The 139,325-nt window shown below is 48.3% G+C and overlaps 7 protein-coding genes and 3 long non-coding RNA genes across 31 annotated transcripts in view; 8 read left to right on the top strand and 2 right to left on the bottom strand.

Moving 5' to 3' along the window:
* Nucleotides 1–19,517: 19,517 nt before the first annotated feature.
* Atp6v0e2 (ATPase H+ transporting V0 subunit e2) lies at nucleotides 19,518–23,159 on the top strand. The gene is made up of 4 exons (XM_038318079.1): nucleotides 19,518–19,621; nucleotides 21,033–21,080; nucleotides 22,388–22,514; nucleotides 22,950–23,159. Exons 1-3 carry the CDS (start codon nucleotides 19,518–19,520, stop codon nucleotides 22,479–22,481), a joined length of 246 nt encoding a protein of 81 aa, XP_038174007.1. The 3' UTR covers nucleotides 22,482–22,514; nucleotides 22,950–23,159.
* Nucleotides 23,160–41,134: 17,975 nt separating this feature from the next.
* Nucleotides 41,135–48,725, top strand: Lrrc61 (leucine rich repeat containing 61). Its single transcript, XM_038318076.1, has 2 exons — nucleotides 41,135–41,273; nucleotides 47,476–48,725. Exon 2 carries the CDS (start codon nucleotides 47,583–47,585, stop codon nucleotides 48,360–48,362), a length of 780 nt encoding a protein of 259 aa, XP_038174004.1. The 5' UTR covers nucleotides 41,135–41,273; nucleotides 47,476–47,582; the 3' UTR covers nucleotides 48,363–48,725.
* A 175-nt stretch (nucleotides 48,726–48,900) lies between these two features.
* On the bottom strand, nucleotides 48,901–52,019 carry Rarres2 (retinoic acid receptor responder 2). 2 transcript variants are annotated; one of them, XM_038318078.1, is made up of 6 exons: nucleotides 51,893–52,019; nucleotides 51,265–51,465; nucleotides 50,967–51,071; nucleotides 49,424–49,519; nucleotides 49,128–49,249; nucleotides 48,901–49,005 (listed from the first exon to the last, which is right to left on the bottom strand). In XM_038318078.1, exons 2-5 carry the CDS (start codon nucleotides 51,442–51,444, stop codon nucleotides 49,139–49,141), a joined length of 492 nt encoding a protein of 163 aa, XP_038174006.1. In that variant the 5' UTR covers nucleotides 51,445–51,465; nucleotides 51,893–52,019; the 3' UTR covers nucleotides 48,901–49,005; nucleotides 49,128–49,138. The 2 variants fall into 2 exon arrangements, with proteins under 2 accessions (XP_038174006.1, XP_038174005.1); XM_038318077.1 differs by lacking the exon at nucleotides 51,893–52,019 and adding an exon at nucleotides 51,747–51,886.
* Nucleotides 52,020–53,222: 1,203 nt separating this feature from the next.
* On the bottom strand, nucleotides 53,223–71,513 carry LOC119806375. Its single transcript, XR_005284202.1, has 3 exons — nucleotides 70,731–71,513; nucleotides 69,908–70,062; nucleotides 53,223–54,645 (listed from the first exon to the last, which is right to left on the bottom strand). It is a non-coding gene; the product is annotated as an uncharacterized LOC119806375 (long non-coding RNA).
* LOC119806377 lies at nucleotides 55,799–71,443 on the top strand. The gene is made up of 4 exons (XR_005284204.1): nucleotides 55,799–56,591; nucleotides 58,105–58,201; nucleotides 68,798–68,850; nucleotides 69,250–71,443. It is a non-coding gene; the product is annotated as an uncharacterized LOC119806377 (long non-coding RNA).
* A 13,490-nt stretch (nucleotides 71,514–85,003) lies between the features above and the next one.
* Nucleotides 85,004–109,751, top strand: Znf775 (zinc finger protein 775). 14 transcript variants are annotated; one of them, XM_038318063.1, is made up of 5 exons: nucleotides 93,221–93,593; nucleotides 96,312–96,434; nucleotides 97,669–101,244; nucleotides 101,754–101,835; nucleotides 107,429–109,751. In XM_038318063.1, exons 4-5 carry the CDS (start codon nucleotides 101,805–101,807, stop codon nucleotides 109,021–109,023), a joined length of 1,626 nt encoding a protein of 541 aa, XP_038173991.1. In that variant the 5' UTR covers nucleotides 93,221–93,593; nucleotides 96,312–96,434; nucleotides 97,669–101,244; nucleotides 101,754–101,804; the 3' UTR covers nucleotides 109,024–109,751. The 14 variants fall into 14 exon arrangements, with proteins under 14 accessions (XP_038173998.1, XP_038174000.1, XP_038173990.1 ...); XM_038318065.1 differs by lacking the exons at nucleotides 93,221–93,593; nucleotides 96,312–96,434 and adding an exon at nucleotides 93,117–93,170; XM_038318071.1 differs by lacking the exon at nucleotides 96,312–96,434 and having other exon boundaries at nucleotides 97,669–97,703.
* On the top strand, nucleotides 85,018–90,065 carry Repin1 (replication initiator 1). 4 transcript variants are annotated; one of them, XM_038318050.1, is made up of 3 exons: nucleotides 85,018–85,128; nucleotides 85,841–86,035; nucleotides 87,263–90,065. In XM_038318050.1, exons 2-3 carry the CDS (start codon nucleotides 85,882–85,884, stop codon nucleotides 88,918–88,920), a joined length of 1,812 nt encoding a protein of 603 aa, XP_038173978.1. In that variant the 5' UTR covers nucleotides 85,018–85,128; nucleotides 85,841–85,881; the 3' UTR covers nucleotides 88,921–90,065. The 4 variants fall into 4 exon arrangements, with proteins under 4 accessions (XP_038173978.1, XP_038173982.1, XP_038173981.1 ...); XM_038318054.1 differs by having other exon boundaries at nucleotides 85,075–85,163; nucleotides 85,941–86,035; nucleotides 87,266–90,065; XM_038318053.1 differs by having other exon boundaries at nucleotides 85,075–85,163; nucleotides 85,941–86,035.
* An 8,926-nt stretch (nucleotides 109,752–118,677) lies between the features above and the next one.
* LOC121676931 (zinc finger and SCAN domain-containing protein 2-like) lies at nucleotides 118,678–119,289 on the top strand. The gene has a single exon (XM_042054565.1). The coding sequence runs from the start codon at nucleotides 118,678–118,680 to the stop codon at nucleotides 119,287–119,289; it is 612 nt and encodes a 203-aa protein (XP_041910499.1).
* Nucleotides 119,290–120,493: 1,204 nt separating this feature from the next.
* LOC119806590 lies at nucleotides 120,494–129,201 on the top strand. 5 transcript variants are annotated; one of them, XR_005284235.1, is made up of 6 exons: nucleotides 120,668–120,902; nucleotides 121,049–123,162; nucleotides 123,898–124,112; nucleotides 125,301–125,525; nucleotides 126,064–126,343; nucleotides 128,870–129,201. It is a non-coding gene; the product is annotated as an uncharacterized LOC119806590 (long non-coding RNA). The 5 variants fall into 5 exon arrangements; XR_005284236.1 differs by lacking the exon at nucleotides 120,668–120,902 and adding an exon at nucleotides 120,494–120,634 and having other exon boundaries at nucleotides 121,049–124,112; XR_005284234.1 differs by having other exon boundaries at nucleotides 120,660–120,902; nucleotides 121,049–124,112.
* Nucleotides 129,202–139,211: 10,010 nt separating this feature from the next.
* The window catches only part of Gimap8 (GTPase, IMAP family member 8), a 16,210-nt gene continuing 16,096 nt past the window's right edge, over nucleotides 139,212–139,325 (top strand). The window contains 1 exon segment of the mRNA XM_042054564.1: nucleotides 139,212–139,325. This exon segment is cut by the window's right edge and continues 165 nt beyond it. The gene's annotated coding sequence lies outside the window, so the exon portion shown is untranslated.

The raw sequence follows: 139,325 nt of genomic DNA, 5'->3' as shown, positions 1-139,325 counted from the left end.
GTGCCTCATTTTTAAAAAATTAGTTATTTGATAATTTTGTACAATATGTTTTTATTGTGTTCACCCCTGTCCAACTCCTCCCAGATCCACACCCTCTTCCTTACCCACCCAACTTTGTGTCATTTAAAAAAACAACTCACTGAGTCCAATCTGTGCTCTTGGATGTATGGTCTTTCATTTGAGCATGGTCAGCCTACCAGGGACTACACCCTTGAGCTGACTCCCCCTCTCCCAGCAGCCACCAATTGCCAAAGGGGTGGAATTCTGTGCCCACCTCCCCGCCCACTGCTTGGAGCTTGCAAAGGCCTTGTGCATGATGTCTCAACTACTCTTGGCTCATAGATGCAGCTGCCCTGCTGTGTCCAGAAAACGCTGGCTATTACGTTCTTTCGGCTCCCTCTTCTGCAAAGATCCCTGAACCTTGGAAGGGGGTGGATAATACAAATGTCCCATTTAGGGCTGAGCAATCCACAGTCTCTTACTCTCTGCACCTTCACAGTTCTGGGTCTCTGTTAATTGCCGTCTGCTGAAGAAGCTTCCCTGATGAGGGTTGAGAGGTGCTCTAATCTAAGGGTGTTATCATAAGTCATTAGCAGTTCCTTAAATACTACGTCCTCTTAGAATGATAGTAGGTTCCCCCAGGACCTATGACCTGTCTGGCCACAGGTTCTTGGCCTCAGTAATGATGTCAGGTATAGCTTCTATCTTATGGAACTAGCGTTAAATCTAGTCAGAAAGTGGTTGGTTACTCCCATGACATTGGTTCTGCGGTTGCACAAGTGCGCATGTCTTGCCAGGCCAGGCGTTATTGCAGCTTGCAGAGTTGACAAGTGGATAAGACTTGTGATTCGGCAGCAGCATGCATAGCACCGTACAGCACTATGAGCGCTAACCAATAGGGATGAAGCCTCTAGGTCAGTACCAGCTTGATTTCTCCATGTTCTAGGGCTCATTTCAAGTAGTGTATTCAGCCGTAGGATCTCACCGTCAAGTTCTTGAAGGTAGCCATTATCGTTGACAATGGCCTATAATGTTTGGGGGGATCTATGGCACCTCACTAGCCAACTCCAGAAGAACTAACCCATTTCTAGCCCTGGGTTTTTTTTATTAGCCTGTGGTATCTAGTCAGGGCCTTGTTACCCCATTATAGACGGCAAAACTCCATTTAAACTCTTTTAGAATTATATTTATTTATTGTATATGTGTGCATGTATGTGGGTGTGTGCTTGTCAGTCAGAGGACAGCTTGTGGGAGTTTGGGTCTCCCATTCCACTATAGGTCCCAGGAAGCCAGGTTGTCATGCCTGGTGGCAAATACTCACACCTGCTGAGCCATCTTCCTGGCCCTGGTGCCTCATATTTGATGCCTTCAGCCCAAATAGGCAGACAACATCATACTTAGACACTTTGTTGCATGTGTTCACTGCTCTTCCTGGTTTAATTTTAGACGTTACCTACTGATTCCTACTGTGGAGGATGAAGACATGGCCTCTTACGCCATGCAGGTTCACTTCTCTCCTCCATCCTCACAGAACAGGTATAGATGCTTTTGTGGTCACATCAGTGTAAGTTACTTGCCTAATTGTGCTTGTGTGTTATTTACTGCTCAGTGCTATACTCTACTGTGTCCTTCACTGTAGAATTTTTTCACCCTGGAAGAGGGATTTTTTCATATTTTTATTTGGTTAATTTTTTTTTTGTACTCCCTCTGATTCTTTCCAAACTCTTCTGTGGAGTTAAGAAACACATGTGGGGTGGTGGTGGCGCATGCCTTTAATCCCAGCACTGGGGAGGCAGAGGCAGGCGGATCTCTGAGTTCGAGGCCAGCCTGGTCTACAAGATCTAGCTCCAGGACAGGCTCCAAAGCTACAGAGAAACCCTGTCTCGAAAAATAAAAATAAAAAGAAACACATGTGATGTTTTCCCTGTGGTCACACATCTTGAGATCTATTGACTTTTTCATTCTTTTACTGGGCACTCTTGACCTTCCTCTCTCCTGCTCCATCTAGACCTGACCAGTTACTAGGCCTGCCGCACAGCTGTGGCTCAGGGCTTCCTTTGTCGCTTTCCTACCTCCTGGATCTTTCTGTTTCGTGGGTGTTTTAGCAGATGCATCTTCTGGCAGCTTCCTAACAAATGGTTGATGCAAAGGCTTCTTTTTAAGACCCTGCATGTGCCTTCCTGGCGCCCACACTGTTGAGTGGTGACTTGATGGGTGCAGGAGTCCAGATGGGAACCGTTTCCTTAGCGCGGTTTGAAAGCATCAGCGTTCTGTTGAGTGTTTACCACTGCTGCTGGGAAATCGAATACTCTGCTTATTCCTAAATCTTCGAGCACAGCATAGTATTTCTCCTCTGAGAGATTTAAAATCTATCCCAGTGGGGTGCTGGAAGGACAGCTCAGCAGCTACCATGAACTGCTCTTGCAGAGAACTCTTACTTAGTTGTAGAAGGGAACGGCGGGGCTGCGTCCCGCCACCCGGCTAGCTTTACCCGAAATAATTACACGGAAACTGTATTCATTTAAACACTGCCTGGCCCCTGGCCCGTTATCTGTAGCTTCTTATTGGTGGATTCTCATATCTTGCTTTAACCCATATTTAGTAATTTATATAGCACTACAAGGGGTGGCTTACCAGGAGAGGTCTTAACCTGCGTCCATCTCAGAGAGGAGAAGCATGGCGACTGCATATGGCAACTGCCTGAAGTGTCTCCCCACTCCTGCTACCCAGCATTCTGTTCTGTCTACTCCGCCTACCTAATTTTCTGTTTTCTTAAAGGGCCAAGGCAGTTTTTTTATTAATAAAAGTAACACATAGACACTCCTCCATCACTTAGTTCTCAGCACCCACATCTGGCAGCTCACAACTGCCTGTAACTCCAGCCTGGGGTACCTGACACCTCTGGGGTACCTGACACTCATGTGCATATACCTACACACAGACATGTGCATAATTAAATGCAATAATTACCCTTTGACAATCTATTGTAGTGTTCCAATGTATTTTACCATATGCTCCAGGGGGTGTTACTGTTTGCTCTGTGGCTCTCCACCCCAAATTTGTAGCTGGGGAAAATGGCCTCCTGTGGTTTCCTCAGCCTTTTTCCTTTTCCTTTTTCTTTTATTCCCCTCAAAACTCTTCTGTTAGCAGATATTCCCTAGACTCAGACTCTGTTTTGTTTCTTTCTCTATTTTCTGCCTTTTATTTTTTACAACTTTCAGATAGATGTCTTTATTTTACTTCCTAACAATTCAGGTTTTTGGGGGTGAATTTTCTGTTTTTGCTATTGTTTCTGAACTCTCTTTCTTCTTTCCTGCAGTACCATCATAGCTTTTCTTACTGTCAATATTAATTATTTTTCTTAAAGTCCTTTATTTTTTAAAAAAATAATTTTGGGGCTGAAGAGAGGGCTCAGGGTTAAGTACATGGCTGCTCTTCCAGAGGACCTGAGTTTGATTCCCAGCAACCACATGGTGGCTCACACTTCTGTGACTTCAGTCCTAAGGGCTCTGAGGGCAGGTGCACACATGGTGCACAGACATATGTGCAGACAGAACAACCATACATATCAGTGAATAAAAACTTTTTAAAAGATTGTTTTTATTTATGTGTATGTTTATGCATGTCTGCCGTGTGTCTGTGGTGCCCATGGAGATCAGAAGAAAGTCACATCTCCCAGAGCTGGACAAGGGCAGTTGTGAATCACTAGTGTGGGTGTGGGGACCTGAACTTGGTCCCCCTACTCCAGCCCCTCAGTATTAATTATTAGTTCCTATTTTAAAGTTCCATGTTGCTCCCTACAGTATCTCTAGATCTAGTACTTTTCCCTGCTTGTTTTAGTCTTTCGTTTTCACATAGGAGACTTTTCTTAAACTATTGTTTTCTAAGTTCATTCCTATTTAAAAACAGAACCTTGCAGGACATGGTAGCATATGCCTTTAATCTAAGCCCCTGAGAGGCGGAGGCAGATAGGTGTCTGTGAGTCTGAGGCCAGCCTAGTCTACATAGTGGATTCCAGTACAGCTAGGGCTACATGAAGAGACCCTGTCTCAGAAAACCAAATAATAATTAATAATAATAATAGTAATAGTAGTAGTAATAATGATGGTTGTTAATAATAATAATAAATAAAATTTTAAAAATTATGTAAAAACCTTAAATGCTACCAGAAAGCTCTGTACAATCATTAGGGTAGGCAACGCTGTAAGGACCAGCTGTAATTTGAATGTGTCGTAGAAGATACTACAAAACTCAGGATATGCTGGTGTGTGAAGGGAAAGGGAGGACAGTTCCAATTCACAAATATATATACCTATGCGCGCGCGCACACACACACACCCACACACACACCCTGTCTGTCACTGCTGCAGAGGGTACAAGCCCCAGCCAGGGTGCTTGGTGTGCGGCTGTGTACCGCCGAGCCTACAAACGAAAGCCAGTTTGTTGTAAACACCGCTCCCCTTCACTCTTCCGTGTCCTGGGGGCTGCTCTTGGAATGTTTTCCAGTGTGCTCATCCTGTCCTCCTTCCCCTGCTGTGGTGCTGTTTCCCTGGTTCCTTGAAGAGCTGAGGGCTTCTTGGATCTCTGAGCAGGCACTCGTCCTGGCAGCTGTCTGTTCCTTTCCCACTGATGACACCCCAGTCCCGCCCACCACAGCCCATGTTTCTGAGTTGGTCTGAGGTTCTGTGCTGCAGACCGCCAGCTTCCCCTGTGATGCCTAGCTCCAGGTGTGCCTAATGCAGTGTTTCCCTGGGCTTGTGCTTCTGGTTATTCTTTATCTTCTAAAGCCGTTTCGAGAAGGACAGCTGTTCTTCAATCTGCCACGCTGTAATCATTTACCTACTGTGTGTTTATTAAGAGTAGACATGTGATACACACAGATATCCATGTCCTGCATGTAAATATTCAAGTGCTCCAAAGGATAAACCGTCCTTTAGTTTCTCCCGGAATCATCTAAAACTACTGGTTACTTCTGTGTGTTTTAAACATTGTGTGTGTGTGGGGGGGGAGGCATATGTATGCCATGGCATATATGTACAAGTCAGAGAACAGCTTGTGGGAGTAATTTCTCTCCTATCACTGTGTGGTTCCTGGGGAATTGAACTCAGGTCATCAGACTTAGTGGCAAGCACCTTTACACTGAGCCACCTTGCCGACGCATTCCGGCACACTTTCACAGACATACAGAAGCATGGAATGGAAGGGGATAGTAATGGACTTGACATTAAACAATGTAACAGTTTTCCAAATGCCCTGAGCTAAGTAAAGAGTAGTGTGCAACTCTCCTGACCCTCTTTCAGGGTCCACTGAAGATGGCAGGTGTCTTCAAAGGTTCTTCATTCAGATATACGCAGCTAGCTAGCTACCTGCATAAAAGCCAGCTGCGGTTCTGTGGAGGCGGGGCTCAAGTACAGCCAGTTGATGGCAACTTCAGCCTCTTGTAAAGGGCTTCACACTACATCCCTGCATCTTTCTCCTCTTTTATTCTTTGTTTCTTTTCACCACTTCCCTTCTGGAAGTATCTCCCTGGCTCTTGGTTCCCATAGCTGGCCATAGAAGTAGTCCATCCTGGCTAAGAATTGCGATCTTCCCTGGCCTCTATTTTGGCATTCAGATGAGTATGCTCTAAGTCTGTCCCATTAACTGGCCTTTACAATGTAGTGAGGTGCTGCGGGCAGGCCTGTTTCTCATCCCACCCGGCTCCGGCAGGGCTAGCTTTGCACCCGAAATAACAACACACAAATTGTATTCTTTTAAATACTGCCTGGCCCATTATTTTCTGACTCTTACTCATATCTTGATTAACCCATATCTAATAATCTGTGTAGCACCACAAAGTGGTGCCTTACCGGGAAGTTTCTAGCGTACATCCATCTTGGGCTGGAGCTTCATTGCATCTGGCATCTCTCTCAGGAGAGGCACGGTGGTCTGTCTCATTTAGGAGAGGTGTGGCATCTGACTGACCCTTCTACCTCACTTCCTCTTCCTGTTCTGTCTACTCCACCCACCTAAGGGGCGGTCTATCAAATGGGCCAGGCAGTTTCTTTATTAGCCAATGAAATCAACTCAAACAGAAGACTCTCCCACATCATTTCCCCTTTTTTCTGTTTAAACAATAAAAGAAAGGCTTTAACTTTAACATAGTAAAATTACATATAACAAAATAGTTATCAAGTAAGAATTAGTTACAATACTTATATCCATTTTATCTTTATCATAACAAAGGAAAACTTTAACTATCTATCCATTCTTCAACTCCATCAAAGACTCCAGAAGGATATAATATTACCTAAGTAAATAAGAAGTAAGCAACTTACAAAACTCTAGAAATGACAGAGACATCTCGCTGCCTGGACAGTCACCCAAAGTTCCTCTGTACCGTTGGGGCATCCATCTTCGGCCTTCAGGCCCATAGTTTCCAGCAGACATTTCCATAAAGCAAGAAATTTCAAAGACAGTTCAGTCACTTTCTGCTGTGTCCTGCAGAATGTCTTGCAGACTCTTTCATGAATCAGGAATCCCGAAAGATCATCTCACTTTTAGGCAAGTTCAGCAGTCCTCTCTCTGAGGGTTCTCTATGTCCAGTTTATGCAATAGTCCAGGCAAGAGCAGTTTCTTGCCCAAATGGCTATCAAACTCAATAAGGATCCTCGTCGATGCCCATCATCTTCTTGAAGTAGATTGGTGCTGCCAGGAGCAGACATGTCTCATTGTCATGAACAGTCCTAAGTTATTAAAACATCTAAAATGCAATATTCTGTAGTCTTTGAAAGATATGAAGAATGCCTATGTAACTTAAAATATATCTCTATATATCTAGAAAATCTAACTAACATGACTACAAGCTTTACTATTATTGATGACTATCCATTAACAACCTATATACATTACATTTTTAAAATGAACTACACAATCACAATACCTTAATATTATTAGAAATACATATACATATAAAAAATTGACCTTAAATTTAAATCACTAAAGCAAAATCCATATCAATGCAAATTATTCATCTCCATATCATATCCCCCTTTAAATGTAAAAGAACATTTATAAACAATATTTGGGAATATGGGCGCAGTTATCTCTCTCCAAACTGCTTCCTGCTGAATGGGGACGCTGTTAATCAGATCTTTCATGGTGTAACCTGTGTTCCAGGTTCATCTCGGTCATCAGTTGGGTGAAGTAATTTTCTGAAAGTGTTCACGGCAACCTTTCAGGAGGTCGTGGTCTATCATACCATATTGGGATAGAAGCAATCCACATGGTCTCATTTTCTGTAAAAATAAAAGAAGAATCTCTTTTCCAAAGTATCATATCCTTAGATCCAAATTCTGAAGTCAAGGTATTTTCAAGATATCTTTCTTGGATTAGTTCAGCAGCATTTATAAACAAATATCTTTTAGCAGCTGTTGCTCCTTCCTCAGCATTCAAACAATTCAAAGAGAGCATAATAGTATATAGTATCAAGATTCTCTGTGTATTTTCCATCTTTGTGCGGCTTTATTTTAACCTCTATTTTGTTTATTTTTTACTTTTACTTTTTGAGACAGGTTCTCTCTATATTTTTGTCCTGGAATAACTCTGTAGACCAGGTTGTCCTTGAACTCTCAGAGATCCGTCTGCCTCTGCCTCCCCAGTGCTGGGATTAAAGGTGTGTGCTGCCACACCTTGAAGTCACAGAGGTCAATCTACCTCTGCCTCCCAAGTGTTGGGATTAAAGGTGTGTACCACCACAACAAACTACTTCCTTTTTTTAAAGAACTTTAACCTTTAGCCTGCATATATTTTTAACACATCATAAACCATTTAGACATTTTCTTCGACTTTGAATCTTTCTTTTACTGTATATCTCTCTTTTTCTGACGACATGAGTCTTTAATTTACCAAACAATATCGGTAGGACTAAAGCCGTGACTTTGCCGGCTAGATCCAGCCCATTCTTTAGCTTTCCAGCCTCATGGCAGAGGTACTGCTGTAGCCATGTTTTTCACCACAACTCTGTGGCGGTTCAAAGTCCCTGCCAGCAAGCAAGCTGCAACAGTGTTAAACAACACTCAAAAGCTCCATAGTCAGGACCGCCTGCTTGAAAGAGTTACAGTTTGCCCTGGCAGGACGGCCCAGAAAGCTGGCATTTTAAAACGACACAGCTTTTTTTCCTGCTACAGCTGAAAACCGAAAAGCATGCGTTCAGCTTTTCATCAACACCGTTTAAGTGTTTTGTGGCAGGACCTCTTAATGAGCTGCAGGGTTTTGCAGCTAAAGCTGAGTCAGGAAGCTTCTCTTAGATGAGAGCACTTGCTAGCCTCTTGCAAGCAGAGCCAGACCCGAGAAATTGCTGCTACCAAGAAGCCATGCTTTACTCTATTTTTTCCCAAGCTTTCTCAAGCTTTCTGTGGATTCAGTTATCCACATTGGGCGCCATTCTGTAGTGGTTAGCTGTGGGCTGGCTTCCCGCTGCCCTATGCCCCAAAATAATTACACGGAAACTGTATTCTTATAAACACTGCCTGACCCATTATTTTCTGCCTCTTACTCATATCTTGATTAACCCATATCTAATAATCTGTGTAGCACCACAAAGTGGTGCCTTACCAGGAAGTTTCTAGCGTACATCCATCTTGGGCTGGAGCTTCATTGCGTCTGGCATCTCTCTCAGGAGAGGCACGGTGGTCTGTCTCATTTAGGAGAGGTGTGGCATCTGACTGACCCTTCTACCTCACTTCCTCTTCCTGTTCTGTCTACTCCACCCACCTAAGGGGCGGTCTATCAAATGGGCCAGGCAGTTTCTTTATTAGCCAATGAAATCAACTCAAACAGAAGACTCTCCCACATCATTACAAAGGACGGAACCTAGTCATCTCTGCATATTGAGGACCAGGTCTAGCCTGTGGCAGACTATATGCCCTGCCAGCCCAGTGACATTATGAATCTTCATTTCCACAGTAGAGCCACCTGATGCCAAGCCAAATTTGATCACAAAACTGAAACGGAGAGCCGCACCCTGGATCAAGGACCCCAATGGGCTACAGTCAGGGAGAAGTCGCTCCCTAGGTGAGTCTCGCCTCATCAAGTTCTAAAATGTACAAGTCTGGACACATGTAGCACAGGAAGCCACACTACATGAGTTCAGCCATGCTTATCCTGGACCGATGGCGTTCTTAGACCACAGGTCGACAAAGATGAATAAGGACCTAGCCCTCTCTGAGACTGTAGAACAGTCTAGCCGCTGGGACAGTACAGAAGAAATAAGGCCCTCTGACAGGCAGAAGTGCTGATAGCTGTGGCTGTGCTGGGGGAGGCAAATGAGAGACACTGGACAGCCGTGGACACTGGACAGACCTGCCTGTCTAAGCGAACCTCTCTTCTCTCCTCCTGGGGAGCAGCGACAGCTCTGTGGCTGGTGAGAACTCCATGTTTTACACATCCTGGTCCCTAGCTCACTGGTCAGTAGCCATTCTGATTGAGTCTTAACCTCCTTTCTGAGACTCATGAGAAGATGAAGATGCTTGGATTTAACCTCACCTGTTGGCAAAGCTTCAGAAGAAGATTGAAGTTGCCTGTTTATCTAATAATGTCCGTGGCCAAGGGTGGCTGATTAAGTTCATCAGCCTTTGGTATCACACAGCCCTGGAGTAGCTAGTGAGTAAGAACAAACAAGGGTATGCTCCTTCTGTTGGGGAGCCAGGTTGGCCTTCACTTGTAGCGCTGGGAAGGGCTCGTAGAGGCTAGATTGATCTCTAGAAGGAGAGACTGTTCGGTTTCTCTGCTTTGGTGTCTTACTCAGCGCAGGTGCCTTTGCTGGTAGACCAGAGTTTGGAACAGCAAAACCAAATTAATTTACTTTTTTTCCAAAGGGAAAAAGAAGACTGTGGCAATGAAAGAAGCCGACATCCAAGCCCAGGCCTCAGCTGCAGAGCCCACCTCACTTCCAGCCTCCGTGGAGCCGCGCCCCTCCCACCGCCCTCCCAGCACGTGCGGAGGGGAAGTCAAGAGGAAGCACAGGCCCCGTTCCATTCAGAGGTCATGGTTTGGGCAGTTCCCCTGGTTAGTACTGGACTCCAAGGAGACCAAGCTGTTCTGCTCTGTTTGCAGAGAGAGACCAACAATCCACGACAAGTCATCCCGCTTGGTCCAAGGTTACACTGGGCCTTTTAAAGTGGAAACTTTGAGATACCATGAGGTCAGTAAGGCACACAAACTGTGTGTCCACACCGTGGAGGTCAGAGGTGACAGCCCTCAGCCTACCCTCGCTCCGGAGATCTCCAGCGACCTCGTGGCCAACATGGAGCACCTCTTCAATGCCGCCTACTCCATCGCCTACCACTCCAGGCCTCTGAATGACTTCGGGAAGGTCTTGCAACTCCTCCACAACACCAGCACCACACTATTGGGCAAGTACCGGAATCGCACTGCCTGCACCCAGTTCATCAAGTATATCTCGGAGACCCTGAAGAAGGAGATCCTCAGAGATATCCGGAGCTCCCCATGTGTGAGCCTGCTGCTGGACAGCTGCTCAGACTCCTCCGACCAGGTCTGCGTGGGGATCTACATGCGCTACTTGAAGCAGGCAGAGGTGAAGGAGTCCTACATCACCCTGGCCCCTCTTCCCAGTGAGACGGTAGACAGGTACTTCGAGACCATCATCATTGCTGCCCTGGATGAGCTGGATCTCCCTTTCCGAAAGCCTAGCTGGGTGGTGGGTCTGGGGACTGATGGGTCTGCCATGCTGAGCCGCAAGGGAGGCCTCGTGGAAAAGCTGCTGCCTGTGCACAGTGTCACCCACCAGCTGCCCGTGGCCGTGCTGGACGCTTGTGGGAGCATCCCTCTGGTGAGGAGGTGTGATCGGCACATCCGGACTGTCTTCAAGTTTTATCAGTCCTCCAGCAAGAGGCTCGGTGAGCTGCGGCGCGGCGCCGGTCCCCTGGAGCAGGAGATCATCCATCTGAAGGACTTGACCACTGTCAGGTGGGTGGCCAGCCAAAGGCACACTCTGGACGTGCTCATCGGGAGCTGGCCCACCCTGGCTAGGCACCTTCAGAGTGTGGCCGAGGCTGGGGGCCAGACTGGCCAGAGAGCCAAGGGCATGCTGAAGCAGATAAAGGGCTTCCATTTCATCAAGTTCTGTCACTTCCCTCTGGATTTCCTGAGCATCTACAGGCCTCTGTCTGAGGTCTGCCGGAAGGAGCTAGCACTGGTCACAGAAGTGAATTCCACCCTGGGGCATGCCTATGTGGCAATGGAGAGTCTTCTTCCTAAAGAAGAAGAGTTCAATGCCAGCTTCCAGGACGGGCAGTTCCGTGGCATCTTCCTGGACAGAGTGGAGATGGCAGAGCTGTGGTTCCAGGCAGACAGGCAGAGAACAATCCTGACTGGGATTGAGTATCTCCAGCAGAGGTTTGATGTAGACCGCCCCGCACAGCTCAAGAACATGGAAGTGTTAGACACCATGGCCTGGCCTCGAGGGGTCGAACTGGCCTGCTTTGGGAATGGTGACATTCTCAGCCTTGCCAGGAGTTTTGAACTCTCCCTCCCTGTGGGGTACAGTGAGGAAGTGCTGCTGGAGGAGTGGCTGGGCATGAAAGCAGCTACACAGAACCTTCCGTTCTCTGTGCTGTGTAAGAACGCCCTGACTCAGCACTGCCGATTCCCTCTCCTGAGCAAGCTCCTGGCTGTGGTGGTCAGCGTGCCCATCTCCACTTCCTGCTGTGAACGAGGATTCAAGGCCATGCACAGGATCAGAACTGAGGAGAAGACCAAGCTCTCCAGTGAGGTGGTCAACACGCTCATGATGACGGCTGTGAATGGTGTGGCAGTGGCCGAGTATGACCCCCAGCCAGCCATCCAGCACTGGTACCTGACCTCGTCAGGACGACGCTTCAGCCACAGCTACGCCTGTGCCCAGGTGCCTACCCGCTCCCATGCCAGTGAGTACACAACGTCACTAGCGTGAGCACCAAAGAAGAACCCCACGTGTTCCCAGTTGCATGCTGAGCCAGGAGCTGAGCTTGTCAGCCCACAGAGGAGGGACCTATGGAGCGCTGCAGGGTGCCCAGCCACCTGCAGGGAGGAGCTGGAGGCAGGACTATCCTGGAGGGGTATGTGACCTAGCTAGAGGGACCGGGCACTCAAGACCATGACAGCAGGAGTGGTGCCATGGACAGTTTGGAGTTACCTGCCCCAGCTGTGGCCTAGCTCCTCTGCAAGCCAGTGTCCTGGTGCTGGCGTGTTTACCCAGGAGTTAGCACACAATGGTCTGGCCAGTAGAGCACATGGCGCTAAGATGAAGCACCCTGCTGGAAATGAAATTCAAAGGCTGGAGTTGTCTGGCAGGGGTGGTTTCGTGTTCTAAGCTGAGTTGGGTTGACTTTGGACCAGGCAGTGGGGTTTCAGGAGAGAAGACGACAGTGAGGGTTGGGGTGGCTGTGAGGGACGTGGTGTGGAGAGGTAGTTCATTTTGGGCTGTGGGAATCCCTGGAGTGGGGAAGCTTGAAAACAGATGGGGGAGCCTCTGTCAGCCACCAGCCAGAGGGTGGGGTTGTATTCTGTCATAGGGCAAAGTACTGACAGCCAAATGGGAAATCCCCTTCCTCCCATCCTGGAGACCAAAGCCTGTGAGGGTTCTCCACGCTGCCTGATATTCAGCAGGAACAGAGAGGACTTGTCTCTCGCCTATCACCTTCCTACTCTTCCCACTGCTTTTTTTTTTTTTTTGCCTCTGAGCCTGTGGTCATTGTTAGTGGATTTGAATATGATGGGAGACAGAGGCTTTGTGGCCAGACTGATGACCCAGCACCCTGTATGGACAGGAACTAGGTGTGTCTCCTTCCGCGTGATAACAAAGAATGACCTCATTGAGTCTGCCCCTGTAGTGAGGTGAGGGAGGAAAAGCTTTCCTCTCTGTGGGATTGGGAAGACTGGTACCCATGAGGAAGCAAATGGGGACACTAGCAGACTGTGTGTAGCTGGCCTTGTGGACATTCAGGCCCGACAACTCCTTGCAGTGGGCACCAATGCACTATGGCCTCTAATCATTATTTTCCCTCTAGAATACCAGTACCAGCAACCCAGTTGTGACAACCAAAAGGATCTCCAGACATTTCCAGGTGTTTACCAAGGATAAAGCCCCAACCCAATCCTTTGCACCGGGGTGGAGGGAGAGGGGGTGACACTGGAGCAGGCAGGCGGGTACTGTGGGTCGCAGTGCTGGCCTTACTTGGTCTGTGCTGAAGGTCACCTTTACCAAACTTAGACATACGGTAGGGAAGACTCTGTCCTCTGCTCAGTGTGCTCATCATTGTTTCCTCCACAGATATGGGGCTCAGGAAGAAGGGGATTCCTCTCTGTAAGGAGGAATCCACGGTCCAGAAGACATCTGTCACATCATATGGGGAACCATGAGGTTCAGAAGGATCACATAGTGAGGGTTTCTGGACCCTATACCATCTCAGAAGCCCTGTGGTTCTGAAGAGTGGCCTAGACAAAGCTTTGGGGAACCCTTGATCACGGAGAGAGACTCTCTGAAGATCCTAGGCTGTCCTGGTTGGGTACTTCGTGGGCCCATAATGTGGGCAATGACAAAGGGTTGAAGGGGACAAGGCCCTCAAGGTGCCACAGTGACTCTCAGTGCAAAAGCATGCCCGAGAGGCACTTACCTCAAGCCTGTTTTCCCCAAGGAATCCTGCTGTGAGAGGGTTTGCCACACATTCTGGTGGCAGGGGACTTTCCTGAAGTGGGAGAGTGGGGCTAACAGGGGAAAGGAACAGCCCAGCTCTCCGCATCCCTGGCATGAATATGAGGTGGCCTCTGAGGAAGGTCACTTTGGTGTGGAAATGACCTTGGCCTGCTGCAGGAGCCCCCAGGATTGGCCATTCTGGACCACTGCGGAGGCTCATGTAGTAGAATCCAGGAGCCCCTACCCCTCAAGGGCTGCCCTTGACACACACCAGCACCTGTCGCCACAGCACAGTGAGACGTGCTCCCTCTGAAGGGAACCTGGTGTCCCCCGGGCCCCAACCTCTCAACCCTTGGCAGTTTCCTGAGGAGTGCACAAGAGGTGGGAGGTGGGAGATGTGGAATCCCAGCCAGCTCTTCTGCAGATAATGTGCCTGTGGTTAACCCCTTCCTCTTTCCTGTGCCTCAGTTCACTCCTCATGTGTCGCCACAGAGAATCCAAGTGCCTGTTGGCTCCCTGTAGCTATAGCAGTAGTCAGCAGGAACCTCAAGGTCCTGGAGAGAAGGGCTTATTTAGAGCACTTAGCTGCCCCTACCTGCTCTTGTCCTTAGTGGAAAAGGTGTCAGCTTTGCCACTGGAGGTGAAAGCGCTGTCCACAGGACAGGTACACCTATCCTTCTGCAGAATGCCCTGCAGACTGCTCGGAAGCACCAGGGCTTGGAAGCACCAGGGCTTGGAAGCACCAGGGCTTGTCAAATGTGCCTCATTCTGGATGAGTAGAACCCTACTCCCCACACCAGTTCAGTAGCTGTGTCTTCCCCAGCACCTTCACGGGTATCCTCTGGTTTTAAGGCCACTTCCCCTCCCGTAGAAGGACCTCCAGTAAAACTCTGGGCCCTCTCACATTTTCCCTTTTATTGTGAATTCCAGGGCAGCCTGACCTTGCAGGCTTAGTGGTTGCCTGTTTGGTTAGGATGATCTGTCTAGGTTCTGCCTTTTAGCTCCAGGTTGGAGACTTGCCTAAATGATGGGCTCCTTGCCTCTGTCTCCTGCTCGTTTTAAAAAGGCAGGAGCCTTGCTTGTTGCTTGTCTTCTGCAGGCCCTGCTCTGTGTCATAGGCACACAGCCTCTGACCATGCCACCGGCCTACTCCTTCCAGCAGGTGCTGAGCCCCCCAGCAGGTGCTGGACCCGGGTGCTGCAGCACTAGCAGACCCCATGGCTCTCAGCCTCAGCACTAAGCCTTGGTGTGCAGTGTTTTCCCCACTCCAGAAACTCCCCCATCCAACCTGGGGGCTTGGGGAAAGGGACAGGCAGGCCTTTGGCTCCAGGTCGAGGAGGTGGCCCAGGCAGTCCTCAGAGTCCAGGGATTTGCCAGGCCAGGGTTGAAGTAGAGGTCTCCATCCACGCGGTTCATTTTTCCCATAGCATCTTTCCTTTGACAACCCCTCAGCGAGACACTGGTCCTGTCAGTGATGGAGGCATACTCTCTGGAGTGAGGTTTTAGGACCTGAGATAGCTACCCTGTCCTCTCCACACCAGCACCCCAAGGTCACCTCCTGATGTTTTCTTCAGATAGAACAGGGGCCTCCTTGGAGCAGGGTGTTTCTAGACTAAGTCTACCCAGAAACATTGGGTGGCCATCATGCAGAGAATAGGCTACTCGCCTAGGTGTTTGCCCTACTCAAGCTTTCTGGCCAGAGAAGGTCCTTCCCAGTGCCCTTTGCCAGCTGAAGACAAATGATATTCTTGTGTAGTCCCTCAAGGTGGACACTAGTGAGCATGCCCACCTTGCAGACTTTGCCCAGGCTGCTCCTGTTTTGCTCTTAGGTATGGCTGCATTTCTCTGGGAACTCCGGATTTTGTCTCGGGGGAAAACAAATCAAGGGATGTTGTGAAGAAGAGGAAGCACTACCCATTTGGTCTCAGCCCTGGCCTTCTTCCTTGCCTTTTCCCACGCTTGACACTCCCACCCCACTCCACCTGTCTGTCTGTCTCTAGGTAAATGAGGCTGGCCTTGAACTCCTAGAGATCCCTGCGCCTCTGCCTCCCAGAGCTGGGATTCAAGGTGTGCACCACCTCCCCTGCCTGTTCTCTTGCCAGCATCTCCTGTCTGCCGCTTATCCCTCCCCTGCCATGATAACTGGTGCTCACTGGGACTGCTGTGCCAAGCAGCCAGCACTGTACTCAGCACTTTGATTTCAGTAACCATAGAGACTCAGGCAGTGAGGAAGCTCAGCCCTGGCCAGCTGAACACAGGAGACTGTAGCCACCTCAGACCTTGTACCACAAAAGGCAAGTCCCTAGGGTGCTAAGTGTGGTCAGGACTGTGGAGGTCACCAGTTCCCCCAGACGGGCATCTGTGTAGCCAGGAACAGGGTGACGGGTCTGGGACGCTCTGGGATCCTGGTTTCAAGGAGGCGCAAATTAGGTTAAAAAACCATGTTCAAGACTTAACTTCTGTTATTTGAATAAAGCAGAATTTGCCTTTTTTGCTGTCTTTGGATGCCCTTCCTCTGAGTCCTGAGTGAGCCAAGAGGTTCTGCCTGACTGTGAGAAGGTGGCGGCGGAGTGAAGCACAGCGTGAGTTGGAATCAAGTGTCCCATGCTCACCATGCTCAGCACATCATGGCTGTCAGAGGGCTTTCATCCAAAGGCCTCGCTTTCGGGGGAAGTCACCCGTTTTCACCAGCAATGCCCAAACTGTGACACTACCCAACAGAATTCCCAAGAAACCGTTTCAGGATGTTTCTGCAGCCCTGTTCAGTGGTCAGGTGGCCTCCTAGCCCTCCTGGCAGGATGGAGCAAGGAGGCACAGGTGCTGAGATACCACCAGATCTCTAGCCAGGAGACTCAGTCATACCATATCTGCATGTGCGGTTTTCAGTGGTACTAGAGAGCCACTGGAACCAACACGCGGGTGACTTTCTGGGCTAGAACTCTGCAGCTACAAGTTAGGAGAAGCAGCCTGCAGACTCCTCCCTCGCCTTCCATGGAGGTGAGAGAGCGTAGCCTAGAAATAGACTGCCATAGGCATCTCCGCTGACATGAGCAGGAAAACCTTCCCTGGGAGCTTCCCTCCCTCCCTCCCTCCCTCCCTCCCTCCCTCCCTCCCTCCCTCCCTCCCTCCCTCCCTCTCTTCTTCCCTCCTTTTCTCTGTCTGATATTTTGTCACATGAGAAAATTAACTAGTCTATAAATGTCCTTGCTTAGGGAGTCTGTTCCTGCTGCACTTTAACACCTCCCCCTCCCTCCGCTGCAGCCACTATTAGACCATAGCTTGGGTACTTGCTACAGAAAATCCACAAAGCATGGTCTGTGAAAAAATGTCATAGAGTCATGGACAGAGTAGCACCAGTGTGTTGGCTCTTGGCTGTCTAGTTCTGTGAACAAGGCTAAACACCTGCCTTGTTTAGCCAGCCTGTCGTGGAATTTTCTTGAAAGGCCTTCTGTGCTATCTTTTCTATCTGGACTTACAGTAAGATAAGCAGAAAGCCAGCAGTGTAGGTTTGCAGGAGATAGGCTGAGTGTTCAGGGGCTTGGCGATGGCTTCCAGAGAAATGGAAGCCCTGGCCCCAGCTGCTGCACACCTGCCTTAAAAATGACTGCTGTGATGATCGGGCTCCCCCTCCGGCTCTCGCCTGGATGGTGAACCTTCAGGAGTGGAGAGAGAGAGAGAGAGAGAGAGAGAGAGAGAGAGAGAGAGAGAGAGAGAGAGAGAGAGTCCTGAGTCTTGCTGTGTTCCATATAGATCATCTGAACTCCACTGTAGACATTGTAGATAGAGGATAGTCTATCAGTGTCCTGATCAGAGGCTGGGCCCCACAGGGTTTAGTGGAGCATTGAGCTCTGCACAGGAGGTGGAGTGGGTGCAAGGTTCACCTCACTGAGGAGAGGCTCCAGCCCAGGCTGAGTCCTCTGCTCGGAGCTTACCTTCTCTATCAAATCTGCAGGCCACCTCTGCTTGGCAGTAGCAGGCACACACCATGGGGGAAACAGCCAAGCTGGTCTTGAACGCACATGTGCACATGGATCTATATCAATCCTGAAGCCTGACTTGTCCCTATTGAAAGGTACAGGGCTTACATCAGTAGGGAAAGTTAAGAGGACTCCAGAGATGACCCAGGCCTTTGCAACAAGGAATGAAGTTTATTTTAGGGCAATATCAGGCATGCCAGAAGCTGAATAAAACAGTGTCACACTTCTCTGCTTCCAGAGACTTCTGCACATTCGGGGTTGGGGTAGGTGTGTGGGAAAGTCTCAGTTGGTGAAAAGTCACCTGCTCTTGTCTAGGACTTTGTTTCCCCACTGGGGAACAAGAAAGAGACCAAGAAAGCAATGGACCACTGCCTTCACCTTCTTCCTCTCAGCCACTAAGTTCCCCAGCTCCTCTGCCTTGGCTGAGCAGCACATGGCCGTATGTTTGAGTATCACAAGATCTTGCTCGAAAAGACAGACTTCCAAGATTGTTGCCCACACCCCACCTACCACCACCTGCATCTACAAAGTATTGTGTGATGGGTCTTATGGTGTGTGGCTCTGAGGCTCGGCTTCCTATTGCTTCCCAGAGAGGATTTGGAAACATTTTTAAAAATCATCATCTTTGTGTGCATGATGTCTGTGTTTGTATGAGGCACACATTCCTCGGTGCATTTGTGGAGGTCAGAGGACAACCCGATGGGAATCTCAGCATGGTACCCAGCATAGCCAATGTCAACCCAAAACCTCCATGGGAGAAGGGAGACAAGACAGTGGATTCACCTTGCTGCAGTTACAGGCATGTGCCATCACCCTGGGCAGGAACAAAGCTTTTAAACAAGTCCAAGCTGTAGTTTTTTAATCACATGACACCTCAGCTAGCTTAGGTGTTTACACCTGAGGTCTTTGAATACTACCCCTCTTCACCTCCGACTTGCAGAAAGTTTGACAAGATGAATAAAATTATCTTAATTAGGGGATGTGGATGTGACCTGTCCCTGCTCTGGATAACTAGGAGCACATCACTGGCAGAAGCAAATACAAGGACAGACACTTCTCGTCTGCATCCAGTGTGTGCGCATATGTGTACGTGTATGTAGGGAAAGGGAGCATTTCCCGTGCCATGCAACCTCTAGCTTCCCGGAATGTATGCAGTCCTGGTCAGCTGCAAGCGGCAGGACCGACTGCAAAGATGTCTCCGGCAGCCACAGTTCTCTATAGAAAGGATCTCTATAGAGGGTCGAGATCAAAAGATCCCATTGCTCTCCACAAAAGAGGGGAGCTATGGAAGATAGGGGACCAAAAAGCCAAGGAGGACCCTTCCAGTTCTGCTGCAGAAACTATTGAGTTTTGAGCGGCTGGATGTTTCCCGCGAACTTGCGACAGAAGGCGATGTGGTATTAGGTGAAAGATGGGAGGCCAAGTCTGTGGACTCTTAGCTACCTGAACTCCCCTAGTAGAAGCCCCTATGGTCCCTGCGCCATCCTCCGATCCGATTCGGTCTCCTCCTACCCAGTCCCCTTGTCCCCAGACACCCGGAGCTGCCAGAGCACAACACGTGACCCACTACATTCTGGTGGGAATAAAAAAGGAAAAATGCAAACCCAAGCTTGGAACCACCTGCGACAGGGCAAATCCTACTCAGCCAATCAAGGGAAGGACTCTTCGGAAGCCCCGCCTTTGGCCCTGAGTGACAGCTGGTGTGCCGGCCCGTTCAGAGATGCGCGAGCGCAGATTCGCTTGGTCCAGGGCCTGAGCCACTGGGATCCCGTTGCGCATGCTCATAGCCCTCTTCCAGGACGTGCACCTGCTAGGAGAGTCCGCCGTTCGACCCAGCATCCCACCTGAGCATCGCGCACCCAGCCATGACAGCACACTCCTTTGCCCTGCCAGTCATCATCTTCACCACGTTCTGGGGCCTCATCGGCATCGCTGGGCCCTGGTTCGTGCCCAAAGGACCCAACCGCGGGTAAGAAAGACTAACAGGCCTCGATTCCCTGCGGACCCTCCCCTGTCCCCTGACTAGGCTCGCCTCTTTACCCAGGGGCTCCCGCTTTCTACCCTGCAGCTCATGACCACACTGGAACACCTGTCCATCACTTCTTCCAGATCTGTACCTGGACCGAGGCAGCCAGGAAACAGGCTGGAGGACCTGGTGAAAGGGTAGATTCAGAAGTCAGGGGACGTTTGAATGTGGTCAAACACACACACATGCACACACCCGTGCAGTAGGTTAAGCCACCTATGGGCACTGATGGGCCATCCTTGCCAGCTGTGTGACGCTGGGCAAATACCAGGTCTCAGTTTCCTCACTGAGGGAGATAGGGATGGTGGCAATACCTGCTTTGTAAGGCTGTTATGAGGGTTGCCCTCTGGGCACATTGTGTATACTGAATGATTTTAGCTCCCTTCATTTTTGGAAGGCTCCTAGCAGTCCCTCCTCAGGTTAGCCTCTTAGTCCACCCTCACATTTTGCCCCCTGGTCCTTTGTCGCAGCACTGAATGCCCAGTGCACAGCCAGGAGTGGTCGGAGCTGTCTCCTGATGCTAAAGGAAGGATCGGGCACTAATCTCTTCAGTACCACCTTGAAGTCCTTGGGCTCTGCCCTGGATTAGGTTTAGCCTAAGCTGGAGGCATAGATGGGCATTGCCTTTATTCCTGCACATTGAAGGCGGCTGGAGAGATGGTTCAGCAGAGACCCTCCTCTTCCAGAGGACCAAAGTTTGGCACCCACATTGGGAGACTCACAACTGTCTTGACTACAGCTCCAGGAGATCTGAGGCCCTCTCTGGCCTTTGGGGCACCAGCACACATGTTCACATAGCCACATACCGATACACACATATGTAAGTAAAAATAAAAATATGTCTTATAAAAGATTTAAACTGGGCTGCACAACTTTACTGTAGGCATACCAGTGTCATCTCTTCCGAAAGCCTTGGTGAACTCTTTCTTGTCCAGCACATCTGTCTCCAGCTGTGTTGGAAGCCTCTGTCTTTGGTCTTCTCTGAGTGGGAACAAAACGCTGTTTTCTTTATAATAGCCTAGCCCAGCCTCCTTGCTGCTCACCCCATCTTCTGATCTGTCCTTTTCTTTGACGTTGCTGGATGAATTCTGAGGCCATTCTATGATGGGTTGCCACAAGTGGAGCTTGAGCAAAGCCTTCTTCAGCATTAAGGTGGAGATGTGTTTGCTGACAGAGAAGAGAGGGGAAGCAAGAGATTTACAACACACCTTGGGTGTGGATGACCTTTGATGGTCTCATGCTTCATCTTGTAATTCTTACTCGGAACGGATCTCAGCCCCAGGAAAGGCTGTCACGGGGAGCTCTTTCTCTGGCCCTGTGTACCAAGGATGCCTTTTCCTGTCTGCTGTTACAGGGTGATCATCACCATGCTGGTAGCCACTGCTGTCTGCTGTTACCTCTTGTGAGTATGCCTTCCCAAAGAGCCGGGGGTTGTGGTGGCCACTAGTGCCGTCTGGCTCCGCCTCCCAGGTGACAGTTGCACGAGCTTTGTGTTGCCCCAGCTGAGCTGTGAGATACATGAATTGGGCCAGCTCAGTAGTGTCTGCTCCTGTCTGGGCATCAGAATCCTCCAGACTGGTTGTTCAAACACAGCTTTTGTGCTCCACTCTAGACTCAGCAAGCAACATAGAAATCAGAATGCCTGGGTGATTGGACTAGAGCCAATGTAGAACCACTAGGGGGCAGCAGAGGTGTGTGTGTGGCAATACTAGGGTGGCTCCCCAAGGCCCTCAAGGAACCCTCACCTTGGGACCAGCTCAGGGACCTTACATACTTACAGAAAATCAAATCATCTCACATTGACACCCACAAATCCTAAGCCCAGTTTCCTGTGCCAGCCAGAACACAGGCCCTGGCACCTGCTGGATTAGCTGCATGCTCTTTGAAAAAGGGAGGAGCCAGTTCTCCCTTGGTATGTGAGACGGGTCCATCTGTGCCCACTCCCTTGGTATGTGAGACGGGTCCATCTGTGCCCACTCCCTTGGTATGTGAGATGATGGGTCCATCTGTGCCCACTCCCTTGGTATGTGAGATGGGTCCATCTGTGCCCACTCCCTTGGTATGTGAGATGATGGGTCCATCTGTGCCCACTCCCTTGGTATGTGAGACGGGTCCATCTGTGCCCACTCCCTTGGTATGTGAGATGGGTCCATCTGTGCCCACTCCCTTGGTATGTGAGATGGGTCATCTGTGCCCACTCCCTTGGTATGTGAGACGGGTCCATCTGTGCCCACTCCCTTGGTATGTGAGATGATGGGTCCATCTGTGCCCACTCCCTTGGTATGTGAGATGATGGGTCCATCTGTGCCCACTCCCTTGGTATGTGAGATGGGTCCATCTGTGCCCACTCCCTTGGTATGTGAGATGATGGGTCCATCTGTGCCCACTCCCTTGGTATGTGAGACGGGTCATCTGTGCCCACTCCCTTGGTATGTGAGACGGGTCCATCTGTGCCCACTCCCTTGGTATGTGAGATGATGGGTCCATCTGTGCCCACTCCCTTGGTATGTGAGATGATGGGTCCATCTGTGCCCACTCCCTTGGTATGTGAGATGATGGGTCCATCTGTGCCCACTCCCTTGGTATGTGAGATGGGTCCATCTGTGCCCACTCCCTTGGTATGTGAGATGATGGGTCCATCTGTGCCCACGCCCTTGGTATGTGAGACGGGTCATCTGTGCCCAGTCCTCACTCTGCTGTCCTCGGCAGCTGGCTCATCGCCATCTTGGCCCAGCTGAACCCCCTGTTTGGACCACAGCTGAAGAATGAGACCATCTGGTATGTGCGTTTCCTGTGGGAGTGACCATGAGAGTGACCAGCTGGCTTCAGGCCCCAGGTACTGAGGGGACTCACTTGAGGGTGAACTGAGGGGCCTGCGTGGGAAGGAAGGGGATCAGGATCATCACAGGGGCTTCCTCTGGACTCGGGAACTAGTTTGTTTAGCAAGGGAAATGAAAGGCTATGGTAGCTGTAAGAGGGATGGAGGCTGGGGTTCCCGGTCCCTGTCCTCAGTAAGCTTCTTCCTGAGGTGCAAACATACAGCCTCAGCTGTGGACTGCCAGACCACAGGTGGGGACAGGGGTGTGGATGAGACCCATCTGTGAGTTGGTCAGGTGAGGCTGGCCATGGGTAATAAGAGACCAGCTTGGACAGAGGGAGGTGAGGGTGAACTGGTCCAGGTAAGGAAAGGAGCTGGCTTGAGGGAGATTTCCAGCTGGAGGGGCAGATGAAGGGATGATGGTGGTGATCCTTAATATGATGTGCTTTCCAGGTGCGCTGCTGTGGATGGCCCAGCCTTGATACCCCTGGAGACCCTGCATTCCCACTGGCCCCGCCCATCAGCCGTCCCTTCTTTGTTCTCCGTGCCAATGCTGTGGGATCCACGCCTCCAGAACCAGCCTGGTTTCAACTTCCCAGCCATTAGGGGGCCTCCATTTGGGGAAGCCTTGGCTCAGTCCGGCCACAGCAGCGGCCAACCTGTGCTTAATTCCCCACACTTGGCAGTTTTCTCTCTCTTCCAAGCAGATCCTGGCTGAGAGAGCAGAAGCCAGGACTCAGCCCAGTCCCCGAAAGGACATACGTCTTTGTGGAGAAGAGACTTGTGGCCCAGGATACTGGAATCTTTCCACCTTGTGAAATGCGGGATCAGCATCACAGGCCTCCTCCAGCTCTGGTGTGGGTTATTCTTTAGGTCTCAAACACTTCTAGGTGTGACAACATGGACGTGTTGGTATCTTAAAGAAACAGTCACACCAAATCCCCGTCCTGCGCTTTGGGTCAAGATAGAAAATTTAGTCTTTTGTAGCAGTGAAGTACTCCACATGGGAGGGAGGTGGTGTCTTTGGAATGTTCTAGTCACTTTCCTCTCCGTCTGTAGATAAGCTCACCCACTCCCCAGAACCGCTCAGTTGGGGTGCAGCCCTTCCAGGAGGCTACACTTCATTGGGTTGTGGTGGAGCAGATCCCAGTGCTGGTCCCAGGAGCATTGGAAAGATCTGGAGTTGGGATGGGGGGCAGACAAGAAGGTAATGTTTATGGGCTTCTATTGGCACTGTGCCTCCCTGGCTTTTGAGACCCTCTGTCCCCAAGCTTATATGCTGTGCCAGGCACAGTGAAAGACATAGAATACAGACCATGGGGGGACACCCCAGGGAACCCCTCCAGCCCATGCCCTCACCCCCCTGAGAGGATGAGTTTGGATTTTACATTCTTGCCTGAGTTCTCAGAGCTAGGACAGAGCCCTGGGCACAGTCCCTGGTTCCCAGCCAGTGGCTGAGTTCCCGGGGGGAAGAAAAAGCAGCCTTGATTATTTATTGACTATTTGGGCTTCCTCCCCTTGTAGGGGTCATTTTGGGAGTGGCAGTAGAATACTCTGTAGCTCGGATTCCTGGGCACTGGGCATGCTGGTTGCAACTTCTCCCTTCCTATGCTAACCCCCCGAAGCCTTCCTGTGGGGTGGGGCCTGGTGAGCATGACATGTGTTGAAAAGCTGACTCCTGCCTAATAAACAGTGGTGATGCAAGACTGTGATTCAGTAGCCAAATTCTGGCCTCTGCTCGCTTCGCCAGCTGCCACGTATTTTATGTTTGTCTCTCTGTCTCCTCTGCTCAGATGTTTTCTGTTTGTATACTGGTGGATCTGGGGACAGGAAAAGGGACAACACTTCTGGGACTTGGATGCAGAGGACCCCCACACTTTCGAGATCTAGAGGAGAGGCTGGTTCTACTGATTATCCTACACTTAGCCCAGTATCTGCCCAGTAGGACAAAGACCAAGGCTTAGTCCAGTGGCACTTCAGCCACTGACTTTTGTCCCCTGAAAACAGAGAGCACCCTGTCTGTGCATAAAGCAGGCTCCGTGGCTGAGGAGAACTTTCCCTTTTCTTGAGTATCTGAGCTTGGGGTCTGTTTGTTGGACTGCCGGCCTGGGGTGAGGAGGGCAGCAGACAGAAGCAGGTACTTCAAGGACAGGGCCTGTAGCTTAGGGGAGGGATAAAGTCTATTCTGTGGAGGTCGGGGGAGGGGGAAGAACTGGGAATACTAAGTCAATACTAACCAGTAAACTCACCTTTAGGATCCTGGAGCCAGCGGAGGGGTTTGGGCTGATTCTTTTTTGTTTGTTTGTTTGAGACAGGTTTCTCTGTGCTCTAGTTGTCCTGGAACTGACTTTGTAAAGCAGGCTAGCCTCAAACTCACTGAGATCTGCCTGCCTCTGCCTCCTGAGTGCTGGGATTAAGGGAGTGTGCCACCATCACCCCCCCTCTGTGTGTGTGTGTGTGTGTGTGTGTGTGTGTGTGTGTGTGTGTGTGTATAGAATAGAGTAAGCTCAGCAGGATTCTCTGGAGAACAGCATCTGTCTGTGTGTGTGTGTGTGTGTGTGTGTGTGTGTGTGTGTGTGTGTGTGTGTAAAAGGGTTTCCTAGACTGCCTTACACAGTGGGCTGGGTAGTCACAAAGGCTGTCCACATGTTGGAGTGACAGAGAGGCCATCGCTGCTCAATCCACAAAGCTGCATGCCTAAGAAGTCCCAACCTAGTGCTGGAGGCCTGGAGAGCCACTGATGTTCAGGCCAAAGAAACAGAGGTCAGATGGCGGCGGCAGCTGTAGACCCACATTCAAGAAGAAGGACGGACAGCCAGGGGACACTGCTTTTACTTGATAGCCAGTTGGAAGCGGCCACCTATTTTGAAGACAGTCTTGCCCTTCAGTTAATTCTAGTTATACATACCTTCACGGACAGGTCTAGGGACACATCTCCTAGGCTAATTTTAAATCTTGTCAAATTGACAATTAAGCAGGCACCACGAGGAATCAGAAAGGATTTAAGAAAGGTCACAAGCATGTGACCCCAACTTGATCTCAAAACTTCTATGTGCAGATTTACGGTGAACAAGAAACTGGGCAATGACCCGGTGGTAGAGACCAGGTGGAAGTGGTGACCATGAGGAAGAACCTCAGGCAAACGCAGCCATCAGGACCCCCAGCCCCGGCAAACCTGTGCTGCACAGGAAAGCAGGGGTGGAGGGGTATGCTAGGACAGCCGCCTGGGACAGTTCAGTGCCAACCGCAGGGCAAGATCAGCTGTGGGAGGGACTTGTCATGCTGGGGTTTTCCTTTGTTTATTGTTGAGCTGGGATAATATTTGGGCTGAAAGGGTGAGGAGAAAGATGTTCCCGAGTGGCCAGGGCTGGGGGTAGTCAGAGTAAGAAATACCCCCCAACAGATCTCCAAGAGCTTAGTGGGTGGGTGAGTGCTTGGAGTGTCCAGAGACAAGAGGAGAACCAACGGACTGGGGTGCCAAAGAATCCAGAGAAAGAGGGCTGAAGGGGAGAGAATGGCTCAGGGTATCACATGCCCCCATTGCCCTCCACGCCAAGAAATCAAAGCCAGCTAGGAGCTTTGCTAGTAGGCAACGTCAGGGGCTGAGAGTGGGTGGGTAGGTGAGATGAGAAACCCAAGAGACAACTGGCAGGGAAGGGCCTGTAGCCTCCTGGGGCTGGGGGTAGAGCAATATTAAGGGGGAGCCACAGAAGGAAAGAACCTCTGGGTAAACACGCCAGGCACTTGTGTGTGAGCCCCGGGTGTAGGGGACCATTCCTTCATCTCCTACTACTGGGACCCAGCCAGGCCCAGCCTGTTGCATTCCTGTTGCCAGGGCTTCAGGTCTGGGTGCCTGAGATCCTCCCCGGCTCCAGGTGGGGACAGGGGAAAGCTCCCCTGCAAATAGCAGCTTCCTCCTCCCAATTGTTGCCTGGACTCTGAGCTTCTTGGTGCTGGTTTATGGCACTCCTTTGGATGCTGCCAGATGTGTCTGTGACTGGAAGTCGCTGAGCTCCCTGGCAGCAGCCTCTGTTCCTGGAGGGTGGAGATGCTCCCTGGGCAACCTTTCGCCTGCTTGGGACTGGCAGCTCCTCGAGCCTGTGGCTTTATCTGTCTAGTTTCCTTTCTTCTGTGCAGCCATTGGTTTCGTTTGGAACTGTGGAGACGGGGAGTGCCCTGCTGTGGGTAGAGGACAGCCATGGAAAAGGATGTTGCCACTATGGGTCCCCACAGCATACAGCACACCCACACCGTGCACACAGAGGTCAGCGAGCTTAATCCCAGATGGAGGTCTGGACCCAGGCGCTTAACACAAGGGTCAGGCACGGGGCAACCTGTTTAAAGCAAGTGGTTATGGAAAGACCTTCTCAAAGCCATTTCCCCAGAGGATGGGTTGTCATGGGATCCCTCTGGCCTCTATCTGTGTGTGAGCTTAGAGAGAGCCACAAGGCTTCAAGCACAGAATTTATCTAAGCTAGATAGCTACACACTAAAGGAAATCCAGGCCCCATATTAGGGCAAGGAGAGCGGAGGACGAAATGTGTCCTCTCCCTCTGGTAAGATTAGGTCTCCCATCCCTTTGCCAGGAGCTATGTTCTAGCAGGGCTCTCCCTCCATGCTCACGGTGGGATATGCAGGGCTAGTGGGTCTTCAGCGAAGCCACACACACCCTGCCCTGTGAGATGGCTTAGTGAGTGATGGCGCTGCTGTCAAGCCTGGCGACCTGAATCCGATCCCCAGAACCTACCCAGTGCAAGGAGGACCAAGTCCTGCGAGTTGTCCTCCGATTCGCACTATGGCGCACACATATAATCTAAAAAGATATACAAAAGTGGACATTAAATCTAGAAAATGTATTTTATTTGACAACTTCCCTAGAGAAGACTCTGAACTCCAATCAGACCTTTGCAGTGGGACAGAACACTTCAGAGAAATAGAATAAGGGAGTCAAGAGGGGTGTGATCAGGGCCTCGAGTTAAATTAGGATAAGGAAAATTCAGGATTATAAGAAGTTGGTTAAGCCAGGTGTGGTCATACATGCAGATAATCCCAGCAATCAGGAGACAGAGTCAGAAGGACAGAGACGGCCAGTCTTGACTACATACTGAGACCCTGTCTCACAGAACAAGGTCTGGGATGCCTTCTGTGGCAGAATGCTTGCCAAGTGTGCACAAACCTGGGTTTTATGCCCAGCTCACGCACACAAATGGTTGGTGTGATGAAATGAGGCTGTGTTGCAGGTGGTCCATGATGAGAGTTGGGAGAGGCCATGTCCTCCCTGATGAGGGCTTTACAGCTGAGTGGTATTCAGGTCCTCGCAAGTGGCCCTCCTGGCTCGCCGGAGAAGCACACGGGGACATCTTGAAAACAGAGGAGGGTTGGGCTGCTGTGAGCTGCTTTTAATAAGTGCTGGGGTGGCTGAGAGTGTCAGAGACACAGAAGCCCAGCATGAGAATAGGATTAGAGCTTTTCACATGGACTTTGACCACATTGCTTCCATCCTACATGAAAAAGTGCATGTCTTCTGGTTTGTGAAGAAAAGCACGCTCCACGTCCAGAATCTAGCCTTCCTCAGAGCTAAATACCTGAGTCTGAGAGCTCCCTATCTGGCACTCTGCCTGAGGGGAGGAAGGAAACAGAGAGAACCAGGTCCTCCCAGGCCTGAGGACAGGACATTCCAAAGGAGTGGTCTTGGGCTTCATGGATGGGGTGGGAGTCTTGCTAGGTTGCTCCTGTTTCTGAGCACAGGTTAGCCATTCTGTGTCAAGGCAACTTTTATAGTTCTTTTCAAACAGAACCCCCACCCTCACCCACAGGGGGAGGTAAACCAGTAGTGGCCAGCACAGAGGCCTACAGAATGTCCTTGAATCAGAGATATTTACAAAGGGGCAGTGGTATGAAGGATACGCTACTCCTGAGTCATGGCGAGGGCCAAAATGGGAAGTCAGAGTGGAGACCATTTCACTCAGGAAATAGCCCACTGAGAACGGTAGAGAAGCACACGGCCTGCAGAGGGCAGAATGGGCAGGCCGCAGTCCAGTTTATGCAATACTCGGTGGGGCTGCTGAAATCACGATCACTGCCTTAGCAATGGCTTTGGGCAGGAGCAAGGATGGTTCTTCAGTCTACACCACACCTGCGTGAAACATCCTTCAAGGATGTTAATAATGATGCTGGTAATGATTCAGTAGCACCTAGGTATTTGTGGGGTGGGCTACTGAGACGTCAATACTTCTAGTTATTAGAGGTATTGAAGATGGATGTTGTGTTGTGTTCCTGTATTTAGTGCCAGCATGTAGGAAGCTGAGGCAGGAGGATAATCAGTTCCAAGCCAGTCTGGGCTACATCTTGGAGTACAAGACATGAATCTTGTCTGCAGCCTTGTCCTGGAACTTGCTCTGTAGACCAGGCTGACCTGGAATCGCCTCCTGAGTGCTGGGATTAAAGATATACACCACCACTGCCCGGCCCTTGTCTGCCACTAAAAAAAAAAAAGTCTAGTCCTGGTGCATGCTTGCAATCATGGTACTCAAGACACAGAGGCAGGAGGATTGCTGCAAGTTGAGGGCCAGCCTAGTTAGTCTATATAGAAAGTTCCAAGAGAGTCAGGGCAATACTTTGAGACTCTGTTTCAAAACACAAAAGGCAAAAAAAAAGTATGATAAATTTATACTTTTCAAGGCTTGATTTTTTGCATATGACAGTCCAAGAACTCAAAACTGTAGTACAATGGAAAAAATAAGAGTTCAGAAAGAGTTCAGAAATAATAGAAACTAGAGAACATGTGAACTAGCAAATAAGTCTACAAGGAAAAGCAGGGTGACACTATCAGCAACATCTGAACCCCAGAGTCAGATCAGTGCCAGCCGATCATGAAATATAAAGATTAAATGAACCTATAGATGTACTAAAAGGAAACAAGAGAATTTTAAAAATATTGTCACGCAGTTTAGAAGTATCTAAGGGAAGGTCAGAGCAGGGAAAATCCAGAAGCTATGGAGATTAAGTTGAATCACTGATTATAATTTATAGGTGTGCTAAGTGTGGAACACCTGAAGTGCAGGCAGTGCAGACACTGAGGGAGAAGACTGCAAGTTTCACGTCAGTCTGGGCAATCTACTGAGAGCGCATCTCAAAAGGAAACATTTTGAATATGCTACAAGGCAAAAAGCTCATAACGATAAATGGGCAAAAGACATAAAAAGGCGATTCACAAAGAAGTATAAAAAAGGTATCTTTTATAATCAAGGGATGTAAGTTAACACCTGACAGCTCCCTGTCACCCGTTCTCTCAGCAAAGGGCAGAATCTAGTACCTGGGCAGAGAGAGTCTGGCGACTCCAATCACCATGCATGTCCTCTGTGATGCTCACCCATAGCTCTTCTTGGCTGCATGCCACTTACACATGCCAGCTCCAGTATTTGTAATAAACCCATAGCACTCTTAAGTCTGCCACATACAGACCTAGTTCGCTAGCGACACACTTTCCTTTTCTAGGCCTCTGATGACACCCACACTGTTTCTAGGTGTTCCTGTTATCACAGAGCAAGCAGAAGTTGCACGGCTGTTTCGCTGCTAATCCTTACTCTGATAATTTAAAGCCACAGCTGTCTCAGGAGGTCTTCTAAATTCAAGAGAGAGGTCTGTGATACAGGTGCTGGCCCAGGACCTCAAGATGCAGAGGTCTTTGGAGAAGAGAAGGCTCTCTGAGAGGACTCTGCTGCTAGGGGGATTCTGCTCATTGTCTCATCGTAACCCCCAAGTGTCCTGAAGAAGCCCTTTGTACCCTGAGCCCCTTCCCCAGCCCTCATAGAGGTTTAAGGAAGAAAGGTCTCCTGTATGTTCCTTAGGGGAGGCCCATGTCCTTCTACTGAGTCCCTGCCCTTGGGCTTTTGGTAATGCTGAGCAGCGTGAACCTTAGGATCCTGTGCCAGGGTTAGCAAAGTCAGCGAGGGGGAAGAGTCCTGACCCTGAGCAGTGCAGGACTGTGGCTTCCACAAGCAGTCACTAAGGAGGAGGGGATTCAGGTGTCTGTGGGCCAAGCTGCTGGCCAGCAAATTAGGACATCCCCACCACTCCCAGAAGATATGCCTGAGGCCTCTTGGCGTCCCTTGCTGTACCATCTGGTGTGAGGGAGCAGTCTCCACCACAGAGACTTGGGCATCTGTCCAGGTTGCTTTGAGGGTTGAACAAAGATTTAGAGCTCCAAACTCCAATGATCTTCACTGGAAGGGGTCTTGTTTCTTGAGTTTGACTTTTTTTGCTTCTTATAACTACTTTGATTTCAGGATGGGTGGCTCAGCATCAATACCAGCTAGCAAGTCTTCTGGGCCATAGAGGAGCTGACTGGACAGATGGTAGCTATGGTTATATAACTAAAAGGGAGTCCACATGCCAGTGCACGTGGCAACCAATGGAGCGTTCTCCTCCACCACATGAAAATAAGGCAGGGATGGTCCTCTCTCTGCAGCTTAATAAAGATACCCAGTTTGGCAAGGAAGCATAGTCTATCAGGACTGTAAGATAACGTCCAGTCAGAGGTCTGAGTGGCCATGACCAGCTGGTAGGATATTAATGGGGTGTTACTCCATCCTCAACTTCTGCTTTGAGAAGCTGGAAGCCTCTACTCTTCCCTATGGAGATGATCCACAGAAAGTGACTGACATTTCTTTTTGCTATTAGCAACTCTTTTTGGGCAGGATATGCAACTCTTTTGAAGTACTCTCTAACTGTAGAGGAAAGAAGGCTGGAGACAGGAAAGACCACTAAGTGGGCACAGAACCTCCATCAGAAAATCCTGCACGGGCTAGTGAGGTGGCTTGGTGGGTAAAGGTGTTTGCTGCCAAGCTGAAGACTTGAGTTCGAACCTGGACTAACGAGCACACATATTCCATTAACAAATAAACAAATAAATATAGTACAAAAAGAAACTCCTGCAGAGTGTAACAACTGGTTAAATAGTGGCATGGCGGTTATGGAGGTAACCAAAGCTGCTTTTTGATTGGATGTGAGGCCTGTTCCTTAGGAGGAAATTCATGCCTAGTCCTGTAAACCTGGCTCAAAGCCCATGCTACCTACGTCATGAACTATAAGGGGAACCCACTCCTGTTGTTTGGCTAAATGGACATTGTCTTAGTCACCGTTCTGTTGCTGTGAAGAGACAGCATGACCAAGGCCACTCATATAAAAGAAAGCATCTAGCTGGGCAGTGGTGGTGCATGCTTTTAATCCCAGCACTCAGGAGGCAGAGGCAGAGATAGGTGGATCTCTGTGAGTTTGAGGCCAGCCTGGTCTACAAGAGCCAGTTCCAGGACAGGCTTCAAAGCTACAGTGAAACCCTGTCTCGAAAAAACAAAAACAAACAGAAGGAGGAGGAGGAGGAGGAGGAGGAGGAGGAGGAGGAGGAGGAGAAGAAGAAGAAGAAGAAGAAGAAGAAGAAGAAGAAGAAGAAGAAGAAGAAGAAGAAGAAGAAGAAGAAGAAAGCATCTAATAAAGGCCTTGCTTACAGTTTCAGAGGGTTAGTCCATTACCATCATGCAGAGAATATGGCATGAGGCAAGTGTGGTCCTAGAGAAGTACCTGAGAGCTATATCCAGAGAGAGAGAGAGAGAGAGAGAGAGAGAGAGAGAGAGAGAGAGAGAGAGAGAGAGAGAGAGAGAGAGAGAGACTGGGCCTAGCATGAGCTTTTGAAACTACAAAGCCCACCCCGGTGACAAACTTCTTCCAACAAGGACATACCTCCCAATCTTTTTAAATAGTGCCACTCCCTGACCACTAAGTACTCAGATATATGAGCATGGGGGGGCATTCTTATTCAAACCACTACAGACATGTCAAACTGCCTTCTAAATGTGGATGCTCATACCCTTAAATGAATGCATCTCTCGGTCTTGTTTGTAGTGATGGTTATACAGACTCACTGCTGGTCAAAGTGCTTGAGAATAAGTGGCTGTTGAGTGCCCATCCATAAATGGGACATCCGTGTTAGCCCTTTAAGGCTTGGGGAAGAACCTGGAAGAGGGGACAGAACGCGTGGAAGTGTTGAGGGACAGGTAGGAACTATGTGAAACACTGATTTCTAAACATGACCTAGCTGATGTATCCATGAAATCAAAGCACCTGTGGTTACCTGCAGAAGACCTGGGCAAGCTCAGTCCCATCAGCACCCCATCATATATGGGGGATGGGCTCATGAAGGCCCACTTTTCCCTAAGAAGCTATGGGCTGTTAATGGTTTCTGGGAGAGAAGTCACTTTCCTTTGGTGATATAACCAGAGATAAGTTGCCCTGCTCTTACAATTCTAATTCAACTCAGATCGTCATAGGTGTGAAAGTAGGGGAACGTAGGGAGAAGAAAAGGTGAATCTTCTTCCCAAAGGTGCGGGAGGAGAAGAGAAAGAGTGGTCTGTTATATATTACACATGTTTGCAGGCATCAAGGGAAATCCTTCAATGGCCCTGATCCTGTGGAGGCAGCTCCACCATTAGAATTTGAATCCAGACAACGACAAGTAGTTGTACAAGCAGTACATCCTATACAAATGTGAAAGCCCCAGAATTTTTAGAAATTATCTGTTCAGTGTGTCAGGACTCCATGACTGTTGATACAGAAACCCTAGAGAATGTGAGACTAGGTAGCATGACTCCTGTAGGGGAAAACATTCCTGATATTGTTAGCAAGGAACAATTCCAGGATTCTACAGGAATGGATGCAAGAGAAACCAGAAAGGAGGGGACAGGCACCCAGTCCCTGAGGCTCCAGTGTGAGGCGAGAAAGACCAAACAGATCTCACAAGCACGAGTAAACCAGTGCTCATTGTAGGAAGGATGGATGCCACTGCCTGAGACCAAGGAAAGGGACTAGGAGGGTGAGGGAAGGAGAGGCGCACAGATAGAGGATGGAACTGGCCTTGTCTGGATGCTGAATGAAGAGCCAAGAACTCCCTTGACCATGTAGTGCCAATTACAATTTTCCCACGGAAGCTCTAGGAAACTGACTGTCAGGATCATACTGTGGCATCCGCTGAGATACAGTGCTAGTTATAGTTAGCCTGTTCTGTTCACAATGCTCACATCAACAAAACCCAACAACAGAACCTTTTTGTTAGGGCAAGGGGGGTGGATTAGTGGTATTTGTTGCTCTTGCAAAGGATCAGGGTTCGATTCCCAGCACCCACTTGCTGGCTCACGATTGTCTGTAACTCTAGCTCCAGGAGGTCTAACACTCTCTTCTGACATTCAAGGTACCAGGATTGCACATAGTGTGCAGACCTATATGCAGGCAAAGCCGTCATACACACAAAATAAATAAAATCAATCTTTTTTTACTTTTCTTTCAGCCTGCGGAGTCGCAACTATGAAACAAATCATCTTGGAGGTGAGGGTGGATCTGGGAGGAGTTGGGGGAGAAGGTTGGATGTGATCAAAGGACACGTAAAATTCTCAAAGAATTAATAAAAATATGACTTTTTAAAAGGAAAATAAAAGCGTCTTCTTGGAATGAGAGAGATGGCGCGGTGCTTCAGAGTGTATATGGCTCTGGAATATGCAAGAACGCAAGTTTTCAACTCTAATACGTAGGTCAGGTGGCTCACAACCGCCCATGACACCATGACTCCAGCTCCAGGGGACCTGATGTCTCTGGCCTCCACAGACACCAGCACCCACACGCATAGACCCACCCACACACATAGACCCACCCACATACACATAACTAAAATTTTAAAAAGTTAATTGAACAAATTTCTTCTCTTTGCCAATGTGGTAAACTTTATTATCAGAACAAGGTTTGTTATACAATCCGACTGCTCAAATACATAACCTCCAAAGGACAGCAGTTTTACTTAACAAATTCAGCAAGATTAAGCCTTGATGTCACAAGGACTGTCCCCTCACCCAGAGGACAGTCCAGGAATCCCCATCCCCACCCCTGAACCATGATGTATAAGAAAGTAAAAGCATTTGGGTGGGTGGGACTCTGGGTCAAGAATTCAATGTTCAGCCTGTGAAAGTCAAATTAAAAGGGAGATTTAGCAAGAAGCCATGAGAATCTGTTAAGGGTTCTCAAGAATGTATTTAGGTATAAAATAGGGGTAAACACTCACTGATACAGAATGGTTTAGACACAGCCGCTGATCCGGCTGCCCTCGTCCAGTTGTTCTGACCAGGAGTAAAGACCTTGCTGCCTGCTCCGCTCTGACCACCCAAGAGGGCATGGGAGCAAGAGAAGGCTAGACCCTCTCCCTAAGCTTATAAACTGTCTTGTTCGCAGACAAGACCATGCCCTAGGGTTCGTAATTGCCAAAAGCCATTGGCTAAAGGGATCGAAATCCTACAACAGGAGATATTATAGGATATGTCCTGATTAGGTTTTTGTCAACTGAATGCAAACTAGAGTTATCTGGGAAGAGGAACCTCAGCTGAGACAATGCCTCCATCAGACTGGCCTGTGTGCACGTCTGTAGAGTTAACTGGGAAACGGAACCTCAGCTGCGACAATGCCTCCATCAGACTGGCCTGTGTACACATCTATGGGGCATTTTCTTGGTTAACAATTGATGTGGGAGGGCCCAGTCTACTGGGGAAAGTGCCATTAATGGGTAGGAGGTCTTGATTGTATAAAAAGGCAAGCTGAGCAAGCTATCCGGAGCAAGCCAATAAGCAGAATTCCTCCACGGCCTCTGTACCAGTTTATGCCTCCAGGTTCCTGCCCTGATTTCCCCTCACAATGGACAATAAGCTGTAAGATGGAATCAACCCTTTCCTCCCAGGATTGCCTTGGTCACAGTGTTTATCACAGCTGTGGAAAGCAAACTGGGACCACAGGGCTGGGGAGATGGCTCCACAGTTAAGAGCGCAGGCTGCACCCAGATGGCAGCCCATTGCCATCTGTGACTCCAGGTCCAGGGTACTGGACACCCTCTTGTGACCTCGGGAGGGTACCAGGCCTGCATACGCTACACATGCACGCTGGCTCACACTCCTACACATAAAATAAAATTTAAAAATGTTTAAGGAGTGAACTATTATTGTATCTCAATCGAAATAGCACTCCCCCACGAAGAAGGCTTCAGGAAGAACTCGGCCAGTGCTGAAGAAACTGCTGGCTTACTCGGCCTGGCTAAGCTTTACCCCAGTTCTGCTCCTTAAGAAACTCATACAAGGGAATATTGGATCTGTTCTGGCATGTTTGGCCTTCTGTGCCAAACTTAGCTGGGTGTCACCAGTTAAGGATATGGTGTTCAGCACTGGTCCTCAAAGGTGCTTCCTTTTTGGAGCCAACTTGAAGACAAGGCTCAAGTGTTATTTGTTTTTGAATGACAAGGTTGAAAGAAATGAGGATGTGGCAGCTCTAGGCACAGTTAAGGAAAAGGTTTTCGTTGCAGATATGAAAGAATATAGCAGAGGCATCTGGAAGGGAGAGAAAACAACAGACTGAACATGGCCAGCAGCTGAACCAGGTCATGAGAGAAGAGGAGGGTGTGAGGGAGCCAAGGGGGCAAAGAGAGACCCAAGAAGGCAAAAATAAAATACAATAAATAAAAAAGTGTATGGCTGGAATGGCAGGTTTTTATAGGAATCAGAAGCTGGGGGAAGGGAATCAAAACCCTTGGACTGGAGAGACTTCTAGGAGGGGTGGGGTGAGCAGCTGGGAGGAGCTGCAGAGACTGACAGAGCCTAGAGCTCAGAGTGCGCTTTGGTATGCCAGTAGACACTGCAATCAGCCATTTGTTCGGAGTTTCTTTGGGACTTGTCAAAGATACCAAAACTCACTTTCCAATACTGCAGGGCTGCATCACCTCAGGGCTTCACAAGTCTCCCCAGAGTTTTTCTTAGGAGTTCAGCCAATGACTTAAGAACCCTTTAATCAGAAGAGGGGCCGCAGTTCACTGAGGATTTTACTCTTAGCAAGTCCTGGAGATGAGAAGTATCTCACATCAGTTTTGAGAGCTAAATCAGATGCTTTTCTGGATACAGTCATGCCACAAAATACAGATTTGCAAGCAGAAAATAAATCACCTTTGGTTTCAATTTAAAAAGAACAAAGAGCTTCCTGGAATAGACAGTTACCAATATGAAAGGTCTTGGAAAGGACGCAGCTGGAGGCAATTCCAACTCTAGGCAGAGTCCTGGAAAGGCAAGATTTAGTTATACTGAACCGCAGAATGTGAGTGGGCATTTGACTGGTTAAATTTAAATTAACACACTGGAGGTGGTTGTACACCCTTTAATCCTAACCCTGGGAAGGCAAAAGCAAGTAGATCTCTGTAAGTTCCAGGCAAGACTGGTGTATAGAGAGAGGCCAGCAAGGGAAATAGTAATTCCTTGTCTCAAAATAAATATAAATAAACAAATACAAAATTAACATTGGCAAATGTGTTGGGGCCACTTAGTTCCTGAAATCCTTTCATATTGTGTCCCCTTGAGAAACAGCATAGGATCCCAGGAAAGACTGGAGGAAGACCCCATACTCCAATAGTATGTAAGAGCAAAGAGCGCTTATTACCAGCATGTGTGGGATCGCTCACATGTATAATACGGCTCCTCCACAAGAGGAGTGTGCAGGCTCCTTTTAAGCACAGCTAAGGGGAATTTCAGGGACAGTGATGTCACCTTATACATAATTGGTTAAGCAATTAGTTACACTAGTTATACTAGTCTACTTTTAATTGGCTGAGGTTTAGTCTTACCATTTTTGAACATGCTTGCACAAGCTTGGGCAAGTCTGGACATGACTCAGAAGGGGCTGCTGGATTTGTTCTCAAGACATTGTGAGGCTGACTTAGGCCCTGTGTTTGTTCTCTCTCTTGTCCCTGAATGCAAGGGTATTGTGCATAAACATCCCTTTGTTGGGAGAGACACCTGTTTTGCCCTTCTCAGAGAACTGAAACCTAAATTCAGTGGTGAGAGTGAAAGAGTTTAGCCCCTTCAACAGGACATAGCTTTGGGGGTTCGCTAAGAGAGTCTCCTCAATGTCTAGCACCCTTCCATTCAGAGCCACTAAGCATTTGGTAAATAGAAGCAGCCTTGGGGCTTTGGTTCCTGACTTGCACTGAGTTAAAAGCTGGTTACACAGAGCAGAATGGGGCAGGAGCCCAAGAGCAGGATATCACCAGTGTGAACGCTGACTCATTGTGGAAACTTAATACCCTGGGACACTTAGATTGCCTGAAGCCTGGGACACTGATTTCAGGGCAACGATGTTCTCAGATGACCCTACTTGAAAGAGGGACATTTGCAAAATGTTGTTCAAATGACTGCACAATGATTCCTGTGTGTGATAAAAATAAACAAAATACAAACCACCCTAGAAAAGAATGCAGTCTCAGAGGATGTGACAGAGGCGACCCTTTGAAGACTGGGAAATAATCCAGGGCATTCAATGCCCTGTTCTAAGCTTCATGAGCACCAGGTAGGAATGTGACACATAGATATACACATAGGAAAAACACTAATACACATAAAAAACCTAAAAATATACCAGGCTGAGCAAAATAAGCCAGGTACACTTTCAAGAACACACCTCTTTTTGTCCATTTTGGTTGCTAGCTTAGTTTGGGTTTTTATTGCTATAATGAAACACTATGACAAAAGGCAAGTTGGGGAGAAAATGGTTCATCTGGCTTACACTTCCACATCCATAGCTCATCAGTGAAGCAAGTCAGGACAGGAACTCAAGCAGGGTGGGAACCTGGAGGCAGGAGCTGATGCAGAGGCCATGGAGGAGTGCTGCCTACTGGCTTGCTCAACAGACTTGCTCAGCCTGCTTTCTTACAGAACCCAAGACCAGCAGCCCAGGGGTGGCACCACCCACAACCGGCTCACATCAATAACCAATTAAGAAAATGCCCTACACCTGGATATTATGGAGGTGTTTCCCTTCCCCGAAGGTCCCTCCTCTCAGGTGACTTTAGCTAGTGTCAAGTTGACATAAAGCCATCCAGCACAGCTGCTTTAAGAAAATACTGTGGGCTGGTAGCTCATAAACAAAAGACGTTACTTTCTCACAGTTCCAGAGTCTAGAAGGTCCAAGAGTTCGCAGATTTGACGTCCAAGGAGGGACCATCTTCTCCTCCACACACAGTGACTTCTAACATACTTTCACATGACCAAGAACAAGCTCTCCAGGTCGTTTCATTAGGGCATTAAACCCATTCAGAGCTCCACTGACAAGACAGTCACCTCCCGAAGGCGTCACCATCTAATGGTAACAATTTCAAAATAAGAATGGGGGTCGCAAGGAAGCATGAGCATCCATACCGTAGCAATACCATATAGTTCCAGCTACATAAGACACTAGAAACTGGGCATAATGCGCACACCTTTAATCTCAGCACTCTGGAGGCAGAGGCAAGTGGAACTCTGTGAGTTCCAGAACAGCCAGGGCTACATAGTGAGACGCTGTCTCAAAAAAGCAAAACGAAACAATGGGGGGGGGCAGGGAGATTAGGAAAATTTAATCTACTACTTAGTAACAAGATCACCAGTTACCTGGGAGGATAAGGTGGGAGTTAGGGTAGGGGCGGTTAGCTGGGAGATGGCATAACTCATATCTTGACTGTAGTGGTTATACAGATAATACATTTGTCTAAAGTTGCTTAAGTGCACACTTCAAAAGTTGAAAAATAATATCAGACCTAGTTTACACTGTAAAAAGAACTAGACAGGTATTTCTGTAGGGACAGACAGCTAGAACAGAACAGAACAGAACAGAACAGAACAGAACAGAACAGAACAGAACGGAACGGAACAGAACGGAACATTACAGAACAGAAGAACAGGACAGAACAGACGGCTGCAAGAACAGACCAGAGAAACTAAGAACACAGAAGAAGAGGCCAGAACAAATCAGCAGGGAAACAGAGACTGGGAAACTGGGCTTCTAAATGGGAAAAAGACAAACCATAAACAAACACAGTTTAAGGGGGCAGGGCTAAAGATTTAATTCTCAAAAGCAAAATGTCAAAATATTTAAAGCACAAAAGAATGGGTTGATGATGCCAGAAAAATAAATGTCTAAATATATTTGAGAGCATATTTTTGCAGTCCAAATCACTCGGTCATTTTCTATGCACACACTCCATTTCTGTTTATGGGCTATAAATCTCCCATCATCCTCACTGTGTTAGGAGTTGAGTGTGCCCTCTCTCCCCAACTACAACACTGACTCTCATGGTGGTGTAAAGATGGAAGCTAGGACCTCACATTAGAAAGTGCTCCACCATGGAAATCTTTATTCCCAGACAGTAGTTCCCTCTTGAATACTTTTCCTTCCTGTCTTAAGAGGGGTTTTTCTTTTGTGTTATTTTGAGGCAGGGTTTCTCTGTGTAATGACCCTGGCTATTCTGGAATTTTCTCTGTAGACCAGGTTGGCCTTGAACTCACAGAGATCTGCCTGTCTCTACCTCTGTGCTGGGATTAAAGGTGTGTGCCACCACTTCCTGGTTTAAGAGGTCTCTTTGGCAATTTTCCCTTAACATTTCTTACTTGAACATGCTGTGTGATGTAGAATGGAGAAATGAACGCTCCCATTTCTGAAGCATGTGTTGATCCTACTGAACAAGAGTAAAGGCCAACAACCCAAATTTTCTGATCGAATTAAGCAAGCTTTATTTTCTGTCAGACAGGGCTATTTCCCTAAAGCAAGGTTTGAGAGAATAACCCCGAACACAAGAAAAATGAGGTTTTTTTTTCTATAGCCCCAAACTGCAAGGCTAGGGGGTTTCCAAGGACTTTGGAACTTGGCAGAACATCTCAAAATTATCGGGCTGAACATCTTAGCTTATCAGGGTATAAAGTGTGGAATATGTTAAATTCCAGAAAATAGGTCAAGACACGGTCAAACTTAAGTTTTACAGAAAACAAGAATGAACTTATTTTGATCTTGTGACAAGATGGCTTCTTAAGATGGAATCAGGCTGATCCAGTACAGAGAGGTTCAAATAACATAAAACTGTAATAGCGTACAAAAAAAAAAATAATGTGAACAAAAATGTGTCTATACTTTGTTCAGGCAAAGAGGGGTGGACTGACCTGAAATGGCTTTGTCTGAGGGCAGGGGAAGCTTTAGGAGAAGGAACATCTTAGCTCCTGAACGAGTTTGCCTTTTAATGTATAAATCTTTTAAGTGGCCTGTGAATCCAAAGTAAGAGAAAGGTATTCTCCCCTGCGTCCAGTTACGGTGACTTCTTGGACAATGTCATTTGCAAAGGTGGCAGTTTGTGCTGGTGACGTCCCTGAGTGCAAGGGGTCCTTCTTGTCACTGTGGCCCTATTTGGTCTGCAGTGCAAAGCGGCGAGCAAGACTGCACGACAACGGGCGGGGTGGGGAGCACGCACCGAGCACCATTTAATTCGTTACAAAATGATTGCAGCCTGGTACAGTGCGTCACCGAACACGGATCCGTTAAGGACCTGACGCCGCACCGCTACATGCACTAGTGACCAAACGAACAGGAGCAAAATCCCCCGGCACCACTGCCCGTGTCTTTCAGCCCAAAGAACCGCGATTATTCCTAGTCGGGTATCTGCGTAAGTGCACACCCAGCCAGACAAACCCACCAGCCTGAACCATCAAGGATCCCCCGCCTCTTCCGGCTATCGCAGCTTCCGGAATGGGCGGGCCTGCGCCGGAAGCGTAGTAGCGCAGCGCTCTTCGCGTGCCCCGGGAGTCCGGATCCTTCCGGAACCGCCAGCTATTAGTGGTCACTCCCTCAACGCCAGGAACTGCTCTGATTAGTTACTGACGGAACCGCCTTAACCGGTAACGGTCCCGTGAGGTGGGTGCAGCCGCGGTCGCCAGGCGCCCTCGCCCACGGTCACAGCAGCTGGGTAAACATAGCGACAAGGGTTCTGCTCGTGTGATAGATTATTTAAAAAGAGCACTAGCCCACGGTCACAGCAGCTGGGTAAACATAGCGACAAGGGTTCTGCTCGTGTGATAGATTATTTAAAAAGAGCAGCTGGGGAGAGAGAGAGAGAGAGAGAGAGAGAGGGAAAGGCGGAAAGAAAGGCTGGGTCTGACGTTTATTCATGGTGAGGGAACGTTTTGTCACCCACCTATGCAGATGGCAAAAATGCCTACGGAGGAAGATGGGGTGCGACCTCTTAGAGGGGCAGAAATGGGTGGAAATGACTTCGGTAGTCTACCAGCAGTGAACTATCCATGGTTGGTTGTTTGTCACTTTTGCCAGGGTGAGCTCAAAAGATGGTTGAGTGTTATTTTAAACACATCTCAGCAAATGGCTAAAACCTCGGGTGGCGAGGGAGACCATAGCATGTCCTTCTTCTGCTGGTGTAGAAAGTCAGAGAGATGAGGCAGGCAAGTTTGTACGCAGTGGAACTAGAATGCCCAGGGTGAGTTGAGCTGAACACGGCTTGTGGAGTGCAACGGGGTAGAATTAGGAGGCAAGGTTCCTTCCGAGCATGCTCCTGGGAATGAGTGGCAAAATAATAAAGATGACGTCATAATCTAATCAGACAGCACATCGTATGCTGAGACATCTCCTAGTCTAGGTTGAACGGGTGCCAGAAGATTCATCTGTAGGATGTAGGTTTCATGATTTTATGGCTTCCCTGGGGCATTGATAGACTCTGGACAATACACTGTTTCAGGTCCCCATCCACCAGCCCTTCATTGATTTGCCTGCCTACAGACCCATTCTGCTTGCTAGTCTGTCAGGAGAAATACGATTCCTTGTGTCTCCATGCACCCCAAACCTTTCTCAAGTGACTCACCTTTGATTTCACCTCTTCCCGGTAGATATTACTTCCTTTTTCATAGGCACCTGTTCTCCAGTGAACTGTTCTCCTCCCTCTGCCTCTCAAGCATTCTGAGTATACTCATCAATCCAGTGGACCTGCCAAAGGTGTTTCATCCATAAGTTCTGTAACCACTGGGATTGAATTTTCAAACCACTGGGATTGAATTTTTCAGAAACAACAAATAACAAACCAGAAACAAGTATTCCAAACATATACAGACTTTTCTCTTGAGTCCCTAAGCAATACAATGTTCTCAACTTCACTGGTGGTACAGAGGTATATAAGTGTGGAGGAGGATGTGTGGGTTCTCCACAGTGGCCTTTGATGTCTGAGAAGGCCCTGGAATGGGTCCCCCTCTAAAACTGGCAGGTGGCTGTACTCACCTCTTCTCACTGCAGTGCTCAGGCTCCGTCCTCAATTACTGAAGCCATCTTTCCAGAAATCCTCTTCCCGTGGTTTCCCTAGAATCGCCTTTTAGACTTTCTGTTTCTCTCTGTGTTTTAGTCCTCGTTGGTGTCTGTTTATCCTTTGTTTCCTCCGTATTGTCAGCCGTATCCCGGTAACCACCCTCCACTCCCGGAGCTTCTCATTTTCTGTAAAAACACGCCTGAAAGGTTGTTCAAAAAGAACTGCAAACTCAGTTAGTCTGGGCAGACCTTTGTGAGTAAATAGGATTATCAGGAAGCCTCTTTGTCCCTCTTCCTCTTCTTCCTCTTCCTCCTCCTCCTTTCTTCTTTCTTTCTCTTCCTCTTCCCAGGGTCTTGTACATGTCAGATGAGAGGTCTGCAGCTAATGTTTCTAAGTTTTCTTTAGCTTGTCAACTAGACAGTTACTCTTGTACTTTTTTTTTGGTTCTGAAAATTGAACCCAGGACATTGCATATACCAGGCAACTGTCTGTCACTGAATTATGTTCCCCTTTCCACTACTTTTTTCTTAAAAATACTTAGATCTTCTCCCTTGCCTCCCAAATGCTCCAGGTACAGGCACGCTGTGATTTCAAGCATGAAAAAGTGAAGTAGCCACTATGAGTCAAGGCGGCTTCCCCGGAGGTGCTTCAAACTAAAGATCTATGGAGTCGCTCACGCGAACAGCTTGGGTTCTGTAAGGAGTTGTCAGCCTTGGAGTATTGTGTCAGGAGCTTTACTCCTTCACAGCTGCAGCTACAGGCGTGTGCTGACATTCCCGCTGCCCATATGTATGTCTTGAGGGCCATAGTGTTTCATGCATTTTTTTAAAATACCTACATAGGACCAGGAATTGGAAACAACAGAATTTGTGCCCCAGTGACTCATAGGTCTATGGGTGGAAGTTTTGTGGTGAACTCTATGCTGCAGCTTTGACAAGCAATTTTTTTTCTTTTCAAGACTCTTGTTGTCCTGTTGCTAGATTTAATGCCTTGTGCTGTCTTCATTGACAGCATCTGGAGGCTTGAACTAGTAATCTGGGTTGCAGGTTCTTCAGTCAAAAAATAAGAGCTGAGGTAAATTTCCTCACTTCTGGCATTCAAGAATAGCTTTGGCTGGGCAGTGGTGGTGCACGCCTTTAAACCCAGCACTTGGGAGGCAGAGGCAGGTGGATCTCTGTGAGTTTAAGGCCAGCCTGGGCTACAGAGTGAGTTTCAGGACAGGCTCCAAAGCTACAGAGAAACCCTGTCTTAGAAAACCAAAATAGATAAATAAATAGATAAATAAATAAATCAAACAAAACAAAAAAGGACAGTTTTGGGCCATGGGTAGTCTTTTGCACTCAGAGTTTTCCCCAGTTCTTCTACAAGTGTCCCCTCTCATGGACCTTCATTCGCTGTGGCAGCTGACTGAGTTTTATGAGACAAGCCCAAAGCCATTGACACGTTTTCCTGGAGAAGCAGGGAGAAGGTACCCTTGTCCCAAGCACCTCCATTGGGAAGGGAAACCATGTTCTTTGGAGAAATCTAGTCTTTGCTGCAGTGCTTTCCAGGTGAAATGCTGGGCCATATGGGAGAGGTAAGCCAGAAGGAGGCTCCAGAGCCTGTGGAGAAAACAAGCCTTTGCTGCTCACTGATGGCCAGACCCCCTCTAACCTAACTGTCCAGCCCTTCCTTCAGCTTTCTCAAGTGACTGGTCCTGACAGGTTAGAGGTAAACCATTTCAGGGAAGATGCAGAGACGGGGCAAACTGACATCCTCATGGCCATGACTTGGTCAGGATTACTATTGCTGAAGAGACACCATGACCATGACAACTCTTATAAAGGAAAACGTAATTGGGGCTGACTTACAGGTTCAGAAGTTCAGTCCCAGTGTCATCACAGCAGGAAGCCTGGTGGCAGGACAGCCGACGAGTGCTGGGAAGGAGCCAAGAGTCCTACATCTGGATCGGCAGGCAGCAGGAAGAGTGGGGGGACACTGGGCCTGGCTTGAGCTTCTCAAACCTCAAAGCGTACCCCCAGTGACATACTTCCCGCAACAAGGCCTATGGGGGCCATTATCATTCAAAGCAACATAGGCCATCTGGCACCCTAAGAAGTATATGAAAAGCTGGGTGCACACCTTTAATCCTAGCACTCAGGAGGCCTGTGAATCTGAGTTCAAGGCCAGCCAGGACTGTTACACAAAGAAACCCTGCTTCAAAAACCAAAAAAAAAGAAAAAATATATATATGACAAAGCTCTTGTGTCCTGGCATGAGGAAGAAGTCAGGGCCTAGACCAAGTCTTTAGGAGCCCCCTGGCTTGAAACGTTTTATCATAAAGAAAGGAACTCAGAGTTTGGATTCTGCCCCACATTCCCCAGACCTGTACAGCACGACCCCAAAGCCCATTTCAAACATCAGAGAAATTTTGTTGGCATTGACTTAATACCAGCTGTATCTCCTGTGTTTGGTGTCAGACTGTAGTCAGACAATGTAAATCTCAGGGGTGATCCTGTATCGTAGGCCTGGCCCATCATTTGGTCAGTAAGCGTGGGCTCAGTGGGAAAGGAGGCCAGCTGTGGGCAGTCCAGGTGAGAGGCTGACAGGGACAGAGTAGCTTGTCTACCAGGTCTTCTCAGCTGGCCCTGCTGTAGCAGGATGCCTAATACCCAGATGTCCCACCCCTGAGGGGACAGGAGACATTGACACAGTTGGTACTGGGTACACCTGGCTTTGACCCTGCCTTCCCCTACAGCAGTCAGGGACAGCCAGGATGGCATATGTAACCCTAGGTAGCTTCATGCACAGTCCTGGGCTTACAGCATCACAGAGCAGCCGTGTAGCCCAGCCTTGCACTCTCTGTCTCCTCTGAGCTCTTCAGGGAGTCCATGGCCCAGTACACTGGAGTGTTCCAGACTAAAGAGTTAACAGAGAAACGGATATCATAAGAACGCCCTCCTCAGATGTAGTCTTGAGAGGACCCATTCCTAACTTCGCCGGCTCATTTGTGAGGGGCTCTTTGAAGAAAGTCACTGCCAGTGAGTAGCAGTCACCGATGTGTGTGTGGGGGGGTGTGCTGAGCCTGCTTTCCTTGGAGGAGGGGATACTAGGTGATACTGATCATGTGAACTTAGTCTTGGGAGTCACCAGCACCTTGCACCTACAGGCTCTGAGCAGCATTGGCATTGGCAGCATCCTAATGTCTTTTGCAGGTGTAGCTACCCTTCTAGCTTAGACTCCTGAGCCTGGGTCCAGCCAAAGTCTGCAATCGGGAAATAGAATTTGGAATGAGGCCTGCTTTTGATTTTCTGTCCAAGTGAACTTTTATCCTTTGTGGGCAGCATCAGCATCAGCATTGTCCCTCCCATGCAGGCCGACTCCTTCTTACATTGACGTCACACGCATGTGCTCACTGTCCCACAGCCACTGATGACACGCTTGTCCTTTTAGGCTATGATGACAACCAGCACACAGTGAGCATTGCCATTGTGCTGACCTGGGAGGTGATGCTGAAGCCAAAGACTGTTGGGGAGCTGGGGGGAGTGGGATAGGGGTGGCCTGGAGTTGGAGCAACAGCGTGAAACCAGCTCACTGTAGCTTCTCTGTTAGCCTTCATCCTGAGTTCAGTTTCTTCTGTACCTATACAAATGCCTTCCTACCTCTCAGGCCTTACAGCTCTAGCTGGAGGTACAAGTTGGTCTACATATTCTGGATACCATCTTAATTTCAGTGATAACATTGGGAAAATGGAAATAGCATTTTTGAGTGAATGGAAGAAGTTATAATGCATTCTCATTGGGTCTACATGTCTGGAAGGTGGTAATTAAAAAATCTAAGCAAGAAGTGGTGGCGTAAATCTGTGATCCTAGTTGTCAGGGGTGGGTGGAATGGAGGAGAGGAAGGGATTAAGAATTCAAAGCCAACTTGGGTTACATGAGGGAGAGCCTGTCTCAAAAAAATCAACAAACCAACTGGTCAATTAAAAAAGTTAACTTTTCAAAAAGGAACCTTTTAGTTTTAATAAAGGAATATATCATAATAGTTACTAGAAAAGTCAAGTACCAGTATTTTTATTTGAAGTCCAGATTAGAGCCAAACTGGCAATCCGGGTCCTAAACTCATGTAGTATGGATGTGATGTGTGGAGTAGGCCAGAGCCACTTCCCTGGGGCTGTGTCCTGCCCTAATGCGTAGATGATTTCAGGCCTTGTCTGACTCTTGACCATTAGCTCCAGGAATCAAGGCCGATGGGTCTGGCGTTGTGGGGACCTCTGCAAACACCATGACCAGAGAGTGTCTATCCATGTGAGGCAAGAAGAAAGTCTGCTTTAACGTGATTCAATAGCTGGTTGTTGGTTCAAACCTCTAAAGTCTGACACCAGGCAGTTTATTTTAGGCATTTTTATGTACAGTACACTTTGGAAAAAAATTCCTGGTGTAACAGTCCCATGTGTACAGTAGCGTTTAGGGCATAATTACATCGAAATACTTCTCAAAGTACATGTCACCTCTTCCATAGAGATGAGTTCCATAGATAGACTACATGCATCATCCTAAGGTCCCAGGGGAGGATCTGGTGTGAGCTCCATCATACAGATAGCACAGAGGTTGCCTAGGCTATTATCCACCTCCACTTCCAGCCCTCTGAGCAGAACAGGTATATGTTTCCTCTCTGTCTCTCTCTGGAAGGGACAAACCTGCGTGTTTAACACTCCTGATTTCTGTGAGTACAAGCACTTCATGCCCTCTGTCTGGCATCCTGCTGTTCCCTGCAGCACAGGGCACAGATGCTCAGGAGAGGCTGACCTGACTGTTTGTCTCTCTTTAGGGCCCAGGCAGAGATGAGGGAGAGCAACCGTCTGATCCCCAGAGATACCACATCCCTGTGACTATTACCAGCACTGCCAGGTTAAGGCCGTCTGAATCATCAGTGTCATGGAGCCTCCTGAAGAGAACCCAGGAGAGGCTGAGGTGCTGAGCATCACACCCCAGCTGCTGAAGTCCCGCTCTGGAGAGTTTGCCCTCGATTCCATCCTGTTGCTAAAACTTCGGGGTTTAGGGCTGGTGGACCTGGGCTGTTTGGGGGAGTGCCTGAGCCTTGAATGGCTTGACCTGTCGGGGAACGCACTTACCCACCTGGGCCCACTAGCGTCTTTGCGCCAGCTGGCTGTGCTCAATGTCTCCAATAATCGGCTGACAGGGCTGGAGCCACTGGCTGCCTGTGAAAACCTGCAGAGCCTCAATGTTGCTGGCAACCTGCTGGCTGCTCCTGGCCAGCTGCAGTGTCTGGCTGGGCTACAGGGCCTAGAGCACCTGAGACTCCGGGACCCTTTGGCCCGGCTCAGCAACCCGCTGTGTGCCAGTCCCTCCTACTGGGCTGTGGTTCGAGAGCTGCTGCCTGGCCTCAGAGTCATAGATGGGGAACGTGTGAGTGGGCAGGGCAGTGAGCTGTACCAGTTATGCCGAGACCTGGACAGCTCCTTGCGCCCCAGCTCCAGCCCAGGCCCCAGAGCCATAGAGGCCCAGCCCTGGGTGGAACCTGGTTACTGGGAATCCTGGCCCATGAGGAGCAGCTCCATTCTGGAAGAGGCCTGCCGGCAGTTTCAGGACACCCTGCAGGAATGCCTTGACCTGGACCGCCAGGCCAGTGACATCTTGGCCCAGGCCCAGCAGGCTCTGAACCCTGCAGAAACCACCTCTTCCTTTGTCTTCTGATTGTGCCTCATAGCCAGGTGTTCTCAGCGTAGTGCTGATGTCTACATCCCTTTCCTGCCCCAAGCCTTTGGCTCTGGTTTTCTCTGGTCACTGACCCTGCAAACTCGTGTATCCTTTTCTTGAGAGCATCCTAACGCCTACCCTTTATCTCCCCGAGGACACTTCCTGCCCTCCTTCCACCCAAGCAGGGGCATGCTTTCTGGGTGACCTCTAGCAGGTATCGGAGATTTCCTCACTATCTGGCAAATATTGCAGCTAGGCCCAGGGCATGCTGAGCATGGCCTCTCGCTAGTGCCAAGCCTGAGGATTTGTGGATAATGTTACTTGCCACCTGCTAACTCTTACTAAACAGTTCTCTTCTCATTTGTGCCATTTCTTGTCTCCTCCTCAGCAAAAATGTGGCCTTCCATACTTCTGCTTTGGTCCTGTAGGAGACTCCTGCAGTCACCCTCCCTGCTCCTTCCTTGTGGAGACATACACTAATCTTTGAGCTTTTCTTGTATGTGCAAGTTGAACTGAGGGAAGAACAAACACACAGTTGGGAAGGAACAGACCAGAAATTTTATTAGCTTGGAGTATGAAATCTTTGGGAGCTAGTGTCCTTCCACTGGGTTTTGCCACGGCATTGCAGGAAGGTGGAGCTCTAGAGAAGGGAAACCAGATGAGTGTGAGGAGGTTGTTTGGGCTTGATACTAGCTTTCTTCACCCAAAACCCAGAGCCCAGTTTTCAAGCCAGGGGCTCTCTCTCCCCTCCCAATAACCTACCTGCCTAGGGCTTATTTGGGTTTCAGGGCCCTGGAGAAGGCAAACTGTCCAGGGAAGAAGTAGTTGCCACTAGGGTCCTCGCCACTCTGCGCTACCTTACTGCACTGGGACTCCTGAGATTCCTGTTAGAACCAGTGTGTGTTGTAGCAGTGCCTGGGAGGAGAGGCATCACCGCAACCCCAGGGGAAGGTCTCAGCCTCCCCCTACCCACTCTCCTTTCCCACATCCGGTACTTATCGCACAGACCCACATGTGGTCTGTCTCCAGCCCTTTCCCTAACCTCCGACCCTTCTTACCTGAGGCCCTTGCCTCAGTATTGGACAGTGGACCATCCGGCCCAGAACTTTACCCTTGGGGTCCAGTTTGATGCAGGCCAGGCATTTCCGCTTTCTCTGGGGAGGAGAGCATGAGAGAAGGAAAAAGGAGTGAGGAGAGCCTGAGTGTCAGGGTGGGGACTGGCCTTCTTGGCATCCCTAGAGTGGATGGATTTGAATACTTGGTCTCCAGTTGGAGGAAGCTTTAGGTTTGACTCTGATGGAGGAAGTATGTCACTGGGACAGGCTCTGAGAGTTTAAAGCCTTATACCACACCCAATTCACTCTTTCTGCTTCCTGCTTGCTTTTGAGAATGTGAGCTCTCAGCTTCTTGCTCTGGCTGCCATGCCTGCTGGTAGCCATGTCTCCCTGCCATGATGGACGTTTATCCCCCTGGAACCAGAAGACAAACCTTTCCTACTATAGTTGGTTTTGGTCATGGTGTTTTATCACAGCAGCGGAGATATAACTGATCCAGGGAGCAGGGGGTATGCAAGCCAGAGAGACATGCAGCTTACCCTGGGATAGGAGAGTCTTACAAGTTCTCGTCTTTGGACACTTGGACACTACTTTAAGAAATAGCCCAGGCTGATCTAGAATTTGTGGTTCACCTGCTTTAATTTCCCCAGTGCTGGAATTTCAAGTATATGCCACCCTGCCTTGCCTGCAGACTGCAATACCCGTGCAGAGATCACTCCTGTGTGAGCATGCGTGAGTGAACTGCTCATATGCAGTACACTGCATGGGTGTATTCACAAGTGCCTGTGTGAGTGTGCAAACATGTATAAAGGCAAGAATCTTCTCCAGATGGTGTCTGTCTCTGTTTCTCTCTGGTGTGTGTGTGTGTGTGTGTGTCTGTGTGATGTCAGACAAGTGTGTTTGGGTGTCCTGCTATATCACTCTGCTTTATTCCCTTGGGACAAAATCTCTCACTGAACCTGGAGAGGCTGGTAGCCAACAAGCCTTGAGTATCCTCGTGTCTCTGCCCACTACTGTGCAGGAGTTACAGGCGTGTGTAGCCATGCCCGACTGTTCTCATATGGGTGCTTTGGATCCAAGCTTAGGTCCTCATGCTTGCCCAGCAAGGGCCTTTACCACCTTGTCCTCATATTTATACTTCCACCTTGAGATCTGATATGAACAAAAGGTCCTGGAATGAAGATCTTGTAAATCACCAGTTTAAGCCAGTCCCTTGCCTTAACTGATGAAGGGAACCAAGACCTTCAGTGACCCCACAAAGCTGTTAGAAAGCAAGAACCGTAACCCAAAGTGCTGCACCTTCAGCCCAGTGGTAACTCCATAGCAGCAGTGTCACCCGCAGGGTGGCTGATGGCAGTGAACCCCTGTGTGAACTGGCTCTAGCCTGGTCGGTGTACAGGATAAGCTCCATAGAGAAGCTCTTAGAAGAGTCAGACAAGTGCCCCCCACATGGAGAGATTTCCCTCTTCCTTGCAGACAGCCCCCGTGATGAGCATAGCTTCTCGGGGCTCCAGTTCATACCCAGGCAGCCTGTCCCATCACTCACCCCGTTTGGTTTGGCCTTGCACTCAGGTTTTTTCCAGTCCTTCTTGAGGCAGCTGGTCTGCTGGAGCTTAAACTCCAACCTCACAAAGGTGCCTGCGGAGAAGATCTACAGACAGACAGACAGGCAAGAAGGCCAGCAGGTAATTCCTGGGTGTCATTCTCCTCCCCCAAACACCGTAACTTAAAACTGGCACAGCCTAGGAGGAGTCTGACTGGTGGCCTTTCCCAGGAAAGCTTTCTGGATATCACTGGTCTGCAGGGCTTCAGCCCTCTGTTCCCCACCCAGTCACAGTCCTCACCGTCTCCTCAGCGCTGTCCACACCTGTCTCCTGGAAGGCCCACTGCACAGGTGGGTGTTTGTGGAACTCCTCCAGGGCCACCTGCAGGCCCCTGTGCAGTGTCTCGCTGAGCTCCGGCTCTGTCCCGTGTATGCCCACCATGCCTAGCCACAGGGCCAGGGAGATGAGCAGGCACTTCATGGCTCCACCTCAGTCCTGGTGCTGCAAAGACGGTATGTAGTCTTCAGCTCTTAGAGGGGGGGCACCTTCTCCCCTGAACTACTCCTGGGGCCAGAAGTGCCCCTTTCCACTACTAATCCAACTAGCCCTTCCCACTCTGCAAGGCCTTGTTCCCTGGTGCCCGCAAAGTTTTAGAGTTCCCTGCCAAAAGCCCCAGCAAGTAGTTCTGCTGGCTATGACCACTATAGCCTCTTTTCTGAGCCATTTTCTCCTTCCTCTGGGTCTTTCCCATATCTCCCAAGTCCCCAGCCCCTCTCTGGTACCTTGAAGAATGTCAGGTTTGTTGCTGTAGCAAGGCCTTTCCCTGTGTGGTCCCTGGAGCAGCTCCCTGGAAGCTGTCCCCTCTCACCCTCTCATCTCCCTTTTCTCCTTTCTCTTGGTCCCCACAGCCCCGCCTTTCCCCACTGACCCTTCTCCCAGAGTCCGGAGTTTTGGAGTTTCCCGTTTCCCAAAGTCCCCTGACCTTCCTCTTGGATTGGGCCAAAGGAGGGGGAAGGGAGGGCCTGGAGCACCAAATAAGACAGACTGCAGGCTGAATATTTTTCAGAAGACGTAAATGTGGGAGGACATGCCAGCTCAGGAAGGGTGGGAACTGCAAAATGCTTAACCCTCCCCTCACCAGGGTTGCAGCTGCCATCAAGACAACTGTCCCCAGGAGTGCGTGTCCTTTCACCCCTGCCCCAACCTGGCCCTGGGTTCTCTAGTATCAGACAGATCTTCCCTCCTTTCTAATTCTTCCAGCACATGACTTTGGTCACCTGAAGGAGTGACTTCTGGAAGAACCCTGCTTGAACAGGTGATCTTCCACTAGAAAGCCACAGGTGGGGAAACTGAGGCTCCTTTGGTACCAAGGCAGCAGGTTTATTGCTTCAGCTTGTCTTGTGTGCAGTGAGAGAGCTGCTGTGTCACTGCTAGAGAGAGAGCTGTGTCACTGCTAGAGAGAGAGAGCTGTGTCACTGCTAGAGAGAGAGAGCTGTGTCACTGCTAGAGAGAGAGAGCTGTGTCACTGCTAGAGAGAGAGAGAGAGCTGTGTCACTGCTAGAGAGAGCTGTGTCACTGCTAGAGAGAGCTGTGTCACTGCTAGAGAGAGAGAGCTGTGTCACTGCTAGAGAGAGAGAGCTGTGTCACTGCTAGAGAGCCGCTGTGTCATTGCTAGAGAGAGCTGTGTCACTGCTAGAGAGAGAGCTGTGTCACTGCTAGAGAGCTGTGTCACTGCTAGAGAGAGAGCTGTGTCACTGCTAGAGAGAGAGCCGCTGTGTCATTGCTAGAGAGAGCTGTGTCACTGCTAGAGAGAGAGCCGCTGTGTCATTGCTAGAGAGAGCTGTGTCACTGCTAGAGAGAGAGCTGTGTCACTGCTAGAGAGAGAGCTGTGTCACTGCTAGAGAGCTGTGTCACTGCTAGAGAGAGCTGTGTCACTGCTAGAGAGAGAGCTGTGTCACTGCTAGAGAGAGAGAGAGAGCTGTGTCACTGCTAGAGAGAGCCACTGTGTCACTGCTAGAGAGAGAGCTGTGTCACTGGCTAGCTGCCTTCCTCTCCCCCAGGCATCCCTCTCCTATGGCCTCTTTCCTGATGTCTCACTCACTCACTCATGTAGGCCTAACTTTGCCTGGTATCAGTCTCCCCCTTGCAGAGGCTCCAAGTGGACCCTCCCTTCTGCAGTCCTGCCTGCAGCCTCACTCCATGGACCCCCACCCACCCCCAGATCTCCACATGTAGACCTCCACATCTTGCCTGGGTGTGCTTCCACTTACCTAGTATCTCCCCTGAAACCACTGTTTGACCCATGACCCTGACTCCAGCTATAAGGCCAAAGGTTTGAGCAAGTGCAGACATCTTATGTTACTGCTTCCTGCTTGAGGTTGAGAAGCCGTTCCAGGTCTCCGCTGGCCAGATGGACCATTCCCCTGAGAGCTGAAGGACTGTTGGGCTCCAGAACGTTATTTTACAGTCCCAGTTGCCCAGAGAGGGTGCTGGAAATCCCTAGCTGAGACTCCCTGTCAGTAAACTCTTTCCAGCATGCACCCTGAGCAGGGAAGACTCCTGCAGAGATGCTGCCCTTGTTGGCGCCACATGCTACTTTTCCTGGTCATTCCTGAGGCCCCGTCCTAAGTGAAATGACTTAACGTCTCATAGGGCTGTTGGGGTGTTAGGAGCCTTCACGTAGGACAGAATGGTCTGCTGACACTCAAGAAGGAAGGAGCGATGCGTCCAAACACTGGCTCAGCTTCTGGGCACCTTGAGCAAATGGGAAAAGCCTGGGACTGTGTAGCATTATCGGTCCCTTTCATTCCCTAGGTTTGTTATCTGAGACCTTAGGGCCAAAGTGTGGTCCCTCTCAGGCCCATTAAGCTAGGCTCTGCTGTAAGTCCCCAGTTACACAGACAGTAATAGTGAAAGCAGAGAAAGATTTACTCGATGTGGCCACATTGGGAAGAGGATAAAGAGTGAACCTAGAGTCTGTGTTCCAGAAATTGACATAAAGTTTAGATTAAATTCTAAAAAGGTATTTTGTTATTTTTGTGTATGAATGTTTGCCCATGTGTATGTCTCTATACCACATGTGCATATTTATAGTTCATAGAGTCCAGAAGAGGGCGTCAGATCATCTAGAACTAGAGTTGTACAAGACTGTGAGCCACTGTGTGGGTGCTGGGAACCAGACCTCAGTCCTCTGGAAGAATATCCAATGTTTAACCACTGAGCATCTCTTCAGTCCATGCAATTCAGTTTTAAATAGACTGCAAGGGGCGTGCATATTTAGGAGTCTTGGTCAACATGTCCAGCCCAGGCCACATCATCACCGCCATCAACGCCTCTCTAGTCACATTTGTAAGATGCCGGAACTGTGGGAAATCTTTCTGAACGATAACTTCCACCTTTCCGTCCCTTCAAACATGAGATTCTGTAGCAGTACAGTCCTCTGTCCTCCCCAGACTGTTACAGTTCTGCACTGCTGTGTGTGTTGGGGGGGGAGCCTCCAGCAGCACAGGGCTTTGAAAGGAATCCACGGAGTCCGCAGGAAAAAGACACTCACACTCTTGCCGGCTTCCTTCTTTAGTCTTTGTTCTTCACATGTTCTTTCTGTGTTCTTTCTACTGTATACTTTCTTTCTGCAGCTTATATACTCACAAAACAACAGTTTTTCAGGCAATGTAGAACGACCTGGAGTCAGATATAGGGGTTCACACTGAACATCAGAGAAGCAGAACAACCAGCCACTAGCTCTTAACTCTGCCTCAGACAGAAAGGGCAACCCTGTCCCCACGAATCCTCAGACTGAATGCTCTCTCTATGAAGCCTCATACTGCATCCTCCGACAGAATCCTCAGCACGCATCTTAGACTGAACCCTCAGACTGCACTGAGCTCTTGTCTCCTCCGCCTTATATTCCTCTCTCTGCCCAGACATATCACTTCTGTCTCTACCTTGCTAGTGCTGGGATTAAAGGTGTGAGCCACCTCCACCTGGCTGTTTCTCTTTGAGACTGGATCAAACTAGTGTAGCCCAGGGTGGCTTTGAACTCACAGAGATCCCTCTGCCTTTGTCTCCTGAGTGCTGGAATTAGAGGTGTGTGGTACCACTACCTGGCCTCTGCTAACTAGTGGCTTAGCTCTGTACTCTTTCCTTCAGGTAAGCTTTATTTGTTACATTACAAACAAAATATCACTACAAGACAATATAGGAATTACAATGTGGCTACATTCTGTTTTTCAAGTGAATGATTACAATGAATACAAAACAAACAGTAAAAACAGCATGTTTTCCATATCCCTTACATGAGTAAACATTTTACATATTACAAGTGAAAAACAAATTATCCCAAGAACCCATGTACATTCATACCCAAGCAACTTGTTACAGATCAACCTGTGGCCAAGCAAGGTATTCTTCTCAGGTCTTTTACTGGCAGGCTGCATTTTGCAGTTACAAAGAAAGGGTCAGTTACTTTATTACTCATCTTGGAAAGGTAATCTGATAAAGGAATCACAAACCTAAACTTTTATATATAAAAAAGAACCAGCTCACTTTAAATTTTAGGTACTTACCCACTCATTAATAGGTTTTTATATCAGAATATTGAGCATAAAAATAGGTATAAGGAATTAATCATCACCTTTGGTCATTAACCAATCCTAGCAAGAAAGGTATGTTAGCCAGTGGTGATTGGGCTGCTTTGTTCTTGTTCCCTGACCTTAACCAGTTCCGAATTCAACTATGTGTCTTTCTAAAACTTTAGATTGTCTTCTTGGGTTTTTCACCTCAAAGTTATTTAACCAAAACATCTTAGTCTAACTTTGTTATTTTCAAAGCTTTGTTTCAGCTGTGATGCTGAAGACCTGTGAACACATCTCCCAACATTAAGGTTGAAAGAACTGAAAATAGCTGAGCTACTGGGATTCAATTGTTTTTTCTTAATCATTAACCTCCATATGTTGTTCACACCTCGCCAGGATTCTTCCTCTAGAGCTAAGGGCTCCTCTCCCTTGTGCTCCGAGGGTACCAGCAAGATCTTCAGTCCGAGAACCCATCACTGGCATCTCAGTCTGCAGCTGTCAGTGAGCAGAGATGAGAGATGCTGACCAGTTTTGCTTCTGTTTCTGTGCTAAAACCCCTGAGAAAAGCAGCCTTGAGGGAGAGAGGGTTTATTCTGTGTGCAGTTCCAGGTGATAGTCCATCATTGTGGGGTAGTCAGGTAGGGTCTCGGAGCAGCTAGTCACACCCACAGTCAAGAACACAATGGGAACAAAGGTATACATGCCCACTGCTCAGTAGCTTTCTTTACTCATTCACGTATGACTCAGGAACCAAACCCAGAGAGTGGGCTGATGCCCACCTTCAGGCTCTGTCGTGTCACACGGTTCATAATCACGACAATCCCTCAGACACACCCACAGGTCAACCTGATACATACAATCCACCACTGAAACTCTTTCCTGGTTACTGTAGGCTGTGTCATGCTGACAACTAACACCAACCACCACAGATGGCAAGTGTTTCCCAACCCAAGGCACCATGATGGGTGATGCCCTGGAGGTGGTGACCAGAAAAGACTTTCAGTATGGGACTTGAGCTGAGAAAGATGGCAGCTGCATCCTGTATGTGGAGAGGTATGAGAAGGGACACCAATCCTAGGATGAGAGGAGGGTGAGGCTGGGAACAGGGTGGTGGGAATGTATTGTAGGAGGCTGCTTGTTTGTTCCTGGCTGCTCAGCCCCGAAATAATCACATAGAAACCATATTATTTGCAATACTGTTTGGCCAATAGCTTAAGCGTATTTTTGGCTAACTCTTATATCTTAATTTAACCCATCTCTATTAATTTGTGTATTGCCATGTGGTCATGGCTTACCGGATAAAATTCTGTCAGGTGTCTGTCTCTGGCGAGACTACATGATGTCTCGCGAACTCTGCCTTCTTTCTCCCAGCATTCAGTTTAGTTTATCCCACCTAACTCTATTTTGCCCTACACAGGCCATAGACAGTTTCTTTATTAGTCAACGCTAATCACAGCATACAGAGGGGAATCCCACACCACCTCCCCTTTTCTATTTAAATAAAAAGGAAGGTTTTAACTTTAACATAGTAATTGCCTATAACAAAACAGGTATCAAGCAAGAATTACATTTACAATATTTATATCTACTTTATCTTTTATCATAACTAAAGAAAACTATAACTATATATTCTTCAACTCCATCAAAGACTCCAGAAGGATATATTACCTATGTAAACAGAAAGTGCATTGTAAACAACTTCCAAAACTCTAGAATTGACAGAGACATCTTGCCGCCTGGACAGTCACCCAAAGTTCTTCTGTAACATTGGGGCATCCATCTTCAGCCTACTGGCCCATAGTATCTGGCAGACTTTCATGAAGCAGGAAATTTCAAAGATAGTTCCACCTATATTGACAGTTTGTCAGTCATTTTCTTCTGTGTCCTGCAGAATGTCTGGCAGACTCTTTCATGAAGCAGGATCCCTGAATGATCATCTCACCTTTAGGCAAGTTCAGCAGTCATTTCTCTGTGGGTCCTGCATGTCCAGTTCACACAGCATGACATAAGCAGTCCAGGCAAGAGCAGTTTCTTGCCCAAATGGCTAACAAACTCCATAAGGAGCCTCTTTGATGACCATCATCCTTTTGAAGTAGCTTGGTGCTGCCAGGAGCAGATGTGTCTCATTGTCATGGAAAGTCCTAAGTTTTTAAAACATTTTAAATGCCATATTCTGACGGTCTCTGAAAGATTTGAAGAATAACTATCTAATTGAAATATATCTCTATATATCTAGAAAACATAACTAACACAACTACAAGCTTGACTTTTATGGATGACTCTCTGTTAACTTTATATTAGAGAAGCCATGTAGCCCCACCAGAGACAGACGCTGGAATTTTACCCAGTAAGGCGCAGCCTCATGGCAATACACAGATTAATGGAGATGGGTTAAATTAAGAAATGAGTTAGCCAGAAATATGCTTAAGCTATTGGCCAAAGAGTATTGCAAATAATATGATTTCTGTGTGATTAGCCGGGAACAAACAAACAGCCCCCTACAACAGGAATGGAGCATGAAGCATCTGTATGACTGTGGGTAATGACCGCACAACATTCCCTCTAGGTCCCCTAGCGCTCGGATGCCTGTGCTCTCTGTTCTTCTAGCTGGAAGAGATTTGACCTTGATGCAAAGGCTGCCAGTGTGAAAATTACCTGTCCATGTAAGTTCACTGATTTTTAAAAAAAATCTCAATTCAACATTATAAATATACATTTAAAACATTGCACTTTTGGTACTCGAGAGAGGACTCAATGCTTAAGAGTGTTGGCAGATCTTCCAGAGGTCCCCAGTTTAGCTCACAGAACCCGTTTCAGGCAGCGAACCACCTGTAACTTCAGGTTCCAGGGCCTCTGACCTTCAAGAGCACTTATACTCACAAACCCAGACATACAATTATAATCTTTAAAAGTACACTATTAACAGCCCAGTCACACTAGCCACATGTATCAGGAACCAATGGCACTGTTATAGAGCAAGAGCCATTGGGAAAGCTTAATTGGAACATTCTCTTTGGGTATAGGGGAGGTTTAGTAGGTAAAGCACTTAAAAGATGGTAAAAACATAAATATGGGGACAATAAAGTGGAAAGGAGAGACCCAGGATCGGAACCAGTGTTAGAGGGAACCAGAAGCCCATACCTACGAGGAGGCTTGTGGCTGAATTTTTGCCTGGTTCTTATGCCTTTAGCCCCATCTCAAAGTTAGAATTTGTAGGTGCAGAAGCAGCATCAATTGTGGAGAAGGGCTCAAATCCCATCCTCAGCATCAACTGCAGAGGAGGGCACAAATCCCATCCTCAGCATCAACTGCAGAGGAGGGCACAAATCCCATCCTCGGCATCAATTGTGGAGAAGGGCTCAAATCCCATCCTCAGCATCAACTGCAGAGGAGGGCACAAATCCCATCCTCAGCATCAACTGCAGAGGAGGGCACAAATCCCATCCTCGGCATCAATTGTGGAGAAGGGCACAAATCCCATCCTCAGCATCAACTGCAGAGGAGGGCACAAATCCCATCCTCAGCATCAACTGCAGAGGAGGGCACAAATCCCATCCTCAGCATCAACTGCAGAGGAGGGCACAAATCCCATCCTCAGCATTAATTGCGGAGGAGGGCACAAATCCCATCCTGAGCCGCAGTCAGATCTAGTCTTGGAATACTGCAGCAACCAAAGGATTAAGTTGGTACTCAAGGATGTTAAGCTAATCTGAAATGTAAGGGTTTTGTTTTGTTTTGTTTGTTTATTTGTTTGGTTTTTTTTTTTGAGAGATTGTGAGACGGAAAAGTTAATTGATGTGAAGAAGGCTTCAGTCCAGCTTTCTTAGTTCTGAGTCCTGAAAAGAATGGCAAGAAGAGGCATGAACTGGATGGCCCACGGCCCATTAGTCTACCTTTTGGGGGGTCACTGGAAGTACTTTCAAGGGTTTGGGGGACACTGATCTATCTTTAACTGCTTCACACTGACAAAATGGGAGATGTGAAAGGGTCAGAAGTTAGGGCGTCTCAGAGGAGGGTCCACCCTAGGGGCTACAGGAAAACTCAACAGATGACAGAGATCCAGAGCAGAAGTCAGGAGATGATAACTGTACAGCCTGTGGGAACAGTATGAGACAAAGTCAATGAGGAAAGGTTTTTTTTTTTTACATCAAGATTAACATAAGTTAATGTAAGGTTAAATATAAAGTTAACGTAAGGCTAAATGCAATTGTGCAGCTGGCTGGACCATGGACCAGAGTTCTGTAGAAGGGTATAACTGTAATCAGCTGTTTGTTTACAATGGACTCCTGGAAGCTTTATTAAAAGAAGTCAGTTCGATGGACAATTTAAAAGAGAAATAGAATTCTATTGAGTCATTTATTTTTGGAGAACTGTCTAGCAAAGTTGCTGAAGACACAGCTTGGATAGTCTGAGTACCTTTCCAAAGCTGTGAGTTTGATGGCAGAGTATCTGACTGCCTCTTTTAATAGGGTGTGGATCCTGGGATTAGCTTTTGCAAAGAGGCAGAATTAAAAACTAGGGTAAAGGTCATGCCACCAATTGAACTAGCATCCAGGCCCCACACTCATCAGGTATGGTAGGTTTAGGGACACGGTTCCTCTGTTCACAGCATCCTCATATGTCAGTTCAGGAGACATTTCAGTGCAGAGTAATTGTACTTTTCTCTCTGTTGTTTGAGACATTTGGATGTGGGCACAGACTCTGAAATCCTCTAGCAGGCAAGAGAATCCATCCCCTGTCATGTGAGACTTGAGGAGGAACTCATCTTCCTTATAGATAAGAAAGGAGGTTTTCCGAGTCTGGCCTGCACAGCCACAGACAGAAGCAACAGACTTTTGGAAGGTATTATTTCCCCAAGTATTCTTATTCTATATTGGAGCTAGCATGCGATTTCTTTTGATGTGGAAGGACACCAAGCAAGCCTGGGTATGTCCTGCCATGCGAGTTTATTGTAAATTTAAGCCATTTTACTCAGCGTTCAGTTTTTTTATAACCTGTCATTTTTTAAAGAAAATATACCTGATTTTTAATAATGTTTTACATTAAATAAACTTCCAGTTTGCTATAACTGTGTTTTAGGCTTAAGTTTGATAACATATGCAGAAGACTATATAAAATGCTCTCTCCTTAAGCTTGTCTCTGTAAATTAATTGTATTTGTAGTTAGCACAACTAAAGCATTTGATTATTTATAAGGTGACTGATAATTAACTTTTACATCTTAATTATCTTCAACAGTTTTTAATAAAATAGTAAATTTGTTGTTTTTTGTTTGTTTTTGTTTTTCCAGACAATGTTTCTCTGTGTACCCTTGTCTGTCCTCAAATTCGCTCTGTAGACCAGACTGGCCTTGAACTCAGAGAGCCACTCGTGTCTGCCTCCCAAGAGCTTGGATTAAAGGCATGCGCCACCACCACAGGGCTAAAGTAGTAATTTTTATAAGATTAGGATTTTATAATTTTGTCTCTGTTAAGTCTGAGTTGCTGCTGCTGAGAATCAGCTCTCAGCTGCTAGGAAACTGAAGAGGAGGAGACGTGGAGTCGGTGACTGATCATACAATTGACTTTTTAATTGCAAGGGGTAAAACTTAGTTCTTTGAGGTCTGCAAAAAGGGGGAACACACACACACACACACACACACACACACACACACACACACACACACACACACACACACACACACACCTTCAATGTGTCAGGGTCTCTCTCTTCTTGATTTTTGCCCTACCTGATGTGGGATTCTTCTGTGTATGCTGTGATTACCATTGACTAATAAAGTAACTGCTTGGGCCTATAGGAGAGCTATAGGGGAACAGAGCTAGGTGGGGAAAACTGAACTGAATGCTGGGAGAAGAAAGGCAGGCAGAGTTTAGAGAAGCCATGTAGCCCCGCCAGAGACAGATGCCAGACGGAATCTTGCCAGTAAGCCACAGCTACGTGGTGATACACAGACTAATAGAAATGGGTTAAATTAAGATGTAAGAGCTAGTCAATAAGAATCTAGAGCAAATTTAATTAATACAGTTTCTATGTGGTTATTTCAGGGCTGAGTATTCGGGAACACACAAGTGGCCCTCTACATGGGCTGACTAAATCCACATAAAACCTGAGAAAGCTTAAAAAGGAATTCTAGTCATACACATAATTTTTTTTTTCAGCTGGTGGCATGCTGCAGCTCCCTTAAGAGATGTTTTCCTAATTCAGCAACAACAACAATAACAAAAAACATAAAAACAAAAACAAAAAACAAAAAAATGTGTGGTTTTAAAATGGTGATTTTTGGGCTGTGCTGCCAGCACAAACTCTGACTCTTTTGGGAGATGCGGCTATGGAGCATCTGCTCTGTGAGCAGAGTGATACAATTTGCTTAATGGCAACATAGACCAGCTGTGTGTCTAAAAATGGGGCAATGTACATGGCTCTCAGAGGCAGCAAACAGCTCAGCCATGCTGGACTGGCTGGAAAAAGCAGGCAGGGCTATGTTGGCCGTAGCCACGTCCACTTAACATTAAAAACAGGGCGCTTCTGGTCAAAAAATAATTACAGATACACAATAAAGACAGATTTGGGGGCTGGAGAGATGGCTCAGTGGTTAAGAGCATTGCCTGCTCTTCCAAAGGTCCTGAGTTCAATTCCTGGTAACCACAGGGTGGCTCACAACCATCTGTAATGAGGTCTGGTGCCCTCTTCTGGCCTGCAGGAATACACGCAGACAGAATATTGTATACATAATAAATAAATAAATAATTTTTTAAAAAAGACAGATTCAAATAAAAAAAAAAACCTCTAAATGGGTCACAGTGTTGGATAAATGTATGTAGGCTTGGAAAAGGAAAAAAAAGAAGAAAAGAGGACAGAAAGTTATAAAATACTAAAAAAAATAAGCCACATAAAAAATAAAAAATACACAGGGAGTCTAAATTATGTATATTATTGTGTTTTCTTTAATTTTTTGACTGTAAAGGAACTAAGTACAGAGAAACACTTCATTGTATGGACTACTAAGTTAAATCAACATAAAAGTATCTTGACTTTAAAATTTGGGTCTAAGTATATGGTTTTTTTTTTTGGAAAAGAGGTTCTTCTTTTGTTTCCATAGAGGATGAGAACCTGTAAAATCCTTCCAGACTAATGTGGTTTAATGAACCAAGACCCCCAAAAGGTCACCATAAACACCCCCAAAAATACTTCACCCAACAAAAAACAAAAAAAAAGTTAAAAAAACTATGACCAAATTCCCAAATATTGTGTATAAATGTTTCTTCACATTTAAAGGGGAATATGTTATATTAGTATGGATCTTGGTTTGGTTTATTAATACAAATTTTAGGTCAATTTTGTTATATGTATATTTCTGCTCTTGATTAAGGTATTGTGTTTATGCAGCTCATTTTAAAAATTTAATGTATAATTAAGAAATATAGGTTAATAGATAATAATCTATAATAGTCATGCTTATCATCATACTAGTTAGGTTTTCTAGATATATGGAGATATATTTTAATTAGATAGTTATTCTTCAAATCTTTCAGAGACCTTCAGAATATGGCATTTAAAATGTTTTCAAAACTTAGGACTTTCCATGACTGTGAGACACATCTGCTCCTGGCAGCACCAATTATTTCAAGAGGATGATGGTCATCAAAGAGGCTCCTTATGGAGTTTGTTAGCCATTTGGGCAAGAAACTGCTCTTGCCTAGACTGCTTGATGTTATGCTGTGTGAACTGGACATGCAGGACCTGCAGAAAAATGACTGTTGAAGTTGCTTAAAGAAGATGAGACAGTCCTTTGGGATTCCTGCTTCATGAAAGAGTCTGCCAGACATTCTGCAGGACACAGAAGAAAGTGACTGACAAACTGTCAATATAGGTGGAACTGTCTTTGAAGTTTTCTGCTTCATGGAAAAGTCTTCCAGATACTATGGGCCAGTAGGCTGAAGATGGATGCCCCAATGTTACAGAAGAACTTTGGGTGACTGTCCAGGCAGCGAGATGTCTCTGTCAATTCTAGAGTTTTGGAAGTTGCTTACAAAGCACTTTCTGTTTACATAGGTAATATATCCTTCTGGAGTCTTTGATGGAGTTGAAGAATATATAGTTATAGTTTTCTTTAGTTATGATAAAAGATAAAGTAGATATAAATATTGTAAATGTAATTCTTGCTTGATACCTGTTTTGTTATAGGCAATTACTATGTTAAAGTTAAAACCTTCCTTTTTATTTAAATAGAAAAGGGGAAGTGGTGTGGGATTCCCCTCTGTATGCTGTGATTAGCGTTGACTAATAAAGAAACTGCTTTGGGCCTATGACAGAGCTAGAGGGGGACAGAGATAGGTGGGGAAAACTAAACTGCATGCTGGGATAAGAAAGGCAGAGTTTAGAGAAGCCATGTAGACCTGCCAGAGACAGACACCAGATAGAACCTTGCCGGTAAGCCACAGTCACATGGCGATACACAGAATAATAGAAATGGGTTAAATTAAGATGTAAGAGCTAGTCAATAAGAATCTAGAACTAATAGGCCAAGCAGAAATTTAATTAATACAGTTTCTATGTGGTTATTTTGGGGCTGAGCAGCGGGGGACAAAGAAGTGGCTTCCTATAACACCTCTTTCCTGACGTATCCCTTTGTCTCTTTCCTATTGTCTTTCTTCTAACTTTATTTTTTCTTTTACAACTTATATACCCCAGAAGAATCTTTCAAGCAATATAAACATTACAATATGGTTACATTCTACTTTTAAATGAATGATTACAATGAATACAAGTAAAAATCAGCATGTTCCCCAATACCTTTTCATGGTTAAACATTTACCTTTTATAGGTGAAAACCAAATTGTTCCCAAGGACCCACATACACTAATGTCTAAGTAACTTGCTATAGATTAACAGAGTTTAAGGAAGCAAGTAATTTTTCCTCAGCCAGTGCTTTTACTGGCTGGCTGCATTTTGCATTACAAAAAAAGGATCAATCATTATTTGTCTCAAAAAGTAATCTTATAAAAAAACTACAAGAATAACAAATCTAAGCTTTTTTTTATATGAAAAGCAGTCAGCTCTCCTTTAAATCCTCAGGGTGCAGACCCGCTCATCATCAGTTTTTTAGCAAATCATATCAGAAAGCGGAGGGTAAAAATGGGTATAAGGAATTAATCATCGCCTTTGGCCACCAACCCATTATAGTAATAACTAGTCTGCCTCTGTTCTTGTTCCTTGACCTCGATTATTCCCTTGCCCCACCATTATATGTGTGCCTTTCTAAACTCTAAATTGTCCCCCAAGGTTTTCTATATCAAAGCCATTAGTAAACTCACTGTAACCTAACTTTATTAATAATCTACATATCTAAATTCTTTCTGAAGGTGGCGGTTTAATCATTATCTGCTCCAGCAGCAATGCTTGGAAAAAGTCAATCACTGTTATTGTAAGTACCAGTAACACTGTCTGGTGAGGGGCGAGAAACCCCCTGAGAGTTTTCACACAACTCATAAATTATGAGGAATGTGACAACCATGATGGCAACAATCAGAGCTGCGCTTAATAACAGCATGCGGTCCTCAGGGCGCCGGGCTCTGCCTGGCCAACCCTCACCCAGCCCGTTTACGCTAACCACCAGGCTGTGTTCCTGAGTTCCAAAGCCACTTGCTGTTCCTCTCACAGAGCCCCTAACATCGAGCCTTTTTTGTTACATTGTAAACTAACTTTTCTCTGCTTGAAATTTTACACCTTTTTAAATCATACCCCCAATGGTCTCACAGGTCCTGTGATCAAGTTTACCTTTCAGCAAGAGATTCAAAGATATCCATCACCTTGAGTGGGGGAACAAAGCCAAGAAGAGGGGAAAGTATTCAGAAAATTACTATATATATATATATATATATATATATATATATATATAATGTTTCTCTTGATTAAAAAAACTTAAATACCATGAGACATAGCAGAAACTAACTATTCGTCCTAAGAAATTTTTCTAAGGGGAGATGTTAGGCAACATTTGGGGCCCTTACTCAGTATATATAACAGCTTTTTCATTGTTGCACAGGTGGAATACCTGCCCTTTTTTAGATTGTAGACTATACACCCAGAAAACTTTGCGGTCTTGTATAATTAGGGTCTAATTGCACACAGCTGGGAGGAGTGACTGGCTATCGGGTGGATGAGGACCTTGCCTATCTTAAAGCCCAGCTGTGGTTATTTTAGGCAGGCACAGCTGGAGTTATCACTGAGCAGTTTTTAGACAGAGGGTCTTCTCTATCCATCACCAGTTTGCTCTCATTCCACCTGCAGATGGAAGCAGACAACCCGGAAAACAACAAATATCTGTTCTCTTAGGAAGATGTCAAGTTACCAATAATATCAATATCTGTAACCTAGAGACTATCAAACAGAAAACTACATATAAAAATACAAGCAAGGGGACTGGAGAGATGGCTCAGTGGTTAAGAGCATTGCCTGCTCTTCCAAAGGTCATGAGTTCAATTCCCGGCAACCACATGGTGGCTCACAACCATCTGTAATGAGGTCTGCTGCCCTCTTCTGGTCTGCAGACACAGACAGAATATTGTATACATAATAAATAAAAAAAAAAATACAAGCAAGAGTATCCGGGCTTGGCGGGGCAGAAACAAAAGCAGACAATAGACATAAGGCAAAGGACCCTCAAGAGCAGAGAGATTATCCCATCTCTGTTAAGAGAAACAGGCTAGGAGACCGAGTAGAAATGGCAGGCATTTTGTTTCTGGATCTGGTTGCATCTGGAGCGGAATGGCAGGGATGAAAGGCTTAGGGTGAGCTGGGAGTTAAAAGTAAGGATGGGGGCTTGGATCATTCTCCATTCCATTTTATGAAGTTATCTAAATCAATTTAGATACTGAAATTTGACAATTCCAAATTCAGGCTAGCAGTGACCATTGTCCAATATATATTGAGGCCAGATTTGGACCAAGAGCTGAATAACTGTGACTGTCTGAGGTCCCCCAAATGAAGCTCTTTTATATTCGCCTACAGACAGGCTAAACATGTGGCCTTTGTTGCAGTTTGGAACCCATGATGGGTGTGCAACCAAGGTAAAAATGGGTCAAATTAGGCCACCTGGAGATGTCCCTCAGGTTTCAAATTGACCAAACAGGTCGGAAAAGTAGGAGAGACATCCCCATTCTTGTATGTTTCCGGGAGTTCAGAGACTGTGGGGCCAGTGGGGAGGGGTTCCTAGAACTCTCATGTTCTCTGGAGGTGGAGAAGTGAACCCTTGACATACCTCTTTCATCATGCTGGTCTGCTCCCGCACTTACATATATTGACTTGTCCCGTGCTCTGTCTTACAGGTGGTTCCTAGTCCTGAGGTTTTTTAGTCTTTCTCTCTGCCAACAGGCTCACTTCACATGCTATTCTTGTGGTTCTCATGCACCTCTTTTTCTGCCCTACGCTCCTTCCTTAATGGGAAATGAAATTTTAATGCAATTGGGTGCATTTTGACAATGCAATATATATAACAATATTAAAAATGTAATTACTCGTAAGAAAGTTTAATAGCTAACAAAAAGAACTCACATCATTATAAAGTAGATATTCCATGTTCACTTCATGAGTGAGAAATCTTTTAAAAATTGAAATGGTCAGAATGCAAATCTGGATATTGAAGACATCCTGTTCAGAGACCATGAGATGCACTTAAGGACCTGCCACTAGGCGGAGCTGCTGAGTAGGAACTCTATCTGGTATTCTTCAGTTGGGGCATTCTAAAGGATTTCAAATTACAGGGCTGTAGAATTTTCTTCCAAACTTACCCAGCCTTCATCACCTGTTGATTGTGGTTGTAACCCTAAGATTGTGGTTGTCTCCTCCCTCCACTCTGACCCAAACCCATGTCAGTTTATGGTATTGGTTTTCTATCCCACACACACGCTTGCTAGAACTGCCATCCAGCATGGCAGAGACAAGGGGCAGGAGATCTGGAAGAGGCGCTTTGGTAATTTATTTTCATCAGTGTGTGTGTGTGTGTGTGTGTGTGTGTGTGTGTGCGCGCGCACGCGCGCGTGTGGGGTACACATGTACCTGTGTCCATGTGTGTGGAGGCCAGAAGAAAACCTTGGATGTTATTCCTTAGAAGCCACACACCTTGTTTTTGAGACAGAGTCTCGCACTGGCCTAGAACTCATGGAGTAGGCGAGTTAGACTGGCCTTTTATTATTTTTTTTCAAGAAAAGCCTTGAAATATTTTATGTTGTTATTAAATATACTACATATTATGATACAACGTACCATTCATAAACTATAAACGTGATATGTTAAAATTAATTCTAGTATGGTGTCAGGTTGACATGATAATGGGATGTTATTTAGTTGCTGAATACATCATATTGTTGCAGTATGTTGTAACTTCAGGACCAACCTTAATAAAAAAAAAAAAAGAAAGAAAAAGAAAGCTTTCTCAACTGGCACTTTCTTCTGGTGTCCTAAGAAAGCCAAGGCAGACTGCTTATGCCACCCCTGGGGTTTCTGGGCTAACTGAAGATGCATGCAGGTTTGGAAACATGCAAGAGGGTACAGACGAAGGCTGAGGTGACTGTTTAGTCTCCTTTCTGTTGCTGTGGTAAGTTCCAGAGGAGAGTCAATGATACCGGGGAGACATGGTAGCTGTGACCCTCGCAGGAAGCTGAGAGAGCACATCCCCAACCAGAAACACAAAGTAGGGAGAGTGAATTGGAAATGGGGCAAGGTAATAACCTCTCAAATCTTGCCTCAGGAGACGTACTTCTTTTAGCAAGGCTGCCCCTCCCCATAACATCTCTAAAGAGTGTCATCAGCTAGAGACCAAGTGTTCAAAACTTTGAACCTATGGGGGCTTCCGCTCAAACCACCACTACACTAACAAGTCTTTCAGGTCGTCTGAGTGGTTCTGCTGAAAGGGAGTTTGGGCAGGAAGGAGCCACAGCTAAGGTTTTAGTTATATGGTAAGCAAGCACAGGTGGCACCTGCAAGCAATAGCACCTGCTACCATGGGAGACAGAATACCCCATGATGCATCTGTTCTGCTGAACCACAGAGCCTTCACAGTAATGAGGTAGAGTTTCCATGCATTTCCAAGCCTTTTAGTAGACATTAAAGCAAGGGCAGGTAGATACACACTGACCTCTAAATCTATTTTTTGAATTAAATTGAAGAATCCCAGGTAGGAATTAACAGAGGTGTGATATTGCAAAAGTAGACAGAGTCTGATCTTGAAAGGCTAACAAAGGAAGCACTTTGTCTCTACAGAAGCACATGATGACTGTAATGTTTCCTGGAAGCACCCAAGACTGTCAACAAAGGTATGAAAGTAAATTGTAGAGTGTCTTCTTCCACCAAGTGTGTTCCTGGGTCACGTCAAGCCCCCCTCAGAATCGGGGCTCCCCAAAGAGTCTTGCACCCAGTTATCTTACGGAATAACGCTCCAGGTGAGCGAGTGTGTGGAAAGCTCTGCTGTGGAGTCCGTCTGGGTGACTTACAGACCTAAGTTTCCATTTCTGGTTTGCTGCTGCTCTTGTGGACTGCTTGAGTCTTTCTCCAGGAGGAGGTGGTACCTTTCCCCCCCTTGCTCATGCTCTCAGGCCTCCTTGTCCTGCTTGACAAGGGCAGCCAAGGGAGAAGCTTGGACATGTCTGTGTGGTTTCCTTAGATCAGCTCGGCTGTGCAATGGAGCTGACGTTGACACATTCCTTTGTCCACAGCACTTGGTGGGCACCTTGGGCCAGACACCTTTCAAGATGCTGCCTGTACGCTGGTAAAAGCAACAAGCCGAACATCTGTCTTGCTGTGGATTATTTTGTGGCGGGGAGCAGGAAAAGATCCCTATAAACGTTTGACTACATCAACGGGTGCTATGAAGAAAATAAAGCTGAGCACTGGGCTAGAAGGCACGGGAACGGTGTGACGGACCAGATAACAGACCCCAAAGGTGATCTGTCTTTAATCCCCTCAGTCTGGGAATGTTACCTTTGATGATGAATACTATGAATTGTGATGTGAGGGGGCTGGAGAGGACCTGAGTTCAGTTCCCAGCATCTACATTGGACAACTCATATCTGCCCTCTTCTGGTCTCATCAGGCACCTGCATGCACATGTGTACACGTGTGTGTACACACATACACACATAAACATAAACAAAACATAAATATTAAAATAGTTTTGACGTGAAGAGATCAGATTGGTGAAAATAGTTATAAACTAAAATTGATAACCTAGAAAATTTCTAGTTAAAGATAAAAAAAGGGAGAAAACAGCTTCGATTTTTAGTGTGAAACTAGAAAGAATGAGAGAATCAACATGGGGAGCTTCTGAGAGTGCAGACGTGAAAGCCCACCCTTTTACAGAGCCTGGCGATATACCTGCTCCGGTGCCGTCGCTGCTGCAATGGTTCATCTTCGTTGTCACTGCGCCTGGACTTGGAATTGCCTAGAAGACACACCTCCTGGCATCCAGAGATGCTGGCTGAGGAAAACACACCCTCAGTGTGAGCAGCAGCACGGGCGAGGGTCTTAGGCTGAATAAGAGGAGAAAGGAAGCTGAACACCAGTTGTAATTTCTCTGCTTCCTGACTAGAGGCAATGTGATCACTGCCTCATGTTCCTGTGGCCACAGCTAGCTCTGCTTCCCGCCACAACGGACCGGTTCCTCAAACCACATGGCAAGATAAACTCTGAAGGAGCTGTCGGTGTTCACCACAGTCTAGAGAAGGATCTCTGCTACCCCAAGGACATACCAGAAGCTGAGTCGGCAATGCACAGTGTTAGAGGTGGGGAGTGAACAGACTGAGAGAACAGATTGCTGCTGTTACTGACTGAATGGGTCAGTTGTCATGGGAACGGGCTCCTGAGAAGAGAACCTAAGGGCCCCACTCGCCTACTCCCTCTCTCTCTCCTGTGCCCTTGCTTCTGTTGTGTTTGCTTTCCGCCATTCCTTATGAAGGTTCTCATCAGTCCTGAGCCCTTTGGCTTTGACTTCTCCACTTCTAGTATTGTAAGAAGTAAATCTCTGTTCTTTATAAGTTCCCAGATTTGGAGCTGGGCATGATGGTGCCAGCCTACAATCCCAGGAGTGGGGGAGCTGAGGGTGGAGAATTACAAATGCCACGCCAGCCTAGACTATATAGCAAGGCCCTGTCTTCTCGGAAACAAACCAAAACCAACCAAACAAAAAAACATCGCTTACTCTGGAGAAAGCTGTTGTAACAGCACACCACATGGGAATGCACGAACTGTTATATATCTGGGTGAGTCGTCCTCAGGCAAGGGGACTTGATCCCGCCATCTGTCTGTGGTAGTTCACTTAAACTTCACCTCTGATTAGAGGAAGCCGCTTTCTTTTCTGTTGCGTACATCCAAAGGGAACCATGTGTGTCTCTTGTTTTGAGACAAGGTCTGGAATTCCCTATGTAGTCAAGGATGGCCTGTAGTTTCTCAGTGCTGAGATCACAGGCTCACCACCTATCTTTATGACTGGCAGTAGGCCTGCCATTTGGACACTTTGGAAGTTCCTCACCACCTGGAGCCTAGATGTTTGGTTTAACGTCCTTCGATGGGTACAGTTCCACGAGGTGACTCCTGTCCTAACATAAGACGGTCATTGTAGGCAAACTTGGAAAAAGGCACCGTAGCTTTAAGAAAGAATTAAACAGGCCTCAAGTAGACAGAAGTTCTCCATTGCAAGTTCCCTGGGGTGAATGCCTTAGCCAAAGGGTAGTCGGGGATGGGAAGGTTTTTCCTTTTTGCCCCAGAAAATATTGTTTCTGATTTTTAGTTTGTACTTGCTGGCACAGTGATCCTGGATTATCTGGGCACAGTTACCTGTGCCTTTATAAGTTGATTCAGGGAAATCCACATAGCAACGTTGATGTTCTTCTTTTCTGGCGTGGGGTGTATCGCGGAGCCGGAGGAAGGGAGACCCAGGACACGACCAGGGAAGGGGGTGCTCCACAGTGCGGGTCAAGGGAGGGAGGAAAAAGAGAAGGGGATAGAGAGAAAGAGAGAGAGAGAGAGAGCAAGAGAACACATGGCGGGGTTCTTAAACTTTTAAAGGGGTACAGTGTTCTTGGGAAATGTAGTTTTTGGGTCCGGCGGGGTGAAACTGCGATCTGCGCTTGTGTGCAGGGGCCTTCTGCTCACAAAGGCCTTCTGGGAGATGTAGTCCTCATCCCATGAGAATCACATCTCCACCCTTTTTGGTTTATTAAAAATTTGGGGGGGAGTCTTAGTGGGTAGGGAATGGGGGCGTAGCCCGGTCTCATAGCTGCTTCCTGCTGACTTTGTGGGTGTCGAGGGATTTTTTTGGGGGGGGTGTTTGATGTCCTGGTGTCCTGGTCTCATTTGCTGGCATCTTGGGATGGTTCCGGTGTGTCCTGGTAATGATGTCCTGTTTACTGACGTCCTGGGATGTCCTGGTGGTCCGTGTCCCGGGGATGGCTGATTGAAACCACATCCGTTGGTGTCTTGAGGAACTGGGTTGTCGTTAGGTGCTGGAAAACAAGAATCGCATTAGGAAAGGAAAGATTAAGGGGGGGGATATGAGGTGAAGGCTTAAGGATTCGAGTTAGTGGGGAGCTTTAGGGTTTTTTTTGAGGCCAAGAGTGATAAAAAAATTAAATGATACTTATTCCGTTTGGATACTTATTTTGTTCGTGTCCAATCCGTTCAGGTGTGTCAAGCTGGCTTCCTAGAACTTAAAGAAAATGTCTTAAAAGAGAAATAAGGTTTTTGACCATATTTATCATCTGAATCCCTTGTCTCCGTGAGCGATGATGATTCCTGTAATGACAACTAAGTAGTTATTTAGAATTTAGAGGTCATACATAGGAAAAGGAAAAGAGGGTGTGTTAGTGTAATAAAGAGTTAAGTGTAGATGGAACTGTTATTTTTCTTGTACTGAAGTTGGTGTCCTCTGGAACTTGAGAGAGCAAGGTCCTGTCTGAGTTACTGTGAATGAGGAATCTTTTTGAGTTGGAGGAGTGAATGGTTTAAGGTGTGACAGGTGAATCCAGTGAGGAAGTCCTTCGAGCTTGGCAGCTGTGGGAGTTAGAAGAATTACTCTGAGGGGACCCTGCCATTTAGGGGAAAGGGGTGAGGGACGTTGACCTGGGGAAGAAAATAGTACCTGTTCTCCAATCTTAATTGGTGGTGGACATGGATTAGTACATGGTCGAGGTAATGAGTGATCAGTGAAATCCCACAGTAGCGAGCGTAAGTGGGTTAGTAATGGCGTGAGCAGGTGATCAGGTAGGGGGGAGGTTTTAGGTGGAAGGCCAGGGGTTAGAACCGGCCGTCCATACATGAGTTCAAAGGGTGAAATAAACAGCGGGCTCTTTGGTAGGGCCCTGAATCTAAGGGCCAAAGGTAAGAGCTTTACCCAGTCGAGATGCAGTTCCTGTGACAACTTAAGAAGGGTGTCCTTTAGAGAGCGATTGGCACGCTCTACCTTACCTGAAGACTGAGGATGGTACGGGATATGAAAATGCCAAGGAATGTCGAGAGCCTTGGACAGGTTTTGAGAAATCTGGGAGGTGAATTCAGGGCTGTTGTCTGATTGGAGAGAGGTTGGAATTCCAAACCGGGGGATGATTTTTCGGAGAAGAATATCGGAGACTGTCTGGGCTCTCTTGTTAGTAGTGGGGAAGGCTTCAACCCACCCGGACATTGTATCCACCAAAACCAGAAGATATTTAACTCTTTTGACTGTAGGCATATGAGTAAAGTCTAGCTGCCAGTCAGTTCCTGGAAGAGAGCCCCTAGCCTGATGGGTAGGAAAAGGGAAGCTACGGTATTTAGTCTTAGGATCTGACTTTTGACAGATCTGACAGGAGGCAGTCATGGCCTTTAGAAATCTTATATCCTCAGGAGTAGGTTGGAGATGAGCCTTAACAAAGTGGAGCAGGGCCTTATTATTAGGGTGAAAGAGCCTGTGTAGGTAGGACAGGATCTGTTGGGTGTCGGGTGTCTGTGGGAGTGTGGGCTGCACTGTAAGGACTCCCTGGGGAGACTGAGGTAGATCTGGGCTCTGGAGTGCTGCTGTCTTAGCTGCCCTGTCAGCCTGATTGTTTCCAAGTAGAACTGTCGGACTGATGAGACCGGCAGTGAATAATTCCTATTGCTTTAGGGAGATGAGAGGCTTTTAATAAGTCCATGATATGATCAGAATTAGTTATGGATCCACCTTTTGTCGTAAGAAGCCCACGCTCCTTCCAGATAGCTGCGTGGGATAAGAGGATATGAAATGCATACTTAGAGTCTGTGTAAACATTTAAAATTTGTCCTTCCACTAGCTGAAAGGCACGGGTGAGAGCTATTAGTTCAGCCTGCTGGTTGGTAGTATGAGCAGGGAGTGCCTTTGCCTCAATTATCTCTGTATCTGATACTATAGCATAACCCGCTTTACGAGTCCCATCACATATAAAGGAGCTGCCATCTGTGTACCAGGTGTAAGTGGCCTGGGACAGTTTGCCCTCCTGTATATGTGAGGGGTGAGGTAGTAGATCCTCTAGGATTTCAATGCAGGAGTGGGATGGGGAGTCATCAACCTTAGGTCGAGGTAGAAGGTTTGAAATATTAAGAGGCGGGCAGCATTGAAACGTGAGACTGGCATCTTCCACCAGCGCCACCTGTAGGGAAAGAACTCGAGAAGGGGTAGGGTTTGTAAGCCTTTGTAAGTTAGGAGATTGGACAAGTTATGGTGAGAGAAGACTGTGGTATGCGCTCCAAAGGTCAGTTTTTTTGACTCACGAATCAGAAGCTCAGCAGCTGCCAGCGCACGTATGCAGGGTGCCCAGCCCCGAGTGGTGAGGTCCATCTTCTTTGACAGGTATGCTACAGGCGCAAAAGAAGGTCCCAGTTGATGTCCTAAGACCCCGAGGGCGTATCCCTCCTTCTCTGCTACATAAAGAGTAAAGGGACGAGTTAAATCCGGAAGATGAAGAGCTGGGGCTTGAATGAGAGCCCGTTGGAGTCTCTGGAAGGGCTTTATGATCGAATGGGGTAAGGGCTCACGCAGGGAGCCCAGAGCTGCTTCGTACAGGGGACGAGCTAAAAGGGAAAAGGAAGGGATCCAGGAACGCAGGAAATTGGCCACTCCCAGGAACGATAAGACCTCCTCTTTGGTGGAAGGAACTGTAAGGGATTGAATTAGTTTTTTTCTGTCTAGAGTAATAGCCTTTTGTGTTGGGGTTATGGTTAAACCCAAATACGTTACCTCTGTAGTGGACAGCTGGGCCTTAAAGGATGAGACTCTATAGCCCCTTTTGGATAGGAAGTTTAATAGGGCGTCAGTGTCCGTCTTGCTGATCTCCAAAGACGGGCTGCATAGGAGAATATCATCTACATATTGAATTATTTTTGATTTATGGGGAGACAGTGAAAGCAGATCAGAGGCCAAAGCCTGGCCAAAGAGGTGTGGGCTGTCCTGGAATCCCTGGGGAAGGACGGTCCAGGTGAGCTGTGTGGAGAAATTAGTGTCCGGGTCAGTCCAGGTGAAGGCAAAGATGTTTTGAGATTGAGGGCTAAGGGGAATGGAGAAAAAGGCATCCTTAAGGTCTAGAACTGAAAAGTGAGAGGTTCCTGGAGGAATATTGGATAAAAGTGTAAAGGGTTTAGCAACCACTGGGTGAAGGGGAACAACAGCTGAGTTAATAAGCCGGAGATCCTGGACCAAACGATAAGTCCCGTTAGGTTTCTTAACAGCCAGTATAGGGGTGTTGAAAGGGGAGGAGGTGGTGCGGAGCAGTCTTTTCCTCAAAAGGTCAGAGATAATCGGTTTAAGTCCTCTGCGGCTCTGGGAAGAGAGAGGGTACTGAGCTTGAGTAATGTATCTGGTGGGGTCCTGTAATTGAATGACCACAGGGGAATGGTGTTTAGCAATGGCAGGATTTTGAGTGTCCCATACCAGAGGATCCACCAGGGAGGCTGGAAGAGGAAGAGAGGCATTAGTGTCAGAAGGCTGGGGAGCCAGGAGCAGCAGTAACTGTGTCGTTGGAGAGTCTGGAACAAAGCGAGTGGGGGGAGCAAAAGAAATGGAGGCTCCCAGTTTAGCTAAAAGATCTCTTCCCATTAAAGGCACGGGGCAGGTTGGCATGACTAAAAATGAATGAGTGAGAAAAATACCTCTAAACACGCAATTGAGTGGCAGAGTCCGCTGGGGCAAATAGGGCTGTCCCCCTACCCCGACAATAGGGGAATTTGAAGGAGAGGTTGGCCCCCAAAATTCCCTCAGAACCGAATACGTAGCTCCGGTATCCAAGAGAAATGAGATGAGCCTTCCCGATACAGTGAGAAGTACCCGTGGCTCCTGGCTGCAGATAACCGTGGCAGTCGGGGCGGAGCTCGGGCACCTTCAGTCATCCAAGGCCAGACCCAAGAGGTCCACTTGGGCATTCTCTGTGTCCGCATCACCGAGCACACGAGGACAATCTATAGACCAGTGACCTTCCCTGTGACACCTTGGGCAAGGTCCCTTGGGGCTGCGTTGGGGATTGGGGCATGCTCGGGCCCAGTGGCCCATCTTACCACATTTGAAGCATGGACCCGGGAGGCGGGGGTGGTGCCCGGTTGGGGCGGGACGAATAGCCCATCATGTCGGTCGGTTGAGCAGCTGCGGGTACCACGTGGCAGTGACCGTGGGCCTTGTCATTTCTCGAGTGATATACCTTAAAGGCTACCTCTAGAACTTCCGCCTGCGGGGTTAAAGGGCCATTCTCCAAACGCCTGAGTTTGGCTTTGATATCTGGATAACACTGATTAAAAAAATGAGTCATTAGTATGTTTCTGCCTTCCGTACTCTCCAGGTCTAGGTTTGTGAACTGTAACAGGGCCTTTGTGAGACGGTCCAGAAATGAAGAAGGATTTTCCTTTGTATCCTGAATGACCTCTGAGAGTTTAGAATAATTTACCGGTTTGAGGGCAGCCTTACGTAGGCCCGCCAGGAGACATGTTATGAATTGGTCTCTGGCCAGGATATCTCCTGGGCTGTTATAATCCCAATGGGGGTCCTGTTCTGGAACCGCCTCTGCTCCAAGGGGATGTGATGCTAGAGTTTGGTGAACCTCGTCTGCGTATTGTCTTGCCTGTTCCCAAACCCGTCTGCGTTCCTCGGGCAGGAGATTATTGGCTAATATGGTGTATACGTCATGGAATGTCATATTATAGGACTGTGTTATGTACTGAAATTTCTTAATAAAAGTAGTAGGGTTACAGGTGTAAGACCCAAGTAAGTTAGCCACGTGAGAGAGCTCGGACAATGAGAATGGAACATGAACCTTTACTAGACCATCTACCCCAGCAACCTCCCGCAGCGGCAGGATGGCCGCAGGCTTAATTTGATTTGGATAGGATCTGGCCCGGTGACCGCCCGGGGAGGGGTGATGAAGGTGCTAGAGCGCGGGAATGCAGGGAACGCCACGATACCCTAGAAGACCGAGGAGGTGGAGTTGGGCGGGCGGGCGATGGGGAGGATGAGGCACCTGAAGTCCCACGTGATCTTCACCGAGACCTAGACCAGGACCGTCTGCGCAAAGGGGGAGGGGAGAGGGAGGAGCTGGTGGAGCCAGATGAGGACCTGCTGGGAGGAGAGCAGGAAGAAAGTTTTGTTACGTCTGGACCTGGAGGAAGCAAGGTTAGGTGAAGATTCTTTAGCTTTGGGAGGTCGTTCCTTAGACCTAAAGGAGACCCTGGGGGATTTAAGTAGAGTGTCGTCTGCCTGGGCGGAACGAAGGGAGGCTGTTCTCCTGGGCCTGGAAGGCGGGGGTTCATCCGCAGGGTCCATTGCAGGAGTGGCTGGTCTTGAATTAGCAGCAGGTGGCATAGCTAGAAACATGTGGGCAGACGAACAACGAGAAAGGGCAGAAGAATCTATCTTGAGAGCTAGGTAAAAGAAAGCAGAGACATATATTAGTTCTTTACATCTGCCCGTGCGATGGCAGTGATTGGCTAACTCCCGTAAAATATCGGGGTCACAGGTACCGTTAGGCGGCCATTTGCAATTACCCTCTAAGGAATATGTGGGCCATTTTTTGAGCATAGACGTATTAACTTTGTTTGATGAACGCTTGGCATTAGAGCGTGGGGCTTGAGTGTTTCTAAGAGCTGCCCCAGTGGGGAGGCAGGGGGGATCGGTTTAGACTGCTTGGCTCCCATAGCTAGACCATGAACACGCCTGCAAAGAAAAACCGTAGCACTTCAAACCTGAAGAACCGTTTCTGGCAGGTGAAATGCATGCAGATGGAACGAACATTCAGGCGCGTGACCCAGCGTCCCGGTGCCATGCGCGGAATGTTATGCTTGGCTGGCTGAACCCACAAGTGTACGAGGACCGTTTCTCAGACAGGAGGGGTGCAGCAAGACCAAGCCTCCGTCCTGGACGGGAGATCACACCGTAGTGATCACGTGGAGAGTCAGAAGCAGGGAAGGAAGAAAAGAAAAGAAAAGAGAGCCGGGAGCCCCGGGCCCCGGGTGCGAGCGGAGTGAGAGGCTTTCTTGCCCTAGAAACAGCCAGCAGGCCGTCGAGCGCTCAGTGGCGACCAGTGGGTAGGCCAGGGTCGTTTGACCAGCTGGAAGGGAACTAACTCACGATTGAAGCCGGTGTTGGATGAAGAGCCGCGCACAGGCAGGTGTTGAGATGTGAAGCAGGTGGTTTAGTCCATAGGGCCTCCGGTCCTCAGGTCTCAGGTCTCCAGTTCTTCAGCCGGTCTGGCACGGTCTGGGGGAACCAGGCTGGCACCAAGCCTGGAGCCCCAGTCCCGAAATCCGGGGGACACAGCCGTCGGGTTCGGCACCAATGATGTTCTTCTTTTTCTGGCGTGGGGTGTATCGTGGAGCCGGAGGAAGGGAGACCCAGGACAAGACCACGTGCGTGGGAGGATTATTTATTAAGGGAAGGGGGTGCTCCACAGTGCGGGTCAAGGGAGGGAGGAAAAAGAGAAGGGGATAGAGAGAAAGAGAGAGAGAGCAAGAGCAAGAGAGGGAGGGAGGGGGAGAGAGAGAGAGAGAGAGAGAGAGAGAGAGAGAGAGAGGGAAGAGAGAGAGAGAGAGAGAGGGAGGGCGCGTGTGCACAGGCAAAAGGGGGCAGTGAGAAGAGAGAGAGGGAAGAGATTCAGGATGACTCCAAGAGACCAGAGGTCGCTGGGAGTGGGCGTGGAAAGGGGCGGGGACCAAAAGAATAACAAACGTGACACTGAGGTTGGACACCATATGTTGCAGATGGTGGAAGGGGCCATGAGCCAAGGACGCAAGGACACAGCTACAGATGGGACGAGGCAGGGAAAAAGGTTCTCCCTGGAGGAGGATGGCTGGCCCCTCAGATACCATGATTTCATCTCACTGAGGCTTTTGAAGGGATAAGCAGAGTTGGTAAGCCTGCAAGGTACTGATATTTTGTTTCAACAGCTCTGGAAGCTGTAGTATGAGAATGGCAGAGTTAAATCAAAATTGGAATCCAGGCAAAACCGAATGAAGTCTGAGAGGAATGGTAGGGCATCATCTGGGCAGACAGGACGGCCACTCCAAAGACACTTGTGGAAGCAATTTGTGACTGGACAGGGCTGAGTCCAGCAGGTATTCATGATGCCTCAAAGTGGCTGGTACAGTCAGTTCATTCTGTGGCACTGATTTGGATGCTATTAAAATCACAAGGGAGGGATAGGGATGGGGCTCAGCTGGTAGAGTGCTTGCCAAGTATTCACAAACTCCTGGTCCAATCCCTAGAATCCTGAGTGGGCTATGGTGGCATATACCTGCAATCCTAGTCTTAGGAGTTAGGGCGGGAAGATAAGAAGTATCAAGGCCATCCTTGGCTCCAAAATGAATTTGTGGCCAGTCTATGTGAAGTGGAACCTTATCTGCCATCTGAAACATACACACACACACACACACACACACACACACACACACACAGAGGGAAGGGAGGGAGGGAGGGAGGGAGGGAGGGAGGGAGGGAGGGAGGGAGAGGGGGGGCAAGGGAGTCATTTGTTGCCCACAGGCAGGGGTACAGTCTGGCCTTAGTCACCTTTAAAGGTGTCAAGTTGATTAAGGGGAGGAAGAAGGTGGAAGCTGGAGAGTGGGGCAGCTGCTTAGGGGCAGGCAGCAGGGCCTGATGGCTGTGAGGCCCCCAGGCAGACTGTCTTCCGCTGCAGGAAACCTGAGGTGCCTGCAGACTTCCTTCCTACCAACTGCTTTCTGCTTCTTTCAGCAAATAGACTCTGGGAACTGGGTATGCAACAGAAAAGTGGTTCCTGTAGCAGAGCTGACATCCAGTCTCTGCCCAGGCCTGGAGGCCTCTAGGGGCTTTGCCCTTCCTATGCAGCATTCCCGTCTTCAGCTGCTGCAGCTATTTTTAGAACACTGCAGTCGGAGCACTCTGATCTCTTCCACAGAAGCCACCAAGAGCCTTTCCACCTAAGATGTTCACCTAGAAAGGCAGGGGCTGACTTCTATTGTTTTTGTTCTTTGTGTTTTAGTGCTGGGGACAGCACCCCGAACTAGATCCTTAGCCTTTCTTTTTTTTTTCCTTTTCTCTTTCTTTCTTTCTTTCTTTCTTTCTTTCTTTCTTTCTTTCTTTCTTTCTTTCCTTCCTTCCTTCCTTCCTTCCTTTCTCTCTCTCTTTTTTTGATGTGTGTGTATATGTGTGTTTTGTTTGTTTGTTTGTTTGTTGCAGGGGGAGGGAGAGTCTTGCTTTGCAACCTAAGCTAGCCTCAAATCTAAGATCCTCCTGCCTCAGACTCTCGAGAGCCGCCACTCCTAGTCTCTTGGTCTGGTTCCTATGTAATGAGACACCTGAGATTGAGACACTTAGAGGGAAGAGGCTGATTCTGGCTCCACCATCACGGAAGCTGGGAACTTCAAGGGGCCTTTTAGTATTTTCTACTGTGGAGGCTTCAAGAGGAAGTGTAGGCATGTATGAAAGAGAAAACAAGAGAGGCATCCTTACTTTATAACAACCTGCTCTCATGAGAACTAACTCTGTCCTGTAAGAAAGGCCTTAGCCTCTCTCTTAACAGCCCACTCACTCTTTTTTCCTCATTTTTTATTAAAAATTTCCATCTCCTCCCCTCCTCCCCCTTCCCTCCCCTCCACCCATACCCCCACTCCCTCCCTCTTAAAGCCTAAGATTTCCCCATCTCCCTTCCACCACGCCTCTCCATGCAGGAATTGGACAGGGCATCTTCTAGAGGGGTATACCATCTTCAGTCACACCAGACTTGCTTCATTTGTGTTTGGGCTTCTGTGGAGGAGTTCCTTCCTCAACCTCAACAGATTTTTAGTTGGGTCAGATGTCTGTAACCAAAGCTGGAGTAACCAGAGGAAAAAAGATAGCATTGCACACACACCCTATCTCACATACAGGTGGGAGACCCTCAGGGACAGTAGTCTCAACAAGGTAGCTTCCAACTCCAGCCCATTCAGTATCTGCAATAAACAACAGGTAATTTCAATTTTTTATCATTAGTTTCCCACTGTGTCGGAGACCTAACCCCGACTTCCTGAGCATTCATGCTACCACAAGCTATACCCTCAGCACAAAGGGTGACAAAACAAGGCAAAGGACCCTCTAGGGGTGGCAACTCGTGAAGGGTGTTAGCAGACCATAAAAGGCAGCTAGTATAAAGCTTATTGAGGGTTTAATTTGGTATATCTCCAGGCCTCCTGGGGCCTCAAGCTGTCCTCGGTGCCTTTGCTCTCCCTGGTGGTGGGAATCTTCTGTCCTGTAAATGTTTCTCCTGCTTTGAGGCCAAGCTGGGCAGAGGGCTTTTCTGCAGCTACTCCTCAGTGGCCCTCAGCCCAGCAATCCTTTGTATTGAAAAGCGACGTATCCAATGGGTGTCTCCCACTGCTTCCTCTTTTTCACCAGCTGGGAGAGCCAAGGAGGCAGGGTTGTGTAGGATGTTACACCCAGGGGCTTGTCCTTTATCCAGGTCTGTGTGGGATGTGCCTTCTGCAGTCTCTCCTGGAACATCTCTGGGGGTCCTGTAATCTGTCTCAGGCACAGTCAGAGGCGGCAGTTACTATGGAATAGTTATAGGAAATCCACTCTGGTGAATTCTCCCTTCTCCTCTCCCAATTCACACCCCCCCCTCCAGCTTTACAACAGCCAGCCATTCAGAAATCATTAACAAGGACTTTAAAATTTTGTGGTAACTAACCTAAGTGGTATTTCCAATGATACGCTATAGTTAAAAGCCACTTGCTATCTTCTCTCATTCTGGAAAACGAGCATGGACCACTTCTGTCTGGGTCATGAAGAAACTTGGTGACTGCCTGCACAATGGCAGGTGTTTCACACTGATTAAATATTTGTGGGATGTACTGACTAGTACTGCCTGGGCAGTCTTGGGGTTACTTGCCTAGTAAAGAGGTGTGTGGGTATCTTCAGACAGACAAGATCTCCAGAGACGGTTTTCATCCTCCAGCTGCTTACCCCGTTAGCCATGTAACTCAAAACAAAGACCTGGCTTTTCAAGAAGAGAAAATAAATCTCCCAAGGCCATCCAGTGGGCCCTTAGCCAGGTCTGGCTCTATACTGCTCCAGCAAACCTGTCAAAAGTTGGAACAGCCTACACTAGGCTTAGACCACTTGGCCATTTGGCTGGTTGCTGGACTGTATCTCCCTACCCCTGACACTGTACAGGGTGAAGCCCCCAACTCTAAGGCTTACATTTCAAAGGCTCAAGTACAGAGTACTTGACTAGTACAAAGGCTCAAGAATCCTAGCCCAAGTCCCTGCCATTTCCTTCCCCCTGCAGCATCAAGGCTGGCACTGTTTCCTTATTGAGAAAAAAATGCAGGTAGTAGCTACTGAATGGGGGTGGTGGTGGGGAACAAGGTATTTTCTTCAGGGATGGGGAGAAAGGGAATGGTTTAGGGCTATGATCCTCCAGTACAGTTCCTCATATCGTGATGACCTCCCCAACCATAAAATTATTTCATTACCACTTCATAACTGTAATCTTGCTATTATGTTATGCTTCATAATGTAAATATCTGATATGCAGGATAGCTGATATGTTACCCTCAGAGGGGTTGAGATCCATGGTGGGAACTGGTTTAGGACCTTATGTAACCAAGGAGACTGACTGATCACACACGTGATGAAGGGGACTCTTGGAGTGTATGAATTCTGCTGGAGAAGCTCTTGCAAAAACGCTGTAATCATTCCAGGGACTCTGAGGCATCAGCGCGCATTAACCACAAGCATTTTACAGTTCACACTTACTCTCCTGGGCCCAGCACGTGTGCCCCCTCCCCAGCTGCAGTGGTTAAGGGTGAGGCTGGGTAGCGCTGCCCCTGTTCCCATCACCCGCCACTCAGCAGGCTGGCCCTCTAGTTAGCCCTCTACCATCTCCAAGGCCCAGTTTTGTCATTTGTAAAATGAGAGCCAGAGAGTCTGTTTCCAAGGGCTGTTGAGGGGGTGAAATGAGATGTGTATTTGTTTCTTGGCTTGTTTTTGTTTTGTTTTGGGAGACAGGGTTTCTCTGTGTATCCCTGGTTGTCTTGGAGCTCACTGTGTAGACCAGGCTGGCTTTGAACTCGCAGAGATCTGCCTGCCTCTGTCTCCAGAGTGCTGGCATTAAAGGCATGTGCCATCACTGCCCAGCAGTGAGAGGGGTTTATCACCATACCGGACACAAAATTAAGTCGCCCTGAGGGTTTAAGCATTTCTAGAAAACGTGCGCTGGACACAAGGTGCAGAGGTGTTCCATCCATGTCTCCCAACACAAACAGGCCTTCAAATATTGACAAGTTCTAAAGTTCATGTGGACAAACAGAGGAGTGATTCTAGATGAGTTTTGAAAACCAAATTAAAACAAGACAGAATAGCTGTAGGGTCTATGGAAACTGAGGTGTTAATACTCACTTTCTGCAATGAAACTATAAACATAGAGTGACTAGGGATGGAGGAGGTGACATTCTAAACACAAATCTAAAGGCAAACACCAGAAAGGAAAGGATGGGCAGGTTTTAGCACATAAAACCAAAATTTTCTCACTTCAAAAATTAAAGTTACTGAGTGTGGTGAGTATGCCTGTAATCAGGTTTGGGTTTGGCCAGTGTGAGCTACATAGTGGGACCTTGCCAATACCCCTGCCCCTCCCAACAAGAACAGTCCAGGGAAAAACATTTTTCACATACCTGACAGCTTAATACCTTTAAGCATGAACCCCAAACAACAAAACCAACTTCCCAACCTTGAAACTGGGCAAAGGACAAAGTCTCAAAAGTCATAGGATAAACTGGTAAAAAAAAAATCACCTGAAAGAAACAATTCAGCAAACTAGCAATTCAAGAAACAAAACCAAAACAAAGCAATTAAAATTGGGAAAATAGCTCATGTTGTCAAGGAAATGGGAAAACGGTTATTTCTCAGGGATAACATGGATGATCATTTAAAAATATATAGCTTGTCTTTGACCATCTGTTTCCACCTCCAAAAGTTTGATATGGAGAATGTACAAAGAAGCATTAATGTATGGGGATACAAATTTTGTAATCTATTTATGCAGCCATCAAAATATATGAAAGAATATATAAAAGAGGAATGAAATCGCAGAAAACTTACAATATCTTAAGGGAAGAGCCAGCACATACAGTTGCAAGGAATTACCTCAGGCAACCCCAACATAAAATGCAACTCCGAATATGTGACAACACTGAATGAAATTGACTCTAGGAGATGGCTAGATGGCCCTCTATTCCTACGTGTGAGACAGATTTTAAAAGTGTTTTTAAAATAATTGTACAATTCAAAACTTGTCTTTGTTGAAAGCATGAAAGGACACGAAATTGCACTGGTCTGGAAGCTCCAAGACAAGGGCACCTGCTAGTGGATGAGTCATCAGCACAGGCTTGCACCTGCCCCCGCAGACGCCACACTGGCTGCTGTGCGTTTCCAAGCGTAAATGACCCACTTGTGCTAACAGCCACCTGGGCCCGGCCTGCAGCTCTAGAGCGCGGGCAACTCCGGATCTTAGTTGTGGGAATAGAGGGTTTTTCATTCTCCGTCCAGGTGCGTGTGGGGTGCACTCTGCGGCCCTGGTGAGCCGGTGCCGCGCAGCAGCCCCAAACTGGAGAGGCCTGGGCTAAGCTCCGGGCTCGACGCCAGGGGAACCGTCGGCGCCCGGACCAGTTCTCTCAGGCTCTGAGTCTTTAAAAAGCCAGTGCAGGTGGGTCAGATGCAGTGACCACAGCCTGGCCACGAGGTGGCCCAGCCAGGGGCGAGCGTCCTTTGCAGGGACACTGTGTTGAGAAACTGGAGCACCGGCCGGTGCCAAAACTCGAGCTGATGGCTGCCATGGCAATGGAGCCGGGGGCCGTCCTCGGCGGTGCGCCTAAGCCGGAGAGAAGCTCGGGTGACCTGGCCCGCCCCGCCCCCAGGCCGCGGCCGCCTAGCCGAGACTGACCCTCCGCAGCTCCTGTAGTCACGTGGCGCTGGGAACCCGGAGGGGGGAGGTTGGGGACGGGCCTGGCAGTTGTGAACTCGAACCGGCCGCTGTCGCCGCGGCGGGGTGGGGAGCGGGCCGCAGAGGTCGGCCTGGGGCTTCATGGATGGGCGCCGCGTCCCCGAAGGGCACGCGGGAAAGGTATGGCCCGAGCAGGGGCGCGGGGGCCACCGAGGGCGCGCGGGGGCAGCTCCACCTGCGGGGCGCGTGACCGTGAGTGTGTGCGGTTGTGGGGTTCGCGCGCGCGCGGTGTGTGTGTGGGGGGCGGAGTGCTGCGGCGCAGGGCGAGCGCACCTGCGCACAGGCTTCGCAGGCTGCGCTGTGCGTGGGACCCGAGATGGCCCGCTCCCCTCGTAGGAGCCGGTCCAGCGTGCCAACGAACGAGGACAGAGGACTCACCAATACAAAAGGGGGGGTGTGGGCCTGCCGCCACCCGGGGCTGTCCTAGAACCCCAATGGGGGGATCCCGGCCGGGTCCTGGGCACAATGTCGCACCCTGCGAAGACGCTCGGGGAAACAGGCCTGGAATTTCTGTTGCGAGAAGAGTGAGGGGAAGGGGAGCCAGCAGGGATTCCAGAGTTACTGCCTAGGTCGGCCTTTGGCCACCGAGGAAGATCTTTGCCACAAATCAAGAATTATTCTGTGACCCTACTTGGCTATGAGGTGCCCCCCAAAGGCAGCACTGTGCTTCCTAGTGAAGGGCCTAGTCATGCTGTAGTCCCATGTCCGTTAGGGCATTCTGCCAGACTGAGGTGTGGAGCTGTGGCTTTGAATGGGGGAAGGACTAGGTGATGACACAAAGCTCCCCTGGCAGAGCGCAGAGCCTCACATAGGTTTTCTCTCCCTTCCCCAGGTAAGGCTGACCTCTCTGCACTTAGAGGTCTGAGCTCTGCCATGGGGATAGGGATGTCTTTATTGCTACCGTTTTCTTCTGACATCCGGGGCAACCGGAGTGTGGGCCGAAGTAGGCGCTGCAGCAGAAGTATCCCCAGGAACATCCCCAGAAGGAGTTGGAAAAAGCCTCATCCCCAGCTCTGCAGTCTCCAGGGTAGAGTTTGGCCTTTCGTGTGTCCACATACCAACCCCGAACTCCAGTGCTCAGGTCTCCCTTGATGGCAGGACAGGAGCTTATTTGGGCAAGGAATCCATTCTGTATCATGGAGTCTTCCTTGGGTTCAGCCAGTGGGGGTGGGTAGTCCCCCAGAAGAGATTCAGGAGGTTGTGCCTGGACAGATCCCGTGAGCAGACATGAAAGGTCTCTGGGGAGTCTCACTGCCACCCCAGAACTTACTCTGTGTAGGAGGCTCTCAGGAATCTGGGCTCCCCTCCTGTGGTATAGCTGAACACAGGGCAGCCCTTGGCCAGGTTTTGGCAGGACCAGGCAAGGGACTGAGATCACAATCTCGTCTTCCCTCTTCTTTCCTTACCCCAACAATCCCTAGCACCCCTAAGAGATGCTGAGCCAGGGATTCCCCCTACTGCCTACGCAGAAGACTGTGGGTGTTCCTTGGATTGAGAAGCACTTTCCTTCCCCCAATGTCTCAATCGCAGTTGCTTAGGTGTGGGTGACAAGGGCTGATAGGCCAAATGTGGGCCGTCTGGACAGGTGGTGGCCTGGCATTAGTCTGTGCTAGGAGAGGCACCTTGCTCTCCTCCTGTTCTGAAGAAGTGCTGTTCCCACTTGCCCTCCAGGCTCAGAGCTGAGGTGTGTTTGTGGTGGGGGGAGCTGAAAGTGCCTTCCTCAAGGCTTTAGTCAGATGGTTTCTGAGATGTTTGCACACCTTCATGTTAAGAGGAACACACACTGGCCTGAGGGTTCACAAGACCTGTCCCCCGGCCTGGGTCTGCTAATGATTGACGGGTGTCACCTCAAGCAAGCACTACCACCATTTGAAGTGCCACACTTGCTTCATGTGTCAAGCAGGGAGCTCTGATGTGGCAGAAGGAAGTGGTTGTCACTGGGAAAGGCAAAAGGGGAGTTTTGCAATAGGCCAGGCACGGTAGGGAGATGAAGAATATTTCTGTAAGTCTTCCTAACACTAGGCTAGATACTATGTGAGAACCCCAAGGAGTGTCAGCATGTCTCCCTCTTGAAGTTTCCAGGGCAATAAAATAAAAAAATAAAGATTCTTTGAAATGTTATTTAGAAACTCAAGACCAACATATAGACTAGAATGGTGCTAACAGTTCCTAGAGGGAAGCCTTCTTCTTCCTTGGGGTTAGAAGGGAGAAACTGGGCTTAGTTCCTGCAGTGACTGTGATTTTCCACCCTCAGCAGAGGAAGAACCGATGCTGGAACGGCGCTGCAGGGGCACCATGGCCATGGGCCCAGCCCAGCCCAGGCTTCTTTCTGGGCCCTCCCAGGAGTCCTCCCAGCCCAACAGAGGGTTGAGGCACCAGGGCAAGTCAGTAGCTCAGCCAGGAGGCCAAGCCCCAGGCAAGGCCCATCGCTGTGCCCACTGCCGGAGGAGCTTCCCGGGCTGGGTAGCCCAGTGGCTTCACACTCGGCGGTGCCAGGCACGGCTGCCGCTGTCCTGCCAAGAGTGCAACCAGCGCTTTCGCCACGCCCCCTTCTTAGCGCTGCACCTTCAGGTTCATGCCTCTGCCGTCCCCGATCTGGGTTTCACCTGCCACCTCTGTGGGCATAGTTTCCGAGGCTGGGTAGCCCTGGTACTGCACCTGCGGGCTCACTCAGCTGCAAAACGGCCCATCACTTGTCCCGAATGCAACAGACGTTTCTGGCGACAAAAGCAGCTTCGAGCTCATCTGCGGAGGTGCCATCCTCCTGCCCCTGAGGCCAGGCCCTTCATATGCGGCAACTGTGGTCGGAGCTTTGCCCAGTGGGACCAGTTGGTTGTTCACAAGCGGGTGCATGTAGCCGAGGCCCTGGAAGAGGCAGCAGTCAAGGCCCTGGGTCCCCGGCCTCGGGGCCGTCCTGCCGTGACTGCCCCCAGGCCCGGTGGAGATGCCGTGGACCGCCCCTTCCAATGTGCCTGCTGCGGCAAGCGCTTCCGCCACAAGCCCAACCTGATCGCCCACCGCCGCGTGCACACTGGCGAGCGACCACACCAGTGCCCAGAGTGCGGGAAGCGCTTCACCAACAAGCCCTACCTAACTTCGCACCGGCGCATACATACCGGCGAGAAGCCCTATCCGTGCACCGAGTGTGGCCGCCGCTTCCGCCACAAACCCAACCTATTGTCCCACAGCAAAATCCACAAGCGTTCGGAGATCTCGGCACAGGCTGCCCCTGTCATCGGAAGCCCTCAGATTTCAACGGAGCCGATGGTGCAGCCTGCAGTGGGGGCTCTGGGGTCTCCGGGGACCCCGGCCGAGGCATCTGTGCCCTTGCACAACTGCGCCGACTGTGGCCGCAGCTTCCGCCTCGAGCGCTTCCTGAGGCTGCACCAGCGACAGCACACAGGCGAGCGGCCCTTCACCTGCCCTGAGTGCGGCAAGAACTTCGGCAAGAAGACGCACCTGGTGGCTCACTCGCGCGTGCACTCAGGCGAGCGGCCTTTTGCCTGCGAGGAGTGTGGGCGCCGCTTCTCACAGGGCAGCCACCTGGCAGCCCATCGGCGCGACCATGCGCCGGAGAGGCCCTTCGTGTGCCCCGACTGTGGCAAGGCTTTCCGCCACAAGCCCTACCTGGCTGCACACCGGCGCATCCACACTGGCGAGAAGCCCTACGTGTGTCCAGATTGTGGCAAAGCCTTCAGTCAAAAGTCCAACCTGGTGTCTCACCGGCGTATCCACACTGGTGAGCGGCCTTACGCTTGCCCCGACTGTGACCGCAGTTTCAGCCAGAAGTCCAACCTTATCACACACCGAAAGAGCCACATACGGGATGGCGCCTTCTGCTGTGCCATCTGTGGTCAGACCTTTGACGACGAGGATCGACTCTTGATGCACCAGAAGAAGCACGATGCCTAAGAGGGGCCATAGGCCAATGGAAACAGGCCTGGATGTCCTTGGCAACAGTGTGTCAGTGGGCCCTGTGGGGTGCCTACATTGATGCTGCTGGAGGGACAGGTGGGGATGCCAGAGGGATAGAGGAAGCAGAGTGATCTGGGCTCTGTTTAGGGAGGGAGTTTCCCTAACTGGTCAGGGAATCCATTTTAGTATGCAGGGACCTGGCTTTGAGCTAGCCGGTCCCCAACTGTTTTTTCTGAGGGTCAATCAGACTACCCTGTACTCTGGAAAAGTAGCAATAGCAGCTCCATCTACCCTTTGAGTCCTCTGCTAGAGGAGCCACCAGTGGGAAGGGAGCCACTCTATCCTTTGGTGGTAACGCCTTAAAGTCCCAGTCTTTACTATGAGTTACTTCAGGTCAGTTTTTTGGAAGTAGGTGTGGTATAGTCATTAGTAAATGAATCCTGGGGCAGGGAAAGTGGGTCAGCTGGATACACCTTGGTGAACCTACTGGCCTTGTTAGGCAGCAGGAGAGGTGAAGCTGAGCTCTCTTTCTTTCTTTCTTTCTTTCTTTCTTTCTTTCTTTCTTTCTTTCTTTCTTTCTCTGTCTTTCTTTCTTTCTTTTTCTCTTCTCTTCCCTTCCCTCCCTCCCTCCCTCCCTCCCTCCCTCCCTCCCTCTCCCCCAGTACCCTTCCACATAGGTACCCAGATGTGGAGAGGCCCACTTGCGGTTAGAAATTCCATCTACGTCTTGCAGGTTATCCTTCTAGGACATCTATTTACTCCTTCACCCGCCTGGCTTTATCTGCTCTCTCTCTCCGGGTACAGGGCTTACCTGGTGGTTTTAACTCCTGACTCTCCCCAACTCTTTCTAGAGCATCAGGAGTTATGGAAAGACTAGTCCACTGACACTGGGAGACTGGCTGCAGGGAAAGTCCTAGGTAGATTTCCTTTTTAAGTTTCCTGGGTGTGGATGCCAGCCTCTACCCATGCACCTGGTTCTATTGTAGGGTGATTCTAATTGTTAAAATCCTTACTCATAATGATTGGATTCTGTTTTCCTATAATTTCTGCCTACTGAGTCTTGTTTTGTTCTCTGGATCGAAACAGAACAACCATTTACCCTCCTTTTCAAACTAGAAAATAAAGAATTGGTTTTAGAACTAGTAGCTGTCTGTGTTCATTTCTGTGGGAGTCATGGTGATGGGAAGGAAGGTCACTCTTATTTCCTGAAGTCAGGCTGGGGGCTTTGACAGCAGCTGAGTACACCTGTATTCTCCTCCCAGTCCTCGCTGGAGGCAGAGCTAGACACACGAGCTTGAGCAGATTCAGATGGCTGGCAAAGCACCAGAGAACAAGAATGCATATTTTGGAATCAAGGACTTAAAATGTTGGACCCAAGACTGTCATTGTTTTTCTTCCAACTTCAGCCTTCATGTCACATCTCTGAGAGCCTCATTTGAAGGGTGGCGAACCTTACACACTTTGGTTACATCTGCAGCTTTGTCAGGGTGGTTATCATGAAAAAAAAGGAGTCTCTGGGAAAAGAGGTGTTCTGAGCAGCAAGGATAGCTTTCAGCCTACACCCCCCAACACTGATTACAGATACACAGACATGATCTCAGCCTTCTCTGGGGTCAGCTCAGAGTCAGCAGGTTTCCTGAGGGGAGAAGGGCTAGTTTGATTTGCCCAGTAGGGCCTCCCTGGTCGGCCGGCTGCAGGTCCATCATTGGTAGCTTCACACACAGCTGTGTACTGTTCTTGTTGGGCACCAATGGCCTCTTGTCTGTCATCTCTGCATCAGTCCCTACACTGAGTGCTGCATAAGAATGAATAACTTTTTTGTGAATGAACTTTGCTGAGAAGTTCTACCCGGCTTCCAGGGCTTCCCTGGATGCTTGTCTTCTCCCTTTAAATTCATGCACATTCTTGCACATGACAGGTTAATGCTGATTACTAGAGGCTGACCGAGACTCTGATCGGTCTGCTCCTGCCCCCTCTTCTCTTTAAGATGTGTGTCTGTATGTGTTTGCTTTGATGTTTGCCTGTGTATATGTGTGTACTTGGTAACCATGGAGGTCAAACCAGAAAAGGGTATTAGAACCCCTAGACCTGGAGTTATAGATGAGTGTGAGCCACCATGTGAATTCTAGGAACCAACCCAAGTCTTCTGCAAGAGCAGAAAGTGCTCTTAACTGGTTAGTCATCTCCCCAGCTCCCCATTTCATTCTTGACTACCACTACACACCAAACATAAATAAATAAATAAATTAAATACACCACTTTTCTTTATAACATACTGAGATTGGGGAGATTGCTCAGTTTGTAGAACACATGCCTTGTGAGCATGAGAATTGGAGTTTGGGTCCCAGAGGCCATGTGGAAAGCTGAGTATGGTGGCTCACAATTGTGATCCACAGGTAGTGAGATCCTGCTATCTTGCTGGTCACCGCAGCCTAGGCTACTTGATGAAGTTCAAGGCTAATCACAGACCCTGTCTTAACAAAGATGGGCGGTGCTGGAAGATAACTAATGTGATCCTCTGATCTTCACATGCACCCTCCCCCCCCCACACACAAATTTTATAACACAGACTCTCCCATATGTGTATCAAAACATACATTTTTTTTTTTTTAAAGACAGAATCTGACATAACTCCAGGCTGGCCTTGAACTCACCATGTAGGTGGCTGGCCTTCAACTACTGATCCTCTGAACTTTCCCTCACTAGAACTGGGATTCCAAACAAGCACCACCATGTGCAGCTTCTCTAATGTGTTTTAAACATCCTTCCTGGCCCCTCTCTCCGTACCTGAAGTTTGCAGGGTTTTCTCCCAGTCATCTGTTTGTGCATTTTCAGCTGCCTTGCTTTGGCCTGTGGGAAATACTTGCAGATTTGTTTCCATCTTTCCACCCCTGAAACAGCCTTCCTTGGTCCTGGAATGCCAGTCTGGAGAGTTTGTTGCTCTAGAGTGGAGCTGCTTGCTGTTCCAGGACCATACTAGCTGGTGGAAGATCGGGAACCAGAATGCTGCTCTGAGAGGTAGGAATGAAAATCCAGAAAGTTACCTAAGCAGGTGGAAAATTATCCATCTATTTCACAGGCAAATAAGTCAAAATCCAGAAACAGGAGTCTCTCTTGTGATGACTGCATGTGAAGTTAGTGGGAAAATGGGTAGAAATTTTGCCTCAGTTTCCATGATGCTGGGCCTATAGCAAGCCCAGATGAATCAGCTGCAGACTGGTCTGGTGGTAGGGGTCGCAGGAAGCCATCCATCTTGGTTCCAAATGCACCTTCAAAGATTCACCTTCTCTCCAGTTGACCTCACTGTGATTCCTGAGGCAGGAGTGAGAGGATTTACCCAGCTGGGACCCAACTCAAGGCAGGAGTGGGGTGAATTTCCTTCAGATGGACAAAAGGGGGTGAGCCTTCCGTGGACCCAGTTAGCAGTTTGAAGATAGTTCATTCAGCTGAACCCTAATGTGCAGTGAAACTAGTTGCAGTAAGGTAACATCTTCAGACCTGTTTCCTCAGCTAGAATAAGCTCTCCCTAGTGCAACGATTTCCAAAGCCACTTCCAGACATGCCAAACATCATTTATCATGACTCTGGTCTGCTGAGGGCGAGGTACTAGAGCCCTGCAATGTGTAATGTGCGGTTGTGTGTATTGCCACCTGAACATAGCTTTCAGGGAGTAAAGAAAAAGGACCACACTAAAGTGGGCATACTCTCGAGAGGGTTCCTAAGAATGGTGGTTTCTATGTGGTCCGCGATGGCTTCCCAGCACGGATACCAGAGGCACAAAAATACTAGCTACTGCCGGTCTCCACACCTATACTGAGAATTCAGATGTCAACACGCGCTCGTGCGGGAGGCAGAGAGCGCAAAGGCTGGCGGATCCGAGGCACTCGGTGGATGAGGAGCAGTGACGACGTAATGTCGCCCAGCACAGGGAGCAGGAAAAAAACCATTCCCATTCCCAGCGCTCAGCACACAGGTTCACAGCTCAGAGACGCTCGTCCGCGGGCAAGGTCAGACCCTGGCTATTGGCTCCGGAGAACAAAGGGGCCGCCCCCGCGGGCTGCTCCGATTGGACCGGGAATGTCATCTGAGCCGCACAGCCAATCTGCAGACGGGGCGGTGCACAGCAGACAGCCAATCACGCGCGCCTGCCCGCCCCGTCTGACCCGGGACTGGCCGTGGCCTGGAGCCCGGTGCCCAAGTAGCCCCTTGGGTAGCAGCTCCCGTTAACCTTAGCCACAAAGTCAAAGGTATTTATTTCCCAGGCCCCCTCCCCCTAGTCCCTGTGCTTTCCGGGCGGGGAGGGGCGGTACAGGGATGCACCAGCACCCGGCCGCTGCTCCGCTGTCCCGGACTGCAGAGGAAGGATGAGTTCGGGGCCTTGAGGTGCCCCGAATCCCGCGCGCACCTCAGCTCCAGGCCCCGACTTTATGCACCACCAGCACCTTGCCCAGCGCTGCCGGGAGAGATCTGAGGCTGGCAGGGAGGGCAGCAGGCCAGGGCAGCGAGGTCAAGGGGTAGGACCGTCGGAGAGTGGAGAGTAGAGAGTCGCCAACGCACGGCCCCTCTGGTTGTTCTGAGTTCTCTGAGTCTGCCCCCATCCCCACCCCACCCCCCGCGTAGTCGCGCTTCTGAAGACAGGAACCTCATTGTTGGCTACAGAAAGAATCAGAGTAGGTGATCCTTGCGATTCGATGAGTCGGGATGAGGATGGAGGTGGAGAATAAGCGAGAGAAAGACACGCAGAAGTTACAGTGAGCGCGTTTTCGGGGAGAGGGTAGTTCCCGAGACACCCTTCAAGTAAAATGACTGCAGCAGCTTCAGTGGGTATGGTGTTGGGTGACCTAGAACCCAGATTTGTCTTCAGTTGTAGTGGAGGCTGGGTGTGGTCACCTAAGGTTGGAGGCAACTGACAGTCCAGGCTCCGCATTTTTGTTTGTTCGGTTTTGTTTTTTAACCCGTGTGGAGCAATAACATGAAAACATTCCATAGCATTGTGTCCTGTCAGGCCCGAGGTTCCATGATTCTGTGCTTCTGCCAATCAGTTGTGGGCTGACCTTAATTTAAATGTGCTCTCATAACCGTGTTTTCTAATGGTCTACAAGGCTTGGGCCTGGGCTGTGTGCTGCCGTAGAGGCATCCTGTATTAGGATGCGTTTGATCTTCTGTTAGTAACAGAAAGTCACCAATGACGAGTTTCCTTGGCGCTCATTCGGTGACATAAACAGGAGCTTTGGGTCTCCAAACGGTGTCTGTCTCTGGCACAGCGGCCCTGATTTGAGCTGGGAAGGGATATGGGCAAGGTCACTGCAAGGCAGGTTGGAGGTGTGCAGGTGGGGAGGGCAGAGCAAATCTGGGCATTGGATGGTAAGATGTATGGGGCAATGGGGTAGGGAACCAGAGACTAAACTTTGAGTGGCCTTGCCGAGACATTTTGTCTAGATCTCCAGATGCTAGGGAGCCCTTGAAATATGTTAGGGGAGTAAAGCGTCCAAATTGCAGTGGCTTCTGGGTGACAGGTGAATTGGAGGGACCAAGAAATCAGTAAAACTTTAGGATTTTATTGATTGTGTGGGGGGGGGGGAAGGGAGAGAGGGAGGAAGGGAGAGGTGTCACAGTTTTGGGGAGTTGGTTTTCACATTCTGCCATGTGGATGACATGGGTTCTGGGCATCAAACTTAGGTAAACAGGTTTGCATGTCAAACCCTTTTACCCACTGAGCCAGTGGCTCTCAGCCTTCCTGATGCTGCGGCCCTTTGCTACAGTTCCTCATGTTGGTCCTGATGCTGCGGACCTTTATTTAATACAGTTCCTCGTGTTGGTCCTGGTGTTGTGGCCCTTTATTTAATACAGTTCCTCGTGTTGGTCCTGATGCTGCGGCCCTTTATTTACTACAGTTCCTCATGTTGGTCCTGGTGCTGTGGCCCTTTATTTAATACAGTTTTTCATGTGGTGGTGACCCCAACCATAAAATGTTTTGAAGTTGCTACTTCATAGCTAATTTTGCTACTGTTATGTAATATAAATATCTGTGTTTTCTGATGGTCTTAGTTGACCCAGGAGTTGATAACCGATGCACTGAGTGATCTCACTGACATTTTTTTTAAAGTCATTTAGCTGGGAAACAGTAAGACCTGGACTAGAACTGGTGACAGACAAGCCAGGAGGGGTTCCTGGTTCCTGTTCCAGGTGTGATGTGGAGACCTGGAAGAACTCTGCTGGACTCGGGTGTGGGCTCAAGAAAGAAACTTGGGTTGATGGTTTAGACCTGGGATAACTCAGCTCATCCAAAGCTGATAAAGGGCCTGCTGGTTCTGTGTGGGCTAGGCCCTGAGGGATCTCACATTGCATTGGCTGCTGGGCATAATTTAGTCTTTATGATTCATAAAGCTACACAGGGCTTCTACTCAGGGCTTCCTGCCTCCCTAAGTTCTGTTCTTGGAGCGAATGGACGTGTTGATAAGGCTCTGGATAGTCAAAGACTTTTTTTTTTTTTTTTGAAAGGTAGGGTTTCATGTAACCCAGGCTAGTGTTGAACTTGATATATAGCTTAGGCTGGCCTTCAACTCCGGGGTCTCCTGTTTAGTGAATGCTTGGATTACATGGATGTCCTACTGCATTCCACTTCGAGAAGTCTGCTTGCATTTCTGTATAGCAGTTTGTGTTGGCGCGCTCACTTGTTTTTTATTTTTTTTTAAAGATTTTATTTTTTTATTTATTATGTTTACAGTGTTCTGTCTGCATGTATGCCCGCACGCCAGAGGAGGGCGCCAGATCTCATTACAGATGGTTGTGAGCCACCATGTGGTTGCTGGGAATTGAACTTAGGACCTCTGGAAGAGCAGCCAGTGCTCTTAGCCTCTGAGCCACCTCTCCAGCCCTGCATTTGTTTTTTTTTTTTTTAAAGACTTATTTATACTTTATGTGTCTGGGTGTGCTTTGCCTGTGTTTATGTCTATTCACCACACACATGCAGGCAGACCAGAAGAGGGAGTCAGATCTCCTGGAACCAGAGTTACACACCGTTGTCAGCCACCATGTGGGTGCCGGGAGTCCCATCCTCTGCTAGAACAGCAAGTGCTCTTGACTACCGAGTCACCTCCCCAGCCCCTATGCCTGTTGGAAGACACTTTCCTGTGCTTACGTGTACAATCCTCCAGCCCTCCACACATGTGAAGGACATGCTGCCATGTCACCTGACCCCCAGTGCATGTTTGAAATTACAGCTAATACTGAGCTTTACTAGTCTTTTCCAGCATGTACATCTGCCAGTTTAATTTACAAATTAGACACACAGAGAGGATAAGGTCAGTAAATGATACAATATGACAGTGTACTATATTAAATGTCATGTGATTCTTTGCTCTCTCATGTCTTTTGTACTGCACCAGGTGAGGTTGGCCATGGCTAACTGGATCTGGAAAACACTCTGGGTGAAGTGGCCACTGTGCAATGTGGCAGCTATCCATTCTGTGTCTTTGTACTTCTGTTTGCTGAACTGGTTTGGGTAGGAGGTATGGCTTGCATGTGCAATTGGTTGTGTTTCTCAGCTTCCTGTTGGCCTTTGGTCATGTTTTGACTGAAATCCATTCTGAAGCGGAGTAAATTTGTTGTTAATGACAAAGGACTGGGGACAGAGGAGTGACCGCTTCTAAGTCTTCAACTTAATTATCCAGTTGCTCAGTGTGTATGGAGCCTCTTTTGTTCACCCCCAGGAAGACAGCAGTGGCCTTAGCTGTCAGTCACTATGGGGCAACCACATGTGGCCTTTGAATACTTTATGTGACCAGTATGATTGAGAAACTGAATTTTAAAAGTTAACTTGTTGTCTGAGGTTTTTTTGTCCTTCCCAGTTCCCACAGTCATTAAGTCCCAAAGAAATCACACAGAGGTCTACATTAACTATAAACTGATTGGCTCATTAGCTCAGGCTTCATATTAGCTCTTATAACTTATATTAGCCCATTATTCTTGTCTATGTTAGCCACATGGCTCAGTACCTTTTTCAGTGAGGCAGTCACATCTTGCTTCTTCTGTGGCTGGTCAGGACTGCAGAGGAATGGGCTTCCTCCTTCCCAGAATTCTCCTGTTCTCTTTGACCCGCCTCTACTTCCTGTCTGGTTGAACCGCCCATACGTCCTGCCTGGCTACTGGCCAATCAGTGTTTATTTAAAATATAATTGACAGAATACAGACCATTCTCCCACACCATTAATTTATTTAAATTTAAGGATTCTTGTTGTTGTATCTTTTAATGATTTATTTTATTTTATGGGCATTAGTGTTTTGCTTGCATGTATGTCTGTGTGAGGGTGTCAGATCCCCTGGAACTGAAATTGCAGACAGGTGTGAGCTGCCATGTAGGCACTGGGAATTGAACTCTGGTCCTCTGTAAGGGCAGCCAGTGTTCTTAACCTATGAGCCATCTTTTCAACTCATTTGAATTTAAATAACCACATTGGGGCATAGAAGCCAAATTCCTGAAAATGAGGGAGTTTAGAGTTGTCTTTGCCCTCAAATAAGTCTTGTACCTTCTCTTCGAGGTTACATAGTTATGGAAAGTGCTCCAGTGGGGGCAAGCACCCTCCCCCTCATTCATGGTGCCAGCGTTTACATGAGTTGAGGCAGAATTTCCTGAGCTAAAGAATGATGTGGGCTTTTCTTGCTGAGTGCGTGATACTTAGCGGATGTTCTGCAGCCAGTGGCAGTCTCCTTGTTCCTGCTGACCACCTCTTCTTTCTTCCCCAGGTCACTGTCAAGGACACCCTTTCCTCCATCCTCAGGTCCGTGTAGGTTTGGGGGATGCACATTCTCTTCCCCACGGGGAGATCTAAGCGCCTCCTTGGCACAGAGGTACAGATGTTGCCCTCCACTATCCCAGTGTAGATGCTGTCCCAGCTCTCTGGCAGCTCCCCAGTGAGGCTGGCAGGCAGGGAAAGCAAGCAGAAGGATGATACCCTGCTGGGGTGCCCTGAGGACAGGCAGGGTCAGTGAATGCTAGGAAAGATGTGTTTACCAGAAAGGGGATTGAGGGAATGGGCCATGTGGGGAGAGCCCTGAGGCAGGCTGTTTCCTGCCTGGCTCTCCTGGGAAGAATGAGAGCTCAACAGGATTAGGTTCTTGTGGGACCCTGCACTAAGAAAATCCAGTGGCCGGGCTCTTGTCATCGGAAGTCCTGCTTTGTTGGTGACAAAGGAGATATGAAGTGTCATTCACTTCTCACTTCCATTCCTGGGCGGGGGCCTACACTGTGGGAGGGGTGAGTCTGGGGGACCTGAACAGGTCTCTGAGTTGCTTGTCCTTTCCACTTCTCTACCCCATGCACTGCAATCTATGCTGACACCAAAGTCCCCTGGTTATATCCCTGTCCCAGTCCTCACCCCCTGCTGCAGGCCACAGTTCCCTCTTTGTGTTTCTGTAGTTGTCAGAGCAGCTGATGGTTTGGGGCTTCCCATCAGGGGAGTTCATATCCAAACTGCAACCTGACCCAGTGAGGGTCTCTTAAGTTCCAGCAGGTCACAGGAAGATGGGGGTGACCAGGGGCCTTATCTTGTGTATGCCCTGTCCTCATAGTGCTCATGGGTGATGGAAGAAACCTAGAGTCAAGGTTCAGGGCCGTGTGTGTGTGTGTGTGTGTGTGTGTGTGTGTGTAGGGTTGCACCTGCCCCTTGTGCCTATGTCCTGTTAGGGTGTTTAGGTGGAAAGCCTGCTCACTTGGGTGTGTCTCTTGTCAGCTGACTGGTGTGTCAGGTGGTTTATGAAGAGGGACAATGTTCATGGCATGGCAGAATGACAGATGGAATGAGAGACCCTTGGAGGGCAGGGAATGGAGGCACGGGGGGGCACTGAGAGGAGTGTCCGTGTGTAGAGTCTGCCCTGGGATTGGCTTTCCTGGTGTGTGCTCTTCACACGTGGAGCACCTGAGCGTATGGGAAGTCCATCTCAAAAGGCTTGGCCTGCCTCCACGTGTCTCTGCCTTTTCTGTCCTCCCTTCTCATTTCTCTCCTCATCTCCTTGGGCCTGTGTGGGTCTCCTTCCTCTGCTCCCCTGTCTGTTCTTGCTGGGACCCCAGAAGAATTGCTTTTCTGCCTGGTGTGGCCTGAACAGACATGTTAAGGCGGTGCTCGGGCTGTGTTACCAGGAATCAAAGCCATTTCTTAAATCAGTTCCATTTCTTAACCAGTTCTTAGAAACCAGAGTGGGTGAAGTGTGCGCTGACTGGGTGGTCCAGGCCTCTCATGTGCAGGCCGAGTCCTGACCCTCTAGCTCTGTCTCTGTCTGAGTCTCATGGCCAGGTGACTTTTCTGTGTCGGTCCTCTAGGTTTCTTGAGGTGGTTCCCAAGGTATGGGGTGCAGAAACTCACACACAGATAGAGGGACCTGGGGGTAATGGGTGGTGGGCAAGAGGGAGATCAGGTCCCCAGATGTCCCTTAAGGTAGGGCTTGCCTTCAGCTGCTTGCTACTCTCTCCTCTGCCACCAGTGGGTTTCAGTGTCTGTGAGAAAGCACAGCGGGAGTGGGAGTGCGTCCCAGACCCCCATGGAGAATCAGAACCACAAACAAGACTGGCTGCCTCCATAAAAGAGTTCCCCAGAGGGGCAAAAGAGAAAGAAAGGTTTACTTTTTTCATTGAATAAATATTAGTAAGAATGATAACATTGGCCCAGATGAAACCCAGGAAGAAGCTTCCCATTGCACACGCATGGTCTCACAACAAAACTTGGCTGGTCGTTAGGCAGGAAAATGTCACATATCACATACAACTCATGAGTCCACCTGGTTGTTGGGGGTGACTATCTGTTAGATAATTGCCCTTATCCAAATTAAAAATAAACATCATATTTTTATGACAGAAAAAAAGGTGCCAGCCTGCTGGAGGGAGGCATCCAGTTTCCCTGAGGAGAGAGGCCTCTGGGCTTCCTGCCTGTTTCATATCTCCAATGGATGGCTCCCAGACCCTTGAGGAAGACAGTGGGTTGTCAAGCTGGCAAGAGGCTTATTTAGTTTTGAAAAGATTTACATTTGTTTAGAGAGGACAGAGTCAGAGCTTAGCAACTAAAAGGAGGTGTCTTCCCTCCCCCCCCCCACCCCGTGCATCTGGGGTTTGTATTTCTAGTCAGGGCTCTTGATTTCTAGCCTGGGTAAGCACCCCCAGAGCAGACTCAGGAAGGGGAGGGGAGACGTCAAATTGAGGGCTGGTCTCTAGGGCCCAGAGTTGGTTTTCTAGTGGAGAGAACCCAATCAAAAGTACCAAGAAGTTCCTGTCCAGGGCTAGCATGAAACAAGCTTTGAATTTCTATTGGGCAGCTAGCCACAGAGTCCTTGGTTGTGCTAAGGGAGTATTGTCAGGTGAAGCTGGGCCCCTTAGGAGAAACAGTCACACCAATGTGGTGAATAGCATGAGACCACCTGTGAGCCACAGCACAAAGCCAGGCAGTAGACTTGGGAATACACAGACCAGTAAAGATCCTGTCAGGTGATAGAAAGTGTTGGTGGTGAGCTAGGGAGTGTAGCTCAGTTCGTCGAGTGGATGCATAGCATCCTGGAAGCCACGAGTTCTAGCCCTAGCACTGCATAGAAAGGCAGGCATGGTGGCACAGGTCTGTGATGGCCGCACTAGGGAATGACAGAAAGCGGTGAGCTGAAGGTCATCCTGAGTACGTGGCAAGCGAGGCCACTCTGGCTTACACAAGACATCGCCTCACACTTAAATACAGAGAAATGGAAAAGAAAGGTGAGGGGGGGTTAGGCTTGTACACTGAGGTCCCAGGGTGAGCCAGGCACTCTGGTAAGGTACCACTTAGAAGGAGGAAGCGAGAGTGAGAGGGAGAGACTGTAGTGATGAGCAGGGCAGAGGGGGTCAAAGCCTGGGACATCCAAGCAGCTGTATAGTCTGTCTCAAGCCACACCCCAGGTATAAAAGGAAGCAGCTAATGTTCAAAAGATGATCATAAAATAAAATTGATGGAGCTGGAGAGGTGGCTCAGAGGTTAAGAGCACTGGTTGCTTCCAAAGGTCCTGAGTTCAATTCCCAGCAAGCACATGGTGGCTCACAACTATCTATAATGAAATCTGGTGACCTCTTCTGGCCTGCAGGTGCACATGTAGGCAGAATACTGTATACATAATAAATTAATAAATCTTTTTAAAAATAAGATTTGTGAATGCTTGATCATGGACTAGGGAGTGGTGATCTAGCACGTTCTTGGTGGTGGTGGCAACGGCGACTGTGGGATGTATTGTTCGAGGGTTGGAGGAGTGTCCCACTGACCTAGGACATGCTGGCCAAGCACTCTGCTGGAGTCACACCCCCAGCTTCTCCAGGTGTCTCCCCCTGCCCCTTGCATCTGGGGTTTGTGTTTCTAGTCAGGGCTTTTGATTTCTAGCCTGGGTAAGCACCCCCAGAGCAGACCCAGGAAGGTGGGGCAGGGGAGACGTCAAATTGGGGGCTGGTCTCTAGGGCCCAGAGTTGGTTTTCTAGTGAAGATAACCCAACCTTACCTGAGATACCTCAGGTGTCGTACCCCTCACATGCCCTCTACCCACGCAGAGGGTGTGGGCCCTGAGGCCTTGGTGAGGAAGTTAGGGAGTTCATACCCAGTTCTGCTGTTTAGTCTCTGTGTCTCTGGGCACATCAAGGCCTCTCTCGGGCCCAGTTTCCTCTTCATAAATGAGAACTGTGCCCTCTTACCTTTGCATCTGCACATTTCACCTGAGGGAGTGGGTGGAATTCTGAGGAAAAGCCTGGGCTGTGAGATGGGAGAGGACTGGGAAAATGGGTTTTTACCGTGCGCCATTGGCCCTTCTTTCTCTTTTCTTCCATCTTGCCTCAGGTGGCAGGGCTGAGACCTCCCCAGCACTGATGCCGAGGGAGGCCTGCAGGGATGGAGAGCGGCCTGGCTGGCAGTGGCTCAGGTAAGAGAAGTCAGCCTCCCTCTCCCAGACCCCTTGCTCTCCTGGGAGCCAAATAGAAGTTGCCGCCCTTAACTGGTATCTTCTAGAATGTAGAATTTCAGTGTGGGAACCAGGACTTTGATAGTCATCCAAAGAATAAACCAAAGGCAGTAATCTTGGGAGCACAGAAAAGGCAAAGCCAGACCCATAGAGACACAGCAGCCCGGGTAAAAAGTGGGGTGTGCTTTTCAGTGCTGGGACTAGGGCTTGAGGACATTTGGCTGGTCAGACTCAGAGAATAAGCTCTCTGGCTAGGGTGGTTGGTTAAGAAGCTGCTGTTCATTGACCATGAACCCAGACTATTAGGGATCCAGGGTCATCTGAGTTCAGGGTCTTCATCATTGTGGCTGTTGTGATGACAAACACAGCAAGTCTGGGGATTTCCCAAGCGAATGCTTCCTGGAGTGGAAAATTTTCCTGCCTGGTCTTGTGCTCTTGATAGGAGCTCTCTGCAGGGCTGCAGCATCCCCACCTGCCAGTGGCCTTCCCAGCTTCTGGTAGCAGTCCTGTCATGGCAACAGAGAGCATTGTTTTGCTATAAGAATGGGGAACACTACATGTAGGCCAGAGACTTTTACCACACTTGAGCCCAGAGAAATGTGCCTCTGGACAGGCTGGAGTTCAGGCACACTTCCTTTCTCAGCCGAGGACCTGCAGGGGTCTGTGCTGGGTCCATTTTCCTCTATACTCTTCAGCAGGTGCTTGGTTGTCTTTGTGGTTGGATGTCAAGGCTAAGTGTAACTAGATAAGGCATTAAACATGGGGCCTCTGGGTTATTTTAATAGATAATGTGTCGATCAGGGACAGTCATCTCTTCTCACTGAATAAACCTCACTGCCAGGGTAGATACTTGCACTAAATACTTCCTTTGCCCAGATTTCAGTGCAGGTCAGGGGACAGTCCTATAATTAATTAAACCCATTACACTTGAATACCCCATTCCTGCCAATATATAATTGAAGTCATTGCTTTCTTTCTTTCTTTCTTTCTTTCTTTCTTTCTTTCTTTCTTTCTTTCTTTTCTTTTCTTTTCTTTTCCTTTTTTTGTTTTTTTTTTTTTTTTTTTTTGAGATAGGGTTTCTGTGAACAGGCCCTAGAACTGACCTGGAACTCCGTCTGTAGACCAGCCTGGCCTCAAACTCACAAGATCTGCCTGCCTCTGTCTCTTGAGTGCTGGGATTAAAGGTGTGCACCACCACGGCCCAGCTACTGCTTTCCTTCCTAAGCATGACTTATTCAAATGAATTCTCATGTCCAAGCATAGGGAAGACCAAAATTTACTTAGAGCTGATTTTTTAATTGTTTCTATTGAGCTATACATTTTTCTTCCCTCCCCTCTTTCCTCCCCCATCCCCTTCTACCCTCTCCCATGGTCCCCATGCTCCCAATAGAGCTTATTTTTATTAACACTGTGCACCAGGAATCTATTGTATTTTCTTATTTTCTCCCGAAAGAAAGTGTCTTAGTTACATTCCTGTTTCTGTGATAAAATACCATGACCAGGGCAGCATTAAGGAAAATCATTTAATTTGGCTTATGATTTCAGAGTTAGACTCTATAATGGTGGAGTGAAGGAACAGCTGAGGGCAGAGAGAGGGGGGGAGTTGGTGAGCGCATTGGGAATGGTGCAAGTCTTCTGAAACCTCAAAGCCTGCCCCCATTGACACACCTCCTCCAACAAGGCCACCCTTCCTTTTACTAACTGGGGACCAATTATTCAAACATATGCCCCTCTGGAAGCCATTGCCATTCAAACCACAGAAAGACAGTTGGCACTAAGACCTTTGTCTTCAGTAAAGTCTAGTGGTTTTCTTTACAGAATGCTTCCTAAGGCTCTCACAGTTAATTTATAATGGCGGTTGTCTGTTTTAAAAGTGATTGATCTTGTAAGTCTTTGTGCCTGGCATACTCACAGCACCATAGTATCTTAGTTTGATGGTGGGTTCTCTGGCACACCCAAGTTAATAATCATAAGCACATGAGAGGTTTTCTTTCCTCTTTGCAGTATTTTTGTGTTTTCTCTTCTATCCTTTGGTTGAGTCCTCAAGGTTAAATAGTATTAGTGATAATGAGTATCCTTATTTTGTTCTTAGTATTTATTGCCTTCACTCCTTTGCTGTTGAATAGAAAGCTTATAATTTTAATATGCATCTTTTGTCATCTTGAATTTCTTTATATTACTAGTTTGCTAATGCCTTCCTTCCCTCCTCCTGAAACGATGTTTAACTTTTTTTATATGACTCTCTGTATCTTTTGAGAATGGTATAAGGAATACCTTTTTTTTAAATGCTGGGGAATCATTAATGCTAGGCAAGCACTCTACAACCCCAGCTGATACTTGACTTTTAATAAGTTAACATCAAGAATTATATCCTTACTTTTCTGGGAGAAAAAAAATCCCAGCAAGGCTATAATAGCTCTAATTCTGCTGAGCTTGCTTTGCGAACGTTTGTGTCTGAGGAGCATAACCCCAGCACCCCTGCAGTAAACCTGCCTACTCCCATCCTTGCATGCTTGTCGTATCCACTGCTCACCGTCTCCCATTCTCTCCTCGTCTCCTCTGTCTTCCTCCCTCTTCTCTCCTTCCCCACTTCCTTCTTCCTTCCCAGTTACTGGATAGTTCCAGAGCTGGAACTAATACTTTCTTATAAATTAAAAGACTTTTTCATTTTTGAGTGCTGCGTGTGTGTCTGTGAGTGTGTGACACACAATGTGCAGGTTCCCACAGATGCCAGAAGGGAGCATCAGCTCCCCACAGCTAGAGTTAGAGCTGGTTGTGAGCCCCCTCCTGGGAACTGAGTTCAGAGCAGCACATGCTCTTAGGTTCTGAGACAGCTCTCAACCTCCCTTTGAGTTTTTATAGACTGTGTTGATACAGCTATGTTATTTATAACCCGACTCGAGCTAGAATTCAGCTTTCACATTAGTCTCTTATAAGCATTTATATAGTCAGCTTTTTAAACCTGCTCTTATTTAAAATGTGTTTTTATTTTTACTTTTTTGTTGTTGTTGTTTTAAAACAGGGTCTCTTTGGGTAGCTTATGTAGTCCTGGTTGTCCTGGAACTTACTATGTAGGCAAGACTAACCTCAGACTCACAGAGCTCTGCCTGCTTCTGCCTACCAAGTGTTGGGATTAAAGGAGTACACTGCTAGGCCATTTTTATGTGCATGCATGTTTTGCCTGCATGAGTCTGTGCATCACGTGCATGCAGTGCCAATAGAGGCCAGAAGAGGGCGTCTTTGCAGGTTGATTATGAGCCACCTTGTGGGCACTGGGAACTGTACCCTGGTCCTCTGGAAGAGCAACCAGTGCTCTTAACCACTGAGCCATCTCTCCAGCCCCTTGAACCTGTTCTTGAATTCATTTTAATTTATATTTTCTTATAATATTGTTTACTTTATGTTTACATTCAGTGATGAAAGGCTATATACGATATTTTAGTATTTTTGTGCTTTTGTGAGTCTTTGTTTTTTTAACTTTATTAGTGCCTTTTTTCTGCTTCTTTGAATGTGTCTCTGTGCTGATGCTGAAATCTATTGTTTGCAAATCTTCCTGACTCATGACGCTTTCATACTGCCTCCTTTTTATTGGTTGTGAGCTTCTTACTGAAACATAACACACAGAGAAAGGTGCACATGTTACAAGCTCCATAAATTCTTACAAAACAGCTCATCTTTGTGACCAGGACCCCCACATCAAGGGAGATCACTGACAGGATCTCAGAACTCCTGCCTCTGTTATGGGCTGTGACCTAATTCACAGATAGTTTTGATTTGATTTTCATACAGGTGAATCACAGCTATACTCTACCCTTTCCGAAGCAGTCCGAAGAAGTCTTCCATGGCTTCTTACCACTGGGAGCCTGTATGTAAGGTGTAGGCTGGGAGCTGTTTTCCCTGAGCTCTAGTGTAGTGGTTCTCAGACTGTGAGTTGTGATTCCTTTGAGGGTTGATCCCTTTCACAGGGGTCTCATATCAGATATCCTGCATATCAGATATTTACATAATGATTCATAGTAACAGCAAAATTACAGTAATGAAGTAGCAGCAAAAATGATTGTATGGTTGGGGGTTAGCATGACATGAGGAACTGCATTAAAGGGTCGCGGCATTGGGAAGGTTGAGAACCACTGCCCTAGTGGATTACCTTTACTAAAAGGGCACGGAATACCTTTTTCCATGCTGAGCCTTGGGGCCTACCTCCTCGTTCTTGGTTTTGTGAGAGAAAGATGGAGGTCCTTCCAGGAGGTTGCTCCTGCTCTTGGGCACTATATTGAAAGCGGGGCCCTGCCAATGGAGACAAAGGGTTGACAACTAAGGGTGTGATAGCCCTAACCACAGAGGCACTGGGCATGCCTTTGCCTGGAAAAGTCCTGGTGTCAATTCTCTCTTAGGCTGGTGAGATGGCTCAATAGGTGGTGCTCTTTTGGGGCAGGCGGTGCTCTTACGGGGTCAGGAGATGCTCTTCCAGGGAAGGTGGTGCTTTTATGGGGCAGGAGATGATCTTATGGGCCAGGTGATGCTCTCTACTGGACAGGAGATTCGTTATGGGGCAGGCGGTGCTCTTACAAGGCAGGTGGTGCTCTTATGGGGCAGGTGATGCTCTTAGCAAGCCTGACAGCCCAACTCAAGTTCAACCTCTCTAACCCTACCTGAAGGTGGAAGGGGAAGGACAGCTCCGCAGAGCCGTCCTTGGACCTCCAGATTGAATTGCCCCTCCCCTCACAGAGTCACTTTTTAAAAATTGAACATTTTAACAATTTTTTAAATTGAAAATTTGAACATTGGTGATCTTCTTTCTTCCTGGGTTAGGAAGCATCACTGCCTGGTGTTGGGGACCAGACTCAACAAAAACACCTCTTACCAGGGTAGCAGCCTGGGGATTTATAAATATAAGTAAAGAATACGAAGACATGTGAAAAAATAATGAAGCAGAAACCATAGAATAGTACCAGGAGGATATTCCAGTGAATACTGAAATTCTTTTCCATTTGCTTTTATACTCCAATACTAAAGGGGGAAGAAGGCAACAAAAGACTTCATGATACAAAGGACAACTCAAACAGTTAGTTGCTTTAACACTTTGAGAAATCAAGTCGTTAGCATTCTATTGTTTAGGCAGTGAAGCCACCCTAGACCAAGTATCCTGAAGGCATCCACTCCCCAGGTAACCTAACCTAACAGATGGTCAGGATGGAAACAGGCTCACAGTTTTGGGCCTCCACAGCCTGGGTTCTTATATACCTCTGCATCTGCTGGGCATTGGGCAGAGAAGTCAGGACAGCTTATTCACGAGGGACTCCGCGATCTTGGCGAGCTAGTCCTGCTCTTGTCTCTGCTCTCCTGTGGGCTTTCTCCTCTCTTCACATTCTCCCTGCCCACATAGGATCCTTGTCTTCCCTACCCCCATTCTTTCTTACCCATGTTCCTCCCTACATTTAAAGCTATTTTGCCTTCACTGTTTCAACTGACCCTACCCTTCCTGGATATCTTCCTCACTAGGCTCATTGAACCCCACAATTATGTCTTCTGACTTTTCCCTTTTCCTCTGTAGGAGATGGGCTGGCAGGGATCAAGCAGGAGAAACCAGAGTGGCCGCTGCAGACTGTGGTATCTCAGGCTGCGCTTCCAGAGAAGGACAAGGAAAACATATTTCAGCCGCAGAGTGGCCTCCCACCGTGCCAGACCATGGGGCAGCAGGCTATGGGGTCACAGGAGGAAATTGGGGGTGCATGGTGGGCCCCACCCCCTGAGCAGGATGTCCGGCTGGCTGCTCGAGTTCCGGGGATAGTTCCAGGCCCTCTGAGCCCTGCACTTTCTGCGGGTGTGGGTCATTTCGTGTGCATGGATTGTGGGAAAAGGTTCAGCTGGTGGTCATCCTTGAAGATCCACCAGCGCACACACACGGGCGAGAAGCCTTACCTCTGTAGCAAATGTGGCAAGAGGTTTAGCCAGAAGCCCAACCTGGAGCGCCACCAGCGTCACCACACTGGCGAAAGGCCCTTCTGCTGCCCAGAGTGCACAAGACGCTTCAGTCAGAAGCAGCACCTGCTCAAGCACCAGAAGACTCACTCTCGGCCCACCACCCACTCGTGTCCAGAATGCAAGCGCTGCTTCAGGCACCAAGTGGGCCTCCGCATCCATCTGCGAGCGCATGCCCGGGACCGTCTGGGTGCCCATGTAAGCTTGCATGAGATGCTCCAGTATGCTGCGGCACGCCGCCGGGCCTGCCGCCTGCGCCCTGGATCCCCACGCAGACGCCCTGAGTGGCTCTGGCTGGGGCTCTGCCAGGGCTGGTGGGGCCAGCACAGGGTACGGACAGCAGCCCACGACCGTTTAGGTCCCAATGAGCAACGCCAGTTCATCTGCAATGAGTGTGGCAAGAGCTTCACGTGGTGGTCATCACTGAATATCCATCAGCGCATCCACACAGGCGAGAGGCCCTACGCGTGCACTGAATGTGGCCGCCGCTTCAGCCAGAAGCCCAACCTCACGAGGCACCTGCGCAACCACACAGGCGAGCGACCACACCCATGCTTGCACTGTGGCCGCAGCTTCCGTCAGAAGCAGCACCTGCTCAAGCACTTGCGCACGCACTTGCCTGGTGCCCAGACCGCGAGGTGTACCAGCTGTGGGCAGAACTGCCCCAGCCGCGCGGCACTGAGGGCTCACCAGCGTGTGCATGCTGCTACAGAGCTGCTGCGGTCGCGATCTGCAGTCCAGAGTGGTGTGCCTGGTTCGGAGTCACAAGCTGAGATTGCCCCAAGTGTGACTCTGAAGACCCAGAGTACTCAGGATGCCAAGGAAGTCCTGTGTGGTCAGGAGTGCGAGACCCAGGCTGCACCCAGTGAGCAGCGCCAGTTCATCTGTAACGAGTGCGGCAAGAGTTTTTCATGGTGGTCAGCGCTCACCATCCACCAGCGCATTCACACCGGCGAGCGACCCTATGCGTGCCCAGACTGTGGACGCTGTTTCAGCCAGAAACCCAACCTCACACGACACCGGCGCAACCACACTGGTGAGAGACCCTACCTGTGCACTGCCTGCGGCCGTGGATTCCGTCAAAAGCAGCATCTGCTCAAGCACCAGCGTGTGCATCGTGAAGCTCAGGCCTCACACCCTGGCCCAGAGGAGGAAGGAGAGCTGTAGTGTGTGCCGCCTGTGTAGTTGATGGTGGCAGGTGGTAGAATGTGTGCTTGCAGGGTGTCGTGGGGAACAGGAGGGCCGGGAATGCTGACTCTTGATGCCCCTCGAGTTAGAGCCTATTGAAAAGCTCCTCGAGGTTCTGAGGCCTGAGGATGGTGTTCCAGAAGCATCTCAAAGGAAGCCTGAGAAGTACCTAGTGGGGGAGGTGAGGTCAAAGCTGTGTCTGATGGGAATGTGTTCATTAGTACAGCATTTAGAACTGACCCCCAGCCTTAGGCACCTAGTGAAGAGCCCTAGGAAAGCCTCCTGTGTGAAATGGCCTGGAACCAATCATCGGCAGCACTGTCCTGTCACATATGCTACAAGATGGTTAGATGGGTGGCCTCCATGGGAAGATGGTCACAGACTCCAATTTGGCTAGGAGCGGTAAATATTTCCCCAGCACCAAGGACAGTGCCACCTGCATCGGCTCAATGATTTGATGGTCTCTCTCCAATCCTGACTGTCTCACTGCTCATGGTGCCAGGTGTGGCAGACCTGGCCTTAGAACTGATAAAGTATGGTATGTGATGATTAGGGTTGGGTATGGTCACATGGTCTCAGCCAAGCTTGGCTACCTGGGAAAGTCGCTGTGCAAGAGTGGGCCGTGTGTTCCAAGTGTGCAGGTTTCTGTGACTGACATGGGTCCTTACTCATAATGGTGTTGGAGAAAAATGAAGGACTAAATATTCCATGCAGTGTCGCTGTCCTTTCTGCATCAACCTACCGGAGACCAGATGTGTGTGCTCCCTAGGACTCCAAGGGTGTTGGTGGGATTGCCATTCATACATGCCCTTCTCCTACCTGCTGCCCAGGCTGGAGGGTAGTTTCCTGTCTCCCACTCTCCTTCATGCCCGTTACACGTCTCTCCCCATATGCTGATCCTCTGTGCCCCACTCTGACCCTCTGAGGTCACTTCTCCTGCCCCTGTAAAGCAGGGTGACTGATGTCCTGGTGCTGACGGCAGCCAGGGCTCCAGCTCAGGCTGTAGCCTTGGATGTATTCCTCCCTGAAGATGGGCTCCGGGGCTGGAAGAATGGGGCCCAGGACAGTTCTGGAGGAGGGAGAACTACACTTGCTGGCCTCCTGGGGCCTGCATCTTCCCGGGGATGCAAGCAGTGTTGAGTTCAGCCTGGCTTTAGGCCACTGCTCTAGGGAGAATAGTTTAACCTTTTTATTTTGGAGATTTTATTTGTAGCATCACAGAAGGCCACGTAAGGCTGTAGAGGATACACAAGACCCTTGCAGCCATTGCACTTCTACTGAGGAGCAGAGGCAAGGGAGCTTAGTGTTAAGCCTGGCCTGCTCTTTCTTGGTCAAATTATTTGAATCCTAAACTGGGTGAAGGCCTGCACTGGGTGAGGTGTGCCGTTCAGCTCTGAGGACCATCAGGAAGCCAATCCTGCAGCGCTTTCTGCCATCCCCTCTGACCCACACAGGCAATAGCTTCTCCCCTGCCTCCCTGTAATACCCCCCTTTTTTCCTATCCAGCCTGACCTGCCCTTCCTTCTCAGGAGATGTTCAGTGTCCTGCATCATCCCCGAACCTAATCCTTCCTTGCTTCTTTGTCATCTAGCAAATCCTGAATCTAGCCTGAAAAGCTTACCATCTCCTGAAAGGCAGGCATCCTAGGACACTACCATTTTGGGCTGGAGAGCCATTCAGGGTAGCCCTGCAGAAATACCTGCTCCCTGTAGAATCAAGTGGCCAAAGGTGGTGCAGGCAGATACTGAAGAGATGAGATATGCTCAGTCCTTCACCAGAATGGATTCGTTCCCACCAATGACATGTGATTAAATTTCACTCACAGTGGAGTGTGAGTACACTTGGGTTAATGAGGCCCAACTGTAGCCCCTGCTAGTGCAAGTTGCAAGTTGAGAATTCCTGTTCACTTTTGCTGGGTGATGGAGTCTCGCAGGGTCATTGGGCAGACAGGGTCAAATCTCCCCGAGGGCTGACTTACTGATTTATGTGCTCATCAGCCAGGTTGCAAAGCACTGGTTCCTTAATGGATCTGTGTACCCAGGTCTTGTGCTAGAGGAGTAGAACATGGCCTCTGCCCTTGCTGAGGGACTCCCTGGGGGAATCAGTTTAATATGCTGGACAATTTGTCACAGTCTGTGTGCTCCACTCTTGAGCATATGGCTTTCAGCCCTGACCTTGTTACCAAGACTTTCTTACTCAGGATTTCCTCTAATCATCTGTGGTCAGTGATGTAGGAAAGCAGCGGCATTGCCATCTGACGTGAGGGAAAGGGGGTTGGTGGCTGGACTTGTCCACCAGGTTGTGTTCTGCATGGATGGCAGGTCCTGGCCTTCTGTCAGCCTCAGGCCTGTTGTCACCACTGTTGGCTGCTCTAAGGATAGCACAGCACTGCCAACTTCAGTTCTGACTCTTCCTTTGTAAAGTGGGTCAGAGATATGAAAGAGGTGGCATCAGATCGAAGACAAGCTCATACTTGTCCTATGGTTCACAATGTGGGGTACTCTGCAGCATTGCAGAGATTAAGGGGGTACATGGAAGCCAGTCCAGTAGAAAAAAAGCCCCCGAGACTTCAAGGCTTTTTAACCTGTCCTCTCCCAGGTAAGTGAGTGCAAGCCTGCAGTGGCCCTGTCGTCAAGTTTGCAAAAGATCCTGTCAGTCAGCTGGGTGGGGCTGGGCCCTGGACTCGTTCTTGTCTTCTGTGAGGAGTAGGCTGAAGACCAAGTCAGGTAAGTCAGGTAAGTCCATGAAATGCAGCTGGCCATTGGTAAACAAAAACATCAGATTTGACAGCAAAGGGTCAGGCTCCTTGGGAGGGTTTGATGTATACTGATCAGGCTCATGGGTCAATCTGCCAGGGAAGCTGATTGAGGGAAGGTGGGGGTGGAAGGAACCTCTGAATCATTCCAACATGGTCTGAGTTTCATAAATATCTTTGACCTTTTGGTGGGAGGAGCATTTAGAGCCCCAAATAGTATGATGTCATCATCCATCCTGGATGAGCCAAGGACAACAAAGGGAGGAGAATTAGTCACTTCTTAGATTGTCCCTTTGGGGGAAGAGGATGGAGTCTCCTGTGTCTTCAGGTTTGGGGGACGTGTCCTAGATCTCTATGCAACAGCACTTTCTGTAATGATGAAATGTGTGTTGTCCAACATCATAGTCACTGGCCACATGTGGCTCTAAACGCTTAAACCTGGAGGCTGGGGATGTAGCTTACTGACTAGATGCTAGTGATTGCCTAGCATGTGCAAAGTCCTTGATTCTGTCTTCAGGACCTCATAGACTTGGCCATCATGGTGCACATCGGTTAATCTCTGCACTTGAGAGGTAAGAGGCAGGGGGATCAGAAGCTCAAGGTCATCTTTGTCTTGTAGTGATGAGGAGCAGCGGGCTGCATCCCGCCACCTGGCTCCCGCATGGCTAGCTTTGCCCCAGAAATAATTACATGGAAACTGTATTTATTTAAACACTGCCTGGCTCATTAGTTTCAGCCTCTTATTGTCTAATTCTCACATCTTGCTTTAACCCATATTTAGTAATATGTGTAACACCATGAGTGGTGTCTTACCAGGAAAGATTCAGCATGTCTGACGTGGCAGCTGGCTCCATCGCATCTGACCCAGAGATGAGAGGCAAGACAATTGACTAACTTCCCTTCTTCCCAGCATTCTGTTCTGTCTATTCCACCCACCTAAGGGCTGACCTATCAAATGGGCCAAGGCAGTTTCTTTATTAACCAATGAAATCAACTCAAACAGAAGACTCTCCCACATTATCTACACAGAACTTTTGGGCTACTTGAGACCCTTCTCAAAAACAAGCAAACAAAAAATGAAACAACCAAACATCCATACTTGTACAACTGATTCCTGAATTTTAACTTGAATTTTATATACCAGCTACATGAGGCAATAGTGCACCCTAGTAATAATTATGCTTCAATAAATTATGCTTCAATAGGCAAAATAGAGGCCTTGCCTCCCCCACCCCTTTCTCCACTCTTCCTTACCCATGGCCCAAATCTAGAAATAGGTGGGCTTTTGCTGGTGCTAATCAAGGATGGAGTTAGGGCTCTGGGGTGGAAACTTTGGGGCCGTGGTGGCGTGGGCACAGGCAGGCACTCACTAGGAGGTTGCCATTATGGTTGTACTAAGCTCCACGCGTGGCTACTGGAAGAGCATGTGCACTGTGGACAGAGAAGGAGAGGACTTCCCTGTTGAGCTCGGCTTCCGCGAGGATCTGTCTTACTCAGTTCTTCTGTTGCTGTGAAAATGCCTGAGAGCAGCGAAGGCAGTTCTATCCTAAGGGTGCACGTGGCTGGGTTTCAGTCCATGCTTATCTGGCTCCATCTTTTTTTTAATATATAAAGTTTATTTAAGTTTTAAATATTTATTTATTTATTTATTATATATACAGTGTTCTACCCTATCCGCATGTATGCCTACAGGCCAGAAGAGGACACCAGATCTCATTACAGGTGGTTGTAAGCCACCATGTGGTTGCTGGGAATTGAACTCAGGACTTTTGGAAGAGCAGGCAGTGATCTTAACCTCTGAGCCATTTTTTCAGCCCTGGCTCCATCTCTTTAGACCCGAAGTGAGACAGAATATTATGGTGGTAGGAGTGTCTGGCAAAGGAGGCTGCTTGCCTTAAGGCATACAGGAAGCACAAAGACAGGAAGGGGGCTGGGACAAAGTATATCATTCCTGGGCACCCCCTCCCACTCAAGAAAGGGCCTACTTCCTCCAACTAATGCCCACCTCCAACATTCCAAAACCCTCCCAATCCTGCCATCACTGCCATCACATGAATCCATTAGTGGATTAATCATGGAGCCCTTGAGGGAGGGGCACATTGTGTCTATGTATACATTATGGTAGCAGCCATAAAGAGCCAGTTCCTCACCTTCAGCACATCTGCCATGTGTTTAAAGGTCTGAACTGATGGCATTGACCCTGCCTTGGATTTCTATGATGAGGAAAGAACTTTGGAACAGGTGATACTTCACAACTGAGCCCTCCATCCACATCCAGGCCTCTGCAGCCCCTCACACCCCTCTAAGTTGTAGCTGGATCTGTAGCTTAGCCTGCAGCTCCTCATTTCCTCCTATTCCCTATGGCTGCATGGAGATATCAGCATTCACTGAGTAGACACTAAAAAGACTCACTATGGCTGGGCTATTGGGGGCACAATAATAATATAATAATATAATAATATATATTATTATAATAATTAATATATTATAAATATAATAATATAATAATGCTAAAAACACAGCCCCTGCTCTTAGAAATTCACAGTCCACATTTGGGTGAGATGTGGAGCCTGATATCTGGGGATAGAAAGAGCTCTTGGAGTTGAGAGATGGGAGCCTAGAGATCCCTGTGCAAGCGTACTCAAGGATGGCCAGTGCAGTGGCCTATAGAGCCCTTAGGGATCTTCCTGACTCACCTGTCTGCCATGCCTCAGGGTGAATACAACACAGGGCTTGATCAGGGCTAGCTGAGTCAGCTTTTCCATCTACACAGAAAGGATCCACACACCTTTGGTAGGCTCTAGAGTCCAGCAGTTTCATGACCCTCACATGGTGGTGGTGGCCACATGTGGGCCACTGTCCTGCCTGGATAAAGAAAGCATGACTGTGCATGCAGAATGCAGTCACACTGTCTTGTGTTGGCCACAGCACATGGAGATGGGCTTGGGCTGGGGGCAGGTGTTTGCACGTGAAAGGGTGGGAGAGACGTGACTCAGCCAAAATTCAGCCTTCATTCCTGTCATTCCCCTAGGAGACCTTCTTTCATTCTGTATGTCTTTCTCCATGGCTGGCTGACTGATAGCTGGCTGACTGGCTGGCCCAGGCACCTGTGTACCCCTTAATCTCTGCAATGCTGCAGAGTACCCCACATTGTGAATCACTAGGACAAGTATGAGCTTGTCTTTGATCTGATGCCACCTCTTTGATATTCTCTGACCCACTTTACAAAGGGAGAATCAGAACTGAAGTTGGCAGTGCTGTGCTATCCTTAGAGCAGCCAACAGTGGTGACAACAGGCCTGAGGCTGACAGAAGGCCAGGACCTGCCATCCATGCAGAACACAACCTGGTGGACAAGTCCAGCCACCAACCCCCTTTCCCTCACGTCAGATGGCAATGCCACCGCTTACCTACATCACTGACCGCAGGGATGGGGAGGGGGGTGATGTGGGTCCTCCAGAATGAGTCAAGCGGGGCCTGCTGACACACTGGTCCTAAGTAAACTGAAAGGTAGGCATGACTTCCAGGTCTAGCGTCCCAAACAAGAGGATGTTTTTAGTGTCTCACAGCCTTCTGGAAGAATTCTGCAAGCACACTGGATACCTGCAGCTACGAAGCAGGGAGTACTCTCATGGTATCTGAGCTGCCCAAAGCCCATGGTGCAGATTTTCTACCTAACAGCCATTCCTAGAACCTGTCAGAAAAATCTCTACGTGATCCTGGGAAGCCTGATTTCCCTGTGTGGCAGCTACCGAGGGGTCACAGAGAAACTGGATCAGTTATTCTCCAGTGACTATAACCTTGACATCCCCTCCCTCTCAGGCCCGTTCCCTATCAGTCTAATGTGAACTCTAAGGCTTTTCTTAGGTGGCCTTTACTACTTTATAAGGATGTGGGTGCTGGAAGAAGGTACCTTGTCTTTCATTTTAAAAGTCTTTTCCCATCTATAAAAAGGATAATAAAATATTATAATAAGATATTATAATTATTCCATTTTATAGATGTAAATTGTTATTGGAAGTTCCCATGAGCTAATACATGGGAAACAGTGGTATAAAAAGTCAAGGGCATGGACAGGCAAGCGGTATTATTAAAGCACAGTGGGAAACTGGAATTTAGTGCAATGTTTTGCACCTGATGCTGCTTCTCTGGATGCGTGCTCTCTCTGTCTCTGTCTGTCTCTCTGTCTGTCTCTCTCTCTCTCTCTCTCTCTCTCTCTCTCTCTCTCTCTCTCTCTCTCTCTCTCTCTCTCTCTCTCTCTCTCTCTCTCTCTTTCGAGATAGAGCCGCACTATATATGGCATGGAACTCAATATGTAGACAAAGCTGGCCTCGAACTCCAGAGATCCACTTGTCTCTGTCTCTAGTTCTGGAAGTAAAGGCTTGCACTTCTGGGGGGAGGAGGGGTTAGAAGCAGCGCTCTAGGGGACAGCTTTGGCTTGATCACAATAGACTCAGTTCTGGTGACTCTGAGACTTTCCAGCACTAGGTCCCCTGTGTCTCTTCCTTCTTGCTCCCCCTGTTCCCAGAGACTCAGCCTCCTTGGGACAGATCCGGGGGCTGGCCAGCCTGCTTCTGCCTAGGGATGAGGGAGACCAAGATCGCATTTCTCCGGAAAGGGGGCTGGCTGGGGGTGGGGAGTGTTGGACCATTAAGGTAACCCCTCCTGCAGGCAATGCATGCCCCAGAATCTGGACTCTTTTCTTTCCTGAGCAGGCGCAGCGCTTGTTGCCTCCCTTTTCCCAGCCAGCCAGGTTGTTGACGAGTTAGACCTCCCAGCCTCACGGGGTTGCTGTGCGGCTGCGGCGACGCTGGCGACTGCGGCGCTGCAGCAGAGACAAGGGCTCCAGAGGCGGCGCCACGTGAGTCCCTGGCTAGGGCCCGAGACTGGAAGGGAGGTTACCGTATTTATTGAGGCCAACGCGGGACCCTTGGGGGCGGGTCACTGCGGGCCGTATTTGCCCAGAGCCGTGCAGCTCTTTCTGGGAGTGGCAGTGTCAAAACTTAATTACTTGTTTACTCGGGATCTCGCGGTCCCGTGGGGGGCGCTGCGGGCACGGGGGTGGGTGGATTGCATGCATTCCTTTAGGAGCTGGGGCTGGTGGCCCGGCACGGTGGGCTGCGGCAACTGGGTAGCAGCCTGTGTATGTTCCTGGGGTGGGGTTGCTATACATCACATTTCTCTAGGGTCTCTCGGACCCCTAGAATTGGCAAGACTGTGAGAGGAAGTCGTGCCGGGTGGGGTGAGCTCTTGTGATTAATGCAGCGGTTTGACTGCGGGAGGTTTTTCAGCCTTATGGGGGCGGGGAAGAAGGGGCGCAGCGCTGCGGGAGACTTAACTGTGTTTTCTTTGGGTCGCTCAGACAGAGGGAAAAGCTGCTGAAGACTGCAGAAGGGGAGCAGGTTGGGCTTGAGTGTGGCACCTGATGGAGGAACTTGGGGGAGGGAGGCAAAACCATAGCCTTGGACCCTCTGGGCCTGGTCAGAGGTCTAGTAGGGAAAGTGGGGAGGTTGGCCAGTGACCAGGCTCAGCTTGGCCAAGGGGACTTTGCAAATACCAGCACAACTGTCTGGGGAGGGGTTATGGGTGGAAGCATGGCAATGGGTTCTACTCCCTTGCTCCAGGGTGCCAGTTCCACCCTGGCCTGAAGGTGGGGGGAAGAGAGGTTGTCTCTGAGACCACCCTGCAGGTAGATTGACTGAGGCTGGAAGTATGGAGAAGACCTGCTGGGAGATTTGAGGGGGACCCTGAACAACCTTCTCTGATGCAGGGGTGAGTGAAGTGGGTCCCAGTGCCCTACAAGGCATGGGAGTGGTGGCAAGACACTGTGCCCTATAGGAGCAGAGACCCTTTGAGAATGGATGGATTTGTGGTGGCTGAGGTAGGTAGGGGTGCATGAATGCGTGCATGCGTGCGTGCATTTGTGTGCGAAGGGGTGTTTAGTTGCTGAGCAGCTAATATATGGAATTGTTTTCAACAGTGAGTCAGGAGACTTAGGGCCTAGTCCTGGCTCACCTTGCCTTGTGACCTTGGACAAGTATGTTGGTTTCCTACAGCTTCAATTGTTCCACTTACAAACCAGGGCACGGTAACACTGCTTTGCCCCTTATTCAAGGGTGTTGTGAGGACAGCGAGAAATTGTTTCAGAAGGACATAGTGAGTGACCTGGGATGACAATCTTTAAAACATGCCTGCAGGGAGCACAGTGCTGGGGATGTTTGCTGAGCACTTTGCTGAGCACCAACTGTGGTGCTCAGCCTTTGGACCAGACCTGGCTCATTGGGAGCTCTTGCTTTGGTTCAGTGACCTGTAACGTTTCAAGTGTGTGATTTGTCTTGTTAGACAGAGGGACTACCTTTAATGTTTAACCCGGGGAGGTCACTTTCAAGTTTATGGGGATTTATTTTGCGTCCTTCTTTAAGCCATCAGTGACCTTCCTTCCTGCAGGTTTCAGGTCACCTCCTATCCTTGGGCATATGAACGGAGAAGCTGCTCCTGAGAATTCCCCAACAGCATTTAGCCCATGCTTTCTGTGTTGCAGGCACTGGGATTGATGTGTTTTTGTAAAGGAAGGTAGCTCTCTGTTATTGAGGTGCTGGGTTCAGAGTCAGAGGTAGCATGACCACCCTATTCCAGGGTGATGATGAAGGGCACAGGGCTAGGCAGCAGACTGCAAGGGGATGCCAGAGAGGGCAGGGGGTCTAGGAGGTAATGGCTCTTGAGAAGATGCCCAGGACAACAGGCTGTGATGAAACGAAGCTGGGGTTTGTTGGAAATGAGGTATTCAAAAGACTGGAGAATGACTGAGCCTGGGTCTTCCTTGATCCCCCTCTCTGCTTCTGCTTCTACAGGGGCTGGTGATTGCATCTGGAAGTGCCCATGACAGAGCTGGTGTCCTCCAGGGGAGGGTCTCCTACGGGGGACGGGGAGGAGAGTCTAGGGGACGATCAAGGTCTGGTTATTCACCACCCAGCGGAGGAACAGTCCCACCGCTGCCCACTGTGCGGCCAGACCTTCTCCCAGCAGCCCAGCCTGGTGCGGCACCAGAAAGCGCACGTGGGGGCGGGTCGCACCGCCGCCTTCGTGTGTCCAGAGTGCGGCAAGGCCTTCAGTGTCAAACACAACCTGGAGGTGCACCAGCGCACACACACCGGCGAGAGGCCCTTCCCTTGCCCCGAGTGCGGCCGCTGCTTCAGCCTCAAGCAGAACCTGCTCACGCACCAGCGCATCCACAGCGGCGAAAAGCCGCACCAGTGTGCCCAGTGTGGTCGCTGCTTCCGCGAGCCGCGCTTCCTGATCAACCACCAGCGCACCCACGCGCGTATGCCCACGCCGCACCCGCGCCGTCCCGGTGTCTTCGGGGAGCGGCGACCCTACTTCTGCCCCCGCTGCGGCAAGAGCTTCGCACGTGAGGGCTCGCTCAAGGCCCACCAGCGCAGCCATGGCCATGGTCCTGAGAGCCAGGCGGCCCATTTAGGCCGCGTGCTATGACCTATGGAAGGCCTGTCATCATCAACTGCCTCCAATTCAGGAGTCACAACCAAGGGTGCTGAGTTGCCCTCTCTCTGGATGGGCTTATGCGAGAGAGGCAGGGCCATCCTGCTTGGGGTGTTGAAAGGGCTTGAGCCATCCCCTTTCCTTCCTCCCCCTGGACCCTTTGGCTGGCTGCATGAATCTGCTTTGGGCACCTGGTTTGCTTCCTCAGGCTCCTAGAGCAGGTGAGCCCCATAGGGTTGACCCAAGTCCCATGGGGTGTGGGAGTGGTGGACCTGGGAAATGGGTGTGTGGTGTTGGCTCTCCAGGTCAGGGCCTGTGTTGGTCTTCATGACTTGACTTGTTGATTACCTCTCCTTCATTCCCAGCAAGTCAGACTTGAAAACGACTGGAGAGGGCCACTTTCCACAGTCCCCCGGCCCAAGCTCAGTCCCCAAAGCCTCAGCCTCCTGTACCCACTGCCTGGTAGCCTTGAGAAGCCATTTCATTCCACGTCTCAATTGCTTATCTGTAAGTTGGGGATGAAGATGAGAGACTTTCTTTTCCCTGGGGGTTGCGAGGTTCGGCTGTTAACAGAGGGTGATGTCATTTGTCCAGAGAGTTTTACCAATTAGCTCTGGGCTGTGCTCTGCTCCTCTCTTGGAAGGACCTCAGGCCCAGGCACTTGGAAGCCCACTCCAGTGCCTGTGATAGGGTATCAGTGTGTCTGCACAGACATGTGGGTTCCAGTAGGGACATCCCTGGGTCGGGAAAATGACTGGCTCCACCTAAGGGAGTTTGAAGGCCTTGCACTGGGTCCTAGAGACAGAGAATTGCAGTGTGCAGAAGGATGGCTTCAAGATGGCAAGGGTTAGGGTCTGTTCCACAAAGGACTGTGTTCCGGGGAGGAGACACCAGACATTTGTAGTAAGTGCAGTGAGCACAGACCTGTGACTTAGGATGAGAACAGAAGCCCTGGAAGGCAGCTGGAGGGGCAGAGAGCCTTGCACTTCATCCAGGCAAGGAGGATAGAGGCCTCAGCTAGGACAGCTGCTCCAGGCCCCTGGTAAGAATGACAACTAGGGGCTTCCAGGAGCCCTGTGTCCAGGTTGTTACTCTGAGGCTGGCAAGGAAACCAAGATTTCCCCAACTTGTTCCAGATCACAGTTAATAATTAGCGCTACGGTAGGTCAAGTCTAGGCTTTGTTCCAAATCACAGTTAATAATTAGCGCTACGGTAGGTCAAGTCTAGGCTTTGTTGGGGATTTTGGGCCCGAAAATCTTTCAGCTTTGTTGCTAAGTTATTGAAAATGCAGTGGAGAGAACTTGGGCATGTGAGCAGGGGCATTGCCGGTTTTGACAGGTGCTGGGGACATGAAGTTAGGATGTGGGGGGGTTCCCCTGAGCCCGGGCGCGGTGCTGGAGGCCTGTCCACTCCCTTTGCTCTCTGTCCTACCTCATTGCTGTGTGACTCCTCACCCTGAGGTCCTTGGTGGCTATTGCAATGTGGGCTGGGATTTGGTGGCAGAAGATAAATACAGTCCTGGGATGTCAGGAGCTCGCCAGTCGCTCGAGTATCAGGACTCAGCTATCTCATGTGTGAAATGGCTAAGAATCTTGGCAGTATCTTGGTGGGTGGTGGCAAGAGGGTTGTCTTGAAGTTCCAGATAGATTCAGAGTGGGCCATGTGGATGTGCCCCCATAGTCCGGATGAGTGCACAGGCAGGGTCATGTTACTATAATGTACTGACCATGATCTCTTTGTTTCCATGAACAGATACAACGGTCAGGACCTCGTGGCCCAGGACATGCAGGGCATATCTGTGCATGGAGACAAAAATGAAGTTCCACGGGGTCCTGGCGTCCTGGCATGAGAGTGTGTCTCCTCAGAAGACCTACCTCTGGAGGTGCCCTGTGTTGGTAAAGCTGGCAATTAGAGGCTGGTTCCAGGCCTTGGTGGAAAAGTTACAGCTGGGCAAGCCTCCTTTTGGCTTCCTGACCCTAGACTTCAACTCAGGTGTGGAGACAGGGCCTGTGTGGAGAGCTGGCTTTCTCTCTTCCAGCCCGGCCCACCACTTGGTTGAAGGGCAGAGACAAGAAGCGACCGGTCTGAGTTATCGCAGCAAGTTGATGGCAGGCCTGGCTTGAGAGACAAACCTTCCCTCAAGATGTGAGCAGCACCTGAAGGCTCCTGTGCCCTTTCTGAACTAGAATGGTTAAGACTTCGGGGACATGTGACCCTTTAAATTCTGATGGAGGCTGTGAACCTTCTAGGAGAATTCACATACTCATGTAGCTCTCACAATGCCAGGTAGTTTCAGGAGCCTCGCGACTCCAGACTGAAGACCTCAGCCCTGGGCAGTTCATCTGCCAAACTTTTCTTACTCCATACAGGTGTGTCTCTCCTCCTGGTCTCTTCTTGTTTGTGAATAAAGACTTCTGAGGCTGAGCCCCTTTTAGTCCGTCCATCCCGTCTCCCCAATCTAGCAATACATCTGGTTTTCAGAATCTAATCTCCCTCCCCCAGCATTGCCCAAGGCTCCTGGGCTTGGCTGCTTTCTCCCTTTCTGTGACTGACAGACTGTGGGATTTTACAAAGGAGCCTTGTAAGGCTAAAAGGCCCAGCTTGGCCTTGGCTCTGATTTCACTGTGGAGTCTCAAGGGGAGGCTGGACTGCTGAAGGGTTGGTGAATCATTTGCTCTGTGTCTGCCCCAGGGAGTAGGGATCCTGTTTCCTTTAGCCAGGCACTAATCAGGCCTCTTGGCTGGCCAGGTTTGCAGCCCCAGGCAGGCATCTCCTGGGAATGTGAGGGTAGAAAGGCACCAGAAGCCCTGGGTCTAGGCAGAGGGAGAAACCTGTGGAGGAGTTTCTTTGTGTCTCATAAGTAAGCAGGGGTACAGGCAGGGGGTGTGGGTCTTGGGTCACTGTTGGTCAAGGACTCCTGTCTTCGCATGTGAGCAAGTCAGCTGGGGGGCCACAGATGTTTCTCTTCTTCCCCAGAATGAACCACTCGTTAAGAAAGGCGGGGCTCCCTTTCCTGTACCAGGACTTGCTAGAAACCTATGGATTCCTAACCTGGGATCTTACTGCCTATATCCCCCATGCACATTCTTAATGAACCCCCATGCCTTATTCTGGGGTCACTGAGTGCAGGGGAGGCAGTCCACACCCCAGGAGCTTCCACGCACCTCTTTTCCTTGGCTAATCTAGAGGAGCCCTCACCATGCCCCTCAGCTAATTACCCAGCTTGTCTCTTCCCTGCTGTAACTCTGTCATGGCTTCCCCTGTACTGCTCTGAGACGGTCATCTCCCCGACCCCCCGCCAGGACCCCTCCGTTATTCGCCAGGGCTGAACCTCCCAGCCCACCCGGCCTTTGCTCCCTCTGTACCACACTCATGTTAACACGTGGCGTCTCCCTTGAGTACTGTAATGTTTAGTCTTGTGCTCACTGCTTCTGTGTCGTATGTATGTGTGCTGTTTGTACACATGTGCACCTCGAACCCCCAACTAGACTGTGAGCTCCCTGAGGGCAAGGGGCTGTCATTTCGTCTTCCAGATCCAGGTGGGTCTGGCACAGGGCTGGGCTCCTAACTCTCAGGAAGACACTTGTCAACGGGCTGATGGAATAAATGTTGGAGGCTGGGGTGGTAGGGAACAAGGGGAGAGTACACGTGTAGCTGGCAGTGCATTGGGCTGAGTGGTGAGCTGGCTCCTTGGATCAATAATGGATGCTCGAGGGCCTCAGGGTAGAAGCAGAAGGGACACCCCGCCCCTCAACACACACCATGGATGCACAGGAATGCACTTGAATGGATGCTCACGTTGGATGTTCCTGAGGTCCCTGACATCTGTTGGAGCTGACCCAAATAAAAGTTCTCGACCACAGCTGGTATGTGGAGCAGTCTTTGGGGTACGTAGCTGGGAAGAGGGTTGTGGCTTCTCTCTCAGCCTGTATCTTAGCCTCCATCACTTGTGGGAGAGTTCCTTCAAGGTGACATGGACTTGTGTTCAAAGTGGAATAGTAGCCAAAGACTACAGGAAGCGGATCACCAACTACCACAGTTAGCACAGGCCTCCCAGTCCAGTCAGTGACCACTATTGGGGTCTGGGTAACAGACACCAGCATCTCCCTATCACTCTCAGTCCACAGTGGAATAACTCCTGCCAAGTGCTGGGCCACCAAGATTTGAGTCAGGAGACAGGACTCTAGGGCGGGCCATCGGGCCAGTCACGGCTCTAATTGTCGTCCTAACAGAGCCCCTACTCTGACTTAAACTGCAGTGATAAGTCAGATAGAACGGATGCGAATTCAGAGCACATCCACACCCCTGTCCTTGTTCTAAGGTGGAGCCTGTCACAGACCACATCCTCTCTAGTGGTGGACCTCCGTCAGTCTCATTAATGTGTAGGGTCCGGGCCCAAGTATGGCCGAGGAGTACTCTAGATTCTGTCATTGACCAAGAAGGGTCATGAGTGGGAAGTCACTCGGGACAGTGCCTGTGAAGCCTGACTCAAGGGTGAGAGTGGGGCGGGGGTGTGGTCAGGCTCTTGTGCTCCACTCATGTCGCCTAAACTGAAGGTGACAGTGGCTCCACCCTTCTCTCACCCATCCCCATACCTCCAGTGGCAGAAGCAGCAGTTGTGGCCCAGCTTCTGCTGGCCCAGGGCAGTTCTTCATGATGAACTTCAGACAGAGTTGTAGCCTGGCCCAGCCTGAGCTATGGCCTGAAGAGGACCTTATGAACGGCTGGGTCACAGCTCTTCAGAGAGTCCTACCTGTCACAGTGTGAGAACAGGGGAAGAAAACCAGAGCTGAGTGGATGGTGGATAAATCTCGGGGTGAGTATTGTGTGTGTGTGTGTGTGTGTGTGTGTGTGTGCCTGTGTGTGTGTGTGTGTGTGTGTGTGTGAGAGAGAGAGAGAGAGAGAGAGAGAGAGAGAGAGAGAGAGAGAGAGCTCACTAGGGGTGAGCAATGTGTGTGTGTGTGTGTGTGTGTGTGTGAGAGAGAGAGAGAGAGAGAGAGAGCTCACTAGGGGTGAGCAGTGTGTGTGTGTGTGTGTGAGAGAGAGAGAGAGAGAGAGAGAGAGAGAGAGAGAGAGAGAGCTCACTAGGGGGGGGCAATGTGTGTGTGTGTGTGAGAGAGAGAGAGAGAGAGCGAGAGAGAGAGAGAGCGAGAGAGAGAGAGAGAGAGAGAGAGAGAGAGAGAGATCACCAGGGGGTGAGCAATGTGTGTGTGTTCCTGTGTGTTTGCACCCATGGGTGTGTGCTCTCTGGGCATCACTGTAAACCTTGGATCCAACCCCAGACTCTGCTTGGAAGCTTCATTTTAAAAAGATGCCACCCACACTAGGGAAATGTGTCTTTCCATGTCCACCGAGGAGGAGGATCTTCTGGCTTAGGCATTCCATGGCCCTCTTCCTTTTGGGTGGGGCGGAGGAGATAGAGAGAATTTTCCTCCTGGGCAAGCTTGTGGGATGTAGAGCAAGAGAGGGAGGATTCAGTACCTTCACAGAGTCCATCTGCCAGGAATGTTACTACTGCCTGATCCTGGGCACTGGCCACCATATCAGCAGGGCCCACCCTCACCTGGCTTGCTCAGCCCAGCTTTATGGGAATGAGCTGGGATACAGGACACAACAGAGAGCGAAAGGCTGAGGAAATAACAAGCCCTGGAACAAGCTCCCCTTGTCTGTGCATCCTGCCTCAGTTGCTGTCTTCAGGCACACCAGAGCCCACTGTCCTCACACCAAGTGAAAGAATGTCTCTCTGTGTGTGCTCTTGGTGTCCCTTATTCCTTTATAGCTTTGGTGAGTGTTGGCCATTGTGATAGTTAATATTGTCATCTTGGCGGGACCTAGGTTCACCCATCAGAAGTCTCTGGCCACACCTGTGAAAGATTACCTAGGTTAGGATAATTGAGATGCAGAGACTCTCTTTAACTGTGGGTGGCATTATTCCATGGGCTGGGTCAGAAGAAGAGGGTGAGCTGAACACCAGCATTCATCTCTCTCGGCCTCTCGATTGCAGATGCCATGTGACCAGCTGCCTCCTGCCCCCACACCTTCCTGATGGCCCTTCCCTCTGCTGCCATTTCTTCCCTGCCACGATGGAAAGACTCTTGAACTATGAGCCAGGACAAACCCTTCCTTCTAGAACTGCCTCATGTCATGTATTTGTCCACAGCAGTGGGGATGAACACAGACACCAGGGCTTATGGCTGTCCATCCTGGGCGTTGCCTCACCCTGCCCCAGGTGATAACTGGAAGCTGATGGGGGAGGAGGGGCAAGGAGCTGTGTCGCTGGCTGTTTGTGCTCAAAGTTTCTGGGCGAGCAGAACAGAAGGGGTTCTCCTGCTAAGACATAGCTGGGTCCTCCTTACTCTGCCTGGTGCTGTTTACAGCCACTCTCTTTCTCTGGGATCTTTCTGAGAATTCTCATCCTGCCATATGAAAGGCCTGGTTTCAGGCTCTGCTTCCTGGATGCCCCACTGAGTGGGACAAGGTTTTGTAAGCCCCAAGCTCTTGTCCACAGAAGAGGGTCTGTGCGATGCTGGTCACCTGTGGGCTTTCAGTGAAGAACTGTCACTGGGTTTGTGGGTGGTAGATGCCAATTGACAAAGGAATCCAAATGCTGGCCGGGTAGTCCCCCAGTGGAGGCACTTATGTTTCTTTTAACTGGGAACAAGAGCTGAGAGTTGAGTTTAGAGGTAAGGGCTGGGACCCCATCTGATGGTAAGGCTTGATCAAGGGCTTTAACCAATTTATAACCTCTGTTTCTGATCTCTGACCAGAGTTGGGCAAGGAGTCAGCTGTGGGAGTTTCTCCTGGGTGTGCCCTGGACTGTTGACCTGAGGGCACAGACACACATGGCTGGTGATAGGCTGTGTCAAAGGCCCTTGGGAATGTGAGGAGTCCTTTCTGTCCCAACCGTATAGCTGGGTCTCCAGGAGTAGGCAGCAGGGATCCCAAGATGGTGTTACCCTTCTTCTGGTCTCTGAGATGCTTCAAGATGCTTCAAGTCGGCACTACCCTACCACAGCAGACATCATCTCCACCTTCAGCAGAGGCTTGGTGAGCTGCAGCATGGTGTCTTTTTTTTTTCTTTCTTTTAGACACAAAATCTTCGTTGTTGGCAGTGTCTAGGAGAGTCATCTTGGAACAGACTTGGTTATCGGAACACGGTAGTGAATGCCCACTTCTGCTCTTGGACTCAGCAGCACTTCACAGCTGCATCGACCATGTGATCACTATTCCACTCCATAATAACCATACAAACCTGAGTACAGCACAGACGGAGGAGCTCTGTGTAGGAAGGAGTGGAATTTTCCTGACGAGGGGCTGTTGGTCCCTCCCCTTGCACCTGATTAAATGCTAGGGGACTAGTAGGGTCCCCCATGATTAGTATGTGGATTCAAGAGTACATTGTGCAGAAGCCTTGGCAAGGAAGGCTCTTGGGGAGGTGGCATGGAGGTGCCCTGTGTGTCCTGACAGTTCAGAGGGGAATTGGCTGATGGGCAGAAGTGACAGGATTAGTAACACCTATAACATTCTACTGAGTAGTGTTGGGCCCTGAGAGGGGAGGCGGCTACCGCATACCTATGACGTTCTACACACGTAGTGTGGGCCCTGGGAGGGAAGGCAGGCTACATGATTTCCAGGACTGTAAAATGTTGCAACATGTTTTGACCACAAAAGAACTGTAGTTCATGCCTTCAGTTTCTGCGGCTCCTACCATGTGCTTCCCCTGAGAGCTACAGCTCCGTGGCTCATGCTTGCTTTTCCCTTTTCATGACTGCTCTCGGCTTTGGCAGGATCCAGGACATGTTACCCCTAATATGGCATCTGAACATTTGAGAAAACAGCAGGCAGCTGTCCCCCTCCCTACTTCCTTGAAGAGGCCACGAGAGGATCTCTGACCTCTAAAATAGACCACAGCACCTTCATTTCTCCTATGTGAGGTGACTCTGGGAGGAACTGGATCCAGCTGGTCTTGCTGACTTTCTGTTGCTGTTACATACAAACAACCCTTGGTTCTCCAGTCACATTCTACCACAGCCGTCTGAATGGACAGCTCAGCAGGTCTCCCTGCTTCTGTGAGCTTATTTCTGTCAGCTCCTGCTCCACACGAAGCTGGTCTGTTTGCCTCTATCTCCTCAGCTTGCCTTTTGTTGCAGGGTTTCCTCCCCAGGCTGTGGTGGGCCAGGAGAGCCTTCTCCTGTCACTCTGGTCCACTGTTCCCTAAATGTCTCGCTAGTGGATGTCCCAGGCAGATGCTAGTGTCACTGTCCTCCTTAAGGTGTCTCTTTTCTTCTCACGCCATCTGTGTTGCCATGAGCCCTGGGCCTGTGGCTGTGTCGGGTGACATAGTCCCAAAGTGTAAAGCCTGGGCAGTTTCTAACTGTCAGGATCCCTCGTGTATTGCAGATTAAAGCTTCGATATATTAAAGAATTTGACTGCTCCTTGGACTGGAGAGGGAGGGGGAGGGGAGTGGGGGAGGGGGAGGAAAATGGGAGGTGGAGAGGAGGCGGAAATTCTTAATAATAATAATAATAATTAATAATAATAATAACAACAACAATAATTTGAAAACATATGGAATAATTCAGGTCAAAGAAAAGAATTGCAATGGAGATTATAAATATTTATGAACATGTAACTCTGAGAACATTACATTTAAAGAAGTGGGGCCTAACTAAAGCAGTCATTAGACGAAACACTAGCTGTAAATACATTCATTAGATAAAAGAAAATGTGGGAATCTACAAGTGAAAAGCTCAGCTTTAGGCCAGGCATGGGTGATCCATCCTTGTATTACAGAACTCCCAGAAGCTGAGGATGGCAAGCTCCAAGCCAGCCTGGGCCAGTAGCTAGACCTTGCCTCAACACAATAACATCAAACAACAAAAGAAATCTAATTTAGAGGCAAAATGCTAATGCCTGCCCTGGGTTTGAACCCCAGCACTTAAAAAAAAATTTAAATGTCAAAATATGAGGAAAGGTGACTGTGGATACAATGATGGTTTGTTATTGTTGTTATTATTATTATTATTATTATGCATACAGTATTCTGCCTGCATGTATGCCTGCAGGCCAGAGGAAGGCACCAGATCTCATTACAGATGGTTGTGAGCCACCATGTGGTTGCTGGGAATTGAACTCAGGACCTTCTGAGCAGTCCGTGCTCTTAACCTCTGAGCCATCTCTCCAGCCCCCTACAATGATGGTTTTATAAACTTATCACAGAATTCTGTGAACATCTCAAACAATTTTATGTTTATATGAAATTGACATTTTCTAGAAAATTGTAAACATTCCTAGGACAGACCTAGTCTGAATATATGCTGAATCATAATTACCCAGAGTAATTTGAATTTAATAGAAAAATAAGATCTTTATTCCACAGCCTCATTAAGATGGCCTTCCTGTACGGTCCCCGGGCCTGGCAAACACTTCCAAAGTCAGGCAATGAGATTCCTCAAACCTGAGCCAAAAGGATAGAAAGTACCAGGTGGAAAACTAGGCCAATCTCACTTAGGACTGTAATTACAAATTCTCCAATAAAAATTAGAAAAGTTAATCCAGAAATATATTTACAGGTATGCCGTGCCCAAGGTACACTCACGTGGTTCAGCCTCAGAAGACTTCGGGAGGCCTGGGGGACTCATCACCAGTAAATGCTTCACTTGAAAGTCTGGGCCAGACCTCCACTTCCACAGCAGGTCTAGCACACTGTAGGAGCCACGGGGATACACGCTGTCTGCTGTCTGACTCTGCTTCCGTGGCCATTTTTATTCAGGCTGACTGAGGAGTTCGATTGTATGAGAAAATCATAACTACTAATTTCAAGCATATTGAAAATTTTTGAGACACAATTTAACAATTCGTTAATTGATTGTCCTGTAAACATGCAATAAAGAGATTAATTTTATTCTTTCTGTTTTCTTTCAATATTGTTGGAGTGGAAACAGTTTTTAGCTTCCCATAATTTTATAGGACCTCCCCAAATCCATGGGCTGTCTCCATTGTGGTTTGTTTTGGAAAAAAAGACATTTTCAGGAGTGATGCCATTTCTAATCTTGCATCCACGTGGATGGAATTTATTTAACTTTTGTTTTTCAGTGCTGTGGATTGACCTAGGGCCTCTTACATGCTAGGCAAGTGCTCTCTCCACCATGGAGCTACACTCCCAGCCCTTCGTTTCCCATTTAAAGTGCAAGCTGTCTGTGATTCTTCAATGAGTGGGCTGTGAAGGATACAGAAATCTCATTGGCCGGTGTTTGAAGCTGATATCTGAAGAGCATAGTGCCCTCTAGTGCACATTTTGAGAATAGACCTTGGAGAAAAATGTTAGGTCTGGGGGACCAACTTATATTGGTTTGAAGGAGTCACAAAGTCAGAGCCCATGTGGGTGCTCTGTACATATTTGCTGAATGAGTTACTATGTAGAACCATAAAGTTCTTGGTGTGCCCTCGAGAAGGGAATCATCAACATACATAGCTCAGTTGGTCGAACTTGCCCAGTGTGTGCAAAACCCTGGGTTCTGTCCCCAGCCCTGTAATCGTAGCACTTGAGAGATAGACGGACACACGGACACAGGACCAGAAGCACAAGGTCAGCCTAACGCATGGCCCCTGACAGGTGAAGTGGGAAGCTGATGTCTAGTATGGAAATGAGAGGCTGCAGTGAGGAAATCGGTTTCTTTCCTGGTTTCAAAAGGATCTAAGAACAAAGAAGGGAATAGCGGCTCTGAAAATTGAATAACAGAAAAGTTAGTCAACTATTGTTTACTCAAAAAAGCCTCAAACATTTAGGAATGAAGGATACAGCTCAGAGGGCAAGCACTTGCCCAGCTTATGTGAGGCACCAGGTTCAAGTCTCAGGATCTCAAAACAAACATACAAACATTCCAATTACAAAAAAACAACCAGACCCTCAAAGAAACACTCTAGGCTTTTAGGTGGTCTTTTGCGATGGGGTGATGTGCCAACTTCCCTGGCTGCCTGCAGGAGTGTATGAGCCTATAGAAGGATCAGGGGAAACAATAACAAGCACATTGTAGTGGACTGCTTTCATGTTATGTAGTGTTGAAAGATAGAAAAGTTATTGGAGAAATTTGGACACCATCTGGATTTTTATGCTATGGGATTATTAACTTTTCTTAGTTTATAATTCTTTGTTCTGATTTTGTTATACAAGGATGCGTACTGGGCTGAAATGGGAGATGCTTTGGAATCATGTGGGTGTAGGTGGGGGCTGAGGACAGCACTGATGACATTTTGACTAGCTTGGGAGGTGAGTGACAGATAAACTGGGGTTCATCAAATTAATCTTTAATCCTGCCCCATGTTAGAAAAGTCTCCATCATAAACTAGCATTTGTATGACCCTATTTTCCTTTTGAAAAACTTCCCTCTAAAATTCCTCAAAAATCTGCAGAGAGGAAATATTGGGTTGATTTGAAGTTTTGATTTTAGGCCATTATCTTTGATCTAAAACATCAAGATGACTAGAGTGGGGAGATAGGATAAGGGAGCCCTTTCTTATTTATAAGTGGATGATTACAAAATATTCTTTCTAAATCATTCATCCATATGATTGTCATGGCTGACTTGATTGAAGGGCGAGTACACACTTCTATGTTTACTGGAAAATAAGAGAAGTTTCAAAATGCTACTGAAGAAAGTCACATCAAAGGTTCTTTGCCACACATTGGAGAGTTGAGTATGAAATAAGGCTTTTTAAAAAACAGTCTTTATTTTTTAAAGGCAACTTGGGCTCACAGCCAAGTTGAGAACAAAGTAATGAAGATTTTTTTTTTTTTTTTTTTTTTTTTTTTTTTGGTTTTTTGAGACAGGGTTTCTCTGTGGCTTTGGAGCCTGTCCTGGAACTAGCTCTTGTAGACCAGGCTGGTCTCGAACTCACAGAGATCCGCCTGCCTCTGCCTCCTGAGTGCTGGGATTAAAGGCGTGCGCCACCACTGCCCGGCTGAAGATTTTTTATATGCTCCTGCGTGCTCTCATCCGGCTGCCTTGTTATAGCATCGCCTCCAGACTGGTCCATGGATCTTCATGTCAACACTGTTGTCACCAGAGTTCACTCTTGGTGTTGTATGGTCAATGGATTTTGACAGCGGTACAATGTGCTCACCAGAGTGAGTGCCCCTGAAAAGCTTCTGTGCTCCACTTGCTCATCCTCTTCCCCTGTCCCAGCACCAGTAGAACGCTGATCCTTTTCTTGTTTCCATAGTTTGTTGTTTCCAGACTTTTGTGTAGCTCCAATCTACATCACAACAGCCCTTTGGATGGTTTCTTTCATTTAACAATATATGTTAACAGTCTCTTGTATTTTTCATGGTTTGATATAAAGTTTTTTTTTTGAGTCTCAAGGTCTGATCATTTATTTGTTTTCTTAAAGACGTCTTTTTTGACTGATTCAGAGTAAAAGCTCTCAAGCAAAAGCAGCCTGTGTCTCTTAACAATCAGTGTCTGGTGTTTTTCTTTGGCTTCCTTCATTCTCTTGGTGAAAAGTTTAGCATATTTTGGAGCCCACTCCTTATTTTTATTAATGTATTGTTTCTTTGAGTAAATTCTTGTGTTGTAAGTCATGTGGTAATCAACAGATGCCAAATCTTGGGTGTTTTGGTACTGGGATTTTGCCTTCCTTGTTTAGGAGCTTTCTGACAGCATGTTGGTGAATATCATAATTTTTTGAGATATTGAAAAGCTTTGTCTGATTCTGTTAACTGCTAAGACACAGTGTATCTGTCAGCCAGGAATACCCCTCTCTTATAATAATAATAATAATGATGATAATAACACTATTATTATTATTATTATTTACAATGACCAAGTTGAGAATATTCATATTGGCATCCATGGTGCATTGCCAAACAGATTTTGCAACCTCCTCTCTCCAGCTCTCCTTGTATAACAAGAATGCCCCTTACTCAATAGCGGGCACCACTCTGTCATGGGTCAAGATGCCTTGCTTCACTGAAGCCTTGCTTATTTTATTTGAACCACTAATCCCTTCTACTCTTTGCCCAGAGTGTCAACAGCTACTTTTGTGGCTGTTTGCTTCTCACAGAAAGTACAAGTTTGTGCTCATTGTCCACTTCAGCTTCATCTTGACATTCCAACCATATAGGAGGTGCCTTAAAAAAGAGCTGGAGCAACCTTTGACCAGAACTAAGTCAGAAACCTAGAGGCAGGAACTAAAACAGAGCCATGGAGGAACATATGGAAGCTTGCTTCCTATAAAGGTTTTGGGATGTGTCACCCACAGTGGGCTGGGTCCTCCCATATCATTAATTAAAAGTTAAGAAAACATTCCACAGACACACCTACAGACCAGACTGATGGAGATAACGTCTTCAATTAAAGTTTATTTTTCCTTGCAGGATTCTCTAGGTTTGTGTCAAGTTGACTGCTGAACTATGATAACTAAGCATCACATTTTGTGCACGGGAGGCCCAGGATATTAATTTAATAAAATATTATGTATTTTGTCCTTTACTGCTAAGAAGACTCAATCTTAGGATCTCATATACAAGAGGCTGAGCAGTAGGCAGGACAGAAGCTTCAGGAGAGAAGTATAGTCCTAAAGTTATTAAAGAAGAAACTTCTGGATTATATAAAATCTATAGCCAGATCTTGGTGTGGATCTGATTTTTTTCCATCTTCTGAATATGACGTAACTTCTACATGTGTCCTATCATGGAATTATTATACTCAAGATTAAAGTAATCTAGAACACAATCTTGCATAATGAAGTGAAGGTAGTAGATAGGGAAGTGAGCATTTTTACTGACAAAAACAACCCCGCTGTGTGCACCATCCTAACTCCTCAATTAGACTGCTTTGCCCTGGGACTTCTAGAAACATTTATTCTTTATGAAACTGTTAGTGTAAGGATTTGAAATAATTTATTATCCTCGTTGTAGTTTTGAGTGAGAAACATCCCCATAGGCTCATGTGTTGAATGCTTGGTCCCCAGTTGGTTGTTCTATTTGGAAGGGTTATGAAGACCTATAGTTGGTGAATGTTGATGGAGGATTAACCTCACTGGGGAAAGATTTAAAGTTTTATAGCCTATTCCCATTTTTCATTCTTTCTTTCTGCTTCCTCTTTGAAGACAATTGCAAGAAGTTGGCTCCCTGACTGCCAGGCTGGCTCATATTCATGATGCCATGCCTTCCCTTACAATGATGGACAATAGCCACCCTGAAACCTTAAACCCCAATAATCCTTTGTCCTCAAGTGGTTTTTTTCTAGGATTATCTATCACAGGCAGAAAAAAGGTAAACCATGAAGGAAGTGCTACCAGGAGTGTGGTTATTACTGTAACGACTTGACAGTGCTGTTTTCTGTAGGAATGTGGAAAGTTTTGGAAAGAGAATTAGATGCTGTTGTCAAAGCTTAATGGTCCACTGCTCTGGGTGACTATAAGACAGAAGAGCTTGAGAATAGCATGGCAGTAAAGACCTGGTTTATGAGGCTTCAGAGGGAGAGCGACAACTCTACTGAGCAACTATATTCATTCATGTGATATTTGGGAAAGGATCTGTTTGCATTTTAACTCACATCACAGGATTTTGCCCATGAGCTGACTTGGAAGTAATGGTGCTAGTTTCTTTTGGTGGAGGAAATTTCAGGAAAGTATAACATTGAATCTGTGGCTTAGTTATTACTGATTGTTCCATACAGCTGTACAATGAAAAGGACAACGTGGGGCAGAAAAAAAAATGAAAAAAAAAAGCAATTTGGAAAAGAAAAGAGCACTATGGAAGGTTAAGGTTAGGGTAGGTCATGTACTGAATATGTTAAAGAGAGACTGATGCCATCAAGTGAAGCCTCCTGCTCTGCACTGGAGGAATAGAAGGTTGTCCAAGGGCAGGACCCTGCTCATAAAAGACCCCATCTTGGCAGACCAAACCCCTATGGAAGGCATTTCACCAGCTTCAGCGTACGCTCTGCAGCAACTGAGGTCTGAGGGTGTGGGGTGGGGGCAGACTCCATCCTGAGCTGTTACCAAAGCATGGCAGTGTCATCTATGTGGTTTCTGGTTTTAGAGGCATGAGAAATGCAAAATGCAGGGGTCATGCATTTTTCCTCTGCTTTCAGAGAGTCGCTGGGCCAGACAACACATGGCAGGACTGCAATTTCTGAGAGGAGCCATGAGTTGCCAGTAAGTGAAGCTGTTTAAGGTGAAGCCTGCAGACTGAGATGCAGAGATGCTAGGGCTGTGGGGGAATCTTTCCAAGGAGTGCTACAGATAAGGTGGTGGAACCAGTGTAAGAGATAATGGTTGTGGCAAGCAGTACAACTGGATGGATGAAGCAACCTAAGCCCTTTGAAGATACTAGACACGGAGCCAGTTAATTTGGCATTTGCCTTGTTGGGTTTCAATCTTTCTTTGGTCCAATCTTTCCCTACTATTTCCCCATTCCTCCATTTGGAATGTATTCTCTGTGATATTATATGTTGGAAATATGTAATTATGTTTCTTTTATTTTACAGGAAGTTCACAGTTAAGTAATAATTCTGAGAAGACACTTGGACCATTGAACAGCACTGGTACTTTTGGAGACTATGGAAACAAAGTTGACTAAGCACATTTTGCTCATGAGATTGACATCTTGAGCCTATGGGGGTCAGAGGCAGAAGGTTATGATTTGAATGAGAAACATCCTCTGTGTGCTCTGCATTGGAAACACTTGATTTCCAGTTATGGGACTATTTGGGAAGATCATGGAGCCTTCAGTAGTGAGGAGTCTTGATGAAGGAGTAGAATCACAGAGGAGGGAGTGAACTTGGATTTCGTGCCTTGACCCATGGTGACATCCTGTGTTAGTTACTTTTTCTATTGTTTGTGATAAAATGCAATGCCAAGGCAACTTACAAAAGAAAGTGTGTTTAATTGGGCTCATGGTTCCAGAGGACTCGTGTCTGTGATGGCGGAGTGAAGGCATGGCAGCAGGAACAGCTGTGCACTCACATCTTGAGCGAGCATGAGTCAGAGAACACAGGGGGGAACAGTGTGTGTCCTTTTAAAGCCTCGAGGCCCAGCCTCAATGACATATCTCCACTAACACAGCCACACCTCCTAACCCTCCCAAACAGTTCCATCAACACTGCTTGAATCAAGTATCCAAATGTGAGCTTATAGCAACCATTGTCATTCAAAGCACCATATATTCTCTCTGCAATTTAAGCCAAATAAACCCCTTCTTCCTGAGTTGCTTTTTCTCAGGCTGTTTATCACACCAACCAAAAATTAATAATGCATTCTTTATTCTAGTTGTTTTTTTTTTTTTCTGGCTGTTTGATTGCATAGCTATGATCTCATGTGGATTGGCTACCTATAATTCTAGAAAGAGCAATCCTCTGTATCTAAATTATTTTACCTTTTGTTTGAGTGCATTTTATTTGGTATTTCATCAGATGCCAGCTCAGGGAAGTAATGGACAGTCATGTTAGAGAAGAACTGGAAAACAATACAGTATGTCTTTGTATTCCCTTCCAAAGAATAATTCTTTAATCCATGTATCCATCCATTACTATTTATTATAGCAATTAGAAACAAGAGACAAGTCCTGTGAAAAATTAGGATTTCATAGGTAAATATATTATCTCATTACTCTGAGGGTGAACAGAGACTCCAATAGGAAGTGGTTTTTGTAATACGGTCTGGTATGTGACTCTAGTCCTTGGGAGTCTTCTCACCCATATAGGAAACTGACTAAAACTGACCAAAGTCCATCTTCAATGGACCAGTGAGTTCTATTGGGGTTGTTTATAGACGTATGGATGAGGGGATCTTACAGGAGTAGAAGTCACCCAGTGGAGAGATGCACCACCAAAGCCCACCCCAGCAATGCGTGACAGGTCAGAAAGCTGGGAGCCTGGTGCACACTGCTCAGGCTGCAGGGAGCTCAGCAGTGTTGGGGGACTGTCTTTCTGGCAGCCCAGGTGTCCCTGAGCCTCTTCTGGTTGGCTTGACTAACCAGAGCCTCTTCTAGGCAGCTCAGCTTGTCTGAGAATCATCATGAGCCTCTGTGCATTTGTGGCCTCTTTGAATCAAATTCTTTTTGGAGGGTGGAGATTCTTTATTATGTAATTGTAACCACTTAACACATACTTTACTATGACATAGGGACATATATACCGGTAGCAAGCATATCGAATTCCGGCTAATAAGATGGACTCAGCATTTGTTCCCAACCTTGGTGACTTGAGTTCAATTCCCAGGATCCTCATGGCAGGGAGAAAAGCAAATCCTGCAAGCTGCTTTCTGACGCTCCAATGTTTATGTGTGATTCCCACATACTAAGTACACTGATAATGAAAACCCAAGTCATAGATAAAGGCTAACCACTGCATCTGAAACAAAAAAAATAACATAACAAGTACATTGGTGAACAATATTGAACATTAGAAGAGAAACTCAAAGAACACACATAAATTGACTACATCAATGAGAGTAGATGCTTAGTAAGACTCAAGATAGAGAACTTGTACCTTGACAACACAGCTTAGCCTAAACTAGAGGACAGTTGAGTTAAGGCAAAGAGTTCAAAAATAAAGCTGGTTATTTACACTTTGGTCAAAGAGAGTGAGCTGGTTAGTGTGAACAAGAACAACCAGGACAGAAATCTAGAAATGGGGCTGACTTACATGATAGGGAAGAGGCTTGATGGTGTTTTTAAGGTCAGGGTCTGGAGATCATAGACCAATTCCAGGGATGAACCAGAGGGAGCAAAAGGACACAAGCTGTGTTGTGGGTTCTACCAGGAGCCAGTGCTCACCCCTGAAGGCTGGCTCTTGGAGGAAAAAAAGAGCCAGCTGTATCACATTAACGCAGTCTGTGCCTTTATTTTCCTGGGTGTCTCCAAGAAAAGAAGGCTTCCCTTCCTTCTTTGGGAAAATGCAACTGGTGTCATTCTGCAGTTAAAGCCAACTGGTTGGTCAGGCTGAACTGACCTGGGAGGGGACACTCATGAACCCAAACTGTCCAAAAACTGTGAGAGAAAGGAGAAGTTAGCATTCTGGGCAAGGAACATCTGAGTTTCTGGGAGATCCCTTGGATATGTGAGCCTGGGAAGACAAACATCAGAACCACATGCTCTACTTCCTGCCCCTTCTGAAAAGTGAGTGCCAGGCCAGGCCAGGAGGGGAAAGAAAAGGGTGTCTCCACAGTATGCCAGAAACCCTGGGTAAGTTGTCTTCACACCATAATCAAATACAAGAGACCTCCAAGAAAGGTAGCGTCTCCCCTGTCCAGATTACAGGGGGTAGCCTCCTTCCCCTTGCTTATAGCTCCCACCAAGTGTAGCCTTGACTAGTGTCTGTGAGATGCAGAAGAAAATTGGGATTTTCCACAAGGAGCAGACAGAAACTCCTTAGCGCATACCCCAATGTGCTATGGTGGCCTGGAATTGCAGCCCAGCTGCCCTTGGATCTCAATCAGAGAGCTACCCCAGCCAGGAGATTTGCCACCAACCCTTGATTGCTCCCACAATCACCACAAGCGCCAGAGTAAAGGTTGTTTTGCACTTTGCAGAGTGTAGAAAACTATGCTCCCTTGCTCCCCTCCTAGGGCTCCCCAAACACAGCGCAGTGCCCCACACCCTATCCACAGTCTTGTTGTGGCAGGTCTTGGTGCGGTTCCTTCTTCTTCTTTTTTATTTGTTTGGGTTTTGTTTGCGGACCTCACAGAGGTCCACCTGCCTTTGCCCGCCAAGTGCTGAGATTAAAAGTCTGTGCCACTGTGTGTAGTACAGAGGCCATTTGTTCTTCTGGCCGCCCAGCTAACTTAGACCTGAAATAATCCCACAGAAATTGTATTTGCATGCTGTTTGGCCAATAGGCTTAAGCATATTTCTGGCGATTCATATCCTAAACTAACCCATCTCTATTCATCTGTGTATCTCCACATGGCCAGTGGCTTACCGGGTAATGTTCCTAGTGTCTGTCTCGGCCAAAGATCCATGGCTTCTCCCTGACTCTACACTTCTTTCTCCCAGCATTCAACTAGCTTTACATGCTACTCTAAATTCTGCCTTGCTAATAGGTTCAAAGCAGTATTTCTTTATTAATCAATGGTATAGAGGGAAATCCCACATCAACGTTCCCAGGTTTCCCGTCTAATCTTTGAGCCTCTGTGTCTAACACAGTTCATTGTCATGGTAAAAATCCTTTTTGGCATGGCAGCGTCTTTCTCCCTATCCAATTTCTGTCATTTTACCCTCCCTCTTTCTCCTGTCCTGAGGAGCTAGAGGACAGTCGCAGGATCGTGCAGGTCCGTCCACACTGGCTCAGTGGTGTTGTTATACATGTCACTAGAGGGGCAGCAGACCCTCATCCTTCCTTAGAGCCAAACGAAACAACACAGAGCAAAATCAACTCTTGTGGAAATATCATTCCTGGTAAAGGCCAACTTGGCAAATGTCACTCTGCTAAAACCGTGAAGGAATTACATGAAACTTTATGTTAACTTTAAAGCATCCCCCCAAACAAACAAACAAACAAAAAACAAAAAAGATGGGCTGTGGTGGCTCACGCCTTTAATCCCAGCACTCGGGAGGCAGAGGCAGGCGGATCTCTGTGAGTTCGAGGCCAGCCTGGTCTACAAGAGCTAGTTCCAGGACAGGCTCTAGAAACTACAGAGAAACCCTGTCTCGAAAAACCAAAAAAAAAAAAAAAAAAAGAAATGCCTCTCAGACAAGGCCACAGGCCAGCCTGTTATGAGCAACCATTTAGTTGAGGCCTCCTCCTCCCAGATGACTCTAGATTTGGGTCACCCTCACAGCGGAAGTTCACCGTGACAAGACCCAAGCTAGCTCTTCTGTTACTTGAACAGCTGTGCTCCCACATCCTTCGGCCACATGGTGGCCCCCAAAGGCATCTCCAGAAAAGCTATGCCTGTGTGTTCATGCTGGCCCCACCCTAAGCTTCCGTGTTCTGAGCTTCCTCTCGGGCTTTACTGATAATACATGCGTTTTAGAAACTTCTTTCTTCCTAGAAAAAACAGGGAGATTAGGGTCTTAGTGAC

The sequence above is a fragment of the Arvicola amphibius genome, chromosome 2 (assembly GCF_903992535.2).
Source record: "Arvicola amphibius chromosome 2, mArvAmp1.2, whole genome shotgun sequence".
Lineage (NCBI taxonomy): Eukaryota > Metazoa > Chordata > Mammalia > Rodentia > Cricetidae > Arvicola > Arvicola amphibius.
The sequence above is the reverse complement of the archived record's forward strand: the minus strand, read 5'-3'. Positions and strand labels throughout refer to the sequence as shown.

Bases quoted from the DNA above. Each gene is read 5' to 3' on its own strand.
- Atp6v0e2 (XM_038318079.1), top strand. From the start codon at position 19,518: ATGACAGCACACTCCTTTGCCCTGCCAGTCATCATCTTCACCACGTTC. The intron at 19,622-21,032 runs GTAAGAAAGACT...CTGCTGTTACAG, and splicing joins CCCAAAGGACCCAACCGCGG to GGTGATCATCACCATGCTGG. The intron at 21,081-22,387 runs GTGAGTATGCCT...TGTCCTCGGCAG, and splicing joins GCTGTCTGCTGTTACCTCTT to CTGGCTCATCGCCATCTTGG.
- Repin1 (XM_038318053.1), top strand. From the start codon at position 85,090: ATGGATGGGCGCCGCGTCCCCGAAGGGCACGCGGGAAAGGTATGGCCC. The intron at 85,164-85,940 runs GCGCGCGGGGGC...GGGCAACCGGAG, and splicing joins GGGCGCGGGGGCCACCGAGG to TGTGGGCCGAAGTAGGCGCT. The intron at 86,036-87,262 runs GTAGAGTTTGGC...TTCCACCCTCAG, and splicing joins CCAGCTCTGCAGTCTCCAGG to CAGAGGAAGAACCGATGCTG.
- Znf775 (XM_038318070.1), top strand. From the start codon at position 101,805: ATGGAGAGCGGCCTGGCTGGCAGTGGCTCAG. The intron at 101,836-107,428 runs GTAAGAGAAGTC...TTTCCTCTGTAG, and splicing joins CCTGGCTGGCAGTGGCTCAG to GAGATGGGCTGGCAGGGATC.
- Lrrc61 (XM_038318076.1), top strand. From the start codon at position 47,583: ATGGAGCCTCCTGAAGAGAACCCAGGAGAGGCTGAGGTGCTGAGCATC.
- Rarres2 (XM_038318078.1), bottom strand. From the start codon at position 51,444: ATGAAGTGCCTGCTCATCTCCCTGGCCCTGTGGCTAGGCATGGTGGGC. The intron at 51,072-51,264 runs GTGAGGACTGTG...GTCTGTCTGTAG, and splicing joins TGGACAGCGCTGAGGAGACG to ATCTTCTCCGCAGGCACCTT. The intron at 49,520-50,966 runs GTGAGTGATGGG...TCTCCTCCCCAG, and splicing joins GCAAGGCCAAACCAAACGGG to AGAAAGCGGAAATGCCTGGC.
- LOC121676931 (XM_042054565.1), top strand. From the start codon at position 118,678: ATGACAGAGCTGGTGTCCTCCAGGGGAGGGTCTCCTACGGGGGACGGG.